Source organism: Bactrocera neohumeralis, chromosome 3, assembly GCF_024586455.1.
Source record: "Bactrocera neohumeralis isolate Rockhampton chromosome 3, APGP_CSIRO_Bneo_wtdbg2-racon-allhic-juicebox.fasta_v2, whole genome shotgun sequence".
Lineage (NCBI taxonomy): Eukaryota > Metazoa > Arthropoda > Insecta > Diptera > Tephritidae > Bactrocera > Bactrocera neohumeralis.
Genome location: NC_065920.1, coordinates 59,978,422 through 60,122,600, shown reverse-complemented (window position 1 = coordinate 60,122,600; position 144,179 = coordinate 59,978,422). Strand labels below are relative to the sequence as shown.

Here is a 144,179-nt window from a genome sequence, read left to right as displayed (position 1 = left end):
GAGAACGCGTTGATGACGAACCACGACCAGGACGGCCAACAACATCAGCTGATGATCAACACGTCGATAACAATTAACAAAATAAAGGAATTGGTGCTTGATCAGTGTAAGCAATTTTGAAAGATCATTTGGGCCTAAGAAAAGTGAAAGCACGATTGGTGCCAAAATCACTTACATACATACTGGTGATGGGTCGTTGATCTATGCTTACGACCCGGAAACAGTCGATCAAACGGCCGAATATCGTGGCAAAGGTGAGCCGAAGACGAAAAAAACAGTCAAAGCAAGTAAAAAATCAAGGTTATCTTGACAGTTTTCTTCGATTTTTCTTTCGAATTCCCGCCGACTGGCCAAACTGTCAAGAAAGGTTACTATTTGAGTGTTATGCGCCATTTGCGCGAAGCTATTCGGGAAAAGAGGACGGAATTATAGGTCGACAACTTTGAAAACATTAAACTTGAATCGCTACGCATATTGCAGGCTGTTCCGGAAATTGAGTTTAACAACTTTTTCGAGAATTGGAAAAAACGTTGGCACAAGTGTATTGGACCAAGTGGAATTACTTTGAGGAGGACGTCAAAGATTTTGTAGAATAAATTAATAAATTTAAAATTATCAACAAAGTCTTACTATTTTTTGCTCATATTTATGTGACGTAATTCAATAAAAAAAAATCAGAAAAAGAAGAAACAAATAAATAAAATAAAACAAGAATTAAAAATACCTAGTGCTTATCTGATTTAGATAACGAAATATATTGACACTTAAGTAACACTAACGCCGACAAAGAAATAATTTTAGTCAAACAAAAAGAATAGAAATATGTATATATGTATGTATAAACTTATATAATATAATCTAGAACGTATGTATGTTGGATATAATACATACAAAACCAACAATTTAATTACAATACATAAATCAGTGCAAACTAATTCGCAATACTTAAAATGCCTGACTTTGACGCACCTTGGCATATGCTTAATTAAATACGCATTCGTCTATATAATATATTTGCTATATCTATATACCAAATTCTCCAATTTTGTTGTCAAGCGTAAATACACCTCCACAGCGGGCCTAATTCTCCTCAATATCCATATACAGATGATGTGGGGAGGAAGTTTTGGCTAATTAAATTTCGCATACTTCTTAGCTGTAAGCGTTGGCAATTAAATCGGCTATGTATTATATGTAAATAGCACAGCAGTAATTAGAAATTTATTGAATTCGTCATAGGATAAAGAAGGAAATTGTTAGGCGTATCGGCATAGCTACTTTAAAGGGCGTTATACCGAAAATTCCTTATGCGGCTGACAAATGTAATAAATGAGCTACACACACTTCCTGCCTTTGCTTGAGTTTAAGCCGTCACAACTCACTAATGAACACAGAGTTATTGTGTAAGACGTCAAAATTGATGACTGCAGCTTAAGACTATATTAGGTAGGCATAAATAGATTTTCAGTGATACGTAAGACAAGACTGTCTGCTGGCGAGCCAACAAATGGCAAATACATATACTTGTATATAGTACGTAATTAAAATGTAAATTAAACCAATTTATTACGCAATATCATTTACTCACAGACATAGAGTTCATTATTTTATTGTTTTGAGTCTTAGTGAAGATTTACAACAGCTAATAGTATTTAGTGTGTAATAAAGACTTCAAATTTTAAATGATATATATTCACATGCGGATTAATAACGGAGACAAACACGGCGAAACTATTTGACGTGAGGTGGCAGTAGCTTTATTTAGTTAATTAGTAAATGGACTAAATACCAAGTTCAAATAGGACAATTAGACGACACTTTTCTATCAATTACTTATTACTGCCAATAAGTTTTCAATAGACATGTGTTGTCAATTAAGCACTAATTGCTTCAGTGTAAAGCAAATTGAACACAATTAAGGTTGAACTGAAATTAAATCAATTAAGCACTAATTTTACAATTAGCTAATTGTTTCAGTGTAAGGTAAATTGAACATAATTAAGGATAAACTGAAATTAAATCAATTCAACACTAATTGTTTCAATGTAATGTAAATTGAACAAAATTAAAGATGAACTAAAATTAAATCAATTAAGCGCTAATTGCTTCAGTGTAAAGTAAATTGAACACAATTAAAAATGAACTGAAATTAAATCAGTTAAACACTAATTGCACAATTAGGTAATTGCTTCAGTGTAATGTAAATTAAACTCAATTAAGAATGGACTGAAATTAAATCAATTAAACACTAATTGTACAATTAGCTAATTGCTTCAGTGTAACATAAATAAAACACAATAAAGGTTGAACTGAAATTAAATGAATTAAACACTAATTGTACAATTAGCTAAATGCTTCAGTGTAAAGTAAATTGAACACAATTAAGGATGAACTGAAATTAAATCAATTAAACACTAATTGTATAATTATTAATTGCTTCAGTGTAAGGTAAATTGAACCCAATTAATGATGAACTGAAATTTTTTTCGATAAGTGTTTGACATATACACACGTTTAAGCAGCTGTTCAACACATAAATATCGATTAATTCAACTTTTTAAAATAAAAATTGCCTTAAATTAAGGCTTAATAGAGTAAATAGACTAATTTGAACCAAATTTATGTGACATGAACTAAATACTAGATTTAAGTATTAAATTATACTCAAATAAAAGAGATTTTCCGCTATATTAAACAAGTCGTCGTTGAGTCCACCGAAATCGTATAAATTCACTAAAGGAAAACTGAATAAATACCTAAAAACTGATATCTTGACTTAAAAGGTGCCCATTTTTTATTTGTTAATATAGGTTTGGTTAAAGGTCGACTATAACAGATAATAATCTAACTTGGACGGTCTGTAATGGTACCTGCAACTGCTATAAAATTGATCAAAGAGACCCTCATAAATCGACAAAGCGCTTAGAGCCGATCACAAATGAATGGAGCAAAAACCAATGTTAGTTTTGGCTATGTCTCCTTGTTCGTCGAAGATATGACGGCCGAGATGTTTCAAACTCAGCCTTGCAAAAGCTGGTCACTGGAGCAGAAAGTGCTTGGATATTTCCAGCTCACTTTCTTCCATACAACTCTGACAGTTTCCGTCTGAGCATGAATGTCTTTTGAACAGTGTACAGTTAGAACTCTTAGGAGTCCGGCGAAATGAACTTTACTAAAGACAAGTAGTTCAGTAAACCCTCTACGTTCTCCTCTAAGCCAAAAAGATCTGGCAATTGCGCAGAGACTGGTCCTTGACCCACGCCGTATAAGCGAACGCGAGTTTCATAGTAGCCATTCCGATGTGAGCAGTGTAATGGTGCCACCTCTTCCTTAGCTCATCGGCTATGCAGTTTCCAGTGATTCCGTGATGCTCAGGCATCAAATATTAATATTTCATAGTTCAGGTTAAATTTGAAGGGTTGGCAGGTAGAGTTAACCACTGCAATATGTATATCACACATTTTCGATTGTAAGCAAAATAAAATTTAAAAAACATTGAAAAATATACTTTTAAAGGGTTTAAAACTTCATTAAGACAGGGTGGAATCTGATTTTAGATTAATTCGACGTAATATGAGTTACGACTTCCTACTCGACGTAAGGCGTATGTTCTTTCATTTCGGGGTTTCCAATAGGAATGATCGGATATATATTAATATATCTATAAATTATCGGTTATCATCAGTAAAGCACTTCTACCTGTGTAACTGGTAGCCATGCAGTTCGAAAGTCCTCCGAATTGCAGCTTAAGAAATCCAAACCATTTATGAGATCACTAAGAGAGCCACAAAGCCAAATTCACTCGTCCCATTATGCGCTAAGGACGAAAGAGCCGCACACTAAGTAATTGACGATAAAAAGCTGCGAGACATAAAATAAGGCAAAAACTTGTTAACTCGCAGAGCAGAAAACAGCCGAACGAAGCGAGCATATGCGGCAGATTGCGGGCGTAATTACTTAAGCTGGAGCTGCTTGCGTGACAACATGGCAAATTAGACAATAGCTGATGCGACGCCAACTGCTAGTACGCTAGAACATGTCCAGCAAATACAGACGACAACCCAAAGACGAACCGCGCCAATTCATTTGCGGTCGAAGCATTGAGTGTTGAATACTAACAAAGGACATTAAAGCAAACCACAACTATGAAATGGCTTAAATGGCTAATAAAACCGAAAAGAAGAAGAGCGAAAAAAAAGAAATTGCAAATAATCCAGAAAAAAAGTAGAAATACAAATTCGCAAAGACAAAGTGAATGGGGTTAACTTGTGGTATGCAGAGCTTGAGTGGTTATATTGAATCAAGCGAGGGCAAAGCGAGAACGCACAGGGACGACAACAAAGAGTATAAATTTAAGAGCATTAGCACAGCTACCACAACAGCAGTCATAGTAATTAATACCCGAGTATAAGCCATAAATGAGAAAAGCAACACAAGACAAATTGCGGCGGGGCCAATGAAAGTAATACTTTCCAAAAAAGGGGCGACCGACAAGCCAAGTCAGAAGAGACATACATATATACTATACAATGCCGTTCACAATATTAACCAGCAAAGCAGCAGTGTTGCTTGGGAGCGACACACACCAAGAGACGAGGCCATCACCAACAAGCTTAGGAAGGACAACGAGACGACATGCAGAAGTGTGGAGTGTCGGCTTTTAGACGCAACAACATAGTTGCCACTGCGTGTGGACTTGTGGTAGCGGTAGGAGCAGCTGCTGATTGTCTGCTTCAACAGGCGAGTGTGCAGACAGACGAACAAATGAACGAACGCACGACGTGACTGACAATCATAAATTGCCAGTAAAGTTTATTGTCCTCTCATGTTTTGGGGCACAGTCAAGGCAACTTAGCAGGGAGAGCGACAATGAGCTCGAGTGTGGCAAAAACCATACATACAAGGACGACGTAGCGCTGGCGTTCGTTGGAGGGCAGACATGTCACGTTGAAGGGCGGACCTTTGAAGTTTACTTTTATTGGAGTTTGTGTGTGTGTGTGTGTGTGTGTGTGTGCTGTCGTGACAGCCTTGCGGGTGTGCGCGTGAATCCTCGTAGGAAATATCTTCATGGTTAATTGAATGTGGCGATCAGAAATGAGAGCAAGAAATTAGTTGTTTAGAGTAAAAATAAAGGCCGAAACCTATATTTTTTTTTTGAAAGAGTTTAATATTAATATTTTGAATAGGGTTGCCAACTGTATTTTCGTTTATTTCCCATTTTTTCAACGAATAAATGTTTTCCAATTGAACCTAAAACAAAATCAAGCATGATTTCTGAAATGACATATAAAAAAACTATAGGGTTGCCAACTGATTTTTTGTTTACTTCTTTTTTTATTAAACCGCAGAAATATTTTCTAATTCAACGTATAATAAAAACAAGAATAATTTCTGAGAAGAAACATCAAAAATGTATAGGGTTGCCAACTGTATTTTTGTTTACTTTTATTTTTAATATGCCGAACAAACATTTTCTAATTTAACGTAAAACAAAAAATCAAGAATGATTTCTGAACAGAAACATAAAAAAAATTATAGGGTTGCCAATTGTATTTTTGTTTATTTTTAATTTTTAATAAACCGAAGAAATATTTTCGAAATCAACGTAAAACAAAATCAAGAGTGATTTTGAAATGCAACATTAAAAAATCTATAGGGCTGCCAACTGTATTTTATTATAATTTTTTTTAATTTTCAAATTTTATTAAAATTTTCAAATTGAGCACAAAATAATAATTTTTTTTAATGAAACGTGAACAAAATTAACTAGGGTTGCCATCATGATATTAAATAATTTCTTAATTTTATAATTTCTATATTTCAAATTGAACATAAAACAAGCTTAAAAACGTTTTCTGAAATGAAACATAAATAAAAATTTATAGGGTTGCCAACCAATTTTTTTTTTAATTTAAACATAGGTCTAAAGAAGAGTAATAACAAGTGTGATAATCATTCCATGTCTTAAAAAAATTGGGCTATTATTAAAAAAAATTAATAATTTTACAAGACTGCCGCATAGTTCCATGATAAGTCATCATAGAATATTTAAAGTTCAAATTAACTTGAACTAACTTGAATTTTTTGAACTTAAACGAGTTTTTTTTTTTTAGATTTAATCACCATTGCAAGAGTTATTGTGATCGGATGAAAGCCAAGCCCACTCCCCACATAACGGTTAAGTAGAAAACTACTAACGTGCGATAACTCTCGAAATATCAATATGTATGGGTTTAGTAGTTTCATAATCGGACAATGGTCGAGACTCAGTCCACTTTTAGTTAAAATACCATATTTCATGAACTACTCGACCATTTTCAACAAAATTTGGTACATAACGTTATCCTAACATTTTTATGTTATATTGTAAAAAATAGCAAAATCGGTCTACAATTACGCCTACTTCCCACATATCACAATTTAAAATTCCATACATATGTGAATGACGTTATCGAAATCAAGGTTGGATAAATATTGCTTTTAGATTTCATCTCATGTCTAAAAAAGTGCCGAAATCGAACCATAACTTTCGAGTTATAGATACCGAAAAACCAAATATGTGGAGTCCAGTGCTTTTTTACCGAAAATATCGGTCAATCTGTGACGTATATTATTGAATTTCAGAGAGATTCCTTTCCGGATAATATTGAGACCTTGTTTCAAAATGGGCAAAATCGGGTCTTTAGTTCACATTTGCTTAATATAAAAATTTTCGAACTAACGGTTGACTTTATAGCGTATATACCAGTCAATATGTGAGTTACCCTAACAAAACTCAAAGAACGTCTCGGTCAAATAACAGTGCGCTCTTGTCACTAAAGTGGATGACAAATTCACTTCAACTTTTTACACGTGTGGTTTACAATAAACCTACATTGCGACAAAAAAGTACCCAGAAATTGTAAACAAAACGGAAAATTATTCATCAATATTTTTTTGTCGCCCTCAATGTAATCCCCAGCAGATGTAATATACTTATGTCGACGATTTTTTCAGTCCTCGAAACACTTTTCATAAGCACTTTTCTATCCTATGGTCTTCAACTCCTTCAGCGAATTATATTTTATATCCTCGATCGACTGAAAACGGATTCCACGAAGCATCAATTTCAGTTTGAGGCACAAGAAAAAAACACACGGAGCCAAATATGGCAAATAAGGTGGTTGATCTATGGTATTATTTGCGTTTTTGGCTTTAAATTCGATCCCAAACGTACTCTTTTTAAAAACAATTCAGCTTTATCGGGACGAGTCGAGCAAGCACGCGCTTTATACACAAAATATCCACCAAAATCATTTGAACGGACTTGCGAGAGATATAGAGCTCTCTTCATCAGTTGAAAAGGTCGAAGGGCGTCTAGAACTAGGCATGTCTTCATTGATCTCTGGGCCCTATTTGAAGGTTTTGTACCGCTCGTAGGCTTGTGGTTTAAATAAAACTGCTGTAAATAAACTGGTTGACAGATCGCACCTATACTTGATACAGTAAGGCCTACCAACTTAGCAAAATACATTTTGTAGAAATATCATTTACCCGGGGAATTTAATTACAATTTCCGGCTGCTTTTTTGTCACAATATTTATTATTTTTTTACAGAAATTACTTTAAAAACATTTTATAGATAAATGAAAATTTCAGTTCAAACAATATCGAAAAAAAAACTTTTTCACACACACATATAAGAAATTATTATACTTTTATTAATAAGAGAATGCAAAGCTTTCAATAACATATTAAGAAAATTCCCACAGGAGTTGCCATAAAAAAACAAAAGGAAATCTTTTACTAAAAACTCACGCCATTTTGCCAACAATTTCAAATTTGTAAACAAAAATTATCGTGGAAATTCCCACTGGGTTTGGCAGTTATCCATACAATTTAATTTTGTTTTAATTTTTTGGGTGAGCGGGTGTAGTCGTAGCACAAATAAGCTTTTATTGCGACCAGACAAGGTGAATATGCGTTCAATTATGGCGCACGAAATTTGTAGCAAACAGCAAATGGATTTTCCGGAAATTTGTGGACACCGTAACAGTTAACTTCGTTACGTTTTGTTAAGTAAAATTTATTGGCAAATTTTTGAGCAAACACCGGCTTGTGCTGGGCTTTTTCTTACAGGAAGATGTGGGGTACACATAGATGAGAGTATATATACATATTATATGGAGCCTGCCGGTTTCATTTTTATTTCCAAATCACAGTGCTCTTAGTCTAAAACCGGCGCATAAACGAGCGTCGTGTCTGTCTGCACAATTTTCACTTTGTGTACCCGCTTTTATGGTGCATAGTCCGTACTGGAGGCAGACATTGTTGAAACGCAGACGAAAAATTTAACTTTCGTTGTGTGTTTGGTAGTTTTATTTGTATTTGTTTTTTGCTTTTATATTTCTCGGTAGCCGGTTTTCATGCGAAAAATACGAAACAAAGGAAGTTCAACAGACGTCTGAAGTGTTGTGGGAATTGTGTTGCAAGCAGTTCACTAACACCGCCACTAAATCTGTATGGCGTAGCGAGAGGACTCTTTTCGACAGTGCCGAAAAAGGAACAGAAATGTAGACAGTAGCAACAATAACAAACACAACAACAATTATAACAGCAACAACAACAAAGCCAACGTGAAATCAGCAGCAGCACCACAACACAACAAAGATTCTGCAGCCATTCGCAGCCGTCAGCGGCAAGTCGCCGGCGATTAGCAGCAACAACAACAAGAGCAGCAGCAGATTTTTTTTTACACTTTTAAAGCCACATTCTTAATGTGCTTGATTTCAGTGTCTCGCGCACACACATGTTTGCATATGTACAACATATACCATATACATTTTTATATATGTATGTGTGATAAGCATGAATGTGTGTGTCTCTGAAAAGGGTTATCGATCGCACATATCGGCTGAGCAAGTAGCAATAACCTTAAGATGCGTTTGCTCGCCTTGTCTTGACAACTTTCAGTCTGTAGCTTGCGCTCAGCGGTTGTTGTTATTGTTCTTTGCAGTTCAAGGACCCCGCAAATGTGCAGCGCCAGCGGATGTCTTAGCCTGACGCGTCAGTTTAAAGCGTCGAAAAAATGTTGAGTATTAAAAAATATCACAAATCTGCTTTTGAGGGGGGATGCTTTGGCAAATTGCTTAGTTGAACTTAGCTTAGACTTGTGTCTGTATTATGACAAGACATAAAAGAAAATCAGTTTTGCATCGAATTGTCACTGTCTACGATAAATGGATTTATTCTAAGAAACCTAAACGGAGAAAATCATGGGTAAAACCGACAACGACGACTCTAAAAACAGCTCGATTCGATGAGAAGGCAATGCACTGCGTATGATGGGATCAGAAAGTTGTAGTATCAAGAGCTTCTAAAACCAAAGAAACTGTTAATACTAATCGCTACAGACAACACCTGATGATGAACCAGAATGTGCTAAAAGACACGGCAAAGTAATTTTGTTACACGGCAATGCAGCTGCGCACAAAGCAAAATCGGTTCAGGATGCAATCAAAGTACATGGCTGGAAGCTGCTATCCCAGACGCCCTATTAACCAGACCTAGCACTTCCGTTTACCATTTGTTTTCACCGTTGGTATACGCATTTGCTGAGCAGCACTTCAATTCCTCCGCAGAAGTGAAAAATTATGGAAATTTTTTTGCTTCAAAAGACGAGCATTCAATTGGCATAATATCTACAAATTGCCTTAAAGATAGTCAGAGTATGTAATGAGCTATGTATTGCCCATAGCTCATGAATAATTATTTTATTTACTTTCCCATTCAAAATTTGTATTCCTTTTTCAGAAACAAAAAGGTTCATTTCATACCGGTACAACAGGTATATTTCATAAATGCCAAGCACTCACACAATTTACTGAATTTCAAAGCACTCAAGTATCAAACCAGTTCTGAAACACCTGAACACCATGCTATCTTCAGTAATTTAGTTTCAGCTCTGTTACACTCAGAGAAGATATTGCTCATAGCTCTCCGAAATCCGATTTAACTGCTTGGAGGTATTTTATTTGTAACTGATATCTTATTGTTTGGGATTTTCAATAGATCACAAGAGAACGCTATTATTTGAGCATTAGTCAGTCTGGGATTTACCAAAGACCGATCTTTGCTTTTTGGCTTGAAGTATAATTTAGGATTCTAAAACAATATTGGCTTTGTAGAGTAAAGAAAAAAAAACATATCCTTGACCAGACGACATTTTGCCGAAAACTGTTGTGAAGCAACAAAATGTATCAACGTTTTATTTTCGAAATATTCTCAACTTTTAGGCATTCAGGTGAATTAGGGGAAATAGAAATAATGTAGCAAATGTAGGAGTTTTTATCTGACTCCGCAAAGAACAGTACTTTGCAACCTTTGGGGATCAGCCGCCTAATCTAAAAGCATACATATAATTTACTAGTATGTCTCAAGCAGAGATTCCGAAGATGAAGTCAATATTCGCCATTTAAAGTGTCGATAACCAAACAACTTAATCAGGAGAAAAGAGCAAAATATCAAGAAGTGAAAAGACCATACAAGCAAGGAAAGTTTGTGTAAAGTTTGAGGAAAATGAAGCGGTGTTTTAAAGACTCTTGTTCGCTTAAAACCACAGTTAATGCGCGATTTTAGACAAGCTAGGAGCTATTTGAAGACCAACAATAGCAGATGTTATACAAATAACTATTGGTAGATAAGCTAACAAAGTAGGAAAGCCGGTAGCATTCGACAATATGATTACAGGAATTGATAGTGATCAAGTTGAAAGCACCAAGGTTCGAACAATTAGTTCCGAAAGTCCGAAAAGCGGCTTAATTTGAAAGAATGCTCAAAATATTAAGCACACAGACGACTAATCAAGTAAAGAAAGTAGATGGGAATCATGCTAAAAGAAACTACATGTGTTTATAGCGAATCTTGCTAACTTTTAACTTTAAATCATTAGTTATTAAGCCACCTGCAAGTCAGCTTTGAATTAATGTTATTTTTGTTTTTTTTTTTTGAAAAATATATTTTTTTAATATTAAGTTTTTGTGAGAAATAAATTTAAAATAATGTACATTTACAGAATTTAATAGCCTTTAATCAACGGCGATTAATTTTGAAAATTTTTGGATTTCCTTCATACCGCAGCCAATCAACAGGAGGACCTCCGAAACAAGTTGCCTAGTGGTGACAAATATTTTTCTGCTTAAAATTATGTCAAATCGAAAAATCGAAAAAATATTACTACAGAAGAATACAGATAGAGAAACTGGCAAAGTTTTTTATATTTTACAAAGTGATAGGCTTAAAAAAGTTGTTTTTTTTGGTGAAAAAGTTGACTCCTTTACACCTTTTTGAAGACTTAAAATATCGAAATTATTATCAAAAAACTAATTTCGAGTCGATTGGTCCGCCCTTAAAGGGAACTAGTTCACCGTCTCTGAAAACGCTTTTCAAGTTTTGATGGTGTAATCGGTGCTAATTTAAAAAATCTCACAAATACCCGCCTCGTATCTCTGACACTATTTGTCGAAGCAAGTTAAAATTTTCGAAAAAAAAAATCTCAAATAGATGCTTTGAATATGCATCGTGCTAGAAAAAAATCGCTTTAAACCGTAATCCCTTTGTGTAATCTGTGTGTAGAAACTGAATGTATCACACGAAGATGTTCGATATCATGGTTGCTGAATCTTCAAGAATACAATCGCGGTTGTTACATCGGCAAATCTAAGGTTTAGATAAAATCTTATCAGAGGAAAATGAAGTTAGCAAAAAATTATAACAACGAAAATTCATGATGATTTAAACCTGTTCCCCTACAAATGATAGCAAATGCCAAATTATAGAAACAAAAACTTGATAAATTGCCTATTTATGTTTCGATAAGGTTCATTTTGATCTAAACGGAAATGTGAACAAGAAAAATTGTCAGTATATGGAGTAACTGAAAACCAGAAATAATTCACGAGTCGGAACTTCACCCAGAACCAGTCAAAAATAGTTAAAGCTGAACAAAGACGAAAAATAAGGAAGAAATTCGCTATATTTGAAATTATGGTATAAAAAAGGGGATGAATGCCACGCAAGCCACAAATGAAATTTGGGTTTACAGAACGATGCCAAATTTGTCATGGTACTCGTTTTTCAACAATGGTTCGTGTTCTGTTCTGCAAATTTCGATGTTGAAGGATCATGGACTCTGGTCGACCTATCGTTGAAAAAGTCGATGAAATTATGAAAAAGATTAACCAGGACCGTCACATAAGCAGCTATGACATCATTAAGGAACTTAACATTCATCATCAAATGGTTTTGAACCATCTAAAAATGGTTTAATACAACGGAGTTGAGGTTTGGTACCACAGCTCAGTTTTTCAACCCCATTGAAAACCTGTGGACACTATCTTTGAAGAAAGCGGTGTAACAGTAAGTGTCAATGGGTACCGTTATTTAAATATGTTGAATGAGATTATTTTCACCCAGAAACTTGCGTTTAATAGACTCCATGCCTCGGAGATGTGATGTTGTGTTAAAAAATCGAGGTTATTCAACGAAATATTAGTTATTTTAATATTCTGTGCAACTTTGGAGCCATTATATTATATTAAAATTATAGAACGGCCCGTATTACATAAAATACTGCTATTTTTTGTGGAACTAGTTTTTTTTTTTACTTATATAAACAAGCGATATGTGTACAATTTTTTTAAATTGAAATAGGTGAAATCTGGAAATATTAATAGATCTTTAACAAATTACATTTTTTGAAAAAATTTTTAAAAAAAAAATTTTTGTTAAAGCGAAATTTCCAATTTTTTTTATGTTCAAACATCATATTTTTTTGGACAACTTTGATATTCTGCCTTTGAGATCGGTATGTGCATCTCGCAAGAAACAAAAGACAATAACTTGATAAAATGCCTGTTTTTTAATAATTTATCTTTTTGTCTAAACGGAAATTCCAAGAAAAACTGTGTATATGGAGTTAAATCCAAAATAATTTTATAAATTGAAAAATAAATGGTTTTGACCAGTTTTATCAAGGTCATATTTCTTTGAAGAAAACGGTGTAACAGTAACTGTCAATGGGTACCGTTATTTAAATATGTTGAATGAGATTATTTTCACCCAGAACTGCGCCAAAAACGTATTCCTTTCCATACGACGTTTAGTTTTTTTCTATCCTAGCCAATTAAGAAAAATCGTAAAAATGTCAAACCGGTTATTTGGAAGTTCAAAGAAAATTTCTGCCCAACAAACAATATCAAGAAACTCCACATTTCGCTGGCTTCAAAAGTACTTCGACTTCTGATCAATAACTTTTTTCTTTGATTATTTTTAAAGAGGGGTACAAAAAAACCTCAATTTTTTGAAGATTCTAAAGCAGTCCCCTTAAATCGATAATTGAGACAATACCGACCTCAACCTGTCAGGCCGCAATGAATAATTTTCTAATTAGGTGTCGCATATGCGTGGCTTGAGCTTATTTAAAGTCTCAATACTTCACAATTTACAAAAATTAATATTCGAAAAGTGATGTCAATATGTGATTTTAGGGTTCTTGAAATTATTGTGATCATTTTGAGAACTCCAAGGTCAAGATTTGGAAGATAAAATGGATTTCAAAAGTGCTTTCTGTCAATCTTCATTTTCTGTCATTCTTTTTGCAAAATCGGACCTTGATATTTAAGACCAGCTACCAAGCAAAACACGCCTTACCGCCAACAACAGTTATATAAGTGACTGTAAATCTCTGTTGTATTAATTTAATACGTATTTTTGTTGTATCTACTTAATATGGCTGTTTATATTACACATATGCTATAAATAAAATTGAAAGTATGTATTTATTTACTATGAAAAAATATTGCAGCAACAACATATACCAACACCAGTTATTTATATAATTTTTCGATTCTTTTTTATGTATTATTTTTTCGAATGCTACAAAGTTTCAGCTCAAATAAGAATAAAAATTGCTTGCCAATTATATTTTTGCCTCCAACACAACAACAAAGCTATACAAAATACACAACACAGCATGTTCCTGCGCTCACTCAACAACACACAGCAAATGAATATACCGCGTTGCATGCAACCCATGCTGCTGACTGACCAAAAGTGACCTCGGTCAAGGGAAAATGCATTAAGTGTCCGGCTGCCAATTGCATTGCCTGCTGCAGCGAGCCGATGTGCAATCCACCAGTTTGCAGTAAATAAACAAAAGTTGCGAAATAACAGAAAACACAATAACAACACAATATGTGTGCATGCGTGCAACAGCCGCGCCAATAACAAAGGGTTCAACTCTCTATATGGATCGCAGAAGAGCAACAGCGCTACAATATGCATGTATGAATGTGGGTATGTGCGCAAAGCTTGTAATAATGGCAGTAAAACACAATTAACAACTGCAGGGTGAAGCGAAAAATACAACAACAACAACAAAAGCATTCAAAAAACAACAACAATGGGAAAAAATTAAAAGGCAACAACAAAAAATACAACAACAACAATGAAAAATTAAAAGGCAACAACAAAAAATACAACAACAACAAATCTTTAAACAACAAAAATGTAAACAACAACAAAAAACTTTACAACAACAAATATGCGAACTGCAGCAATGCACACAACAAAGCCAGCCACGCAGCGTCATACACACACATGTGTTAGTATGTATGTATGTATGTATGTATTTAGATGTGTGTAGCGAAAGAAATATTACTGCGGCAAAAGCCTACGCCAGACAGCAAACTCGAAATTGTCAGTTGCATGCAGTGGGAACGACGTCAGGCCGTCGCCGCCAACAGTTTTGGTGTTTGTGTTGCAGTTGCAGCAATGAAAAGCAAAAGCAAGAATGCGCTCGTTGCAGCAATGCAGCTATGCCGCATACAATGGTGGATATACATACACACGAACAACAATACATATGTACATACACACATATATACATTTGAGCGCGGCAAGCAAAAGAGCAATGACTTCTGGCAATCGACGAGTTTTTGTGTCGCTTTTATTCGCCTGCTATGGATTGTTCACTATGTATATGATACAAATGTTTAGATACATGTGTCTGCAACATCCCGATGTGGTATGTATGTTGCTGCACTAATAGCAATGATAATGAAATAAAGTTAATTTCATTAAGGTAACTCACTAACTCAATGTTATTGTGGCAAAAGTAGAAAGACTTTAAGTTGGGTATAACCACTGATCAAATTTGACTCGGACTGGTCCCTTTCAAGTCAGTGTGCAAACCGAAAATGATAAACATTTTTTTTTTTTTGAGAAGACTACGTGATCAAATTTGACTCGGACTGCTCCCTTTCAAGTCAGTGTGCAAAACGAATCGATAAAAAAAAATTTTCTTAGGTAGGTACATGGAAAAAATGCAATGAGTACAATGAAATCACGGCTATGGAATTACTGAAAAGACTGCAGAAATGTTTTGGGGAATCTACTTTGCGACGAATACAAATATTCGCGTGGCAAAAAGCATGCAGTGAAAACTTCCCTCATGCAAGTAGTCCAACCACTCCCATTTATGACGATAAGATCGAAAAAGTTAAGGAAAAAGTGCTTGAAAATCGGCGTTTGGTATCAAAGAGATATCAGAGGACCTCAACATATGTTTTTGTTGTTGTTGTATCGGAAGAATTCTGCCGAGTTGACAGTCCTTTTTCTTTATTGGCGTATACACCGAAGCGTAGCTAGGTCTTGCTCCACCTGGGCTTTCTAGGGAGTGGAGGTCTTCCTCTTCATTTGCTTCCTCCGGCGGATACTGCGTCGAATACTTTCAGAGCTGGAGAGCTTTCGTCCATTCAGACGACATGACCATGAACTATGTCAATATCGTCGTATATCTCATGCAACTCAATGTTCCATCGAATGCAATATTCGCCGAGGCCGATGCGCAAACGACCATAAATTTCCCACAGAACCATTTTCTCGAAAACTTGTATCGCCGACTTATCAGATGTTATCAACGTCCATGCTTCTGCATCATATAGCAGGACGAAAATAATGAGTAACTTATAGAGTGTGGTCTTTGTTCGTCGAGAGAGGACTTTACTTTTCAATTTCCTACTCAGTCCGATTCGATTCAGAAGGTCATTCTATGAGAAGTAGGACTCCACTACTTGTAATACTTTTTTTATTTCCGTTATCACTTCCCAGCACACTCGAATCGATACAGAGACGTGCCTTAATTTTGAGATAATGGGTTGTCAAAAAAGTCTTGCGGTATTTTTATTGATTTTTTTTTTTTTTTTTTTTGTTTTTTTGAAATTGAAATGAATTTTTGATGACTCATGCCCAGCTCTTGACCGATGCTACGGCTGCTACTATGCCGGTCTCTTTTGACCAATTCAGCGATTTTATCGCAATTTTCGACGACAGGCCTTCCGGAGCGTCGCGCATCTTCGACCACCTCTACACCAAAACGAAAACGAAACCATCGTTGGAAATGGAAATATCGGTTTTTATTGGTGGCTTGAGATGCATTTTTGCCTTTATCGTAGTAGTACTGTAAAATATGCCGTATTTTCTCATTATTTTGTTTCACGAACGACTTGAAAGAAACGACAATCAATCAAACACGTAGCGCGTGAAATGAGCTTTCCAAAAAGGTATAGCATGACCCGATCGACGAATAAAACTCTACGCGCTAGCCCAACTAGCGAAAATCCGCAAAACTTTATTGACAACCTATTATTTTACACTGATTTCGTTTTGGTTGTATTCTATTTCGAACTCTCTAGCCAAGAACATCCGCCAGGCAATCAGCGGATTTAAAAACTAAAAATGCATGAAAATTGTTATCGTTGCTTATTGGTAGCCATAAAAATTTAATTTCATTGCACGGAATTCCACTTGCACTTTTTACACTTCCTCACTGCATTTCTAATTGCCGCACGTGTCCATTGTGCTTGCAGCAAGCAATTGCCGGTTGTGGTGCTCGAAATAGCTCGTTGTTAGCGAATATTTGCTTTTCAGCCTGAAAGCATGCTACAGCGTACACGTACAGTCAACAAAATTAGCTAAATTACCAACTGCATACAATTCAATGAAGTGCTTGCATAGCAGCGCCCCAACTCACAGTCGTCGTACAACTTAAGAGTGGCATGTGGATGAGGATGATTTAGTTTGAAGTGCATTTCACGAGCGCTCTTGATGCGTTCGATTCGCACTTAAAGCTGAGATTGCATGAATTATTTACTTTTAAGACAAATATAATTAAAATAAAATTTTATATAATTTTATTTAATTTCTTTTTTATTTTATTTTTATTTTAAAGAAGCTACATAAATCTATAAGTAACAAGGATACCGAAAGCTTAAGAGAATCGCATCAGCGCTAATTATACATTAAGCTCTAGCTCACCAGCTGTGGACTGCTAGTAAAAGTTTCAACTGAAAATTTTTCTGTAGTGAGGTCTGCAGTGACGGAGAATGGCAGGAACTTCAATATAAATCAAATCAAAAGGATTTATGAGTGAATGTCTAGCATACAATTAGGCGGTCTTAGCATATTTTTAGGCTGATCATAGTCCGGTTTAATTCGATTCGACTCTTAGAATTTTCTGTAGTGAGTTTTGTAGTGAAGAAGAATGGCATGAACTTCAATCAAAATCAAGGTAAGTCGAATATACGAGTGAAGGCCTAGCATACAATTAGGTGGACATAGCATATGCTTAGGATGATCATTCTCTAGTTTAATTCGATTCCTCTCTTTTAGAAGTGTTTCCTTCCGATTTTTGATCAAATATAATTTAAAAAAATGTTCGTTTAAAATCTTAAATATATTTCTTTTATTTTTTTTTTTTTTATATTTGATATTATTTTATAATTTTTTATTTATTATTATTTCTTTCTTCTCTATTTTATTTTGAAGATTAGTTTCTTAGGAATCATTGTGTAAAAATTTCTTATAAGACTTGAGTTACAAGGCAAGCAAAATCTAAAAAAAAAAATTCTCATCTACGATGGTCATTTATTAATCAGAGGTCCTGTAGTTGTGAACTTCTAGTCTAGTATAGTGAGCTCTGAAGAAAAATAAGCAGAACAAACGGATCTTAGAGATGTACAAGTAGACTCGAAGTATAAAATTAAAACATAGCATATGTTTAGGCTGAAAATACTTCTTATAAGACTAAGTCAAAATACAACAAACATCGTTAACAATCAAGACATTCCATCTCAAATGTTTTTTTTTTTATCTAATATAGTGAGATCTGACTAATATACGGATATACAAGTAGGTACGAGAGAACTCGAAGTATACAATTAGGCGAACATAGCATAAATTTATGCTGACCATGCTCCGTTAAAGCCGTTTGTCTCTAGTAGCAGCGTTTCATTCGATTTTCGACGAGGATTAAAAGCCTGTCTCAACTGATTTGTGACTTATTATGGGTTCAAGGTTATACTTCCACTTTTGTACGCACTGCATAACAATTTTGCCCTCAATACGTCTTGGATGCCGCTCAATTTGGGAATTCGACCTGAATTAAAGCAGGAAACTGTTTCGAAAATGGGTTTAAACCAGAGGCTCTACGTTTTTGGTTAGTAGGAAGTATTGAAATGTAGTCATAATGTACCATTGGAACACTTAAAGTTTCTAAGTTAAGAAATTGACGAACAAACGGACATCGATGAGCAGTTTTTTGTTGAGATGTCGAACCTCAAGTATTTTGAAAGTGGAGTCTCAAGTATTTTAAATGTATTTAAGGTATTTGTTTTCATAAGGGAGAACAGGGCCAATAGAATTGAAGAAATGTTTTTAAGGACAAAAAAAAGGTTTCGTTTGTTTAGGATTCCTTAAGATTGTTAGTAAAGTTCTGTAGCTTAAGATAAGATGGGTTCCAAGCACTACTAGGTTAGGTTGGGTTATATGGCTGATCAGAGATCGCACGTGGACTGCGAAAAGCCCTTTGTGAAGCCATAGAAAAGAAGAGCTGCTGTGTTCGAACTCATAAATTAGAATAAGGCTTAGTCGCCAATACACGCCTCTGCAAATGTTTAATTTCTACACCCGCTAGTTCGATAGGATGTCTGAAGGTATGCGCTCCCAAGTGTTTAAGTCTTGACTTAGCAAACTCGGGACAGTCAAGAACGAGTCAAGGATGAGTTTTATTCCACCTCATCTTCTTCTTTGGGATGTAGTGCAATTGTCAACAAAATATATTTACATGTTGGAATATCCTGTTTCCCCCCAATAATTTTCGTTGCACAGCTTAATAGTCCTTGAACGCCACTGAACTCATTTGAACCCTTGCAGACTAATTTTTTTCTAATTTGTTGTTTAATGAAAGGAAAAAATTGATACAACTGCGACGCAACAAGCAAATCACCACCCTTTGCCATAATAGAAGTACCGAATTTGGCAATTTTCACCCTAAATTCCAGAAGGTAAGCAAACAATGGCGACAAACCACCAGCAAAACACTGCAAGCAATCAACCGTTTTCGAATTAACCATATGCAAATTCAACATGAGAAGGAGAAAACAATCATTTATTGTTACGATGCGATGCCAAATGTCTAGACAGTGCTAAATGTGGAGAGAAAAAAAAAATGTGCCAAATGTTGACATTGAAAGGCCAATGAGAGAAAAATGTGTGTCTCAAGGACATGCAAAGCAGCTTGAGGGTTAATTTCGTTGTTTGGGCGAGTATATATTAGCGAAAATAATGAAATAATAAATAATTTGTATGTAGGGGTCATAAAATTATTGCTGATTTATTTAATATTTTTTTGGCTAAACTTGCATAGAGTATAAAAGCACGAAGAAATAAAAAAATTATTGAAGAAATAAATTTGCTTTTATTGTGCATTTGATATATTGTTTGATGTATTTTATTATAAATAAGCATTGTACTAAACTCCCATTCCTTTCCAAGAAAATTACGTTTAATTCTATTACTTAGCCTATCTTTAGGGGCTTGCGCTTGTAAGTGTGGTTTTATGTACGATACAATTTTCATACCTCGAAAGATATATATTAATTTTGTCACGAAAATCTCAAAGGAAACATCCGAGAACCATTTAAGTTTATATATTCATAAATGATCAGCTTGACAAGCTGCGTTGGCTTAGTCATGTTTATCTGTATACACACAAAGTTTCTTATTTGTTGAGATATCGATCTGAAATTTCTCACACGGCCTCTACTTGCAAAGAAGTTGTTTATTTGTTTTAACTGCTGTAATCGGACCACTATAGCATATAGCTGCCATACAAACTGAATGTTCAAAATCAAATTCTTGTATGGAAAACTTTTTTATTTTACAAGATATCTGCAGGAAATTTGACAGGGATTATTATCAAAAGTAACGCTACAATATCTGAAGAAATTTTCCAGATCGGACCACTATAGCATATAGCTGCCATACAAACTGATCGATAAAAATCAAGTTTTTGTATGAAAACTTTTTTATTTGACAAGATATTTGCAGGAAATTTGACACATATTTTTACCACAAGCAACACTAAAATCTCCGTAAAAATTATTTAAATCGGACCACTATAGCATATAGCTGTCATACAAACTGAAAACACGTGAAGGATATTATAGTTTCAGCAGAACCAAAGTGAAGGTATTTTATTGTTTATTTTTCCACAATAGTTTCTACTAAAAAATTTGTTTGAATATAATAAATAAAAAAAAATAAAAACATCAATTTAATATATGACTTAACCTATTTTTAGGCGCTTGCGATTATAAATATGGCTTTTAGACTAACTATTCTGATATTTTTTCAATTTTCGCTTAATTGATTGAATATGTTTACAAAACATAGGCATTTAATTAATTTTGTTGTAACGCGCCTAAAAGTAGACATCAGCATTTGTCTCGCAACGACTCTACACGCACACAAAGCTACTTTTTTCGAAAGTTAGTGTTATAGTTATTCTGTTATTTGATTAAATATACCTAAGCACATACCTACATATTTGTGAGTAAGTATATTTATATTACCGTTATATATAAATTCTATTTCTATCACCACATTTCATATGAAAGCTTAAAACCAAATGAAAGCCATAAATTCGAATGGGAAGTGCTTTATGACATGGTGGATCTGATGAATGCAGCTACATTCTTCAAATACCAACTATACAGTTGTGTATGCGTGTGTGAGTTTAGAAAGGCATGTGCACATTGCGTGACCTTATCCCCGCACCGTTAGGTGTACTCTGTAACACGCCTATGGTTGTGGACACGTGTTGAGTGCATGAAGTTTGTTGGGCACGCGTGCGTGAGTGGCGAATGTAGTGTTATAATTTGAATGCTCGGCAGCTAAAAGGTGGGGAGTATGTGCATATAACAAGCACATGCATTTCAATACAAAGGGAATCGTGAAATATAGCAATGCGTGCTGACAGCGCCGCAAAATATGCTATAAATGAGTTTTTAATTAATCGCGATAAGTGAGGTTAAGTTGTTGTGGTAGTAAAATACAGGTGATCAGAGAGGTTAAAAACCATGTAAGTTTTATACAGTAAACTAAATTGAAATTATTTGCTGGTTACATTAAACTATGTAAACCCTAACTGAAGTTGATATAAAAATGCAACTTTTTTTTTTGGTAGCCCTAAAAAATATACTCAGAAAAGGCTACTTTTGTCAAAAAAGTGATAATGTTTTAGTACAGTTTTTGAAATATGGGAAATAAAGTAATTCAACGCCTAAAAGTATGCATCATTTTTTATAATTGAATTCTAACTCAAAAAAATTTAGTTTTTTTCAAGCATTCCTGAAGATATCTTGTTAAATAAATTTTCACAGAAGGACTTCATTTTGATCGTTCAGTTTACCACATAAGGCAACTATATACTTATATAGCTATAGCTTATGCTACAGTGGTGCATTAGCTCGTCACGCTGATCATTTATATATTTATATGTCTATTTTATAGTCTCCAACGTTTCCTTATGGGTGTCACAAATTGCGTTGTAAGCCCTGTTCAGAGTATAAAAAAGCTTTTTGCCTAAAAGTATGCAGTAAACATGCTAATATAACAAATACAATTTATTTCAGCAATTCAAACAAAAATTCATTAGAGCAATTTCAGCCTATAAACCAACAATTTCGGAAATTAAATTAATCTGCATAAGGCAAAAGAAAATTAATTCAATAAATGCCTAAAAGTATGCAATAAAATACCAAAAAATTACTGAACAGCTATATATGTATATTTTGTAGTCTCCGACTTTTCTATTTTGATCCCATAGACTTCGTTGCAAACCTCCTTCAGAAATAAAAAAATGTTCGCCTAAAAGTATGCATTAAATATTCATACATAACAAATACAATTCATTTCAGCAATTTTCAATCTACAAATTATAAATGTTATAAATATGTAACAATAAAGAACGAAAATATATTGATGTGCGCCTAAAAGTATGCAACAGATTTATATGCACAACAAACAGAAAATCGTTAGAGCAATTCTAACCTATAAACCAACAATTTCGGAAATTAAAGTAATCGGTTTAATTTAAGCAAAAATCAATTCAATTGTGCCTAAAAGTATGCAATAAAATTCCAAAAAAGTACTGAACAGTAGATATTTTGTGGATTTTTATTTATATTTTTTTCGTGGAATATTATTAGGCCAAACTTGCGCTAATTATTGAAATAATAGTTGCCTAAAAGTATACAATATAAATCCAAAAAAGTCCTGAACAGTAGATATTTTGTGGATTTTTTTGCTTTTTTATTTTCGTGGAATATTATTAGACGAAACGTGCGCTAGGCGTATTGAAAAGCACATAAAAATGATAGTGGGCATACCCAATTTGATTTATTTGTAAGCTACCAAAAGAATTAATATGGAATGGAGAAGCACTGATTTCACTTTGTGATGAAATCGAAAGCTTGTTGGCGCGTGTGGCTCAATGTGTGTGTGTGCGCTAAAAATCTAAGAGTCCCACTGCAACACGCTTGCGCTTTAACGCCTAAAAGCATGCAATAAAAATACGAAAAATCTGTGTGGAAAAAATATTTGCTGAATTTCTTGGAAACTGCGTATGTTTCCTCAAATATTAATGCAATCACGTTCAATATTGTAAACTAAATTATTATAAGCCTAAAGGTATGCTATGCATAGCAAGAGTGAGCGCAATTTTTATTACTTATAAGTTAAACAGTTTCTAATTTGGAATAGGAAAGAAAATATGATTTCACACTGTGGTGAAATTGCATAATTTCTATTACTATAGATGACTGCTATAGATGCTGCTCGAGCCAAATAATTTTGGCGACTCTCCAAGTTTTTGTGGGGTATTCTACAGGCCTTGCCCTGCAATTTTTACCACAAATATTAGATCAATAGACTAAAATTTGGACTTTCAGAAGGCCAATCGTCTGCAACTTTGATACCAGGTTTAATGGGTTTAAGCCACTGTTGACTGTTTTTAGCTTGTGTGGTGGAGCAGAATATTGCTGGAATATCCAATGATTTTACTTAAATGTTTTACTACGCACTTTTGTCACGGCTTTTCCCCACCAAACCATTAAAGCTGTTGGATGCTGACCACGTTGAACCCTTGACAAAGCAATTTTTCGGCTCTGGATGTGTTTGCATATATTTTGTGGTAAACTTTGTAACAGATTTTATGGCAAAACTAGGTAGATATTGAAGTGACATAACATTGAAATAACTTCAACTAGTCAAATCACACGTGTGCTTGCGTTTTAATTATGAGAGAATACCACCACCCGCACCAACACCCCCATAAAGTCAATGAACTTGAGGCGCGCTGCAACTTTTTACAATTCTCTCACTCACACTCTCTTTTGCTCTCAGCTTCGCCACGTACTTGTGACAGTCATTTCCCCTAGAGGCAAAGTAAAAACGTATTACATTCAGCTTAAGTAGCACATTGACATTTGACTTACAAAAAGTAATGGTTGCCTACTTGTCACCGCAGGCCTCGTGCAATAATTGATTTTTCTTTGACCGCACGCAGGTTAATATATTTGCCAACTAAGTTAGCTCATGTTACTGCCTAATCTGAACACAGTCAACATAATTTCCGCAACTACTACACCAATGCTTGCGAATTTATAGCTTTCTAGTGGCGAATTTGTTTTATTTGTTGACGAAAATCCACTTACAAATGTCAGCAGGTGACTTCTCTGCAACATTGTGGCATACATTTAGGCGCACAAGCTGAAATTTACTTTGAAAAGCCTAAACAAATGTTTGCTTAGCAACAAAGTGGTGCTAAATTTTGCGGAAAACTTTGCTTTAAGTTTTCTGCGAATCATTACATGCATTTAGGCGAAACTGGCATGTGTCATGTGGCTCACTGAAGGAAATATCCATAATGACACGCAAGTTGCGTGACAGTTTAGTGAGATTTTGCAAAGAATGTAAGCACATATGATTTGCTTTGCGAAAGTTTAACCAACAAAACATAAGCAACATTGATTTAGTTGTCTTGCTTTTCATTTCTATTTGGTGAAGCATACTTTTCGGCTTAGAGCTGAAATAAATCGAGTAAACAGTATTTTGATTGAATTATGGAATAATATTTGCCCAGCAGTAACATAAATACGAGTAAGAGATACTGATGGACTGGTATATAAGGAGATCCACTCCGAGGGACCGTTTATCAGCAGCGCAACATGCTTATTGTAAAGGCAAGTCAGTGGATACTGCCCTGCATACCAACGTGCCGTTGTTTGAGGAAGCGATTAGGGTTAAGGAATTCGCTGTTGGCACCTTTCTTGATGTTGAGGAAGCTTTCAATAACGGTCCTCAAACATCTCATTTTCAGTCTACTGTGCGACAGAGTCTCTTCTACGAATCCTGCTCATTGACCTGCTTAAAAAAAATTGAGGATTGTAGCTTCCGGATGATTACATATGCAGACGATGTAGCACTTATGTTCAAAGGAAAGTTCTTGAGTACCGTGTACGATTTGTCGAGGGATAACTTAGCATCGTAACAAATTGAGCAGTCATAAGTGGTCTCGCCATCAACCAAAGTAAAACCGAGATGGTTTTATTTACTAGAAGATATAAGATCCAGGTGGCACCGCTGCCGCAACCAGCGGATATAGTGAAATATCTAAGGCTCATCCTGGATAGGAAGCCTTCATGAAAGCCGAATATTGAAGAGAGAGCAAAGCAGGCAGCGTTTGCCTTAAAACGTTGTAGAGGAGTCTTTGGCAAAAGGTGGGCTCTCTTCCCGAAAGTTTCAATACGACTTGTTTATTTATCAATATATTTTCATTAAATTTGGCAGAGTAAAACTACAATTTCCGAGTATATTGTTCAGAATGGATCACTATAGCATATAGCTGCCATACAAGGCTGCTGGCCGATTAGAATCAAGTTACAGATATTTTAGGCCATTTTGTGTCATAAAAAATTCACCTATAAAGGGTATTACAGATTCGGTAAAGTTCAAGTCAACATTTCTTCTTGTTTTATTACAAATTTCACGAGAGAAATAAGTAAGGTTACAGACAGACTTTAAATCAGTTCACATTTTGCCTAGTCAACTTCAAAGTCTTCAAAGTTAAAAGTTTCTGAAAATAAGCCTGTGGATAAATTATATTTGCCATGACTAGCTTCAAGTTTTAGTCTCTTCCCTCAACTGCACCATTCCGCTGAGCAGCGCTGCACTTTTTTTCGCCCTCAGCGAACTCTACAAATAATTTGCAAACGATATGTGTTATGTCGTTGCACGTTACCTTGGCAAGGTTTACATAAACTTGGCATTTTCTGTAAGTGACACTTCAACACTTTATGCACATGAGTTGCGTAAGACAAAGCCAAATTGAGTGCTGAGTGCACGCAAGCAAACAACTACAACAACTATATTTACATTAAATTACTGATGAGTAGGAATGAGCTTTTGAAAATACAAGAACAAATACACACACTTGTGCACATGTGGTGAAAACTGAAGGAAATTTTGCAGTTGCGCTGACATGACGATGGCAGTGTATATTTTGTGGCAGGAAAAAAGGAAAATTGCTGAAAATATAACTATCAACATGTTGCGCATGTACAGAGTACGTAACTGTATGTGTGCGTTGGGTGTTGGCTTAGAATAAGAGTTGCAAGTATGAATCTGTGTGTGTAACACAAGACCTTAGCGCCAGCAGACAGATAAAGCGTAATTGTTATAAGGAAAAGTTACTTCCTGCAAATTTAATAACTTTCACTTTAGTGGAAAATCACTTAAAAAAGGCAAAAAATTATTTCAAACAAGAAAAAATGTTATAATACACTTCAAAGTTGCTTTTTTATAGCATAAACCGATATAAAGATATGTTTTTCTTACTTTTGGTGGTCAGTTTGTATGGCAGCTATATGCTATAGTGCTCCGATTTGGAAAATTTCTTCAGATATTGTAGCGTTACCTTTGATAATAATCCCTTCCAAATTTCGTGAAAATATCTTGTCAACTAAAAGAGTTGGTCATACAGAAACTTGATTTTGATCAATCAATTGGTATGACAGCTATATGTTATAGTGATCCGATTTGGAAAATTTCTTCGGAGAGTGTAGCGTTGTCATGGAAAATAACACATGTCAAATTTCGTCACTATATCTCCTCAAATGAAAATTTTTCTCATACAAAGACTGAATTTTATCGATCAGTTTGTATGGCAGCTATATGCTATAGTGATCCGATCTGAACAATTTCTTAGGCTATTTTAGAGTTGCCTTCCGTAATAATCCCTGGCGAATTTCATGAAGATATCTCGTCAAAAGCGAAGGTTTTCCATACAAGGTCTGGATTTTGATCAAACAGTTTGTATGGCAGCTATATGCTATGGTAATACGATTTGGAAACTTTTCTAAAAGAGTGTAGCGTTGCCTTGGACAATAACACATGTAAAATTTCGTCACTATATCTCCTCAAATGAAAATTTTTCTCATACAAAGACTGAATTTTATCGATCAGTTTGTATGATAGCTACATATATGCTATAGTGATCTGATTTGGAGCATTTCTTCGGAGAGTGTAGCGTTACCTTAGACAATAATCCAAGCCAAATTTCGTGAAGATATTTTGTCAAATAAAAAAGTTTTCCATACAAGGACGGTCAGGTTTAAATAGACTCAGCTCAGTATATACAGGGTCTTCAACGTCAGTTCTGTGTGCTACAAACTTAGTGACAAACCCTGTTCAGGGTATAAAAAATTTAAAAACAGGTAGTTAAGCAAGAAATGAGAAGAAAAAGGTGCAAAATAATCAAGTGCATTAAAACTTAAATTGAAAAACATAAAAAATAGGCGAAGAATGCCGTGAGAGCATGAAAAAACAGATTTAATAAAAATTTTCTTTTTTCTTCTCAACCATAAGTTTAAGCTGCAGAAACGCTGTACAAGCACAACCGTGGCGAATAACGGCAAACTGAAAGGTTCCCAAGTCGCTATGAAAGAACTAAATTAAATTTGCATTTCATGGCCTGAGCACCGGATGATGAAAAGAAGCGAAGAGCGTAGCAGTTGGAGGATATAAAGGATGAAAGAGAATATTTTGTTTAACAATGAAAGCGGCGCAGCATTAAAGCCGGGGGGATGGCGGAATCATGGGAACGCGCAGCCAACTCACAGACGTACAGGTACAGGGGATTGTAGAGATGAAATTTAAGCTGGAACGCTAGAAAGCCACGCGTAGGTTTGTATATACAAATATAGTAAATCAGTGTGGCTGTATAAGTGTTGGCACTTACAACCCATCATAAAACCGCTGGAGCAGCCGGTGTGGCCGCAACACAGCGCATACTAACAACTCTCGCGCTACAAAGTATGCTCCAAAATATTGATTTTTCCCCCTAAGCGCACACACACACAGAAATATGCTTGAAACGCAGTCATGCTAGGCGACCGTGTGGCATGTGCAACAGCGTCACAGCTCAGCAACACCAACACAAACAACGTGTGCAGCGTAATGCATGAATTTTGTGCCCTTTTATGGTGAAAAAGCCAACACAAAGCGAATGCCAACAGAGCCAAGCAAGGCAGCCAGCAGCACGACCCTCCCACTCCAAGCTAAAATAAAATTCCATAAACACACACTCTCATACATACATGCAACAGCGACATGTGAGGACCATAAGTTGTGAAATGCAGTGGAAGCGTGAGCCAGCGTGCCAAGTGGAGCTGGTACCAGCAGAATGCAGAAACATACACACTTACATACATGCATATGTATATGTATATGGCAGCAAGCTAGCAGCCAGCATTTTGTGCAACAATCAATTTTATGTTGTCTAAGCGTAGGTTTGCAACGGGAAAACAAACTCAATTCAGCGCTGTGTGAGTGTGCATGCCTGCTTTGTTGAAGTTGTAGTATACTTTTTGGCGTGTGTGAGCTTATGTTATTTATAAATGCATTTGTGTGTACACGTGGCTGGGATTTTCTTGCATATTTTCGGGCTGTGGGTTTAACCGGCACATATGAAGTGAGCCTGTAGACGCTGGAACTTGAATAAATTTATTCTCATAAGCACTACGAAGGTCAATTATTATTAATTTTTAGAATAAGATTGTGTGCGTTTAGGCGCAAGAGCTGAAAAGTTCTTTATAACTAAATTTGTACACATTTCTGGCAGAAAAAGTGAAAAAATGCTAGAAAAATAAGTAGATACATACAGTTTTAGAACGCGGCAACAACACTCTCTTTTGATTTAGGACAAACCTTACAAAGTTACTTATGATTTAGCCTTTTTTCAATTGTTCACCGTTTAAAATATTAAGATATGCTATTTTATGGAAATAATTAATAGAGTTTAATTTATTTTAAATTTTAAATATTAAATTTAAATTTAAAAATTTAAAAAATTTAAAAAATTAAGTTTAATTTTTTGTTTTATTTTCAAACTACGAATTAATTCGGCCAAAAAAATTTACTAATTACTATTTTACACGAAAGAAGACGTAATTTTCTCCGCACACTGCAAAGGCTTTATTACTGGCCTGCAGAAAACTGAAAAATTATGGAAGCAGAAAAACGTTGCCTACATCTAGGCATAATTTAGCTAAGTCACACACCTTTTTCTGAAAACAATGTAGGCAACATATGTACTGTGAAAGAAATATTGTATTTAAAATAAGTCATATTTATTTTTTACTGAAATGTATATTTGAATACAATATAGCTAATAATAGCCACGTTTCCTTCCTGTCCAACAGAGGCATTACCAGTGAAAAACTTTGCCTACATTGAGGCTTAATTTAGCTAGGTCGCACACCTCATTAACACATCGAAAGTAATATATTTTTAAAAAAATATGAGGTTTATAATTAAACGAATGAATTTTTCCCTAAAATAAATTATAAAATTACTTTATTAACATCATAACGATTATCATACTGGGTTTTCCAATACGGATGATATGATATTTCGTTTCGGTAATTTTTAATGTATAATATTCTGTAATTTTTTCATTGCATTCAGTAATGTTAACGATTTCTTCGTGAAAAATATACACAAGAAAAACGTTTACAAATTCCTCAATTTTATTTTCGAAATAACACTTCTCCAAAAGCAAGTTTTCGTGCATTTTGGCCAATTTATAGCCATAACAATCGTCCACCTGTGCTCGCTATTCGTCGAATTGTTGAAAATTTCGAGAGTACATTTTATTTACATAATGTTCAAAAGTCAATAAGACAAATAATGGCTCGAAGTAATGAAAATGTCGATTCCCAGACGTTGTCTAGAATTAGGACTGTCTCAAACCACAACCTGACGGATTTTGAGAAAGAGTTAGGGCTTGCAACCATATAAAATTGTTCTCACTTAAGAACGGAAGCCATTGGATCACAGTAAAGTTCTTGAATTTGCTGAGTTTGCCTTGGAACAACGTGAAAACAACAATGATTTTTTTAAGGGGGTATTCTGGTCTAGCTAGAAGCATGAATTTCGGGTAATTTTTAAAGTGTCGTAAAAAAAGGCAATTAATATTTTTACTATCCATTTTTTATTAGTTATTTGTTAATTTTAGAAGAGTACAGAAAAAAATTAAAAACTAAAAAAGGAAAATTTTCAAAAATTATGAGCTGACCAAGTGGGGGGTCTCTAAAAATTTCCACCTGACCATACCCATGATTTTAACCCTACTAGTTATCTGAAAAAAAAAAAAGATTATTAATCTAGAATAATGTTGCAATGGCCGGAACTACGGAAAAGTGGGAAAAAATTTTTTCACAAAATGGCGACTGCCTGAAAAAAAACGTTTTTTTGGATCACTTTTTCTGACTATTTCGAATTTTTTAAAAATAATAAAAATAAAAATTTGGTGATGGGGCTAGTTCCAACCATAGACAAGCCTATAAAGAAGACTCTATAAAAATTTCAAGTAAATCGGTTCAGTAGAACCTGAGAAATCGTGGGTATCGTTCCGAAAAAGTCAGTTTTGAGAAAAACGCGTTTAAAGTTTCGCGTAATGTCTTTTGTTCGATTAGTTCCGGCCGAACCAGTTTTTGCCGGGTCAGAAAAATGCCTATATCTCCGAAAATAGTTTGAATTTTGAAAAATCCTCTTGTACATATATTCTTGAATATTTAAACTTTGAAAATATAAAAAAAAAAAATCGATTTTTTTAAATTTCTAGACCAGAATACCCCCTTAAGAAAAATATCTTCACCGCTAAGGCTTACTTTCACCAGAGTGGTGCGGTAAAACTGTCGATTTTGGTGCGAAGAAAATCGACAAATTATTCATGATTAACAATTACATTCAACTAAATTGACACTTTTGGTGTGGGTTTTGGTCTGGTGGAATCATCGGTCCGTGCTTATTTCGAAATAATACTGGTGACACGGTTACAAGCAATGAAGAGTGCTATAGTTTGATGATAGCAAGCACACGAACCAAAAAATTCTAAAGGAGACAAAACGTTGCCTACAATTAGGCATAATTTAGCCAAGTAGCATACTTTAAAATGGAGTAATGGAAGCAATAGATTTACGAAAGAGTTGAGAAAAAGGAAAATATTTATGAAGAAAGTATGATTTTGACAATTAGTTTTGAATGAAATAATTATAAAAATTTAATTTACAAAGGAATAATTATTAGAATATTAATATTAACATCATAATCATTATTTAATAGTTTTTATGTGTTATAAAAGGAAATGATGAGAGAAGGGTGTTGATTTTTGAGAGCCCTTAAACACTATTTCCTATACGAATTGATTCAGCATTTCCGAAACCCGTGCCCAATTTTATTATCTACCTTTAAATATTATCTTTACAGCACTAGCTAAACGGTAAATCAGCAAGTGATAATCTCGCAAAAATTCCAAATTTCGAAAAATTCTTTCTTTTTACGTTAAAAGAAATAAAATGCAAGACTGTATGACAGCAAGTAAATATGCTTAGCGCGTACATAAATATTTTTCTGCTCTGAAGCAAACAAATTAACGAATTTATGGGGGATTGCAGCCAAAAGCGATGTTAAATCGCACAAGAAAAGAACATGAAAACCAAACAAAGCACGCGACAATGGAAACAAGAAAAAAAAGAATAAAATAAAGAAAGTAAAATAAAGAAAATTTAAGATAAAAACAACAAACGTCAACACGCTAGGAGATATGCGCTATTGAAGGGCGGTGAAAATATTGCACAGGAGAGGAGAAAACAAAGAAAAAAAACAAAAAATAAAAAGAAAGACTTGTATTATCGGAGTAAATAATTTACGATGTTTACTTACAGCGTTCGATGTATACTCAATGTACACGCATTAAGCGCCTAAATGTATGCACTCACACTGTAATTGCAAAATTTGTTTACGAATTCATGTGAAGTGAAATGCGTAGCTAAAAGGGTTGCAGTAATTCTTCGCGAATTTATGGCTACACATTTGCAGCTAAGTCTTGCGAAGAGAACTTCTACTTCATTTGCATGTCTAGCTTATAGATTATTTACAACAATAAGAAAGGGCGTGTGCAAATGAATATGATTTAAACAGTCTCTTCGACTTTTAGAAGGTTTTGTAAGCGAACAATTCAAAGCTCAAGTTGAAATGCTTCACTAAATCTCTGCAAGCGTTAACTCTGTGACAGGCAAATGTTGCCAGATCGTTGTACTTGAGAGTTTGGTATACATATACATATTTATGTGACGACCTTTGACCTCTTCAACTGATGGATATATTAAAAAAGTGAAGGATATGGTGCGCTGAAAATCGTCAAGCAAGTGTTAGAGAGATGGCACGAGAGCTCGAGAGACCGTTCGAATGATTTTGATTGTAGTTTTGGGTATGAAAGGCGTTCTTGCTCGACTCGTCACTAAAAAGCTGAATTTTTTTCAAAAATAATACCGTAAACAGGGTGCTTTGGTCATGCTTGATCGAGCGAGTTCCGATCCCACATTAATGGAGAGCATTGTAACTTGATCGAGCGAGTTTGACCGATCCCACATTCAAAAATAAAGGTGATATTCGTGGTTTGGTGCACCATGAATTTTCGGCGGAACACAGACGGTCAAGAAAGAGTTTTATTTGGCGGTATTGAGGCGTTTGCGTGAGAACTTCCGTGTAACCCAGTAAATATCATCGATCAACCACCGTTTTCACTAGATTTTTCTTGTTCTCCAAACTGAAATGATTAATGAAGGGAAAAAATAAAATTCGCTGCAGGAGTTGAAGGCCATCCCGAGAACTGGAAAAATTGTCCTAATATATGCTTGGCTGTTTTGCCAAAATGGTTACGAAAACAATAAAATGGAATTCAAACCCCAATAAAAGGGAACGAAAAGACGCTCCTTCGCGGCCACCGTTGAAGAAAGTTGTGGTTTTGGCGCGAGAAAGCCCATTTGTTAGCTAAAAAAAATTAAAGATGAGTTAAGACTTAGTGCTACTGCGTCCACAATAAGCAAAAAATTTGATATTAACTAATTACTTCAATTGGAGTTAAGGTTATGGGCTGGCGGGCTTAGTCGCCTCGCTATAATGCAATTGAGGATCTTTGGCTAGGAGTTAAGGAAACTGTAGAGAGACAGAACACTTAAAATCGCAACATGTATGGACTGCTGAAGAGTAGGTGTGGAAGACCACTGTCTGTCCTTCAGTTTTCTGAGATATCGATTGGAAATTTTCCACATGTCCTTTTCTCGTCAAGAAGTTGCTAATTTGTCGGAACCGCCGATATAGGACCACTGTAGCATATGGCTACCATACAAACTGAAAAATCGGTATAAAGTGCTTGCATGGAAATCTTTTTCGTTTGACCAGATATATCCACGAAATTTTGCATGGGTTATTGTTCAAGGTAATGCTACAATGTCTAAAGAAATTGTTCAGATCGAACCATTATAGCATATAGCTGCCGTACAAACTGACCCACCAGAAACAAGTGCTTGTATGGACAACTTTTTTATTTGACAAGGTATCTTCACAAAATTCGTCATAGATTATTGTTCAAGGCAGAGCCACAATCTGCGAAGAAATTTTCCAGATCGAACCACTATAGCGTATAGCTGCCATATAAACTGTTTAAATAAAAGGAAAATAAAGATGTTTTCATACCCTTTTATGCTAAAAGAAATGTACTTGTGAAGGGTATTATGGCTTCGAGGCGGCCGAAGTTAACATTTCTGTGTTTTTTTTTTAGTTTTTTGAGTTTTTATATTAGTTTGTTATATCACTTTATCTTATTCGTAACACCATTGCTTAATATAATAAGTGATATGTATAATTGTAGGTGTTAATTCAACTACTCCATTAGCTATAGGCCATTTCACATGGAAAAAGCTTTTAACAATGCAATTAAGCATTAAAACGCTTGTTAAATTTATTTTCCGCGCGCTTGTAAAAATACGTAAAATAAATACTAGGGCACAATGATAAGCCGAGCGAATCGATAGCAGCTCATTACACAAGTGGCGTTGCGGTCAAAAGAGGCTTACAAACACATATGTACACACATATATGCATAAATATTCATGCACACACACAAATACTCAAGTGTAAACACATAACCGGTCATATCAATACACACGCTAGATCACTAACACATGCTCACCTTACAACTGAAAGGGTATAATTTCGAGTCAAGGTTACTGTAGGGAGCTTACAACAACTCAATTGATAATGTAGCATTAACACTTAACCGTAAATCGTTTTAACACGTTCGAGTGTTAATTGAAAGACGCACACAAGGTGGCAAGTAAGCGGGGTGCAAACGTATTTGAGGCATGAGCTAGTAGTGAGCACCTTAGTTGGAAGGGTTATTTTAATTAAAATGGAAATGGCAGCCGACAGCGCAGCTAGGTGGCAAAGAAATAGGGGAAAAATTACAATAATAACAAGAAAATTATGGAACAAATTATAACAACAATAAATGTGTAGAAAAAAAATTGCCAGCAGAAACTAGATGAGCATGGGCAGGTATACATACCTTATACTATATGTAAGTATGTCTGAAAAAAGGCTGTAGAAACGTGCTGTGGCAAAGCTGCGCTGTAGAAAACTGCATCCACGTAAAAGCGGCAGCCAGTCTGGCAACTGTTGGTTGTGTAGGCTGTGTGCGAACAGCTACAGATACGAGCAGTGGGCGGCAGCGCGTGCAATGCAGCTAAGCTTCGAAACTCACTACAGATGTACATATGTATATGCATATATATAGGTACTTACATACATATAAACATATATATACCAACAGTTTCCGTGCATGGCAATGCTAAGATGCAGTTATACCCACACGACGAGCACATGCCATTGCCCACACGTTTCACTCGACAGCAGCAAGTAATGTTACGTATACGCCACGTACGCTTGCACTAAGTTGTACGGAGGAATCAAAGAAATTTCCTAGTGAAATCAGCGCAAAAACAGTGCGCATCAATTTTCTGCTTCATTATTTGGCTTCTTAGAAATAGTAATTTTCTTGCGATTCATTCTTCTTTTCCTCTTTTTGTTTGTTTGTTATTTATTTTGCGCGTCACAAATTACAACACATTAGTGGCTGTAAATGTGTGTAAGTATGTCAGCTATAAACAGCTGATTTGTGGGCGTAGGCGCCAGCATTCGAGTGCCTGTGTCTACAGGCGTAGGTGTAAAGCAGGCAGGCGTAAGTTGGAGTTCGTGTGAAAGCGAAATGACGACACGAGGGAGGTGTTGAGCGCATGAGAACAGTTGAGTGAAAGTAGAAATATGGAGATGCAAGGGTTTTCCAAGGCATACTTTTGTTGGTAAATAATGATTTAAATTTTACTTTGTTGTTCCTATGCATATTGTTATAGTTAAATGATGATTTATGCGATTTTTTTTAAGAATTTCGAAATTATTTATTTTTTGCGGTTTTCCACTCAGCAAATATACACAGCGTAGCAGACAAATAATGATTTATGGACTACTTTACAGTTTTCGTACAAAAATAAATTAATGTTTAGTCTTTGAAATTTTTGTACAAACAATTTTTTTCACAAATTTGCTTTTAATATTTTCGATTTTCAATCTAATCTCATATTTTGACTAATGAATTCAGCCATAAAATTTTAATAGGCACCATTTTTAGATGCGGACATTTTTGGCAAATTCACTCGTTTGCAGACAGACCACTTTAGAATATTACGTAGCACAAATATTTGCAGAAATTTTAATTGAATTTTCTGATTTTTTCCAAACTGCTTAGATCAAAAAAAAAAAAAATAAATACAAGGATGTAACGGGGTTTTTTTTTTTATTAGACAGTAAGGTTTATTTACAATAAAAAAATGAAATAAATTTTTGGTTGCCGAAGCTATGAATAATACCCTTCACAAACAAATCTTGATCAAACAATTTATATGACAGCTATATGCTATAGTTATCCGATCTGAAATATTTCTTGGGAGATTGCACCGTTAGCTTGCACAATAATCCATGCCAAATTTCGTGAGGATATATCATCAAATAAAAAAGTTTTCCATACAAGGAAGCTGAATTTTGAACGATCAGTTTCTATGACAGCTATATGCTATAGTTATCCGATCTGAAATATTTCTTGATAGATTGCACCGTTATCTTGCACAATAATCCATGCCAAATTTTGTGAGGATATCTCATCAAATAAAAAAGTTTTCCATACAAGGACTGATTCGGTCGATCAGTTTTATGACAGCTATATGCTATAGTTATCCGATCTGAAATATTTCTTGATAGATTGCACCGTTATCTTGCACAATAATCCATGCCAAATTTCGTGAGGATATCTCATCAAATAAAAAAGTTTTCCATACAAGGACTGGATTTTGTTTGATCAGTTTGTATGACAGCTATATGCTATAGTTATCCGATCTGAAATATTTCTTGGGAGATTGCACCGTTAGCTTGCACAATAATCCATGCCAAATTTCGTGAGGATATCTCATCAAATAAAAAAGTTTTCCATACAAGGACTGGATTTTGTTCGATCAGTTTGTATGACAGCTATGTGCTATAGTTATCCGATCTGAAATATTTCTTGGGAGATTGCACCTTTACCTTAGAAACAACCCGTGCCAAAATTCTTGAAGCTAAGTCGTCAAATAAAAAAGTTTCCTTACATGGACTTAAGTTAGATCGATCAATTTATATTGCAGATATATCTTATATTGAAAAGGACGTGATCAAAATTTCAGATCGATACCTCTAAAACTGTGGGACTAGTTAGCGTATATACAGACCAACAGATGGCCATGCCAAAATCGACTAAATATACATATGCATGTATATACGAAAATAAAAAATTCTACTTCGTTTTCACAAAACGTGTTTTTAGAGCCTGGAATTTTTAGTTCTGAATTATTGGTCACATTTGCGAGCGGTTACGGCCTTATTTAGCTATACTGGTCAACCGAAGTTGTTTAAAGCATAGGCCTTCGATTTTATGTACCTCCTCTTAGGTAAAGTAGTAAAAGTGATATTTCTTAAGTAAAAGTGATATTTTTACTTAGACTACTGCGGCGCAGAATCTACTCCTGGTAACTTTTTCTCTGCTCACAAAGTGAAGAACGATTTGAGGAAGGGGCGAAATCGCTGAAGAAAGAGTTCATTCGAAGTCGAAGCTTAGAGAGAACGTTGTACGCGGAGTTTCCTGTAACGGAGCTTTCCGCCAAGCATAGTTTTAGGCTGCCGGAGCACAGTAGCGTTTTAAAGCGGAGGGAGCTGACATTAGGACATTCACTCCGACAGCAGAGCGGCAGCAAGCTTTGAGTTCGTTTAAAGTTATATAGTACAAGAAGTATATGTTCACAACAGCGATAGCATCACGTTACTTTATTATCAGACTCGTTTAGATAGCTGGAATCGCTGGAGACATATGAAGACCGATTATCTCGTAACAGAGGTCACCCTTATCCCAATTACAACGGATTGCTAACGAACTGGATTTCGGCTGTCGTCGTGCGCTCTAAAGCTGGACCTCTGGACTACGCGCGAACTTAGCAGTCGCTGGTCAATTAGCTCTTGTGCGACTGCGCGATCTTTCTGGACTAGAGTAGCACGCAGGAGATCCGCTGAACTACCTGCTCTTGGCAAGCTTCAACTTGCAGCAATTGTAGGAGTTCTTCCTGGAAAGTAAGACTCCTTCCTTCCTGCAATTAAATGAAGTAAGACTGATAATTTTCTCCATTATCTCATGTCACTGTTGACAGTCATAACTTCGAAGTTGTAGATAATTTCTTCTATCTTAGAAGCAACACACAACAACAACGTCAGCCGCGGAATCTAATGCAGAATAACTCTTGCCAGTCCTACTCGGACTGAGTAGGCAATGGAGAAGTAAAGTTGTCTCGAGACGAACACGACCAAACTCTATAAGTCCCTCATCATCCCCAAGCTGTTATATGGTGCAGAGGCATGAACGATAACAACATCTGTCGACGTAACGAGTCCGAGAGACAGCGGATACGCTGGCTAAGTCATCTCGTCCGAATGGTTGAAAACACTTCCGCTCTGAAAGTATTCGACGCAATACCCGCCGGTGGAAGCAGAGAAAGAGGAAAATCTCCACTCCGTTGGAAAGACCAGGTGGAGAAGGACTTGGCTACAGCTGGAATATCCAATTGGCTAGCGAAAAAGACCAAAGACTGGCATAAACTCGGTTACGCCAATAAAAAAGAAGAAGAAGAACAAAATTAAGTCGATTTTGCCATGTCCGTCTGTCTATTTTTAAATTTTTGAGTTATCCTCCTAAACTTTTTATTCATTATTTTCCAAGAAGATGCTCATTTATCGGACCACTATAGCATATAGCTGTCATACAAACGGCTACTTTTATTTGGAAGCGGTATATATTATACATTATTTATTTATTTTTGTCTAACATTTTCTCAAAAAAAAATTTTCTTTCTTCATTTCAACGATATTTTTAAAAGGCATCGCATATTTTCCTCGTTGTACCGTTGCTGTATGCTTGTGTTGGCTTGGTGGGTGTGGCGGCGCGCCAAGTTCAATTTGTTTATTTGAGGCGTTGTTGTTGTTGTTTATTTTCATAATTACTGCAGTTTGTACAAATTGAATTTTACAAGCCAACAACAGCAATGAGCCTTGACTTCCGCTGCACAGCTTATTTGCATATTTCGCTCGTCTTCGACTACATATATGTATGTATGTATATTCATTTTGCATTTCGCATTCTGCAGTTAAATGCAACAACAACAATGCCTAGTATTTTTCAATTACACATAACCAATTATTATGCAGAGATAATATTTTTATTTGGTGAATTTAAATTCGCATTTAACGTTATTTTCGCCATTTACCCACCCACACGCCACAGACATGTAGTACAAAGAAAACAAGCAATAACAAGAACAACAAGTATGCTGTCTGCGCCGTTGTCTCATCATGGGTTGTTTATTTGGTGCCAAAAAACAATGTCGCTGCTGTTGTTGTTGTTGTGTGTGAAGGTGGCATTTGTTTTTACGGCACGAAAAATTTTCATTATCTACAAAAAGCTATTTTGCATGTTTATTAACACACATACTTTCATACATATTTATATTTTTGGCTATGGCGTGTTGATATTTTTGGTGACTTCTTAACTGCGTACTTGTGTAGTGCGCTCAAGGAAGGGACTGTTGTCTAACATAAGGTCTTGTGAGGTAAATTTGACGGTGAGTGTTTAAGTATGAAAGCAAAAAACAAAAATTAGCTTGTCTACTTTCGGTCCATACCTTAAAGAGTGGTATTCAGTGGAACTAAAATTCTGACAGGGTGCAACTATGACAAGATCTATAGGTCTGATTGTACTCATTAAGTGCTAACTGGTCACAATCCGATTGAAAGCCATGTGTTTTGGCTTTCTATCAAAATTTCTTTCTCTGACAAATCTCTTTTTTGTCAAAGTTGTCCTAAGTTCTAAGGCTTTCAAGCTTCCGCCGTAATTTCACTGGAATCGAAACCAATCATCTCAGCAGGTTTGTGATAGGTTCAAGATGTCTTGCAGATATAGATAGATATTATTAGTGAGGTATTGCACTGCGACCTAGGGTCTATTGTGCACTCATGTCTTACAGATACAAATGAGATTAGATCCGTATTTAACAGTGCACCGCCTATAACTGTGCATTCTCGGCCTTAAAACCTAACCTAACTTGACCTAAAAGAGTTTGTATAAATGTTGATCACAAATATAAGGGTTCATACTGTTTAATAGACAATTATGCGGTTAGTTTAAAAATTTTGTCGGACGCCAGTTGTCAAAGGAGAAGGTGACTAAGGTGAAACATCCAGACACTTTTTCCTCTATTGTAAATGAGTCTGCAAATATGAGTTAACTTCTCGGCAGTCTTAACTTTGGCGAACCAGAAGACATAGTCGAAACTGACATTAGCTGTTTCAACAAAGAGCTGATAAGACTCAAGGCGCTTCGTCGATTTGTAAGGGTCTTATGATCTATTATATAGGAGTTTAAGGTACGACAACGGACCAGCGTCCTAAGCTAACCAAGTGAGAACCTTCTTAGGATCATCCCCTTAATCTAATCTTAATTGAGATCCCTGTTAGCATCTCGTCTTAATCTAACCTTAACCCAAAATCTAACCTTAACCCAACGAAGCGAAAAGTAGCTCGGAGCAAATGTAAACAAGCTTAGACCGAGAATAATAAGCGAGTTTCCTACAAAAAGTCGATATACAGCGATGAAAATAAGTAGTAAGAATCTGAACTAAAAAATATATGCAAATTTATTAACACTTAGGCAACGTACATTCCATAATAGAATAAGGCATGAGTTTTTCGAGGACGCTTTCAAACAAAGACACGTTGAAAATAATTGTTGGTATAGTTATAGCGCCAATATGAGCTTTTTTTTTGTTGAAACTGAAAAAAGAGCTTTCCGGAAGAGCTTACAGACACTTAGTCATTAAAGCTTTACATAAGTAGATTTGAAAATTATTAAATGACACGAGGAACTTCAACCGAAGAAATGAAGAAAATACTCATTGAGATTTAAAGACCTCAAAATATCAGACCCAAAATATGAAACTTTTTGAAAAAAAAAGAGCTTTCCAAAAACTGCTTTCAGTCACTTAGTCACTAAAACTTTATAGAGTCGATTGGAAATTATTTAATGACACGAGGAACTTCAACCGAAAGAATGGAGAAAATACTTATTGAGATAATTAAGACCAAATATGAGCTTTTTAATTGGTGAAACTGAAAAAAAGAGCTTTTCGCAAGAGCTTTCAGTCACACAGTCACTAAAACTTTATAGAATCGATTTGAAAAATATTAAATGACCCGAGGAGCCTCAAGTGAAGAAAATACTTAATGAGATAATTAAAGACCTAATTGAGCTTTTTAATTGGTGAAACTGAAAAAAAGAGCTGTTCGCAAGAGCTTTCAGTCATTTAGTCACTAAAACTTTATAGAGTCTATTTGAAAATTATTAAACGAGTCTAAAAAAAGAGCTTTTGGGAAAAGCTTTCTGCCACTAAACTTTATAGAGTCTAAGTGCACAACGTTAATTGCGCCGTTGCACTAAACTTTGAGCTGTATAAATGGAAAATATTTCACTTCTGACTTAAGTCGCACAGCCTTAAATTATAATCCTCTTATGGGAGTGATATTTTCAGCTTTAACACGCCTGCAACTGAAGGAAAAGCGGCCACCAACACTTCATGAGTATTTATAAAGCTTTTTGTGGCAATTCCACGCTGCAGTGCAATAAATAAAAGACAATTGCACTTTCGTTTCAAATTTATTTTCAGACAATTTTCACTTTCCTCGGGCGCAGAACAGGCAGGCGGACAGACAGAGATATGTGCTTTTTAACGCCAACTTCCTACATTTGTAAGAATTTATGAAATTTCGCATGCCGAAGTGAAATCAAAGTGGGTGTTTAAAATTAATAGCGAACGAAGAGCAGTAAACTATTTAATTACACACAAAATGTTCAGCACGTGAAGAAATATATGTGAAATGAAAAGTTTAAATACCTATTAAATATACTATTATTTCTTCAGAGCATTTCCTTACAGTAGGCGACAAAAGTAGGTATATATCTATGCAAAATAGAGATTGACCAGTGTTACCAACCAAAAGGTGAGTATTCAGTCAGTCAGTCGTACAAAGTTTTGTCTTCTGTTCAAATGAAAATCGCGAAAATTAACACTTCGCCGCCAATGTGTTAGCACAGCTAGCTCCAACAGCACAGATTGTTGGCCTCTATCTCGGCTATTTTTAACCATTACCATACTGTATGATAGATGAACGAAAATATATATTTTTGCAACATTTTTCATGCTAGGCGACACGTTGAGTTGTGGTTTTTATTTTTTTCGCAACAACTCTTAGCAGTATCAATATGTCAGCAGTGCTTTTAGGCGCTTAAACTTTTCATAAAATTTTTTATGAATGAATTATATGCAAGATTATGCGTCCTAAAAGTAAATTGTATATCACTGCGGTATGAATGCTTAAACGCCTTAAAATATGCAATGTCTAACAAACAAATGCATGGAGCCTAAAGATAGGCCAAGCAAATTAAAAAGCGTAACTTTCGACTTAAAAGTGAAATTCAATTTGAATATAAATGTTTAAGCGCCTTAAAATATGCAATGTCTGCCTAGCAAATGCATGACGCAGTTTGCCAGCGTGGTGGATTAAAGCGATTTATTTTAAAGCGCGATTCAAAGATAAACGCTCTATTCCCACAAGAATCGGTCCTACGTTACCGAAATTGACCAGAATTTTATCTGGTCAAGGGCTGTACTTTCGGAGATCTTGCCTCGCTTGGATCGGTAAGTTTTAGATTAAGATTGTCAGCACTGAAGCAACGCTTTGCAGCGGAGTTGCTCCATAGCCTCCTCAGTGGTGTTGGCATTCAGTACAACCCGGGCCAAGAGGAATTTTTCTGCTGCATCTGCGCTAAAAGGCTCCATCCAAATTCCACCTCGGTTATGTGTAATACTTGCAATGGATAGAGTCATCTTAAGAGCTACTCAGGCCTTAAGACACACAGGGAGTGGACCACGAGTTACGTGGCCCTATGCTGTCAACGTACTATTGTGATCTCACCCTCTATGGCGATGTAATTTGCACGAAGTTCGGGCACTGTGCGGCCACTCCAACCGAGTGGCCAACAGAGGACTTTTACGATCCATAGCAGCTCAAACAAGCAGCATGATTCCCACTCTGATCAGTCGCCAACCAACACAACAGTTTGACAACCGCCACAGCGAGTTCTACAGCTGCAGCAACCAACACCTATACGTCACTCCCTTATTACCAAGATCACCCACGGACACCAGCGACAAACTCGGATTCTATAATTTCGAACTTCTGTTATCTGTTCTCACCCACGGACACCAGCGACAAACTCGGATTCTACAATTCAGAAATGCTGTCATCCGTTCTCACGACAGTCGGGTCTAAGTAATCAGAACGAACCCGGATTTTTAACCAGTCAAGGCCTGTCAACTAGGCACCAATTACGAAATTAATTCAGGAATGGTTTCTGCCGCTCCAACGACAATAGCATAAATTGTCACAGAAACAAAAATCAATTGCATTTAAATTTTCCGCTTTGACGCCTTTTATATACTTAAATTTACAAATAGTATGTGCCTACCTTTAGGCGCAAGCACCATTTTTTTCTAGCCAAATATGCACATTTTTTTTAAGAAAATATGTTGTCACCTCCTTTTTGCCACTTACTTAGCATCTGCTCTTCGCTGTGCATATACTCGTATAAAGCAAACGATGGCCTAATTTTCGTGCCAACTGATTGCATACTTTTAGGAAAATTACGATGACTACCTAATGAGCAAATGCACTCACAATGGCGACAAAAAGTGTACGTAAGCAATGCTTCCAGAACAATTCTGCAACGGTAGAGTATGCCAAAAACTTACCTGAAAGCAAAAAAAGAGAGAAATATATTATCAAAAATGTGCAAAAAGAACAACAAAATTATAAGACATATGGTTTAATATTTTTGAGCATAAAATGTAAAATTTAAGAGACATTATGATTTAAGGGAAAATATAAATATTTATTTTACTCAATATGAAATTACAAAGTTCGAATCAATTTAAATGAATTTCGAGAACAATTTTAAAAACATGCCCTTAGGACTGTTCAGAAAATATTTATGAGGCGGAAGAGATAAGATGGCGTACGGCAATGACATCAATATCATTGGCCAACAACCGCGTCGTTAGTTCTGTTACGTCTTTCATCATGAGTTGGACAAAAAACGGACAGACAGACATCCGGATTTCGCTCGTCACCCTGATCACTTTGGTAATAAAACCTTATATCTGACTCTTTTAAATGCAACATTGGTCCTGTCATCAAACAAACAGTCGTCGCACTCACGACTTAGCTGCCACGTCACTGTGGACGGTCATAACTTCGACGTCGTAGATAATTTCGTCTATCTTGGAACCAAAATTAACACAAACAACATCAGCCTCGAAATCCTACGCCGAATAATTCTTGTCAACAGGTGCTACTTCGGACTGAGTAGGCAATTTGGAAGCAAAGTCCTCTCTTGTCGAACAAAGACGAAATTCTACAAGTCACTCATCATCCCCGTCCTGCTATATGGTGCAGAAGCATGGACGATGACAACATGCGAAGAGTCGGCGAGTTGCGAGTTTTCGAGAGAAAGGCTCTGCGGAAGATTCATGGCCGTTTGCGAATTGGCAATTGAATATTTTCCATACTGCAGTCGATGGAACGATGACCAGTACGTAGTTCAGCGAATTAAGAGAGCGAGCTGGGACATGTCGTTCGATTGGATGAAAGCACTCCAGCTCTGAGAGTATTCGACGCAGTACCCGACGGGGGGAGCAGAGGAAGAGGAAGACCTCCACCTCGTTGAAAAGACCAGGTGGAGAAAGACTTGACTCCACTTGGAAAATCCAAATGCCGCCAAACAGCGAAAAGGAAGAACAACTGGAGTGCTGTTGTAAACTCGGCTATAACCGCGTAGGCGGTGTCTACGCCAGTAAAGAGGAAGTTTTAAAAGTTCTACTTTATAACGAACACAAGTATTTGACGGCCACAAAGCATTCAGTGAAGGTCTTGAGTCATCGAAAACACATTTTCGCTCAAAAAAAGATATTTGTATGAAAATGTTTTAGACAAAAGGTCGCGCTGCGAAGTGCGATTTCTTTTAGAGAGGTATGCATTCACTGGGATAGCTCCTTTACAGTCAGTTCGAAGCTAGTCAAACTGTGCATGATTTCACTAGAAGTACGACACAGCGGAGTCGCCTGAAACTGTAAAGCCGCTGAGCTGGTAGGAGAGGGCACTCTTATCCTATCACATTAGGATGAGAACGGTCTGGCGTTCGATCTATAGGCGTCGCGCGAATTTCGCAACATTGATCAGTAACTAGCACTCATGGGGTTGCGAAAGCTTTCTGGACCAGAGTGGAACGTAAAGTGTCAATTGAACTACAAGTCATTAGCAAGGTTCATATCGCCATAATTATAGGTGCACTCATGCGGTGAAGCTACAAATTTTAGAGGACTCAACTTATCGAAGTTGCAGGGAGGAGGATGAGGTAGATACATCTAGACACTTTCTGCTTCACTTTTCATCTTTCTGAAGTTTAAGGTTGAGGCATATCGGTTGCTATACTTTATAAGAATTGGCTAGAATTGATATTAGCCTCGTCAATCAGTTTATGCTAAGATCTAAACGCTTTGTCAACATGCCAAGGTCTTTTTGATTCATACCTAGGAGTTGTGAGTGAGCGATGTCATTTGGACAGGCGCCTCTAGCTGTTCAAGTGGGATAGTGAAACATAACCTAAATTTAACAAATTACACAACTTGATTCCATCGTTAATCCTGATTATCTGATTGATAATTTCGCAAACTTATTATACTTCTAAAAATCGTATAAGTTCTGTATAGTTAGTATAGTAAGTCCATTATTCTAAACCGAGCCGTTATAGGGGTCTACATAGTGATTGAAATCAGCTCGGTTTCACTCGAATTAACAGTTGATATAAAGCCCGAGGCACTACTAAATAAAGTTTTCATTTAAATTCACAGTACTCAACTTCCCTTAATCAACAGATGATGGTAAGACCGACGGCGTGGTGTGATTTGTGGACCGGTGAAATCATCAGTTCATATGTTTTTAAAACTGATGCCGGTGAAAACGTAACCGTCAATCGCGACCGTTGTCGCGCCATGACTATTTGATGCCTGAAATTGAAGCTCGTTGTTCTCGGCGACATTTATTTTCAACAAGATGGCGCCACTTCCCACACATTTTATTAATTAATGGATTTATTGAGAGAACACTTCGGGGACCAGATAATTTCACATTTTGTGCCGGTCGATTGGCCCCATGATCGTGTGAATCACACGTTGGACTTTTTCCTGTGAGGATATGTAAAGTCTATCCTCAGGCCTTAGAGCAAAACATAACGCTTGTCATTCGCCAGTTACCAGACAAAATGCTGGAACGAGTCATCGAAAATTGGACTCAACGAATGGACCATCTGATACGTAGCCGCGTTCAACAAGATAATGTCTGCTGTGTTTTTCTCGAACACTATTCTAACGATAAGACGGTAGACTTTGGTAGTAAAAGAACCAAGCAGAGTCACATCGAAATTGTGGTGAGCCAAAGCGAACTATTTAAAGAACGGACTGAGTACTTAGATCTTGTTTTAGAAGAGAAATTTCTGCATTCGATTGAGTAGGATAGCAAAAGGTTGGATCTTCCAGTGTTTTGCTCCACAAAGCTTAAATTTTTGACATACAATAAACACGTTCGAGTCTAATTGTTAGAATTCAAAGATCTACGAAGGACTTCTAACTAAAACAATTCAATAGATTTATGAACTCTATGAGGACATCGATATAGTTGGGATTGTACTGTGCTGATAGTTGGAATTGTGCTGACAGAAGATCACTCATTATCAGTCCTCTCTGTCTCACTCCTTAGTTCGAATAGAGAACTTTAGTTCACTTAGTATTCTGATTTGGCGTAGAAAACAATGGGAAGTTTTTAAGATACAGTGAATGATTGCTAGAGGGCATAAAAATCATTATTGACGTGAGCAGTGCTGATACAAGAAATATTTAAAAAAAAAAGTAAGAATAAAGTCAGATCAAAAACGATAATCAGTCGCATAAAATTCTACAGAATGCGACAAGTGCTTGAAAACACAATTCAGCACAACTTTTTTATCACGAGTTAGTAACAAGGGTATATACATACATACCATATACTATGTATATATATTGCATATAAGACAATCGCTTGCTTTTGTCTTTTGCATGAAAATTTCGAGTGTCTCACGGATAAGATTAGTTAAGTAAAGTAGGAAAAAGCGTAAAAAAAAGTTTTTTAAAAACAAAAATACAGATTGCATGACAAATACTTGTCACTTAAAGCGCTGACTTATCAGCGCATGAAACAAACTTGCGATACGCATTGTATTAGCTTGAGTCAATATATGCTTTAAATGATATTTTCGAAATGTTTACACACTGAAAAAGATTTCAAAATACTTAAATATACGTGAGCAGGGCACATATGAAAGATATAAATGCATATGGTATATATATACATACATATATACAACTCACCAGCAACGCCAATGAAAGTAAATAGTTCTATATAATACATACATATGTACTATATATATGTACATAAGTCTGAATGGCTAGGGAATAAGGCGGCGCGACGTTGTTGCTTTGGAAAGCTGAAAATGGCACAACAGCTATCAAGCATTGACGTAAATGGCGGGTGAGATATGAATTTTGTTTTACTTTTGATTGTTTGCTCATTTCACATTTGCAGCAAAATCACATTGGGAGAACGCAAATGAGTGCAAAACACTCCAGAGAACAACAATGACAGAAAAAATGTTAAAAAAAAAATAAAAAAAATAAAAAAAATATAAAAAAAATATAAAAAAAAAAATAAAAAAAAAAAAAAAAAAAATAAAAAAAAAAAAAAAAAAAAAAAAAAAAATTAAAAAAAAAAAAAAAAAAAAAAAAAAAAAAAAAAAAAAAAAAAAAAAAAAAAAAAAAATAAAAAAAAATAAAAAAAAAAAAAAAAAAAAAAAAAAAAAAAAAAAAAAATAAAAATAAAAAAAAAAAATGTCATTTCGTATTTTACGTTGAATATTTGCAATATCAGATAATGAGTATGAAATGAAAATTATCTGATAAGCAAATACTAGTTGTATATAATAAAATCGACAGCATATATATTTACATACCCTGCGCATATAAGTTTAGCGCTGAAACAGCGAGATTTCAGTATAGTACTCGTAGATTGGAGTATAGCATAGGTTTTGTTACGACGAAGAAGGATGTGTTTGGAGGTAAGGTAAGAAAGAGATAGCAACGCATAAAAAAATAATAAACTGGTTGAGAATTTTTATAACTTTTCACTGAACAAACTTTTCACGGAACAACAAATTTTGAAATTTTTTAAAAATTTTGTAGCACTAAGAAATATTGAAAATTCAACCACTTCACAGCAGAAATTTTTGATGGCAAGTAAGATAGAGATAGCAATACATAAAAAATAATAAACTGGTTGAGAATTTTTATAACTTTTCACTGAACAAAACTTTGAAATTTATACAATTTTTTAGCACTAAACAATATTTCAATACACACAAACTTCACAGCAGCAATTTTTGAACAAAAAAATGCCTGAAAAACCAAAACAAAAAAAGCCTAAATAAAAAAAATAAAATAAACTGCCGCTTACAATTTCACTTGAGTCACTTATATAATGCAAAAATCACTTTTTCGCAATATTTTTTATATTTCAATAATTTCGCAATATTTTTCAAGCACATACGTTTTTTAGCGTGACAAAAACGCGTCCGTCACATTGCCCAGTCTACCGGCACTACACAGTTATGGCGCGACCGAGAAACTGCTGATGAGATTCTGTGTCGGCCAACGCTTGATGTTTTTCTCATTTCGCATCCCTTTTTTTTAATTTTTTTTTTTTTGAGAATATTATATCGTCTTTACTTATCTTTTTGAATGATGAATAATAAAGAACACAAAAATGTTGACGCAAAATAAAACAAAATACATTAAATTACTTTGTATGTGCGCTGAAGCTTCTTCGTTTTTGTGTTGAACCCACATTTTTTTCGTTTTTATTTTTGTTTTGTTTACTCTACTTTAAAATGTGATAAATTTTGTGTAAGCAATTTGTAGCGATTAGATAAGTTTTTTTCATTGTCGGTCGGTAAGTATATTATTGTAATTGGATATAAGTTGGAGTGTGGTGGAAAAAGGGGCGCAAGAAGGTGGACTGAAGTGACTGGAGATCGATATGAAATTAAGTTTCGAGCAGTGATTGAAATTTTTTGGAATTGTATTTGTTTAAGCAATAATATAAATTATAAACATATATCACAGTAATATCATTGACAACCCTCACAAAATGTCACAGCACGGAGAGAAGATCTTTTGATTTTGTGAATCCCCGAATGATATATACGGTAGCAATTGAAAAACAAAACCCCCCAACCTCTCCAACACTTCGATCGTCTGAGAAGCGGCCAGCTTTATTTTCCATTAGAACAGCGCCAGACTACACGCATCGATAGTGACTCGTTGTTGTTGTACGAGTAGCGGCAGAATTCCTCCGAGTTGACAGTCCTTGGCCAGATAAAAATCTGGGTTCGTTCCGGCTACGTAAACCTGACCGTTGTGGGAAATATCGGTGGTAACTCGTCAGATGCTCCGGTGGCTTGTTTGGGATATTCAAATGCATCCATCTTTTAGTTAGAATCTCGGCTCAAGTGATTATAACTTGTTGCTGTCTATGACGTATCATTTTGTTAGTGAAAGAATTTCCTCAAGAAAAGCTTGAGCAAAACGACTGTCCCAGTTTTATGCCAATATGGACGAGAGTTTATAAGAGAGAGAATTATGAAATTATCTTCACAATGGCACTAAAGTGTGCATATTTTACCTAAATCGGATTGTTCTAACTAAGCTAATATAACCTTCAATTTAATGAAAAAACCGGTTTTTTTTTTATTAACACAGAAAAAACTCAGAAACTTCAAATTTAATAGGGAATGTTTTTATCATTCGAAAGATCATTCTTTGGCATTTATTTTTTGAAGATTATCTTTTTCAAATGTTGGCTGTGGCTGCCTCTCAGATGGTTCATCCGTTGAGTCCAAGTTTCGATGAACCGTTCCAGCATTTCCCCTGGCAACGTGTGATGTTTTGCTCTAAGGCCTGAATCGAAGCGGAATTGTCCGCATAGACTTTAGACTTAACATATTCCTACAGGAAAAAGTCAACGGTGAGATATCACACGATCTTGGTGGTCAATCGACCGGCCTAAAACGTGAAATTATCTGCTCACCGAAGTGTTCTTTCAATAAATCCATTGATTGATGCGACGTGTGGGAAGTGGCGCCATTTTGTTGAAACCAAATGTTGCCGAGATCACGAGATTCAATTTCAGACATCAAATAGTCGGTTACGGTTCGGTGGCCAATGACGATTACTTTCTCACCGTCATAATTTTTGAAGAAATATGAACTGCTGATGCCACAGGTCAACAAACCACACCAAACAGTTGTTTTTTCTGCATGAAACGACAGGTCTTGAATCTCTTCAGGTTGCTCTTCGTCCCAAATGTGGCAATTTTGCTTGTTTACATACCCATTGAGCCAGAAATGGATCTCATCGCTGAATAAAATTTGGCTCGAAAACGTCGGATCTTCTTTGAACTTTTCAAGAGCCCATAGAGCGAAGCAATGTCGCTTGGGATGGTCAAGCGGCTTAAGTTCTTACACAAGCTGTATTTTGTACGCTTTCAATTTAAGATCTCGACGTTCCATACATCAGTCCAGTTGATGCGAACGGCGCCGAATCGACTCTACACAGTCTTCGTGTACACTCTCTGCTACGGCTGCTATATTTTCTTCACTGCGTGCTGAAAGTGGTCTAATCGGTCGAATATTACCCAATAAAGGATGCCAGGTCTCAAGATGGGTGATGGTACTGCGAATAGTAGGCTCAGTAGGCTGGTTATGTTGACCATGAGTTGAACGAAACGCGGAAACACATTCTTTACAGAACAAGGATTTTCGTAATAAACATAAACGATTCGTAAATATTGTTCAGGAGTAAGTCTTTCCATGATGAAATGCCAAACAACACTGAACAAAAAATGACATGACAGCTTGACACGACTCACGCGTGATCTGTCAACAAAAGGCTATTGAAAAAAGTACCTCTAATTGGGTTACCATTTGGTTTGTCTAGATTGGAGACAGCGCTACTCTCGACGCTGGTGGTCTCCAGAAAACTTTTTCCTCCTCATTTGAGGGAAATCTTTTCAAAGCAAGCCACTTTTCGAGTCTACGAAACACAGGATTATTTGTTTGTGGCGCGATCACGCGGTCAGGCCAACGACTTATCATGTTTTATACCGTTCTGCGTACTTAAAAACGTACCCTCGTAACTATGCAGTACTTTTCTTTTGAATATATCAACATAAAGCCAGTCCGTCCAACTGCTTGGAATAGAATTTATTTAGCAAAAGAATCATCAAAAGAGCACAATATTAGAAGAGTAAATGAAGCATGAAGAAGAAAATCAATTTCTGCTTGAAAGACAAATTGAAACCGACTGTTGAATGACATAATTATTGGTGAAAAGTAAAAAGTAAAACTTGAGTTTTACACAAATGGCAAAACATAAAAGAAGCAGCAACAAAAACAGAAGAAAAACGAACAGAAGAAATGAACGTGTGGAACAGCTGTTGGATGGCAAATGCAGCAAAGAAATATAAAATCAAAAGTGTAGCCACAACATTTTTTCACTAAAAGCAATACTGCGAAAAATTAAGGGAAGAAAGGCTAAAAAATAATATAAAAATGTGTTTTTAAAAGCTACTTTCGACAATTTTACTTTAGCAAAGCAAAGTTTATTTTTATAAAAATTGTAGAGATTAGAATTTTAAGCAAAATCAAGCATAACTCTGACTTTACATGAATTTTTATTAAAGTGTGACAAGTTGACTTTACATTAATGCCGAGTGCTAGTTACCAGCGACCTGGTTACGAACGCCGCCGCAACCTGCGCACCGCCGTTGGCCTAATTGTCATGCCGTAAAAATTGTAAGCGCACGCTAGTAAACCAGGTCAACGTTTTGTAGCTGGTAACGCGCCGTGACAGTACTAGGACACGCTACAAATGTGTTGACCCTCCACTCGGTGTGTGTGTGTGACGTCACGTGTAGTACATATGTACAACTAACTTACAATAATGTACGAAAAGGAGAATTGCTTAGCGAAAAATTCACAAAGAATTGCAAAAACAATAAAATGCGTAACGAAGTGAAGGTAAAAACTGTAAAAATATATATGCAATCGATTCTTCTAACCTTAACACGATAACCGTTATTCTTATTATACATGAACGTATTGTAGAGGGGATGGAAAAGGCGGCAGAAAAGTAGGTCGCTTAAGAAAACAAATAACAATAAATAAATTAGTAGCGAAGACAAGCTAAACAAACAAAACTAAAATAAAGCTAAATACAAGCGAAGAAGACAACAAGAAAAAATATTAATTTCGGCGGCAAGGGAGCTTTAATACACTTCACAGCTGCATTTCTTATAGCACAAATGGGTATAAAAATATCTTTAGCTGTATTTTCAACGGTGACGTTGTATGGCAGCTATATGCTATAGTGGTCCGATCGGAACAATTTCTACGGAGATTGTACTGTTGGCTTAGACAATAATTTATGCTAAATTTCAAAAAGATATATTTTCATATAAAAAAGTTTTTCCTACAAGCACTTAATTTTGATCCAACAATTTGTATGGCAGCTATATGCTATAGTGGTCCGATCTGAGCAATTTCTACGGAGATCGTACAGTAGGCCTAGACTATAATGTGTGCTAAATTTCGCGAAGATATCTTTTCAAATAAAAAAGTTTTTCATACAAGCACTTAATTTTGATCGAACAATTTGTATGGCAGCTATATGCTATAGTGGTCCGATCTGAACTAATTTTACGGAGATTGTACAGTTGGCCTAGACTATAATGTGTGCTAAATTTCGCGAAGATATATTTTCAAATAAAAAAGTTTTTCACACAAGCACTTAATTTTGATCGGTCAGTTTGTATGGCAGCTATATGATATAGTGGTCCGATCTGAGCAATTTCTACGGAGATCGTACAGTTGGCCTAGACTATAATGTGTGCTAAATTTTGCGATGATATATTTTTAAATAAAAAAGTTTTTCATACAAGCACTTAATTTTGATCGGTCAGTTTGTATGGCAGCTATATGATATAGTGGTCCGATCTGAACAATATATTCAGAGATGGTAGACTTTCCTTGGATAATAAGCTGTGCTAAATTTAGTGAAGATATCTTGTCAAATAAAAAGGGTTCTCTATACAAGCACTTCGTTTTGATCGCAGTTTTAAGATATAGTGACCCGATATCGATTTCTCAAAATTATCTCATATATACAGACAGACGGCAAACTTAATATACCCCGTACAGGGTATAAAAATAAAAATAAATACTTAAGGCAAATGATAGTTTTCTAGACCATTTAGTATATTAGGAAAACTCGTTGCTCAATGTTTGTTTGTGTATGTTTTCGAACTTGTTCTTGACTTGCTTTAATTTTCAAATTCTGCCCAATGGCAAAAGCAAAAAAAAATCAAAAGTACATACATACCTACATATACATATCTATATTTTTGCTAGACAGCGTCTGTTGCCAAGCGCTTTGAGCAAACGCAGACGTCAGACGCTAAAAATTTTATGTTTTATTCATGAATGTGTACACGCTTTTCGCGAAGAACTAAAATATGCGTACGATGAAAATGGAAAACGAAAAATGTCGGGCCTATTTTAAGTTTCAAAAGCAATTTGCAATGCAAAATAAAATGGCTGTTGTGTAAGATCTTAACTGCTTACAGTTACAGCTTATCTGAGCAGGAAAATAGGTCAGAGGTGTGAAGTTTACAAAAGTCAGTAAAAACCAAGTACAATAATATAAAATAAAATTAATGACTGGAACATAAGTGTACACAAACAGACGACATAAGCGAAGAAAGCTAGAACTCTTTGGGGCATGCTTTAGAAGCTCCACATTCTAGAGGAAAATGACTGCAAAGCGCTGATATAAAAACATAGACAAGACATACTAGATATGCTAAAGGCTGGCGGGAGAGAGTTTTTCCACGCGTTGAAGTGATTGTAAACAAATAAAGAACAATAAATATGCTCGCAATTCGTAAGAATTGGGTATAAAGGGGTTAGGTTCGCATATGGACCTTTTTCTTATACATTTAGCACTAGCTTGTTGACAGTTTGGCCGGGCGGAACGAATTCGGAGTGCACCACACCTCGATAATCGCAGAAAACTGTCAACGAAAACTTGATTTTTGACTTGATTTTTTCGGCTTCGACTCACCTTGCCACAATATTTGGCCGATTGATCGTCTGTTTCCGGTCATAAGAGTATATCCCAGATTCATCACCAGTAATAATACGTTTCACGACATCCGGGTAGTCGAAAAGGATTGTTTCACAAGCGTTAACGTGAACCAATCTTGGATTCACTTGTCTTAGGCTCAAATGTTCTTTCAAACAGGTTGTTATCTTTCCGATATTCGAAAGATACCAGTAAGATCTCTGACTGTCAATCGTCGTTCTCAATTCCTACATTTTATTAACGTGTAGATAAGCAGTTGATGTTGATGGCCGTCCTGGCCGTGTTTCGTCGTCAAAGCGTTCGCGACCCTCTTAGAATAATTTGTACCAATAAAAAACGTGGGACGATGAATTGCCAACCGAGTTATTCAAAAAACGGAGGCGAAGGACTGATAAGGTGTAGCCATCAGCTTCTTTGTAGAATATGTCTACGAAAGCATGCCCGATGATTAGAATTTAAGTGTGTTCGGACCAATCCACAAGAATGGGGGACCCCAAAATCTGCGCTAATTACCGTGGGATAAGCCTCCTCAACATCCATATAAGGTTCTAACGAGCGTACTATGTGAAATATTGAAGCCCACAGTCGACAAACTGATTGGACTTTATAAGTGTGGCTTCAGGCCTGCAAACTCAACAACTGACCAGATATACATCACCATGCGCCAAATTTTGGAAAATACCCGTGAAAGGAGCATAGACACACACCACCTCTTCGTCGATTTCAAAGCTGCTTTTGACAGCACGAAAAGAAGCTGCCTTTATGACGCGATGTCTGCATTTGGTATCCCCGCCAAACTAATACGGCTGTGTAAGCTGACGTTGAGCAACACCGAAAGCTCCGTCGGGATCGGGATGGACCTCTGCGAGCCGTTCGATACCAAATGAGGTTTCAGACAAGGCGACTCCCTATCATGTGACTTCTTTAATCCACTGCTGGTGAAAATAATTCGATACCCAGAGCTTAATCGAGCAGGTATAAAGTGTGTACAACTGCTGGCGTACGCCGATGACAGCGATATCATTGGCCATAACAACCGCGCCGTTAGTTCTACTATCTTCAGGTTAGACAAAGAAGCGATGCAAAAGGGTCTGGTAGTGAACGTGGGCAAGACGAAATATTTCCTGTCATCAAACACACAGTCCTCGCATTCGCGACTTGACTCACACTTTACTGTCCCATAACTTCGAAGTTGTAGATAATTTCGTCTATCTTAGAACCAGCATTAACACCAACAACAATGTCAGCCTCGAAATTCGGCGGAGAATAACTCTTACCAACAGCTGCTACTTCGGACTGTGTAGGCAATTGAGAAGTAAAGTAATCTCTCGACGAACAAAGACCAAATTCTACAAGTTACTCATCATTCCTGTCTTGCAGAGACATGGACGATGATAAAATCTGATGAGTTACGACTTTTAGAAAGAAAGGTTCTGCAGAAGATTTATGGTCCATTTCGGATTAGCAACGGCGTACATCGCATTCGATGGAACGATGAGCGAGATATTCGACGACATTGACATAGTTCAGCGTATTAAAAGACAGCGGCTACGCTGATTAGGTCATGTCGTCCGAATGAATGAAAAGATTCCAGCTCTGAAAGTATTCGACGCGGTACCCGTCGAGGGAAGAGGACCTCCACTCCGTTGAAAAGACCAGGTGGAGAAGGACCTGGCTACATTTGGAATATCCAATTGACGCCAAACAGTGAAAAGGAAGACTTACTGACTGTTGTAAACTCGGCTATAACCGAGTAAGTGGTGTCTAAGCTAATAAAGAAGAAGAATAATGTTCCCATTCAACCAGAAATGAGCTGCATCGCTGATAAACATTATCTTGTGAAAATCCTGTTCGCTGGCCATTTCGTTTTGGGCCCATTCACTGAACGTATTCTAGAGTTATTATGTACATAAATTATGAAATAGCAAAGCAAACTGAGTATAACTCAAGTAAAAGATGTCAAAAAGACCAACTCCAAAAAAAAATATAAATAAAAATATATTGAAAACCACACGTCTAAATGAAGTGGTTCCAAAAAAAAGATATGAATCCACAGGTGTCTGGCTGATAATTGTACTATATTTAGAAAAAACAACCAACAAAACCAAATATTTAAATAGGTTTCCGTTTTTCAGGAATGGGAAGACAATCAGCTATCCTAAAAAGGTTCTACACACAAAGCAATTCATACAAATTTAAGTGTGAGCCGCAATACTAAGGTTCAATACTTCAAATTCAAACGCGAATATACCTAAAACTTATGTATGTATGTATGTATGTATGTATGTCTCAACAATATACTTTCAGTAGTATCACGGCACACGTGCCTCGACTTTGACGCACGTTTATTTCTCTTTGGTCGGGTTTTATAACTACTAGGCACGTTGCTACTATTGGCAAAAAAGTTCAAATAAATACATACATATGTATACACACAAATAGATATGTATACCTATGCAGGTGCCACCAACAGTTCAATACCTTCTTGGAATTGAGATTTAAGTTCTGGCAGTTATTTGTCCAACCAAACGATAGAGTGAGGCCAAAATCAAAGAAATATACGCTGTGTGTTATATACCAAGTACATATACCATATATACCAGATATGTTTTAGGTATTGTGTTCATCTTATTAGTTTTGCTTTATTTTCTTATTTGATTTTGAGTTGTTTTTCTCGTTTTCGACGATTTGTAGTATTGAACGCAAAATTAACCTTGAACTTCACTTCACACTTAGTGAATAGAGGGGGAATCACTTTATTGTTGTTGATGTTGTTCGCAATGTTGTTTTTGTTGACTAAGGGCATTGTGAGCAAAGCATCTCTTGACGACACAAACAATATTTCACTTGCTCTCTTCCTCTTTCTCTCGAAGATTCGATTCACTGAAAGTTCAAAGTGAAATAGTAGTCTACAAAAGTTGGTAATTACTTTATATTTGGTAGATTTTGAAATAGTTTTGAGGTGGTTTTTGAAAATTTTATTTACTGGAAAGAAGAAGACAAAACCAAATCGAAAAGTTTTTTTTTGTCTCCAATCCAATCTTAATATACAAGTTGTAACGAATAAGCCAAAGGATTATGATGGTTTTTATGAAACTCAATAAGTTTAAGTAAGGTTTGTCGGGTAGACTCATGAGCCACGCAATAAACCGGTTTTGGCCCACAGCGATGCCAGCTTGAGTGACGGTACTTACATAGTTCATGAGAAGTGGAGCATCAAAAGTCGAGGAATGACGACTACGTCGACAACGTCGTACAGTACGCTGACCGGACTTCGGACGCAACTAACTTTCGACAGGTACTGACCGCCATTCACAGCGGAGCCATCAACACCTTCACCGACTCCCTTCCCGTGAATGGCGTCCTTGGAGTCAAACCACCACCTATAGCAGACGAAGAGCTCCAGCTGCCGCGAGAAACGCGTGTGACCCTTGCGCAACTTCGTTCTGGATACTGTAGCAGGTTAAACTCCTTATCCAGAATAGACCCTGACATACCGAATGTATGTCCTGCATGCAACGAGTCTCCGCATGACACTGACCAAGTCTTTGCATGCCCCACGAACCCTACTCATCTAACACCCTCCTCCCTTTGGTCCGACCCCGTCGAAACAGCATGTTTCTTGGGCCTCCCGTTAGATGACATCGACGACAACACAAATGACACTTACCATCCCAACGGGGATTGAATTTCCGTTAAAACAACAACAACAGAAGTGGTCATCATACAGGATGGGGACTAACGACATCTCTTTAATACCATGGTGTCCTGAATGTTTGAAGTGTTCCCTTCCTAGTGCAGGACAAATGCACAGAAGATGCTCCATTGTTTCCCCTGGTACATTGCTCTTGACATTTACTACATCAGCTCGAACTGTCAACCCACATTAGCAGTCGTGTGATGCTACCAGATTGGAAACATTAAGTCTTCTATTCAGGTTCTTATAGTCTGTTCTATCAACATCCTGATAGATCATTCCATCGAATTTTAACCTCACTGCCAAGCTCTTGTCCAGATCGTCGTAAAGATAGTGCATGGGTTTACCAACGTCCACTCTTGCCTGAAACTTTGGGAATCTCGTCTAATATCTCTCTGCCATCGATGCCTTTGTGATTTGGCTCACAGTAAAAGTGAATTGATTGATCCTGGCGATAATCTTTACTGTTGCCCTGCTTCCCAAAACACTTCTGGGCGATATTCGATATGAGGTTACGCCTTGATTGCTGCTTGACTGTTCACATAGATGTCGACCCTGGAATTGTCTGCAGGTGCATTAGAGGCCGTGGCGTAAATGGAATATAATGCTGTTGTTGTTGTTGCTGTACCGGCAGAATTTTTCCGAGTTGATAGTCCTTGGCCAGAAAAAAATCCGGGTCGGTTCCGGCTACGTAGACCCGACGGCCAGGGGAATGTTTATATCATTTTTCTGAACATTCTTTGGAAAATTACTGTTCTTGCGACATGGTGGCCAAAAAGGATTGAAGTTTAGAAACTGGAGGCAATGCTGTTGTGGCTGTTTCGGTTACGTAGATCCGACTGTCGTGAGGACGGATATGAAGATTATATTCTCGATGAAGATTGTTGCCAAACATTCCAATTCCAATTTCAAAACATTTTAATGAAGCCAGTTACAATGAAAAGCAAGGAAATTGTAAGCCATATGCATTAAAGCCAAAAAACAGTACTTAGAGAAGTATTTTTTGCATCGGAATGTGAATGCTGCTTAAAATTGGCTCCACTAAAACAATCCTAAATGCAAAAAAACCGTGCGTAGAACCAGGCCAATCAGCCATAACGCCAAGGTAGTGTTCTGCTGGGACAAAAAGGTCCAACTGTAATATGAGCTTCTAAACGGTTCGGTCCTGAACTACACTACGCAGACAGAGAACCTACAGATATGTCAGAACAGTGCACTCCGGACTACAACGGGATGCCTCTTGATGTCTCCCATCGAACATCTGCACAGTGAGGCCCGTATGCTTCCAGCTGGTGTGCTTTCGCAGAAATCATCAGGTAGCGGAATCAACTACGTCGACGACATAAAACAATTCGCCGCCCATACATACTTCGAACGCAACTAACTTCAAACATGCACTGACCGCCATTCATAGTGGAGCCATAAACACCTTCACCGACTCCCTCTCAATTAATGGTGTATTGGGGTCAAACCTTCTCGAGTGGCCGCGAGAATCGGTGTGCCTTTCGCAGCAACAACATCGGGTGAACCGGAAATTGACCGACTTCTAGTAGTATCTAAACAACGTTGTCCTCACACTACGTTTCCTGAGTTGCCAGCCTGCCGTTAGATGGCCTCGATGACAACTTATATACTTAGCCTTACCACCCTGACGTGGACTAGGTAGCTTTCACAAAAAAGTCACAACAACAACAAATGAGCTTCTAGAACCGGGAAGAAACCATGATAATTAGACAACGCTATAAAAATTAATCATCGTTCCGATTTGGTTAACTACGACAGTCGGGCTACGTAACCGGAACAGGAGCCGCATTTTTATCCGATCAAGTACTGTCACTTTTGCCGCTACAACAACAACAACTCATCAAATTGAACCAAGCACCTGCCGATAAAGGCGCGGAATTTGCGACTAGACACGAGGTAATAATTTGCCATCGTGACAACGCTCGGTCACACGTTGCCAGACCGGGTAAAAGCTCATTTTGTAGCCCTAAACTTGCCTCTTCTGACTGCCATTTGTTCCGAATGGTGCATAATATTCTCACTGGAATACGGTTCGCAAAGGAAGAAGGTATCAACGAGGGGTGATTCATTCTTGGCCGCCAAGCCGACACAGTTCTTATGGAATGGAATCTCCGATCTCAGCTTTCAAGAAAAAGTTGGCTAAAAAAACTGAGAAATGTTTTGATACAAATTTGACTTGTACTTCAAATACCGGAAAGTTAGAAAAATGATAAAAGGTTAGATAATTTGCGTTATAAAAAATTAATCATTAATCAAGTGAGTTTAAAAAAGTCGATTTGGTTAACTAGTGTAATCGACATGTTGATAATCGTAGGCGAAAACTGTAAATTGCACAATATTGCTGTAAAAAAGCAGAAGAGCACGTTGTATTTTTCTTTTATGAATATACTTACATACGTACATATATGTATACATATGTATGCATTTGCTATTAATAGAATCATTCAATTTCACAACTATTCGCAAGTGGGAGTTTGGGTGGCAATGCAGCGAGCCGCTATCTATAAATGGTTTGCAGTCGACAACAAGTCTTAGCTGGTGGAACTTCAATACACAAACACATGCAAACATACATACACGATATTGCACCAATCGAACAAGGTGTGTGGTGGGCTGTCAAATCCCAAGTTACTCGTTGCATGTCAGTTGAGCTGATAGTATATGGTATATATGTATATATGTATGTACATATGCAAGTACATAGAGGTAGGTGTGCACAAAAATAATGCAATTTACCAACCAACACAAAATGATGCCAATACGATATATCTACTGATATACATATGCATCTATATACATAGATACTTATATACCAATTTTAGAGCAGTGGTAAAGGGAAAAGCCAAGCCAACCACTCATATATAAATTTTAATTGGCCTTGCTGTGCTTTTGTGTTGGCATGTACACTTTTTTCTGCTTATTTCATTTAGTTTTTATACCAACGGAACATGTTGCAACAGAGTATAATAGTTCCAATTCCCACAACGATTATATCCGAACATGTTGCAATAACGGTTGTTTATAGCGTTATCTTAGTTTAAGTAAAACTACTTGAATTCTTGCAAAACGGTTGTTGTTGTTGTAACGGTTACGTAGTATGTTGGGATTTGATATGTCAGAGATCATCACACGGTAACCAAGAAACGTGCGGGGTCGGACCATAGGGATATCAGTAAGCAGGCATGCAAAGAGGTTTAGTATCTTGCTCGTTGTACTGTACATATATTTGATATGTCAGGTTCGAATCGGGATAAGTAACAGTTTAACCTGCTACAGTATGCAGAACGAAGCTGTGCATGGGTTACACTCGATTCTACCGGCAACTCGAGCTCTTCGTCTGCAATGGGTGCTCGTTGGACTCCGAGTACGCCATTCACTGGAAGGGAGTCGGTGAAGGTGTGAATGGCTTCACTTCACTGTGAATAGCTGTCAGTGTTTGTTGCGTCCGAAGTCTGGTCGACGTATTGTTTTATGTCGTCGACGTAGTTGACCTCTTTATGCTCCTAGGATGCGGTTCCGCTACAAGCAGGTGACTGCAGCGATGATTTCCACAAAAGCAGCCCAGCAGAAACTGTTTGCTGAGAAGTTCATTATGCTTCTAAGCTGGGAGCATGTGGGTCTCACTGTACCTCCATTGTCCAACTTTTCCAAGTCTGAGGTTGAATCATCATACCTTCGGTGAACCAGGTAACATATCCGACACAGCCATTAGTCGCTTCAACAATTTGTAATATGCTCAAAGCTTCTATTCATGAGAGTCTTTACCACACAAACCGGCGCTTTAAGCTGTCAAGATCACTATTAGGGTCTAACATAAAATAGCCAATGCTTTAAATAAAGTTCGCAATGTAAAATTTATTAAAATTAATTCGTTGATGCATTGCATTTGAGAATACCCCTTCTTTCTGATTCCTATCTTTATATAGTCTATCCTAGTCAAAATGTAAGATACTCTCAAGTGACAAAATATGGCAAAACAAATTTGTAAAATCGGTCCCCATTTTTCCACATGGAAAGCAATTTGTCTAATGTTTAGCTGCATGCGACCCTAACACGTTCTTACTTGTTCATTTTTTGTTTGGTGTGACGAACGTTGCGAAGGCACGTGGAGCCAACAGAAAATCGATAACTGACGCGTGGCGTTTATGGGGAAAAATGGCAAGCGGAAAATGACAGAAACAACATACAATTGTTGGAATATACTACTATATTTATATATTCATAGGAGGGCTTACATATGCATACGTACCTACTATACAGTTTATCTATGTGAGAGAAACATTGTTAAGTTATAACCGATAAACAAGCTAATGTCAAGGTTCGCCTTGATAGTGAAGGTATAAATCCATCAATCAAGTCTTATAATATAGAATTGATGGGAAGTATCATTCACGCACCAGTAGAATAATTAAGTGGTAAATACAATTCATATGTGGATAAAGATGACCATTGTCTCTCTCTGGGCAATATACTTGACTTTAATAAGAAGCTGAAGACATTGCAGACGTGTCTGGACATTTTATTTAGTTAAAAGTGAAAACAGAGAGCAAATATAGTGATCAAGTAGCAACTGGTAATAGTATTATGGTATCTTTTTTTACCAGCAATTTTTGTCAATGTTAGACTCGCACCAAATGAACCAAATCTTTTTTCGAAACGAAGTTGAGTAGAGGTTGCAAAAGATATGCTTGACATCGAAAATCTCCAACAACGAGCGAAATAAATAAAATTGCATTTATAATGAAATATTATTATAATTTCAAATCACAGCGAAATATGGGGAACAAACTGCAATTGAACTGCAACAGAACGCCCCGATAAGTATGTACATAAGTATGTTGTATTTGTATGTGTTGTGCGAATTTGGCAACATTTTAAAGCTCGACTTTCAAGCAATATTTCTCACTTCAGAGAAACGATGTCTGCATATTTGTATATTTTGATAATCACAAATTTGTTTTGTCTGCGGTCAAGTTGCGGCATCACACTTGTGTTCGTTGAAACTGCTGCTCTGGCTCAAAGATAAAAATAAACAAATAATTCGTAAAAGTGTCTCCATAAATAAGAAGCATTGGACAAAAGTAAATAAGCAAATTAATAAAAAATTGCACTTTGTACCATGGGAAGTCTAATATTTTCGATCCTTTGCAATTCGAAGAAACACAAAGAAATATTGGCGCCACAATATTTACAATAACTCGAATATCATTGGTTTTTAATCTCCGTATAACGAATTTCGATTTTGGTGCAAAAACAAGGCGAAAATAGTTATAGGGGAAGTACCGTATTATAAGTTCGATTATAAAAATCAATAAACAGAATGTCACCACTAGTAATTTTTTGCATGAGTTCTTAGTCAATGGATTTACAAATTAATAACAAGCTAAATGTTGTAGCGAAATTGCATTTCGACTTTTTCAAAATATTCTTACAACGAGTTTTCTATATAACGAAGCCTTTTTTGTATCCATTTGAAATAAGGTCTATACTTGTACCTAAGGCCAATGAAGTTTGGTATCTTTTAAATTTAATAACATTTTTATTTCACTTCCATTATTTACAATACCACTTCTCTTGAATAGGACAAAAATCTATGCTAAAACATTTTGACATTATTTCTTTTTAAAAAATAATTATAGAAGTTTCATTTATTTCATTTAACAATATTTAGTTTTATGTTTTTTTTACATTTATAGCACATATTGGAAAATACACAGTGGCCCACATTAATGTAAACAATAGCAATCAGCTGTTTCATAAAAAGGTGATTTAAATGATGTCAATCAATAAAATTTATAATTTTGAATTTAAAATTTTTCAACTATGGTATTACTCTTAATGTTAATTAATATAAATTATAAAAATTAAGGTATTGTAAGCAGCTCTAGGATATGCATATAAGGAACATATCAACATTCTATCAGAATATTTAATGGAAAAAAGCTTGCAAATAATTAAACGCAAGTTCACTCGATTTTTGTATAAACTTCGTCAACACGCCTTATACAATTAAATTGTAATATTTGTATATACAAATTATAAATTTCCGTTCAATGATTTCTATGGCAACAAACAAAATGCAGCCGGCGAATAAATGTAATTACAATTTCATAGCCACACTTTTGAAAATTGACTGCTGTTTGCCTTGGCATAAAAACCTCCTTTTCGATATCTTTTTTTGTTTGGAAATTTCAACACTGTGTATTTGCTTGAGTGCAACTGCATGCAACAAATTGCAATTGCTACAGAATAGATAAAGTAAAAAAAAAAACATAAACAGAAAACAGCTTTGGATGTGTTTCTCGAATTATATTCTATTACGAATAACAAAACTAAAGAAAATTGTGTAACACATTATTGGTTGTATGTATTTCGTGGTGAACATTTTACCTTATTTAACATATAGAAGTTAAAAGAGTATCCAAATACGGATACAGATGTATCTATGTACAGTACATATGCATGTATGTATGTATGTCAGTATTTATGCATTTTCATTTATGTATGTATGTGTGTACTTATGATAGATAGTCATCAGCAATATGACCTGCTCCACTTGTTGCGTTTACAACAACGTTACATTTACTTTTAGCTTTTTAATGACGTCATTGAGAAAATTTACTTACGTAAATGTGTAATTGAAGACGCACATGCAGAAACATTTATACATATGTACATACTTATAACCATTGGCAAGTCGTGCGTCATTAACTTTTTATTTTGAGATATACATACATATGTATGTATGTACAGGTAAGTATATACACGACTTCAAAATGCCAATTGGCGAGATATTAAAAATTTGCGAAATTACTTACTAAAATGTAGTGATGAGTTGTTTAGAATGCAATGATAATAAATAATTGAGTTTTCAACAGGAAAATAATATTTTAATGCTTAATTATTTAAAGTTCGTTATTTTCTAATATTATACATGTGCTTTGGAAGCAAAACCATAAACATTTTTCACGAATGTGCTAGTAATTTCTAATAACTCTAAACTATTTCTTAAATTGCATGCGACACTGGCGCTGACACTTGCATTGAATGCAAATATAGCAACAAATACAAATTCCGTACGATATACACACACACACAATTGTGCGAGATGAGCTATCGCGCGATATATTAGTGCGATGCACCGATTAGACACAAGAAAGAGCGAGTGCGCATTATAACGCATGGCGAACAGCACCCAATAAATTTTACCAAAAGAAAAGTTAATTGGAATATTTTATCCAGTTCAAACCAGAAATTGTTATAATTAGAAATTGAGAACGTTGCGATTGCAGCTTAATATTTAACAGAAAACAAATTTATTTATATATATATGTAGTTATTAATACTTTTTTCATATTTACTTATACATAATTTAATTTTTCTTTTCACTTACCACAATAGCCATACACATTTGCGTCCGCCTAAACAGAATGGACGTTGAATTTACAGAAATTTTTGTATTGAAGGCGCACCAGAAATGTTTTCGATTTAAGTCAATGCAATTATGCTTTTATACAAACGTACACTAGACACTTGTTAATACACAAACACTTGTCAATACTTCTAATTAGCAAAATGCATTGGCAATAAATGGTTGATACCTTACTCTTTTTATCAAGAGTTTAAATGAAAACACTGCTGTTTAATTAACAAATTTTTCATCAGTAATTTTGCTTATTAGTCACTGAAGAAATATTCAATCGCCGCTACACTCCAATGGGTACGGACGTATAACCTCAATTTTCAACAGCAAATTGATACCGAAGATTTGCTACGAAATAGCTATATCAGAATTACTTTCAACAATAGACGGTTTTAAATAAATTTGTTTTACATGTATTTATCGTAGTATACTTAAAATTGCAGAAAATCTACAATTCAATGCACACAATTTAAAATAAACTTTCAACTTTTCGGTAACTCTAGAAACGCGTTTGAACAAACTCTTCTGAATTTTACCAAAGTACTAAATTCCAATCGCTATAACACGGAAGAAAAAGTCAAATTCTAAATTTATATCAAGAAAGTTATATCTAGTTTTGCATGTTAAAAAGAAACAACAAGCATATTTGCGATTGAAAAATCTATTGATTTCATTTGCTCTAACAGAAAGCCGGTGCTGCTTTTGCTTTGGAAACACAGCCACGCAGCTGTTTTTTGACAGTTGCTTAGTTAACCAGCATTGAACATACCTTAAGTGAAATATTAGTGGGCATTGCCAGTTAAGGGAACAGTTTATGAATAAGGTATTACTAATGCAAATATATTATATATAAGTTAAGGAAAAAGTGAATTGGAATATCACAATTTTTATTTTTATAACTTACGTTTTATTTTCAACATTAATTCGTTTTTTATTTGAATGAATACTATTTTTGTTAACATTAACATGTTGATATCAGAAGTATCATATTCGCTGAGAAATGTATTTGTTACATTTAACAGCCTGTAAATATATACGGTACCCAATTTATGTCATACTGTTAACCAAATGGACAAGTGAACAGTAACATGTAGCTTACATATTTGCTGAATAGATGGTAAAATTTAGAATAGCATCACCGGATTTCGGGGATAAAATGGGTACCAATGAAAAGGTGACGTTCTTCAGATCACGAAAATGTTACCCATTTTATTCCCGAAATCCGGGGATGCTATTCTAAATCACAGAGAATAGCCGTCTTCCAGCGTTGTTTTATACCTCAAAATCGACTTAACAAATGAAAAAATGCATCCATTATTTCTATTATATGGAAAATATTAAAAAAAGCCGTCTTTTTATTTCAAAATACTATATGACAATCTTTTCTTTTGATAAATATTAAGCGATCTGAATTCTTGAATGACAATAACAGCTGTTTTTTGTTCTTTCTAACGGCAGTGAGAACACTGTTGGGTTATGAAATGCTTAAATATATAGCGGGATTCTGTAACCAGTCTCTAGTCTCTATTTGAGACATTTTGAGGCAAAGTCTCAATTTGAGACTAGTTACTAGTCACTAAACAGTCTCTAGCGTTAGTCTCAAAATATTGAGACCTGGTAGTTAGCAGGTCACAAAACTAAAAAGAACTCTTGTCTGCCATTTTGAATATACTGAATAGAGATCATCATAGATATTAATAGATTGTCGTTTCTTTATATTTTGTAAGCAACTCAAACACGAAAAGGTTAAAAATAAATCAATTTTACATAGATTTCGTAAATATTATGAAACTAAGTCAACATATATTTTTATTTTCATTGATAATTATGTTTTTTGACTATGTCATAGAAAATTTAATATTTGTTATCGACATATTTATTTTCATTCAAGTGTAAAAACATCTCTGAATAATGAAATGTAATAGATTTTGTGACTGTCACTTACAGAATAGCAATATCATCTCAAGTCTCAAAAATTGTCTCTAACTTAAAATCTCAAATTTAGAGACTTGAGACTGTCTCAAGTTACAGAATCGCACGGATAATCTAATCTTTTAAATTTTCGGTCTGAACATGGTATTAGTTGTGTAAAATTTCATAATATGGCAACGGTGTATATGAAAATAGTTTTTTAGGGCAATAATAATTCTCAGTGTAAAAGTATGGTATTTTTTTATCATTCTGATTTTATTCTGAAACGTGTGATAGCGTTATAGTGCGTAAAGTTATTTTATTAATAAAAATACGTGTTAAATAATGTTGGCAACGGTTAAACATTTGCTAGCGCAAAAGCGTATTGTATTAGCAAGCAGTTCTCCTCGACGGCAGGAGCTTGTAAAGTCCATTGTGGGTTTAACCATTTTTATTTTAAGTCATTATAAGACTACCTACTAATATCTGCTTACAGGGACTCAATATTGAGTTATGTCCATCTAACTTTGAAGAAAATTTGGACTATCATGAATTCAAGGAATTCGCTGGCTTTGTTGAAGCTACTGCTGATGGCAAGGCTGAAGAGGTGTATCAACGCTTGCATGCCGCTGATCCCACATCAGATTTACTAGTTATAGGCGCCGACACAATGGTCACGTTAGGTGATGAAGTTTATGGCAAGCCAAAGGATGCTGCCGATGCTGTTCGCATGCTGACTAAGTAAGTGGTAGCAAAGCAAGTGCGCTGCATAAACATAGACTTGACACAGTTTGCTTTAAATAAAAGTGACTATGCGGCAAAATCAAAATATTTATATAATTAATAATCTTAACAGTGATACCAATATTGTTGCAGTCTTGCAGGCAAATGTAATCGCACGCATACGGGTATTGCGCTGCGTCACAGTAAAGGCAGTCGACATTTTACAGAAACTACTGATGTGTACTTCGGTGAATTAAGCAAAGATCAAATTCAGGATTATGTTGATAGCGGCGAACCGCTGTAAGTATTTCAATTCATATTTGAAATAACAAATCTTGTATTCAATAACAATTTTCATCATTTCTGCAGCGATAAAGCGGGCGCCTATGGCATACAAGGAATTGGTGGCTCCTTAATTGCTAAAATTGAAGGTGATTATTATTGTGTTATGGGCTTGCCATTACATCGTCTGTGCAAGGAAATATGTGCTTTGCTTGAGGAAACCGAAAATGGTTGCTCTGCCGAAAAGAAATCAAGAAAAGAGTGATGTAGTGAATGACAGATAATGCAATATTTGTTCTCTGCCGCAGATATTCAATTTTAATACAAAAGTCATACAAGCTAAATTTACAAAAGATCTCAGTGAATTATAATTAAAATGACAAAATTATTAAAATGAGAATCTATGAGAAAAATTATATTGGAAAAGTGCTTATTTTAAAATTGTTAAACAATGTATGTGGCTGATAGGAAGAAGAAGCCTAGTATATATGATATTAAAAATATCAGACATTATTTAAAGTTTCACAGGCTAATTAATCAAAGAAATGCGTTCACATAGCCACGTTTCCTCAGCTCGATGATGGTATGCGAGTTGTTGTTACGCCAGAAAACGTTCCTGAAGTAATTTTGACGGATAGTGCCGAGTGCCGAAAAAAATCGGTCTCCGTTCCGGTTACTTAGACTTGACTGTTGTGGGTGAATGTGAGTTGTATTTATTTTTTCACATAAATTCCAAGCTGTCAATTATTTGAATTTCGTTGAAAAATGTTTTTTTTTATTTACTTTTTTATGCAGATCGAACGATCTTACACCGGTTTACTGATCTCTGTTATTTAAGAACTAATGTATGTATGTACTTGAAAGCAATTATTCAATAACCCGCCATATCGGATGCAGCTGCTGCTTTTGTATCTGCAATTTGTTAGTGCAATTATAAAATTTGTTATTAACTGTGGAGTTCTGTAGAGATCCTCAAACAGCAATGTTGGAGTTAGTGCATTTTCTCCTCTGCGAATGGCAGGCACCTTGTCGTGGTGCAGGGGCTTAAGTCGCAAGGCATACTTGACACCTCCCAACCGGTATGAGCGGTGCTGACTTGCACTGCTTAGGCGGGTTGTCAGATGCCGTATGCCTGCGGCAACCAAGATCTGCCACCTCCTAATCCAGGGTGTTATGCGACTCCCGTGCCCATTGGATGATTTGCAGCCAGGAGGTTAATTCGGCTGTATTCTAACGGAGCCTTCCCAACACCGGGCCGAATTGGGAAGTAACGGTGGCCTTACCGCGTCATGGGGCTCTGGCGCGGCGGACCTTCGTGTTCCCCTATACAAATGTAGACCTGACCGCTCACCGCGTTGAGCCAAGGGTCGTAAGAACAAGATGATAAACAACAAAGCAACAAACACAACTTCAACAATAACTACCACAAGGCAACGACCACTGCAAACGGCAAAGGACAATGGTAATGACAACAGTACCGGTGCAGATAAGGTGTGTTCAGGAGCTAAACCTAAGTTTAGCTTCCTGGATGCCCTATCGCCAGAGGATCGTGCGCTATTTGAAGAGCATATCAGGGAGGATGATGTCGACATGCCCTCGAGTAGTAGCGCTCAGCAGACGACATCCACTGCGGTCGCTGGAAATGTGACGAACACCACCATAGCCCCCTCAAACAGGCTAAGCTGCTCGGATTCTGGAGAAGGTGGTACTCGAAAAAAAAGGAAACGGAGAGGCAAAGTACCCCCCCTACCACCAGCAGGTCATCCAGGTGGTCATGATGACCCTCGTAGGAGGGGAATGAGCGGTGCCAGCTTTAAATGGTACCTGAGGCATCTTCAGGAAGGAAGATCTCCTGAGGAGGCCGAGCAGATGGCGCGTAACAGGATCAGAGGCAGCGCCGCTTCAAAGGCGCGTAAGGCCGGAAATACCGCATCCGTTAGCAAACGGAGTAGCGGAACTCGTATCCGCGATCCAGTCAACGTCAATCCATCCAGTAATTGCGGAAGCGAAAGGACGGCGCCTCCAAAGACACATACCATGAAACGCAAAAGCGAACACATAACGCCACAGGAGCCACCGAACACTAAACGGCAGAAGGTTAATTATGCCCAGGTAGCTGGAGGTGTACTCTCCGCACCTAATCCTCCACGGGTGGCTGAGGGACAGCGCAGATGTACGGATGCCTTAAAAGGTATACAGATGGCTGTGCTGCCTTTGAATTACCCGGTGGAGACTATGGGGGCAGAGGAGCTTACCGCTCTACAAGATCTCCTCATGGAAGAAGTATACAGGGGGTGTGGGTACCCAGTCTCCTTCCATGCGGTGCATTTTAAGGGCGGTATACTACAGGTGGATTGCAAGGACGAGAGAAGTGCTGACTGGCTACGGGAGATCGCCCCCAAGCTGGTAGGCTGGAAGGGCCCCGTCCTATGCGCAAAGAGGGGAGAAGACATTCCGCCCATGCACAGCATGACGGTGTTTCTCCCCAGGTGTGCCGATAAGCCATTTGAATTTGCTCTAGGGCTCGTCAGGAACCAAAACGAGGGAATTAATACCTCGGCCTGGCGAGTGGTGTATAGCAAAGTTGAGGATTCTGGGTGGAGGCTGAATATCTGTGTTGACGATGAGTCCTATAAACTCATCCGGAAGGAGGGCTTCCGCCTAAACTACCGGTTCAGCTCGGTAGTCATGAGACCCTACAGGTCCAAGGCTACTAAGGAGAGCGAAAAGGATGAGAAAATGCTGGTAAACGAGGATGCTACGCAAACGAAGGACGGCGTAGATGAGGACCAGTACCTCATAAAACAGATCCTGTAGTCGTCACCGATGCGAAAGTTGCCCAGGTGAACCTGCATCACGCGGTGATAGTATCCACTGCAGGTTTACATCGGATAACCTGGGCATCCTACTGAGACAGGAGCCATAGGTCCGCAAAGGAGAGGTCAGGATCAACTTGTATAGTAGTTAGGAACAATATTGATTTCTTCTGTATTTTAGAGTTCCTAACACAGGACCTGGTCGATGTGCAGGCCAAGGATAACGAAGGTGCAGACTTCGTCCTGGCAACTGCCTAATTTTCAGGAGAAACACCATCTGCACCTACAGAGGCTGTGCAGGGCCTGGTAGACTACTACAGGAGAAATATACTGCCCCTGATTCTGGGTTGCGATGAAAACGCACGTCACATAGAATGGGACAACACGTACTGCAACACACGGGGTAAGTCTATTTTTGAATTTATTATTAGTAATAGTCTAAGTATTGAGAATGTGGGCTGTGAACCTTCATTCGTCCCTTGAAACAGAAGGGAAGTGCTAGACATCAACCTCAGTAATGAACTCATCTCACGGATCTGAGTGTCATCAGAACCTTCAATGCTGGATCACAGAATCATGAGATTCGGGCTAAAGGTAGAGGTCACGCAACTCCCCCCAAACGAATTACAAAGAACAGCAATTGGGTCACATATCGGGATACTTCTCTAGCTCTGGAGAACAGACTGTTCGCTTATAACAAGGAGTTTAGGTGTGCTAAACAGCAGAATTTCAGAAATTTGTATGAAAACGTTTTCTGCACAGGGCTCTGGCTAAAGGTAAGACTGACGCAGTACTAGCCTTTAAAAGATGTGACGGAACCTATACGATTAGCGCGAAAGAAATAGCTACGGCACTTCTGTTGGTGCATTTCCCTGAAACAATTATGGTAGCTCAGTGTATACTTACAGCCGAACACGCTTAGATTGGGTAGTCGCAAGACAACTGTTTACTGCGGACTTAATCAAATAGGCTATGGCTTCGCGAAATTGAAGAATCCGGGGGCGGACGGTATCTTTCCAGCACTTTTGCAACAGGGAGAGCAGGTTCTACTGCCCTACCATGTTCGGCTGATGAGAGATAGCTTTACGCTGGCGTACATCGCTGGATCATGGAACAACGCGAAAGTGATCTCTATACACAAGAGCATGTCACTGGCGAAATCCTTCAGGAAAAAGGATAAAAGGTATTGTTATGCGCCTTCATAGATATCGGACGTGCCTTCGACAACACGTTTCAAAAGGAATGTGGTGGTACCGGTGCGCAGATGGATTGAGCACTTACTACACATCAGAATAACTGAAACCACAGTAGGGGATACTTGAATTCGTGTCTGCACAAGAGGCTGTCCACAGTGTGGAGTACTATCTGTCAGGGATATGCGCATTTCTGTCTTCGGTAGGATTTCAACTTTCACAGCTTCAACGACTCGCCTACATCGCTGTGTCGGCTGCCATGTGCACATACCCGACGCCCGCACTTGAAGTCATGCTGAAGCTCACACCGCTTCACCAAGTAATGGGCCAGATAGCCAAACACACACTGCTACAAATGTGAGCAGAAGGGTTTGGCAGAGGTAAGGTAAAAGCTTCTTAATCAAAATACCACTGTCTCTTCTCCCAAAGGACAGCATTAACAAAAGGGTAAACTTCGTTAAGAAATTCGAGGTTAACTTTAGCAACAAGGATAAAAAGAATTATTCCGCTCTCGAGCTACTGCTTAGGGATAGTACTATTAAGTAAAGAATGTGGATCACGCACCAAATTCTCCATACCTATGGGAAGTTTTCCGAGCATATTCCAAGCAGAGGTCTGTGCTATAAGTCGGTGCATAGAGATAAATTTCCAACGCAACGAACGTATAGTCATACTCGGCGTTAGTCAAGCGGCACTTAAAGCGATCTCTGCGTACGAGAACAAATCGCTACTGGTGCAGAAATGTATAGAATGTATTGAACACCTGCTAATTGACTGCAAAGCAGTCTGTAGACATAGGATAAAGGCCTTTGGTTTCCATTGGGATCACCTAGCAGTATATTGGAATTTATCAATAAGCTAGGACTAGGTGAGTCGCTGTGACTTAGAAGAGGGCGCAATTGACCTTAAGTCGCGATGCAATCCTCATTTATTTAACTTTCTTTCTAGCTAGTTCATTTCAGACCTATGTAAGTAAGAATCTAAAATCTCTATACTATTAGGGCACGTCATTGATTTTAAAATAGGTCCACATTTTGGTTCGAATACCGACAAAGTTATCATAAACTTTTATATGTATATGTATTTTGTTTTTGAAAATTTGGAATTTTTTGTGATTTATTTTTATATTCTTATTTTATTAGTTAAGAAGTTCTTCGTAAATGTATTTTGACCCATCTATGTCCTAATCTAACTCAACTCTTCCCATTTTTCAGACAATGCTGCTGTTTCAGAAGTGTCGAAAAATGAAAGTTAATGCAAAGCTAATGAATTCATACTCTCCCTGTAACATTCAGCAGTTGGGCTCAGCTCGGCCTAATCAAAAGTGATCACATTCCACTGGTTTCACATCTTTGAAAAGAAAAAAGGTTGAAATCGCTTTCATTTCTCCTGGCCCGTACCATAAATCAAGGTGAAAGATTGTCAAAGTTTATATGAATGAGTTTGCGATTAAGATTTTTGAGGAATATCGAAAAGCTACGAAACTATTGGATCAAATATTTTGTTAGTGTCTTTAAAAAATCAACGCTTGAAAACAAGATTAACGGAATGAAAAGTTTTGCAACAAGTTTGCCTGAAATTTCGGGTTTCCAATGGAATCGCGGCAACGAGTTGTTGAAAATGCTGCAGAAGTGTTTTGTGGAGTCTACACAAAGCATACATTGAAGATCGTGAAGTAATCGAAAACTTGCCTGATGCGTTTCGTCCATCCACCTCTGTTAATGGCGGTAACATCGGAAAAGTTAAAGACACAGTGCTTGAAAACCGTTAAGGTCACATTAGAGAGATGTCAGAGGATCTCAACACCTCTTATGAATCGGCGCAACTCATTTTTATTAATGTTTAAAGCGTGTTAACTCTAGACACATACAAAAAAATTTGAAACTTTTTCAAAAACAACGGAGAGTGCGCAAAAAAGATGTTTGCTTAGCTGAAGACCCTACATTCAACAACCACATCATTACTAGTGGCGAGACGTGGATTTAAGAATATGAAGTCGAAATTGTCCAACAATCTAACAAATGGCGATTCAAGAATGTGCCGAAACCGAAGAAATCAAAATTCACTGAATATTCCGAATGTACAGAAGGAACTCCCAGCCGAAGCTTATAGCAAGTGTATGGAAAATAGGATGAAATATTGACATTCCTGAGTTGAATCAAAATATGCCTATTTTGAGGGCAACAATAAAGATTTGTATTAAAATACCTGAAAATTTATTTTATTTTTGAGTCCGGCTCAAATTTGATCAAACAGTATATTAAAATAAAAAGTGATACAGACAACCTGAACAAACTGAAAATACGATTATTAATATTATATTGCACAGTACTTTATTTGAAAATAGATAATGGTTGAGTTTTATAGGGTGCATTCACTTAACTATTTCTCATCAGCGAGAGAAGAGGTGTGTACTCTAGTGATGTTATGATTTGATAAGTTTATTTAACGAAATCTAGGATGAAAAATCTATTTGTAGTGTGGTAAGAGTTAAATAAATAAACAGTTACGCATTCACTCACATAAATATATACAAGTCCATGTGGGCTCTGTCATTTGTCTTTATCGCCTCCAACATCTTGGCAACAACTTAGTTGCGAGATAGCGTCGCTGCAGCCGATTTTTGAGTGTTTCCACTACATGGTTACATATATATTTATTGCTTAACAAACTATAAATAAAAGTAATAAAACTCAAGGTTATTACATGTTTTTGTTAAACAAATATTTTTATTGAATTTGGCAAATTAGAATAAAGCTTTTAAGCTTCAATTAAGGAAAGCTCAATTTTAACAATATCGAGCTGGTATGGAATTGAAAATGTTTAAATATTGTTTATTTGTGTGTGGAAGTCTGTTTTTTTGGAAGTTTTGCCGAGCTTCTTGTACTTCAAAAGCTTTCAAAACTTTTATAGTTCTTTTTTCATACCCAGAACGGGAAATATTAAGCTTACCACCAAGTTTAACACAACTAGAGGGAAAAGTTGGAAGACCCCATAAGCTCTATATATGTTTGATTAGCTTAATCCAGCCATGATGGTGTGTCCCCCGGACTGTTATATATGAAATGCTCCCTTCCGGGAGATATCAATTTAAAATTTCTTCCCAAGAAGCTTCTTCTTTGTCGGAATCGCTGATATCGCACCACTATAACATATAGCTGCTGTACAAACTGACCCTTCAAACAACAACTAGGTGAGACCACTTTTTTATTTGAAAATATATCTTCACGAAATTGGTTATGGATTATTGTCCAAGCCAATACCACAATCTATTGTTCAGATCAAATCACTAACGTAGACAGCTTCTAAGTCTAACGAATTCTTTGATTTTCATAGACCCTTCATGAGAAAGCTGAGCTCCTTAGCCTCATTTAAATACTCATCACGTATCCAAAACTTTGCCACCGAACATCGATTGGAGATCCCGAAACGTTTTCGGAAGTTTAGGTTGTTTCTTGGCACACAAAGCATAATTTGAATGTGATGAATTTTAGGTACATTCAAGTCCCCATTATTCATAGACCTACCGTTAACTGTCCTCAACATTACTTGCTAAGTAATTGTATTCATTCAGCGAACCAAGAGACAGTGGCTATGCAGCCTAGATCATGTTATCTGAATGGATAAGAACACACCTTCACTACGGTGGACAGATCAGATGTAGAAAGATCTGTCCTTCAACATTTTTAGTTGGTTTTACTCGGGCACTGTTGTTCTTCTTCTTCTGCTTTGGTACAACAACTGTGCGTCGAGAAAAGAAATTTGTCAATTGCCTCTATCCTTTGCGAGGTGACGCCAGTTGTACATCTTAAGGGCACACAGGTCGCTATGCACTTAGTCCTTCCATTGAATGGTTGGGCGCCCTTGCTTTCGTTGTCCACAAAGAGGTCTGGAATCGAAAGAGCTATTCGCTGGCGCATCAACTTCGATGCAAAGGTTATGTTCGAACCAGCGCATTCGTTGGACTTTTATGCGCTTAACTACACCCATGTCGTCGTAGAGCTCATACAGTTCGTGGTTCCATCTTCTTAAAAATTCATCGTATTCAAGTACTTCTCATCTGGGTACGTCATCATCCACGTTGCTGCGCCGTGTTATAGGATGGGATTGATGAGAGACTTCTAGAACGTAATCTAGATGCCACTGCGGTTCAGATAAGCAGCGCGTCCACTCGGAGGGGTCCGTACCGATATTGACGAAACTGATTGTTGTGCTAAACGCCATTAAGCGGAACTTTTTGTCTTTTGTATCCAAGACTTGGCGTCGGATAGGCTGCTCCTGTCAGTGCTGTCGTAAGCGGTTTTGAAATCGATCAAAAGTGATGGGTGTCAGTCTGTTTCCCGATAGTCTTCTCCAGGATTTGACGTATTGTGAAAGTGGTTGTGTCGTCTAAAGCCACACTGATAAAGTTCAACCAATTTGTTTACAAGAAATTACTATAGGCCAGGTATCATCATGTAGCTGTATACCATGATCGTAAGACCTATTGTCGCTTATGGAGCGTCTGCGATTCAGGGGCAATGAGCATTTGATCAACCGCCACTTGAACCACTTAAAGTCGTGCTGGATCTAACACCACTGCATCTAGTGATCAAACAGGTAGCTAAACATACGATACTACTCATGGCAGCAGAGGGTTTGGCGAAGGGAAGATTATGTCGCCTCAAAAAATGAAGGCCTTGGTGGAAGTTACACACAGACACTTCTTCCAAGGGATAGTGTTTTGAAGAGGGTAAACTTTACAAAGAAGTTTACTCTCGGCAGTGGTACACTGACGGCTCGAAAACACCGGAAGGCAATGAAACAGGCAACTGTGTACACCTGATCTGGGTGCCGGGGCATAAAGGGCGATGAGCTGGCAGACGCTCAGCGGCAGCTACTACGACTACTAGCCAGAACTTCCGTCGCCTTGTCACGCTGATTCTAGATTGCCAACATGGGCAGCTCTTGCGCATATCATCCAGAAGCAGGTTCAATTGGCATATTGTAGAAGCTTCAAGGTTCAATTTACGTGGACAGAGATCATATCACCTCAGAATTAGTCAAAAAGTCAGTTCCATGATAAACAGACATTATTTTGAGAAAGATATCAATTTTCTCGTTCGATATACTCAGCGGAAATATCATTACCTCCAAAATTTAAGTCCAGGCCAAAGTCATGAATGTGCGACCGACAACATATATACAAAATTTTAAGTTAAACGATGCTCGCAGCATCCAAGCATCTGCAAACCGGTTGATGCTTATTTTCAATTGGCATGTTGTAAATTCATAACCGCTGAGATTTTAAGCGCGAATCGGAATAAAATATATGTAATAATGAGTGCCAAAGTGTACTATCAATTGAGCATTAAAATTTAGACTTCCAATTAGCAAAGCTTTTCATCTAACAACCTACGCAAATACACTGCTATCAGCTGAATAAGAAACGCAAGTGCGGCAGTAATCATTTTAGAGTGTAGATAAGGCGAGTATTTTGCTGACTTTTTTACCATAACAAGCAAAAAGCAAACAAGTCGGACAGTTGTGTTCTAAATTTTAAACCGTACGGAACGTCGGCGTATTCGAACGCGTTTTATTTACGCACATACTGTGGGCCAAGCCGCGAACTCCTAATACACATATAGACTGCACAATGGCCCAACAATTGTGGGGTGGCCGTTTCGGTGATGCCGAGGGCAAAACGAGTGAATGCTTAGCAAAATTGAACTGCAGTCTGCCACTGGATTCGCGTTTCTATGCCGAGGATATCGATGGCAGTATTGCCTACGCCGAAGCTTTGGCGCGTGCCGGTTTAATTACCGATAAAGATGCTGCCGAAATTGGTGCTGCGCTCGAAGTGGTGCGTCGCGAATGGCGGGACGGTAGTATTAAGTTTCTCAGCAGCGATGAGGATGTACACACCGTGAATGAACGTCGTCTCACCGAACTGATCGGTGATGTCGGCAAGCGCCTGCACACCGGACGTAGTCGTAACGATCAAGTGATCACCGATATGAAATTGTGGTTACGTCGTGGCATACGCGAGACCTTGGCCGGTTTGCGTGCGGTCATCGAGGCGTCTGTCGAGCAGGCGAAGCAGAATTTGGGTACGCTCATGCCGGGCTATACGCACTTGCAACGCGCACAGCCCGTACAGTTCTCACATTGGATGCTCTCGCATGCGTTTGCGCTGCAAGCGGATTGTCAGCGTTTGTTGGAGTTGAAGGAGCGCGCCAATCTTCTGCCCTTGGGTAGTGGCGCCTTGGCAGGCAATCCGCTGGGCGTTGATCGTGAATGGCTGGCGAAGCGTCTGAATTTTGCCGGTGTCACGCCGAACAGCATGCATGCGGTGGGTGATCGTGATTTTGTGGGTAAGTTGTGGCGATCAAATACTATTTTTTTGTGTTTTGTGGTTTTATGTTGCTTGACCCAAAAGACTCTTTTTTAAGCTCATAAGATCATGTGCTCATATGATTCGCCCAGCGCCCTGTAGCTTCGTAGTATATTGTTTGTGTGTATTTGATTACGTCACACAGTTGCAAAGGCTTATCGCGCGATAAGCGTAATTTTTATACGTCAAGTATAGTTCTAAAGTAATCGACGCTTTAGTTACTTGTTCGAATGTTTTGAATAATGATTTCTTATTTATTGCTTGTGACGAGTATTTACATGAAGGGAAACACTTGCTTAAAGTTGAACACAATTTGTTATAAAATTAGCACTAATCAAGATGCAGAGTGGAAAAAATATAATAATCGGTTTTAAAAGAGACCGCAATACAGAGCATTGTATTGACTTTGTTATATGGTTTGCTTACTACAAGACTGTCTTAACTGCAAAAATGCGATTTTTGACCACTTCTAGTCGGAATTGGAGCCCTATATTAGCAAAAACGCACCGAATATTATCTTCCAAGACGCCAATCGTGTCGGGCTTATTTGCGGGGACAAGTTCACAAGCACAAGTTCTAGTGGTGTTAAATCGCATAGCCTTGGAGGCCACTACACAAGTCAACCTCGCGTGATAGTGCGTCTCACCAAAAGTTTCCGTTGTTTTGTTGACTGTATAGCATGTAGCGCCATCTTGTTGGAACCAAAAGTCGCCTACATCAACATCCTCATGAAAGAATCAGTAGCGTTCCTCATTAACTGTAACATTTTGGCTACTTTTTTACTGGCGTAGACACCGCTTACGCGGTTATGGAAAAGTAAACAACAGCGCGCTAATCGTTTCTGCTTTTCGTTATTCGGCGCCAATCTACGATATCAAGTTCAGCCGGGTCTTTCTCCATTTGATCTCTCTAACGGAGTGTAGGTATTCTTCTTCCTCCGCTTCCACCGGCGGGTACTGAATCGAAGACCTTCAAAGCTGGAGTGTTATCTTCCATCAGGACAACATGACCTAGCCAGCGCAGCCGCTGTCTCTTGATTCGCTGAACTATGTTAATGTCGCCGATTTCTTTTACAGCTCATCGTTTCACTGTGGCACTCGTCATTGTCAAAGCCGAAAGATTCATAAATCTTCCGCAAAACTTGTCCACTGGAAGCTGTACACGCTTATAGAAAAGTGTACCTTCTCTATTTTGCTCTGCAGCTCGTATTTTCTCCAGCAATAGGTTGGAGAAGTGTCACAAGATGGGGAGTCACTTTGTCTTAAACCTTGCTTGGTAACAAACGGCTCGGAGAAGTCCTTCCCAATCCCAACGGAACTTTTGGTTTTGCTTAACGTCAGCTTTCCAAGTTCAGACATCGCGGCATAGAGGCAGTTCCTTTAGATACTGTCGTAAACTGCTTTAAGAGGTGGCGTGTGTCGATCTTCCTTTCCCGGGACTTTTCCAAGATTTGTCGCATGGTGAAAATCTCGTCGATAGTACATTTCTCAGGTCTGAAGCCATACTGATAAGGTTCAATCAGTTGGTTGGGCTTCAGTCTTTCACACACTATGCTGGATAAGACCTCATATGCGATTTTAATCCATCAGCCCCTGCCGCTTTGTTGATCTTCAGCCGTAGAGCATTAGGCCTGCCCGCCATGTTCTCAAGCTCGTCATACTTACTCACTTCGGCCTCTTTCTTTTTTTTATCTACATATGCGTCTCGCTTTCCTCTTCAACTCTATCTATCCAATATCACTCCTGTTGTGATCGGTCGCAATATTGCGAAGATATCTTGTTAATTATTATCACTCCAAATGCAACAATTTTGTTTATTAACGTACCCATTCGTGAAGATCAGGATCAGTTATCATCTCGTTTTGGACCCATTCACCGAACGTGCTCTTAACAATCGTTCGGCTTCAATTCTTGAACAAGCTGAAATTGCTGCGCTCGATGACGTATAAACCTTTTTGAGTTTTCTTCAAACTCTGCCCCACTACAACAACCCACTGACTCGGAATTTCGAAAATAAATTTTAACAATTTCGACTCGTTGTTGGATCGTATATCTTCTCATGGGGATATGGAAAACCTTACTGAAGAGAAATGTCAAAAGAACGGGAAAAAATATGGCGTCGTTTCTTTTGTAGTGCCTTACTGAAAACCTCTATTTTGTATTGCGTATAGCGATTGATTTCAGTATAAAGCCAATTGCATTGCGTAATATAAGTTTTGATGTACGGTTTCTTAACGGTGTCTAGGGGATATAGAGTGGGAGCAAGTTTTGTTGCATTAAATCCGCAAGAATTATTCTGCAGGTTGGAACATCATTATTGAGTTCTAAGTTTAAGTAAGGTTCAATGTCTCATTCTCCAGCTGGGACTACTTGGACCACTATGTAGAGTTTTTTGTGAAGCCATAAAATAGAACTCCTGCAATCAGATCTTATAAGTCGACAAAGTACTCTGAGGCCAATAAAAATCTGTTTAAGCGTTTTGTTTCTATTCCCACACTAGCTCAGTAGGATGTCTAAAAATGTGAGCTTCTAAGTGTTTAAGCCTTGATCTTGAAAAGCCGGGACAATCAAAAAGGAAGTGATAAGATTTTTACATCTCATCTTCTCCCAAACAGCTTCAACTTCATGAAGACTGCACTTCGGAGCAATATATCTCCCGCAGGCTTAATGGCAGCAATTTCGGTTTAAAACTTCAATAACTGCGGAAGTCACAAAGCCTGAAACTTAAGTTGAGTATATTTCCTGACGATATCCACTCCATCCTCCCAAGTTTTCCCTCAACCGCTAAAGAAGCTCACTCCCTCTCACCTTCAGCGACTTCTAGTCATATACAGACTCCGGAAAAGAAGGAATTTATATGCCTCTAGCTATTTGTTAAGTTGTTATAAATATAGCTGAGTCGCGGTGGAAACAATCCCTGGCTTGCCCAAGAAGCAGGCAAACGTGGCATGAATGGAACATTGTTCACACATGCCGAATATTAAAGTTCAAAAGGATGAAAGAACTCTAGTAGGAGTGTCAATAGCTCACTGACTAATTGACAGACATTCCAGGAGACCAAAACATCTTCTATGTGACTATAAGGCTCTATATAAGAAAGGAATCGCAACTGTCGGTCGAGGGTTTCTCGACGACGTCTCGGATGTTGCTCATTTAAAACTTTTCTTATTGATAAAATCCATCAGAAGTACGGAGTTGCTCAAAGAGGAAACAATAGAGTGAGGACTTTAGTCCCGTTGGTGTCACAATGGGTCTTTTAAAGGCGATAAACATGCTGCCCCCTGCTTACAATAAGCGTGCTGCGTTCCTGATACCTGCTATGTTACTGGTAAACGGTCCCTCTCAATGTACTCCCTTAGATAGATAGGTAGAAAATAATTAAGGTTTTGCACTGCGACTTATGATTGTGCCCTCTCCCTTATCACATATGGTCTCAAAAGTCCAGCACTCTGAATAATTCCAGGATTTAGCTGGGCGCGATGGAGGTGAAATATTTCCTGTCCACGTATGTGGATACTAGGGCCTTGAGCCTGCTTCTACAAATTGCTGGGTAATCTCCAATGAGATGTTCTGGAGTTTCCTGCTCCATGTCGCAAAACCGTCAGTTTGCGCAAGCAACTATGCCCATGTTGGACAAGTGTTTCTTGAGCCTGCAGTGCTTAGTATAGAGCACGACAAATTGACGGAATTTGTCTCGGGGGAGGTTGATCATAACCCTAAACCTTGCAAAGTTGTACCCTCCTAGTAGTAGCTTGGCGTGTCGCATTCCCGCTGCCTGCTGCCAGTACCGTTCTTTCCTCACTCTCAGAGCGGCATAGTTCGTCGGCTACTCCTTTATGCTCAGGTACCCATATCAGGTGTAAACTGATATGCGATTTTACCTCATGAACTGAGATCGCTTTTAGTGCCGTAATGCTATCACTAAGTATAACGATACGCTGGTTGTGATAGTTGCAATGGAGACTGATTTCTGCACACTGACTTATAGCAAAGACTTCTGCTTTAAAGATGCTCGGAAAACATCCTATTGGTATGAATATTTTGGTATGCGGTCCCGCAATGCCTGCTCCAATGCCTTCCGGTGTTTTTGAGCCGTAAGTGTACCACTGGATAGTGCCGTAGTGTCGTAGAAAGACTTCACTTCGCCTTATGGCCAAGAGTAATTCTAAGTTTTTTTTTTGAAGTTTACACCCTTCGTAACGTGTCTCTTGGAATAAGGGCCAGTGATGTGTCTTTCCCTAAGGCTTTCATTCTTTGCCAAAACTTTCTGCTTCCATAAAAGCCCCATAAGTGACAATAGGTCTTAAGATCATGGTAAACAGACACCTAAGGATATCTGGCTTGCAGCCTCATGATCTACAGGCTAGGCGTCTGCATATCATGAGTGCCTTGATGACTCTGAACCGTGTTGATTCCATGTGCTTTTTCCATCGTAAGGCTGAGTCTAATGTGAGACCTAGAAATTTGACTTCTTTACATACCTCTAACTCCCTGTCTCAAGCCTGGTCAAGATCTTCGCTTTGTAAAAGGTCCGACGGTTGTTTTTGACGAGGTGATAATTAACAATACCGTATTGCAACATCCCTTTGCTTATTGGACTATGGCGCAGAGAGGGGTGAATGAATTAGCCCCACTGAATTAACTGACTTAAGCCCTACCAATTTTAAACAAAATTAAAAATGGCGGAAAGTGGGACTAAAGTCATTTTCGTGGGGATTAGTTCTTTTTTTTTAGTGGGGATTCTGTCATGTAAGAACCCCTACGTTTGGTGGGGCTTAATTCATTTTGATTGGTGGGGATAAAATCATTTTCGTGGGGTTTAATGCATTTTTTTTCCTGGGGATTCCGTCATTTTTGGTGGGGAAAGATTCACTGAGAAATTGGTGGGGCTTAAGTCATTTTGCCCGGTGGGGGTTAATTCAGTGGGGGCTACTTCATACACCTCGCAGAGAGTATTCATGTGCTCCCTTATGAGTCCGTCAGTCTGCCTCTCTCACCTCTTCAGTAAGAAAGAGGAGAGGCTTTATGTCCTTTGCTTTCTTTCGATAAGCTATTTTCACAGTAAAAATTGTTGTATAAAAACATAGGGAGTGAAAAGAAGTCTTATTAAAAGTATTAAACGGAATTGTTGAACTATTTTTACTTTATTACAGATTTTATTTTGATTTTAAAGTAGATATCGAAAGTTACTAATTTAATATTCCCTTCCACAGTTGACTTCATCTACTGCTGCTCACTAGCCAGCTTGCATCTCTCGCGCCTAGCTGAGGATCTAATATTATATGCGACTAAAGAGTTTGATTTCATAAAAATCGCTGACGGTTTCTCCACTGGCAGCAGTTTGATGCCACAAAAGCGTAATCCCGACAGTTTGGAATTGGTGCGCGGCATTTCCGGTAGCATTTGCGCATCGCTGAGCGGTAAGTGGCAGCTAATTTCAATGCAAATGGATGTATAATGCAATTATATACAATTTAGGCATCATGATGACCATCAAGGGTACGCCAACCACGTACAATAAAGATTTACAATTCGACAAGCAATATGCGTTCGATGCCTTCGATCGGCTGCAAGATGCGCTCACCGTTGTTGAGGGTGTCATTAAGACCATGCAATTGAATCGTGAGCGCATGGAGTCGGCATTGAGTCCAGACATGTTGGCCACTGATTGGGTGAGTTGTACATATATATATACTTATGTATAAATATTGTAAAATTTAATTTCAATTTGTTTGTTGAAACACGCAGGCTTACTATCTGGTACGTAAGGGTGTGCCATTCCGTCAGGCTCACCACTACATCGGCGAGGTGGTGGCCTATGCGGAAAAGCATGGCTTGGAGCTCAACGAAATACCTTTGGGTGAATTACAGAAAATATGCAAAGAATTCAATGTCGACATTGCGCAAGTGTCCGATTATGGCGTTAATGTGGAGAAATATGATGTAACCGGTGGCACCGCCACCAAATCGGTGAAGCAACAATTGAAGACGCTGCAAAATTTCTTAGAGCAGCTTAAGCAGTTGAAATAAATATTTAAATTGTTACAAAATTTTATTAAAAATAGAAAAAAAAATATAAAAAAAATTCACAAAAAAAAAATAAAAAAAAATAAAAATTAAAAAAAAATAAAATAAATAAATAATGAAGAAACTTTCATCTCACTTGAATAAAACTTTTATTTTATTTTGTCACAATATACTTGCTAATACAGTTAGTTAAAATTGCACGCTATAAATTAACGCTTTACAGTTATACAAGTAAGTTTATGTAATAGATATTTCAAACTGTCCTTTTGAAGCGCAAATTACAAGATTTGATATAAACTACATTTTTATTTTTGTTGTATTTAAAAATAACTGCTATTACAATAATACAATAAACAATGATGAGAAAAAACATTTTCTTTTAGGCACTTTACTGTTACATTTCTATTTGTGGCCATTTCTCTGCTACTACTCACATCCACTCTCCCTCACGCTTGCTTAATTAACACTGGGACTGCTTGGCGTATACGTGACAGGATCGTGTTCCATATAACGTTCAGCGCGTTCCAATTGCGTATAGCCGTTAATCGGTGAATTGGTCGGTGGCACGACCTTGCCACCCGAAATAAGTACACCCAAGCTTTGTTGTAGCTGCCAGCGGCGTGCTTCGCGTATCGATTTGTTGCGACGTAGCGTTTTGGCTAACATGAAGGCGCAGAGTACGCCGAGTAACTGGAAAGCGAGGAATAAATTACGGTAAAAAATGTGTTTCCTCAATAAAATAAAATTATTAAAAACAAAAAATAAATATAATACAAATATTTTTCGATGAGAGCTCATAATATAAATAATAAGAAATTTATCACAGTGACATCTAGCGTAAGCTTTTTAAAGATGCATAATGCATTGAAACCCAAAAATAATGGCAGAGCAAAACTTTCCAGAGAAATTTCACTATCTATTTGAAGGAGGATGGAGCCATGTGTAGAAGCTCACAATAGTTAGGAAAGTTTTCTGGGCAACATTCAATGGCCAGAAACGATTATTTTGCATATATATCAAGCAGCTCACGACTTCCGGTCTTAGACCAAGTATCCTATGAGTAGTCAAAAAACATCCGTTTGAAGGCGAGCTAAAGTGTTGGGTTTGGGACTCGCCACGTAAAAAACACCTCCAATGAAAGGAAGAAATCAGCCTCGAATAAGTGACCCCATTTTGATGACGACCCCTGCAAACGTGTTATTATTTTAAGGACATGCACTTGGAATTTTTGGTCCTTTAATTGGAAAATTGCCGCTGCTCAGCTGGTTGATGTCCTCGTAAGAGTAAAGGCTGACATCACCGCCGTTCAAGAAGTGTCATGAACGGGACAAAGACTGATACGGGTAGGTCCTTGTGGCATTTTCTACAGTGGTCATATAAAAGAGCGCAAATTCGGTGTAGGATTGTTGGTGGGAAAGACACTCCGTCACCAAGTCCGGTGGATGAACGTCTCGCCACAATCCGCAGCAAAGCCAAGTTCTTCAACATATCGCTGATTTGCACCTAAGCTCCAACGGAAGAAAAGGACGTCTTCAATGAGCACTTGGAGCGCACCTATATGAGCTGCCACACAAAGATGTCAAAATCGCGCGTGGGGACTTAGATGTCAGGCTATGCAAAGAAAGAACAACAGTCGGTAAACTCAGCATCCATGATGAAACATGCCTCAAATGGGTTCGACTTAGCTGATCAACTTCGCCGGCATAGGAAAATTCATTACCTGTTTGTTTCCGGATCGAAAAACCACCAACCAGATTGATCATATTGTGATAGACGGAAGACACGTCTCTACGACGCCATTGATATAGTTCAGCGAATTAAGAGACAACGGCTACGCTGGCTAGGTCATTTCGTCTGAATGGATGAAAAACACTACAGCTTTGAAAATATTCTACGTAGTAGCCGCTAGGAGAGGAAAAGGAACTCCGTTGGCAAAACCAGGTGGAGGAGAACTTGGCTATACTTGTAATCTACAACTGGCAACAATGAAAGGAAGAGAAGAACGACTGGCGCGCTTTTGTAAAATCGGATATAACCGCGTAGGCCAATAGCGAAGAAAAAGAAGAAGTAGCTGTCAAGATTTAGAAGAAGAGGAAACCATACGGAAAATATATATTCTGGCCTAGGTCAACACTAAGTGTTGCCAGGTGCAATCTGACATTTCCATTGGAAAGTTTGACATTTTTTAGCATAACATCACTCAGAACGTTTTGTCATTTAATCGTGAATTGTTTTATTTACATGGAATTAAAAAATTCATCTCGGCCAAGAAATGGAATTAACTCGTGAACATTTTCGTGCGACCATTTTTCACAACTTTCGACGTGGATTATCACGACAAGAGTGCATCGATGAACTAAAATCTTTGTATAGCTATGAAGCACCATCCTATAGCACTGTGAAAAACTGGTACAACGAATTCAATCGTGGCCGACGCTCGCTCAAAGACAAATTTCGTGAAGGTCGTCCAAAAACATCGATGCCTTACGTGAACTGCTAATGCAAGACCGTCATGTAACATTCCTTCAGATTGCATGAACACCTGGCCGGCCGTAAAAAGGTTTGTTCTCGTTGGATCCCGCACAATTTGACAATCGCTCAAAAAAAGGCTGGTGTGGATTGGTGTAAAGAAATGCTGAAAAAATACGATCGCGGTGCTTCAAAAGACGTTTATAAGATCGTCACAGGTGACGAATCATGGATCTATGCGTATGAGCCCGAAACAAAACAGCAATCGACAAAAAAAAAAAAAATAAAAAAAAAAAACAAAAAAAACATTTTCGTTGATAAAGATGCCTATTTACATTATTAGACCAGAAATATATATAGCAACCTGGCAACATCCTCCATGCAAATGCTAGTTTTATATTGGAAAATAATCGTTATTATCGGTCGAGGGTTTCTTGGCGACGTTTCAGAGGTTGTACAACTAAAAGCTTTTGTATTAATGAGCTTCATCAGAGGTGATTTTAGTCGCGGTGGTTTCACCTTTGTCCTTTGAAAGGTCTGGGAACATCGTCAGAGAGCCATTCTACTCACCTATCTACCTTCGTAGAAATCATTAAAGAAATGAAATACCCATTATATGATGTAACTTCAAAATATTATTAATGTTATCATACGAAAAGTAAAGGAATATGTTTACTTAGTATGATGTTTCTATGTAGTTCGCCACTTATGTATTTAGAGCAATAACGGTAAAAACCTTTTTAATCTTTTTATACTTGTCAGCGGCCTAATAGAGTAAGAGATTATTGTGCGACTTTCCATACCATTTGAGCAAATTTGACCTGGACCGGCTGTAATCCATTTAAACAGCGCGCTCAAACCGAAATGATCAAAAGCGATTCCTTAGATTCGTAAAACATTTTTTTTTGAATTCGTGTCAAGATCTCCATATGTCAGCGATGTGTGCGAAAGCCTTGTCTGCTGATTTTTACTGTAGAAAAAGAATTAACTGCGAGTTTCTTTCAAATTTTGTGTTTCTAATAGAAACACGGTTACGGAATCATGGAAAATGTTTTTGAAAATTCTATTTCGGAGTTGGTCTTCGCTTAGCAGAGTCAATAATTCGAGCAACCATGGATCGGTTTTACACCACGCTTACCCTATCGAATAATGAGCATCAGGTCAGAGCAGAGCTCAGAGACTCTGTAGGGCAATGCGAACCTAAGTTCGTAGAAGACTTGATTGAGCCCATCGCCGTCGCGCGTAACAATTTCAGCTGCGCCCATCCGCTTTATGGAAGATTTTGCGGAAATATTTTGGTTTACGAGTTCACAAACTCCAACTCATGCCAGAATTGAAGCCGAACGACCATCAAGCTGTTTGGTTTGCTCTATGGGCCGGCCGTAATGTACAGTCATTATTAATGAATTTTTCGTGCCTAAATTGGAGAATGTTGATCTGGACGACCTTTAGTTCACACAAGCTGGCACTAGATGCTAGACATCCAACGAAATAGTCAATTTATTGAGTGAAACTTTTGACGAAGACATTTTATTGCGTCGTGGGCAAATTTCTCAGTTAAACAGTGATTTATGGGACTTTGGATGGTTGAACATTTGTTAGAATAACAAAAAGTGAAGACAAGAAGCTCTTTTTATCGCATTAGCGATGCATAGCTTGCGATGATATCTACTTTTTCGACTACATTCATTATTTTTATTATTCATTATTGGTATCGGCAGAATACTAATTGTTCACTGTTTGGTGGTGACACACGCCCACTGAATTGGGTTGACGGATTGAGAAAACTGCAGGAAATGTGTAGAGTAAGGAATCAGCGAAACAATGGAACATCTCTTGTTCACTTGTCTCGCATTGGCAAGACTACGCTGTAAGCATCTGGGGCCCCACGGTATGATACACTGGAAGAGCTATCGAGGCCTCAAAATCCGTTGTTCACGTCAACTACAGGCATAGTAACGGATGACTACTCGTCATGGACCTAGTAACTGAGCTCTATCTGCTATCGCAAAGGACCAAAACTGATCTACACGTGGCTCATTGGACTACCAGACTAACCTAGCCTAACCTATTGTGAACGCTGATTCTCAGTAGTTGACAGAAACATCGTAAGTTACTGCGGTGAGAATTCATCACAAACTATTAAAAGAGATTGAGTAGTAACCGATTCAGAGCTCTTCCTATATCAACGCTTTTAGGTTAGGTAAAGTTAAGAAGTCGGTCCTAACAGGCATAATCCATAACATCTTACTTGGACAGCTTGGAACGCCGATCCATTGTGGTATTTCATCAATCATGTGTAATAAAATCTTACCCTTATCTATTAGTAATTTTGAACTAAAAAATCACTTCCTCAACTTTTCTCTCTTACCTGCACAAAGGCCACAGTGGTAGCGCCGGTAGCAATTAGCATTGTGCTCTGCGAGATAATAAAGTCCATACGTGCCAAACAACCGCTGTCGTAAGAGCTAATACAGTAATTGACGTCATCGATAGAGGTCTCATCACAGCAAGATGCTGGCACCTCAATTTCGGCATTAGTGCTATTCAGTGGTTTCCAGTCCAACGGACTATTAACGCCACAGCAGCCGAGCTAAGAGTGAAACAAAGAAGGAAAATGATTACTAAGAATCTCAAAAAATTTTCGAGTTTTAACTACTTACGGTTTCCTGCATGAAATCCACACCCATTTGCACATACTCGTTCTCATTATAGTGGATGAGGGAATCGTTCATGGTGCGCATCAGCATGCCACGCACTTGGGTTTGCATTACAAAGGCAGAAATGGCGGCAGCCACTTCCAGTATGAACACCAGGAACAAGCTAACGCCGTACTGTCGTAAGAACGAAATAATAACGTTGTTATTTGTATAAAATATATTAAATTCAGCTTACCAAATTGATTAGCATTACACTCTCCTTGACCGCACCATAAGCGCCCAATGTTGCGACTAGCAGTAAAATGAAACCGATGGCGATGAGCAATGCAGGCGGCGAGAAGAAGTGACCGTCGATGAATTGGCTAAAATCGCCGAATATCGCCTGGATTGTTGAGCCGACCATAATAAGCAAAACCGCGGTGAGCTGGAGGAGAGAAGGAAGAAAAAAATTAAAATGTATTTTATTAAGCGAATGATAAATAGATAGTTATAGGTTTTGAGCACAGATTTTCTGTGAGAAATGCGATGAACTTTTGAGTTAATTCAAACATTAATATTTTTCTGCGGAGACTAGCTTAGGAATATATCAGCTTTACTTCACTTGTTAAACGTACTCCACTTGGTAATAGCCTAAATAACCTTTTCATAAAGTTTTATTTGCCTTCGACATTTATTTTTACGAATTATATTGGGTAGTCGAAAAAGTCTTTTCGTATTTTGTCAATAGATGTCCTTGCAGTCGTATATCTCCAGTGTTACCAATCACATTGTGTCATACCATATAGTGTTAGAAAGGCGAGATTTTAAGCTTTATTTAACCAAAAAAATTAAATTCGGGAAGAAATTCCCTATATTTTGAAATTTTTGTATAAAAAAGGGAAAATGGCACGCAAGCCACCAATGAAATTTGTGAAGTTTACGGAGACGATGCTGTATCAGTTCGTGTAGCTCAACAATGGTTCGCTCGTTTCCGTTTTGGAAATTTCGATGTGAAAGATGCATCTCGCTCTGGTCGACTTATCGTTAAAAAGTCGATGAAATTGTGAAAAGAATTGACCATCACATAAGCAGCCATGACATCGCTAAAGGAACTTAAAATTCATCATCAAAAGATTTTGAACCAATTAAAAAAAGCTGACTACAAAAATTAGCTCGATGTTTAGGTACCGCATGAATTGTCTGTGAAAAATTTTATGGATCGATTTACATCTGCGATCCTTTGCTGAAACAAAATGAAATCGAACCATTTCTGAAGCGAATGATAACAGGAGACGAAAAGTGGATCAAATACGACAATAATATGCGAAAAGCGTAGTGAAGCTCAACAAATGGTCGTAAAGCCACGATTGACACCTCGAAAGGTTTGGTGGGATTGGAAAGGAATCATCCATCATGAGCTGCTCCAGCCTGGTCGAACGATTGATTCTACATTTTACTGTCAACAACTAATGGGATTGAAGCAAGCAATTGAAAAAAATGGCCAGAACTGATCAACAGAAATGGCATCGCTGGACCACACACACTTCTTTGATGACTCGGCAAACACTGGGAGATCTTAGCTGGGAAGTTTTGATGCATCCACTTCCATCAATGCAGAACTCCCTTAATGGAGTAAAGTTGGCTTCAAGAGAAGCCAGTGAAAATTACTTGTCACAGTTTATCGCAGAGAAACCAGAAAAGTTTTACACTAATGGATTAATGTCTCTCGCGGAAAAATGTCAAAAAGTTGTCGACCAAAATAGTACATATTTGTTCATTAAAGCTCATTATAAATATAAAAAAATAAGTTAAAGTTTGATTTGGAATACGAAAAGACTTTTTCGACTGCCCTATATTACGTTGGATTCGAAAATATTCAAATCTCTCTTTAAGCATATGAAGTTTTCGAAGTTTCTCAGTGTGCTTAACCAAGGCTGAAAAAGATAGGCAGGATATGACATACGAAAGCTAAGACAAGATAAGTACAAATATGTTTTTCAGCACTCTGACAACTTTCAATACATATCTTCGTTGTTCGATTGATTTGAAAGAGAACAAAGCAAACATTCCTCCTTGAAATTTTAGCTAAAGTTAGGCAAGATAAAGTACAGCAAATAATGCCAGCAAAATATATCTCATGTAGTTAATTGAATGTAAGATAACGGAGATCCAAGTAGAGGTACTTTTTTCAGTATTATTTGGCATTTCGTCATAGAAAGACTAATTTCGAAAATTCACGTCCAGTAAAGAATGTGTCTCGCGCGCTTTGCTCAACTTATGGTCAACATATTTGGCATACTAAGTGTATTATTCACCAAACTTGAGACCTAGCATTCATCACTGCATAACAGCACATAGTAAAGAAAATATAGCAGTCGTAGCTGAGAAGACCGTGGAGAGCAGATTTGGCGCCGTTCACAGCAACTCGGATGTATGGAGATCGTTGCATTTGGGACGAAGAACAATCTGAAGAGATTCAAGAGCTGTCATTTCATCTAGAAAAACAACGGTTTGGTGTGGTTTGTGAGCCGGTGGAAACATCGGTCCATATTTCTTCAAAAATTATGGCGGCGAGAACGTAACCGTTAATGGCGACCGTTATCGCGACAGGATAACCGACTATTTGATGCCTGGAATTGAAGCTCCTGATCTGAGCGATATTTGGTTTCAACAAGACGGCGCCACTTCCCTCACATCGCATCAATTAATGGCTTAATTGAGAGAACACTTCTGTGAGCAGATAATTTCACGTTTTGGGCCGTTAGACTTTTTCCGGTGAGGATATGTAAAGTCTAAAGTCTATGCGGACAATCCCTCCTCGATTCAGGCCTTGGAGCAAAACATCACGCTTGTCATTCGCCAGTCACCAGTTGAAATGCTCGAACGAGTCATCGAAAGGTGGACCCAACGGATGAACCATTTGAGACGTGACCGCGGCCATTTGAAATAGATAATCTTTAAAAAATAAACGCCAAAGAACGTTCTTTCGAATGATAATTAACATTCAGCATTCCCCACAGGCTTGAGGGCTGTGGTCTAATGCTTTTTTTCTAATCCGATACAAAAGGTTAATTCGATATCATTCATATTTTCGTTGACTTTTTTAAAGTCAATTAAATTTTTGGGATTCAAAATGATATTTTAAGAGAAGTAAGCGTTATTATACACCGATTTTAAAGATTTTCTATTAGTTCGGTCTGTTACGCATGAAAAATATAATGCTAGACATGAAACTTTACTCAAAGTGAGAGGCATTGGTGCAATTCTCAAATGACGCTTCATTGTATAGGTAGAACATCATAACTATGAACTTTTATAATTCTACTAAAATTGGTTAGTGATTTATAGTTATTTTGATAGTTTTCATTAGTTTATTTAACCTGGTATTTGACATACATACTTTCCAATAGCTGTTATTAGGCATTGCGTATACATCATACCTATAACTTTTCTACCAATAAATCACTTTTAATACCCTGAAACATACAAACTGGGAAAATACCTATTATTCATTAACTATAATATAGTATATTATACTAAATATCTATATAATTTTTTCCGTATAAATATCTACTTAGTTATGAGTTAGAATATTTCCAGGAACATATGGTCATGTAAATAAGTAGAGTGGCATTTATATAGGTAGGTATCCATATATATATATATATATATGTATATATATCTGCATATTTACGTCAATTATATAGTATCTGCTAATCAAATAACGACACCTCACTGATAATATCGTATGATACGAGTGTTTACTCATTCATTCACTTGCAAATGTGTGTGGTCTAAATATTTCCGATGATAAGAAAAGAGTGCAAAAGTTTGCTTATTCGTAGGAGAGCAACTGAATTAATTATTGTTTGAAGGTAGTAAATGGTTATGTACTATATATGATACTACAAGTATGGAATGTAATAATTACAAAAAAATATTTTGAACCTATGGTCAAAAATCCTTATTGAAATATTTCGCTTTAAAAAAATCATGAAAATTTTCATATGTATTAAGAGCAGTAAGATTATTCAAAAAGGGGCGAGAACGTGTTGACGATGAACCACGTCCACGACGGATGTCGACTGGGCAATGTTTTTCGTTGCTTACAATGTCATGATTTCAAGCTGGCTCCTGTGAGAGTCATTACACTGCAGACAATCGGCTCCTAGTGAATATTGACGTATTTTCCCAAACATCCCCTTATGATGGATTGCTTTATATGCATCCTCCGAAGTAGGTGAATGGGTATTACAATGGCCATTGGTAATGAGATACCTGACGGTAGGTATAAAACGCCAGGGGTAGAGACCCCCGAATCCTTAAACTTAACATGGAAGTCAACAAAGGAACGAAGTGGACTGGGATATTAGTCCAAACGTCAGAGGAGATAAGGCTGTTCCTACCGGAGGGCACAAGAGGAGTTGAAGGCAAAAGCGGAGTACAAGGCGGCTGTAGGAATATGAACCCGTGAAATGTCACAAGAGCAGTGGAAAAAAAGCCCTCTTAACGAGAATAGACGCCGAACTAAGGGCACCCTTGCCGTCATTTGATGGAGCAGGATGGCACAGCGAAGTTAAAATCTTGAAATGTAACGACGATTCGACCCTAACATATGTAAGGGAAGCGACTAGAATGATTCCAAACCCGTGAAAAGAAGAAAACTGGGGGTGGTGGCAGCAGTATTCCATCGGTGCCCAAAGCGAAGGTAACTATACCTCGCGTGGTGGACCCGGAACACGCTCTGCAGTTGCTACAACGACAGAATCCGGTTGTGGCGAATAGCGACTGGAAGGTGTTAAGCGTGGCGGTATTGTCCAACGAAGATGGAGGTCAAAACCACATCCTTTAGATCAATAAGGCGACAGAGGATATTCTGTACGCGAGGTTCAGGAAGATGGCGTAGGACATGAAAAGCGTGTTCCGTCACCTCAAGAGGCGCTACCCCACGGACGGCAACAAAAACACTTTGAAGAAAGGTGAAATGGAAAAGTATTTCGGCATAGAAGAGATCATGGCGACTTCGCTTGTCCTACAAAATGTGCAGGTGTAAAAGAACCTAATCAGCATTCTGACGGTCCAAAACCACAAAACTAAGAGGTGAGGGTACCCCACAAAAGTAAGATCGCATCTACTGAGCTTCTTCTCGACTTAGAGAAGGACGACTACGACGTGGCTTTAGTTCATTAACCATGGATTGCATTGGATAACGTGGTCGCAAGGCTAAAGTCACAAAACTACATACATAACCCACAGCCCGAGCGTAATTACAAGGTAAGATCAGCGATATTGGTAAAGAAGAGTTTATATTCCCATACTGAGTTCAGTCTTTCCACAGATGAACTGACGGTTGTGGTAGTGAATGGTGCCCAGGATGAGTCTTTACTTCTTGTATACTGCTATATGCCACAAGATTGCGAGGCGCCAACGGCTGAGCTCCGTGTTTATCCTGGCTATATAGCAAACTCAAACGTTCGCTCCGGGAAAACCGTTTTGACTCAATTGAAGACATTAAATGTGAATCGATAATGAAGGCTATTCCGGGAATTGACTTTAGCAATTAACTTTCGAGGATTGGAAAAAACATTGTCACAAGTGTAATTTGGGGCCAAGGGGAATCACTGTGAGGGGTTCGACATAGCATTTGAAGAATAAATTAAGAATTTTAAAATTATGAACAAAGTCTTACTATTTTTTGCTCATAAGTATGGAATATAAGAAAGCAAGCTAGATATCATTGCTTTTGGAGAGTCACTTTCTTAATGCCAAATTAAATCTATTTGTATTTTCGTAACTCCGTCGGGCTTTAGAGGGGGGAGAGATTTTTAGTGACCTGCAAGTGGCATACAGTTGCTGTGACGACAGCACTGATGATGCGGATGGCACTTTCCACCCCCTCACCCTCAAAAAAACTGCGTCAGGCCTCAAACCAAAAAAATTGGGAATTATGTACATATGTACGCATATATATAACTATTTTAGCAAAATTTGTTTTTCGTTAAATTTAGTGTGTGAGCTAGAGTTATCTCAGTTCCCACATAATCAGAGTTGCCATATTCTTATCTCAGTGTATTTATAACTCTGTATACCACTAATTATGATTCTGATAACAACAAGTTATACACTTTTGTTTCTACATATTAATTATACAAATACAAAAAACAGGCAAACAATGTAGTGACGTTAAGAAATAGAAAGGCCATATCATTTATATAAATATTCACCGATTTACACAATATTTCTGAAGCAAATGTTGGTAGGACTGTGTACTGATATGCTAGCCTTATGCTCTCGTCAGTTTGAGGCTAGTACTAAAATAACAGCTTGTCCGCAAGGCAACAACAAAAATTCTTTTATTTTGATTTAAAACTAAGTATTAATGCAGAGTTGCAAAGCAAACAAAGAACAGTTAAATTGAGATTGAGCACTCGAAATTTTCTCGAAATATTTCGCAGCTAACTTCGCGCGAAAGTCTTCGAATAAGAGTAGCCTCTCTCTTACCGTTTGAAGCACAGTATTTTAAACATTTAAATGTGGTGACATAACCTCTAAATTTTACTCACTAAACAACTACTTTTCTTAAACTTGTTTTTATTTTCAAACAGCAATAAATATACGTTTTACTAAATTTACAAATTGTCTTCTAAAATCTATTTTTTTTTTTCAAAACCACATTTTTCAAATTAACTTGAGTAATTCAGAGACAAATAATCCAACCACACACACAAATTCAATCAGCTCTGTAGTACGGCTTGCTTGCGAAAAGTTTTCTCAAGGGGTTACATGGGTTTCCTCGGGTAAAAAACAGCCTTTTTTCAAAAATTTTTTTCTCATAAAAAAATTAAATATTTTATTAGAATTTTTTATTGCTTCAACATGCACTATTAACGGAAATTCTTATATTTTTAGAAAAAAAAATATTATAAAATTGGTCATTGCGATGCCATTTCCGTTGACCCCTCGGAAAAAATGCGTTCGCGTTGGCAGGATAACTCCTTACAGGATAAAATCTTAACTTAGAACTTAGGTGAAGGAAAAAAAAACTGAAAATTGGATTTTTGGCAGACATTTTTACAAGAAAAGAAAAATTCGCAACATTTTATTTTTCAAAAAGTTGTAATCGAAAAAAAATATCGTTCGCTCAAGTCTTTAAAAATGTATCTCAAAGACCTGTGTAAAACTTCATGAAGATCGGTTGAGTATTTCTAAAGAAATTTTGCCAACTGACTTCAAAAACACAGTTTCGAGAAAAACGCGTTTAAAGACGGCGCACTTAGCCTAGCTATCCTCTATAGTTCAAGCAAAACGAACATTTTGTGATATGTACAAATTACGTTCCGACAATTTCGATCTTGGGGATGCACCCTAGAAGGCATCTCGAAGCCGGTGTGCATAAAATAAAGTCATTAGTCGATGCAAATCCTCGAATAAAAATTCAAGAGTTCGTTGAAAGATTAAATTTGTCTAACGCGACCGTTTACAAGCACATGAAACGTCTGGAGTTAATTTCGAAGCTTGACGTATGGGTTGCTCATGCTCTTACAGAATGAAATATGATTCATCGCATTAACGACTGTTTATCAAACGCCATAAAAGTGATACTTTTTTGAAGCGCATTGTTACTGGCAACGAAAAGTGGTTTGTTAACAAGAACATAAAGCTTCTGGCGCTTGGTCTTAAAAATATGAACAAGCTCAAACCATTTCGAAGTCAGATAGTAACAAAATAAAGGTTATGTTGTTTGTTTGGTGGAAGTTTTTGCCCTACAATACCACGATTAATTCTAAGGTGTATTGTGCTCAGCTGGACAAATTGAGTGGTGCACTTAAACAGAAGAAGCCAGAACTGTTCAATAGAAAAGGTACTCATACAGGTTTGATGACTCGCCAAAATGTTTTGCAGCTTAAATGGCTTTTGCTAATACACCCACTATATTATCCAAGACTTGGTGTCTTTGGACTATTACTTGTTCTGGTCTCTGCTAAATTTTTGGGATAGGAGAACCTTCACCTCAAATGAACACGCCAGTTTTTTTTCCGCGATTATCAAACATTTCATGAGCGTAGATCAATCTCTTGCCCGAAAGATAGCAATAGATATTGGATCAAAATGGAGAATATATAATTTCATAAATTGTTTTACACACAAAATAACGAAATTACTTAGTGTATGACTCAATAACTCTCCACACAATAAAATTTATTAACACTGACATTTTCTCAATTTTTGTTAATTTTTTTGAACGTTGATCATTGTACGAATAAAATATTCTAGTAGATATTGGACGAAATATTATATGGAAAATGTTCTAAGGCGATTGAAGTGATTGAAACGGTAGCATATAATTAAAAAAAATTTGAAACAACACTTTGAAGTACGATAACGTTTTCAGCTGTATTCAGTGCTTTCTTTGTCTATAGCAGGCGTGTTTTTATGAGCTTGGCGATTTCTGTTGGCTAAAAAATTGATCAAAGAATTTGTTCGATAATTCATGTTCAAAAACAATACTGTGACGATAACTCAGCCTCCATATTCATCCATTTTTTGCATATTTCCTAAAATAAAGAGAACCTCAAAGGGCAGTCGTTTTACAAGATAGCTGAAAATCACTGAAAGTATATCCCAAAAATTGTGTTTGAAAAATGTTTCGACGATTGTAAGTAGGGTTGCTATAAGTGCAGTCGTAATACAAAACGGCAAATATATGCGAATGAGCAACTAAATGTGAATCATACGTTATATCTCTCAGAATGAATTGAAATATCAATAATCTTTATGAAGGGACTACTTCGTACATCCACTATATAGGTCTAAGGTTCGTTCCTGTCCCGTAAAAAAATATGTTTCTCAGCAGCTGTCACTCAAAGGTAGAAAATTGCCAATCTCTGACCATATTTTTGCTATGCAAAAGCTGCTTTTAAAATCCATTTGGGAGAAGTTTTCCACCAAGCTACTGGCGGAAGTGTCAATTATATGTACATATATGTATATAGTATGTATTGGAAAAAGTTTTAGACTCAAAGTAAAAAATAGCTACTATAAAAAACAAGCAGTTTTTGTGTCGAAAAGGTATTTCTAGTTCAAAAATGTCTAACTTATCAAAATAACCTCGTGTTTAGCAACATTTTTTTAACTTTGTCAAATTAAATAATTTTTTATATATTGTACAGGGTATATTAAGTTTGCTACGAAATTTGTAACACCCATAAGAAAACGTTGGAGATCCTAAACCGTATATATGTAGGTATAGTAATGATCTGCGTGTTGAACTGAGTCGATTTAATCTGTCCATTTTTGTATGAGAATTAGAGGCTCAATTTTTGAAAAAGTCTAATATAATAGATCTAAAATTCGAAGAAATATTGTTTGGCCACAAGGATTTGCTCATTTGTCGGAATCGGCAATATAGCACCGTTATAGCATAATGCTGTCATACAAACTGAACGATCTGACTTTTTAATGGGAGACATACTGCTTGTTGGACCTTCTATGGACCGTATGGAGGATAAGGTCGCAGTCGTGCGTTGGCAGCATGTGGCCACGGAGTTCGTCGTTCACTTCAGATGTGTCTTAAAGCATGAGCATCCATTCATTGCATGTGTTACACCAAACCAAGGTGGAGTTCGGATGGAAAGCAGCAGAAAATTTCCTCAGGCCCCAGGTTAGACTCAGTGCAAGTACGGGTCAAGAGGATACGGAGCAACTTTTACTGCATGGCGTTGCTCCAGTGATAACAAACTTAATCTAAAACGATCCAAAGGAGGTTAGATCTCCGAAAATACAGCCCTTGGCCCGATAAAATCCGGGTCAATTTCTGGGTAACGTTGTCCGGCTGTTTTCTGAGAAAATCCTAAGGGTGCCTAGATAACACAGCAACAATCGTTTTCTTGTATGGAAAACCATTCAGCAGGTTTTTCGAAACATAGTCCTATTTATTCACAAAATCGACCCTGACATATCACATACATATATGTCCGACGAGTCACCGTATGACACTAACCACCTCTTTGCATATCCAGCTAACCCTAAGGAGAGTATTATAGTGACACACCCGGTCTGTTTTCTAAAGTCCGACCCCGTTCTCGAAACAGCAAGTCCGTCCGTCCGTCTGTCTGTCTGTCCGTCCGTCTGTCCGTCCGTCCGTCCGACCTGTTGGATGTCCTCAATGACAACTGCCATCTGAACCTTACCATCCTAACGGTGCCTAGATAATGGGTACAACAACAATCGTAATCAAGTGCTTGTATGGAAAACCATTCTATTTGACAAGATATCTTTTCGAAATTTGGCATAGTTTATTTTCGAAGGCAATACCATAATCAGCGATATTAAATTTTACAAAGGTTTTCACTAAAAGTGCGTTAACACTAACAAAAAACGTCAGATCGGAAGAAATTGCACTATAAAATGGGCGTGGCATCGCCCAGCTGGACCAAAAACCATATCTCAAACTGATCGATAAAAAATTCCATATAATATTTTCTTAACACCCTGATGACATGTACAGACTTTATACAACCACGCCTTTCCAATATAACGCTATTTTGAATTCATAAATAGTACATTAGGAACCAATGATAATAGCGGAATAAAACTTTACACAAATACGGTATTTGAAAAATATGTAAATGACGGATAATGAAATCTCAATTATCACTTTATCATGCGAGAGTATAAAATGCTCGGTGACACCCGAACTTAGCCCTTTTTTAAATAATAATTTTATTACATTACTTTAGGGCAATTGGTAAATTCTTAATGATGTCTGGGAAGTTGTTCATATAGTATACAAACCGTTTCAATTCGGCAAAATGGTATTTAAAACCTCACGGGCAAAAATTCCTGCAAATTGTGTCAAAAGTGTACAAGATATAGGGAGAAAATGGGTTTTTTCTATGGTTTTTAATAAGATGTCTTGTAAATTTACTATCAATTTCCTCAAAAACCGTATTGTGAGAATTTTGGAACTTCAGAATATGCGTGGCTTCTAGTTTCTAAATTTTTCATACTTAATATCGAAGGTATTTTGTAAAAATTCACTTTGGTTTGAATCACCTCATGAAACTTGTAGGTAGGTAGATAAAAGTCACTTATTTTAGTTTAATAAAATCTCGTTTTAAACATTTTTTAGTAAGAATTCTGAATTTTACTAAAGTCTTCTATATGCAAAAAGTCTTAGAATATTTAGAGAAATACTCATAAGCGTTATATTACAAATTAAATATTTGTAATTATAGGCAAATGTGTGCAATTACGTTGCCCCCATACAGTAAGTAAACGCTGTAGACACACAAACATACACACAAATATCAATGCCAGTTAATATAATATGCGCCTAGGTGAGTGAGTTCCGAGGTGTGCTAGCCAGCTGCTATCAGTAAGCCAACAAATCGGTGTGTAATCATGCATATATGTATGTGTGTTTACTTTGCTAACTTTGAGTTGTGTGTGTATGAGTGTATATTTTATGACAAATTATTTAGAGCCGATAAAATTGCGCTATAAAAAATCAATAATTTCACAAAGTTCGGAAAATGAGTTAATACATATTATACGAAATGGCTATTATTTGTGAGGTTATAATTTTATGACTACTTATTGTTAAATATAACTTGTACATTAACTTACCGCAAACATAAAGCTAACGATTACTAGCATAAATTTTGCACAACGCATGCCGGAATTCAATTGATCGCGCGCCATTTTGTATTTTTTTTTTACTCGTCGATCACAGAGGTTGTTTTTTTTTCACTTTAAAAATTGGGACCCTTTCGTTGTCCGCACACTTTTTCGCTGCAAAAACAAAATTGTATTGAAATTAAATTTTTTTTATTTCGTTGCACTTTTACTATATATGATTTTGGATATATAAATATATATATATATCATATTTTTTTCTTTGTTCGTAAAATTTCACTTTTTTTCATTTGTTTTTGTTATGTGCGTTGTCAAAGTACTATTGGTTTTGTTGTGGTCATTACCGTTCCGTAGTGACAATCGATAAAGTTATAATATATTTACTTTTTACTTGTCCACACCGTCTCAAAGTCACTTCGATACTGAATAGAAAAAAGCTCGTTAACTAGTGCAGGCAGTGGCGATACCGCTACGCCTGTTAATGTATATATAAGGGCATTCATGAATAACGGGTGGTACTGAAACATGTTTCTTTTTCATATCTAAATTGCAGTTTGCTTTGAAGCGAATGTCAGACATTTTTTAAAACGTTGCTTTTTTATTAAATTTTGGGTTTTTTTCGACCTTTTATACGCTGAACAGTATATATGTTTGTCACGACGTTTGTAGCACCTAGAAGGAAACGTCGGAGACCCTGAAAAGTATAAATATAAATAAATAGCGTGAGCTTAATCGATTTAGTCATATCCGTCGTTATATACCGGAACTAGTCCCTCAGTTTTTGAGAAATATTGAACTGAAACTTTGCGCACGTTCTCCCTTCCTAAGAAGCTACTCATTTGCCGGAATGTCGGAATCTCTGATTTCGATCTACTATAGCATAAAGCTGCTCTACAAACTGAACGATCGAAATCAAGTCCTTTTATGGAAAACTTTTTGCTTCAACGAGGTATCTTCTCAGAATTTTACAGGATTAATTGTTCAAAACATCACTTAACTTTGCGAAGAAATTGTTCGGTTCCGACTACTGTAGAATATAGCTGCCAAACAAAAGTTTTTTGTTTTGAAAATTTTTTTGTTTGACAAGATATCGTCACGAAATTTTGCACAGATTATTAGTCGATTATAGATTTTCCAATTCCAATCGTTGGGCAAGCTGATGCATGCTTCTTAGCAGTCGTTCGCCACTGTATTTGAATAGCTCGGCCGGCAATCCATCGGCCCCGCCGCTCTGTTGTTCCTCGGACGGGTAATTGCTATTCAGGCTACTTCATGGTCGGACAATGGAAAGTCTGCTCCATAGTTATCGATTGGAGAATCGGGTTCACCGTATCCTGGTGTAAGCTTCAGTTACTAGATCACCTCTGGGGTTTCTAGAAGAATATGCTCCGGTCTTGAAATCTTCTGTTAGACGCCGCATCTTTTCTTATCAATCTCGTACTCACGCTTGACTCTACTTCTTATCTGCAAATGCGTCTCGCTTTCCTCTTCAACTCTCGGTATCTATCCCATCCCGCACGTGTTGGGTTGATTGTAATGTTGCGAGGTACTCGGTATGTTTTCTCCTCCACTGCGACACGGCAGTACCAGCTGTTCTTGTGCCTTTTCTGAAAACCAATGCTTTCGCTTGCAGCTGTAAAGAGCTTGAAATGCCGTCACGCAGTTCCCTTATAACGAGTCTAACCTTCCTTGTTTTGTTGACGTGCGTTTTTTGTTGCAGAAAGTGTATACCTTCGCTGTCCTAGCGTTAAGGAGTTCGGAGCATACGCACGTCTTAAACACTGGAACGGTGTCTTCCGATCTGACAACATGATCGATATGGTTGGTGGCTTTAAGATCCGGAGACAGCCTAGTAGCTTGATGAATTTTCCTATTCTGGTATCTACACAGTACTACAGGTAACCATATTTCGGAGGGGGCAGCTCCCATAGGTGCGCTCCAAGGGCTCATAGAAAACTACGTGGACGCAAATCAGTGATATGTTTAAGAACTTCGCTTTAATGCGGATTATGGCTAGACGTTCATTCACCGGGATGAATGTTAGATCTCGCGGAGCCTCTCTCCCACCACCAAACCCACACTGAGTTTACGCTTCTTTATATGGCCACTGTAGTAAATGCCGCAAGGACCTACTCGTCTTAGTCCTTATCCCATCCATCGCACTTCTTGATCAACCAGCTGGCAAGCGGCACCTTCCGAAACAAGGGACCGGACATTTCTGGTGCATGTCCTTAAATCAAAATCCTTAATACGTTTGCAGTGGTCTTCATCAAAATGGAAGTCTCACATCCGAGGCTCTTTTGTTTTTTACATTCGGGGAGTTTTTTACTCGACGGGTCCCAAACTCAGCGAACAACCATGTCCAGGAATGCTTTGCCTTGATCCCAACATCTCTAACGAAATCAACTCAACACATTTTGATTAATGTTTTGGGTATGAAGCGTGCCAATGCTAGATTCGTACTAAACCGCATGAATGCTTTGAAAAGTGACTTCGAGCAGAAATCACAAAGAAATACTTGGCAACGTACCTGACGACCTTACAGTGATCAAACGCAGCAATATCAGTTACGAGATGTGGGTTTGTGAACACGGTGTGAAGTGAAGACTTAAAGACGAACGACGGTCCAAAATTGAGCCTAAAGTTCTCTAAATCTCTGAAGGCCACCCCAGCCGAGGCTTAAAGAAGTGTGTTGAAAATTGTATTAATCGTTAGCGTGCCTATTTTGAAAGCGATCATAAATAATTGTGTCAGTCCGGGTCAAATTTGATCCGATGGTGTTACTCTAGCATTTGTGTCAGTCCTTGTCCCGTCTCAACTTGATATAATCAATAACCATGCTTTTGAACCACCCTTTACATTTCGAGTACGCACTTACACTCAAAGCACAGCACTTTCCTCACACACTGTCCTGCCTGCGCTCCGATCACTGGGCGAACACCTTCGATTTCGTTGTTACAATAGTAACTTAACACACATGCTTAAATATATGTATATGTATATAACAAGTTGTGTTGTTGCTGTTGTTATATTTGCTTTATGGCGCAATATGTTTTTATTGTAGTTGCACTCGCAATTGTTATAGCGAGTCGTTGCTGTTCTTGTCATTTAGCGCCTTATCAGTTGCCTTTATTTGCTTAGTTGATAAGAATTTTTTCACCTAACAATTTGCCTGCAAAAGTTACAAAATATACGGTTAAGAGAGCTATGAGAACGACGGGCCGGATATGAAAACGTGGCGGCGGGGTGTGTGTGTCTAGAATATTTTGTTATCGCGATAAGCACTGCTGATATGATAAGATTTTGCAATACTTGCGCTATTAATGAGTTGCTGAGCATTCTGGCTCATATTGTTTATAATTAACTACAGCGTGTCATGAAAATAATGGGTTTGAATAAAATTTTAAATTTTACGGTCTTCATAGCTCTATTAAAAATGAAGGAAACTATTTATTGAGTCTCAGACGGTCCATCCGTTGAGTCAAATTTTCGGTGACTCTTTCGAGCGATTCGACTGGTAACTGGCAAATGACACGCGTGATGTTTTGCTCCTAAATTGAAGCGGGGTTGTCCGCATAGACTTTAGACTTTATATATCCCCACTTCCAATCGACCCGCCCAAAATGTGAAATTATTTGCTAACCGAAGTGTTCTCTCATTAAATCCATTGATTGATGCGATGTGTGGCGCCGTTTTGTTGAAACCAAATATCGCCGAGATCACAAGCTTCAATTTCAGGCATTAATAATCGCGATAAAGGTTACCATTGACGGTTACGTTCTCACCGGCATCATTTTTGAAGAAATATAGACCGATGATTCCACCGGCTTACAAAGCACACCAAACAGTTTTTTTGTATGAAATGACAGCTTTTGAACCTCTTCAGGTTTTTCTTTGTTTCAAATGCAACAATTTTGCTTGTTGACATACCCAACGAGCCAGAAAAGGGCCTCATCACTGAACAAAATTTGGCACTAAAATTTGGAACTTTTCAAAAACCCATAGAGCGAGGCGATGTCGCTTCGGAAGGTCGAGCAGTTCTTCCACAAGCTGAATTTTATACGATTTTAATTTAAGATCTCGACGTATAATGCGCCAAGTCTTTCCATACGTCAGCTCGGATTGCTGCGAACGGCATCGAATCGACTCTACATGGTCCTCGTGTGCACTCTCAGCTACGGCTGCTATATTTTCTTCACTGCATACTGGGCGTGTTCTAATCGGTCGAATATTATCCAATAATGAAGCTCGCGAAACACATTCTTCACAGAACGGGAATTTTCGTAATAAAGTTGAACGATTTATAAACGTTGTTCCGACGTAAGTCTTTTCATGATGAAATGCCAATCAATACTGAACAAAAATAGCATGAGAGCTTAACACGACTAACGCGTGATCTGTCAAAAAACGGCTATTGAAAAAAGTACATCTACTTGGATCACCATTTATAAATGTGTTTTTCCTACGTCTGAGATCGGGCTTGTAAAATATTTAATTGCGAGACTGCAAGCCACGGACGATATCTACCTTTTTATGAAACGGTGTGAAGGAGATGCGCTCAGAATCTTAATTTCAATTCTCAAACTGCGTTTAGTGGAAAAAGGTGTCAGCCGAGGATTGGATGTTCCTTAGGAGTATGTCTTCTTAAAATGTTGAGAATTCAGTTTTTCTTTAGGCTTTCCAGGTATAAAGTAGCAGTGATGAAAAACACGTACTCTCAAAGCTGGAGGTTATGAAATTCTCGGTTGACGTACCCTTCTCATCCTTGTTACTAAATGTTTTATCCGTTGGTGACTCAAGTGATACCATTACCAAATCTTGAATGAGTTTGCTAGACAAAGTTAGTTCCTTTGCTACAGTTCCAGAGTAGAAAAATCTCATTTGGTACAAACTGAGTTGGATTACTAGATTCTTCTTAAGTTGGATACGGCTCGTTGTATAACTAAAGATTTGTCAAAGAAAAAAGAAAATTATGGATGTCACGATTTCGGTGTATAAAGCTGCAGTGATAAGAATCATTTAGTAAAATGTGTACAACACACCGGTCCAAACTGGGTTAGATCGCCGAAATAACAGTCATTGGCCGCATTAAATACGGTACCGTAGCTGTTAAATTGCTAATATTTACACTCGACAGCCTGTGTTTCTTCATTCCGCATACGACTGTGACTACTGTCGAAGTAGAGAGGCGCGTAAGAAAAAGATAAAGAAGGATTATGCCTAAATTACGTTGGTAATCTATAAAAAAATCGGTCTGATGGTCAATAATTATGCATCCCCACCTGGATGTAATGAAACGCAGACGAAGGAGCATCAGACGTTCCAGAATACTGCACTCTGTACGACAACAGGAAACCTCCTGAAAAGTTGCTTATTAACCCCTGCCTACATCAGGTTGACGAATACAATGCACTTTTTTTCAGATAGTTTCTACAGGAATTCTTTCGAAGAAAAATGCGATCCCTGCAGTCACCTTGAATCGGAGCCACCTCAGTGGATCATCAAGTGCTTATGCCTCGGACTGCAGACACGACTAATTTCAGACTCGCTCTCAACACCCTTAATAGTGAAGCCAATAACATCTTCATCGACTTTCCCCAATGAATAACTTACGAGATTTGGCGGTCAAACTACTACCCAATGCAGACGAAGGGCTTGAATTGCGTCGTGAATCTAGAGTGAGCCGGGTTAAACTCTTACCTATCCATAATTGATCCCGATGTACCAATATATGTACTACTTTCTATGAGCCCCCACATAAATCTAACCACCTTTTTGCAAGCCGAATAAATCAACACATCTAACACCCATATCTTTATGGTCCGACCCCGTCGAAACAGCACGATTTCGATGACAACTAACTTGAGCTTTGCCACCTAAACAGGGATTACTTAACCGCTACAAAAACAAAATAAGCACTTGGTCCTTTATTAGTAGTCAATCTTTTACAATATACAGCAAGTCGCCTCAAGTCGCTCTTAAAATTCGTAGAAAGCTTTGAATTCCTGTGTGACGAATATTTAGGTACAAATTAAACTCCTTCATCTGCCACTAATACCAGTGGGTCTATGTATGACTTGTTACCCGCCATCGTCTAGTGTGTATAACGTGAGTACCTGCTGACAATAGCCCTACCCCACGACGCTCAAAAGCACACCGGATCAAATCAGTGCGTTGTTCAACGCCCTGAAAGTGCCCGGCATTTTCAGTACCAATTGGCAGTGTGGAATGGACACACTAATCACCTTGGTAGGGTTCGAGGCCTATCTAAAACATCTGCAGTACTTTGTGTCCGGCACCCGGTTCCAGTAGAACTCCACATTAAAATGACAAAGAATCAGTTTTTCCCGCTTTCTGGTTTTAACCACAACCACCATGATACTCCCTGAGGGGCCAGTCCGTATGAGCAAGTTGGAGCGAACTCCAGGGGCTCCTGTTCCCCATGGTACCAGAATTAAGTATCCGATCAGACCTCGTAGCCGAAACTACTATCATTTGAGCTTCCAAACAGCTCTGAACTGGTGGCCAGGAAACGACCCCAATTGTTCGGCATTCCGACTAGTGGAAATCACACGGCTTACATTTAAACGTTCATCAGTCCATCTGATTCCCATTTGTTACGCGCCCAGTATAACCTATCCTAATTTGCAAGGAGTGATATAAGCTATAAAGAAGATTAGTCTTTATGGTAGAGTTTTCTATCTTGTGACCAGCCATAGTCGATAAGACTCGAGGCTGTTACATTTAAAAAGTATTTCCAACGATAGATAACTTGATATTAATATTGCTTGTGTGTGAGAATTACAGGGTTTATCGGAATTCCAATACAGAGCTAGCTCAAATAAGGTTCAAATATTTGCTAAAAAAGGACAAATGAAAAATGTTTAGAAAGTTTTTCGTGTGTTGTTTTTTGTATTTTTTCAAAAGAGTTGACTTCGGTCTCTAAAGCAAACCTATTTAAATAGCTACAAGCCTCTTTTGAAATCAAGCAAACTGAAGAACCGTTGAGCATTACTAGCTTCAAGATTCAGACTCAGGTAGACCTGTAGTTGTCGTTTATAGATTTCCTATGAACTCAAGTTGTGCTACGCAACTCAGTTGAATATATAATTACTTGTATTTAAGCTTTTTTTACACACTGTATGAAGTTGTATCGATATAAATCATATAGCCAAGTGCTTAAGCGCAAGTCAAATTGTGAACACATCATCATCTGAATACATATGTAAGTACATACATATGTATTCATTTAAAACGCTTTATATACGCTTTGAAATGCTCAACTGTAGCTTTTGCCGTTTTCGTGTTTAATTTGCGCTAGTTTCGAACACTTAACTTGCCTCCGTTTGTATTCAGATAACTGATGCGCCTACTTGAATATTCATTCAGCTGCTGCATATCAATATTTATAGATTTACCCGCAAACTACTATAATATACATATATGTATATGTTACATCACGTGTGCAACTGTTAGCAGTAATTTTAATTAGCAATTAGCAAGACAGTTAATTTCTTTTCATTTTAAATACTTAAATAAATACATACCGGTACGGGAAAGGCATAAACCGGTTTCCTAGATTATAGGTATTAAAACGAAGTGCTCTACGGGGGAGATGCTCTCGAAGTTTTAACCAGTTTAACCGATATATATATTTTATATTAAGCTATTAGAAATAAAAAATAATATTTCTCTTTCTTGTTTTTTAGGTTTCGACATTGTTCGATTCTGGGTTCAAAGTTGCCACTTTCCATGAGTTAAAGTTGAGCGTATTAAGTTGTATTGTGACTAACTCGATTACTGTTTTTTAAAAAAATTGCTCAGTCAAGTCAAGAAGTTCTTGCATGTATATGTAGACCCTCCTCCTTCTGTGGAAATCGCCCAAAATATGTTTAGTGAGGTACCATATCGTCATACGTCGGTTTTTTGATGACCCACAGTCCCACCGACGATAACGTAGGGGAAGTCCACGAACTCGTATTGGTGAGCTGTCAATTGAAGATTACTGAGAATGTAGTTAAATACAGAGTGAGTCATTTACTGCATGAAATATCCGATGATTTTCGCTTTTTCTCTTTGCTTCCAGCTGTCTAGAAAAAACGACAATCGTGGTTATAGCCGCGTTAACAACAGCGAGCCAGTCGTTTCTTTTTTTCGCTATTTGGCGTCATTCCCCTCTTGATCTCCCTAACGGAGGGGACGTGTTCCTCTTCCTCCGCTTCCACCAGCGGTTACCGAATCGAAAACCTTCAAAGCTGGAGTCTTCTCTTCCATCCAGACATAATTCTTTCTTAAAACCATTCCTTCGAACACTTCTAATTTTTGGTCTTTGTTCGTCGACAGAAGACTTTATTTTTCAATTGTCTACCCAGTCCAAAGCAGCACCTGATTAAGATGTTTATTCCAAGATAGATGAAACTATCTCGAACTTTAAAGTGCTTGATAACAGAAAATATTTCGTCTTGTCTTCGTTCACAACCTGGCCCATACGCTTTGCTTCCTTATCCCGTCTAGAGGAAGCAGAAATAACGGCGCGATGGTTGAATCCAATGATTTCAATATCATCGGAGTACGCCTTGTCGTCTTGTCTGAAACCTCGCTTGGTATGGAATGGGTCGGACAGGTCCATTCCGATCCTGTTGGCGCTTTTGATGTTGCTCAACGTTAGCTTACACAGCGGAAATACCTACATAGTTCAGAAATAGCGGCACGGAAGCAGTTCCTTTTCGTGCTGTCGAAGGTGGCTTTAAAATTGACGAAGAGATGATGTGTGTCGTTTTTCCTTTCACGTGTAAAATCAGTTTGCTGGCGGTGGGCTTCAGTGATTCACATACTACGTATTTGAATAGCTTGGCCGTTCTATTGTTCTTCAGGCGGGTAATTGGTCTTTGAACCTTATCATAGTCGGACAATGGAACATCTATTCCATTGTCATCGATTGAGATATCGGTTTCGCCATATCCAGATGTTTCACTTTCATTGCCGTTCAGTAGGCCGGAGAAGTGTTACCTCCATAACTTCAGGATGCTCTGAACATACGACACTAGATGATATCTTTGGGACAAGGGTATGCTCCGGTCTTGAAACCTTCCATTAATCGCCGCATCTTTTCGCAGAATTTTTGAGCATCATCCCTGTCGGCCTGATTTTCAAGCTCCTCATACTCACGCATTTCGGTCTCTTTCTCTTTTTTGTCTATATATGCGTCTCGCATCCCTCTTGAACTTTCGATAGGCTGTCCGTTTTCTTTCCACTACGGTGCGAAAGTCCTCATCGTACCAAATGTTTTTTCGACCTTTACGGAAACCAATGGTTTCCCTCTCACAGTTCCTTTATACCGAGTTTCTGATGAGTGTTCTCAGAGAGCAGGAGTGCAAGTCGAGTAGAAAACCATTTCGCTGTCGGTTGTGACAGTAGCTTCTCGACGTCGTTCCCTGAGTTTGCTGACGGGCGTGCTTTGCACCACAGAGACAGGTCGTATCTTTGCTACAATAATATAGTGGGCCGAATCGATATTAGGTCTTCGAAGCGCACGTACGTCAAGAACACTGGATACATGTCTTCCATCTATCACAACATGATCAATTTGGTTACGAACTTTTCGATCCGGAGACAGCCAAGTAGCTTTATGAATTTAAAGCGGCGCTCTAGCCTCTCATAAAATGCATCTTTCGTCGTATCGTCTTTCTCTTTCGTCGGGGTGTGGACGAGAATCAGTGGTATGTTGAAAAATTTTGCTCTGGTGATGTGGATTGTGGCTAGACTCTCATCCACCGGAGTGAATGCCAGGACTTGACGACTGAGTCTTTCTCCCAGCACAAATCTCACACCAAATTTGCGCGTCTTTATTTAGTCGCATTGAACGGCGGTGATGTCAGCCTTTACTTTTACGAGGTCATCAACCATCTGGGAATCGGCACCTTTCAAATTTAGCGCCGAACTGGGATTGACAGATAGTTTCTCGTAATATAGCTGTCTATAAACCCTCCCTTCAAGCTTAGACCCATCAATAAAGAAGCTCACTGCCAATAAATTATTTAACAAATAAATATTTAGCAGCGCCATTGCAATAGTTGCAATCTCTAAGGGACCTTCGGCTGTCTGTAATCTAATATAACGTTAATGGTTAAGGTGTTAGTAGAGCTAACTACGATTTATTGGGCCATTTATGCGTTGGGAAGAGATCTTAATATATAAATATGCTTTAACAAGTCAGTCTCTTTCAACAATTTGTACATCTTTAGAACGTTTGTGATGTTAGCCTCTCTCAAAAGGTCGAAGGGATCCGTTGTACTCAGGATCTCTTTTCGGGTTGAGTCGATAATTGGACAATGTAGTAAATGCCGAATTGATGCCGGCTCTTCACAAAATGGACACTTACTGGGTGGGGTACGTTGTAGAAGATGTGCGTGCGTGATAATTGTGTGCCCCAGGCGTAGGCGAATAAATGGCTTAATTGTTGAGAGAGCTATGTCGGCAGCGATAATTCCTTTCTTTCTGCTAGGATTGATAGCGGAGTAGTGATGAGCATAGGTGTTCCAATCGCTAATTTGAGTCTGGCGTCTTTCGTTTGCGACTTCAGTCAAAATGTCTTTTTTAGATATATAGTTAAACATTATGGATGGTGTTTTTGCAACGTTTTTGCAGCGGCGTCAGCGTTTTCGTTGCCAATGATTCCTGTGTGGCCTGGTATCCACATTAGTTTGATTTTTCGAGGTGTGGCTATTAAAGTGTTGCGTATCGCGACTACCTCATTTTGACCATTGAAGGGGCATTCGATGGCGTCAAGGCATGAGTTACTGTCGGTGCAAATAATGAACTTGCCTCGGTGAAGCTTAGCATATGTGATGGCTTCGAGAACAGCGGAGACTTCAGCGGTAAACACGGAGCAAATTGGGTGGAGTAGGCCGTGCCGAATAATTTCTCCATTTTCTTTTGTTACTGCAAATGATGTGTTGTCGCGGGATTTAGAGCCATCCGTAAATAAGAAGTTCCATCCATTTTGGCTGTAAAAGTGCTTTACTTTCGCATAAATTGCTCTGTATTTCTCTTGTGGTGTATTTGTTTTTGGAAATTGGAGCGTTTTAATTGTGTGAGGAATGTTGTTAATCAACCACTGTGGGCGGATAGTGGATACTCTAGGCTTTGAAGTATGCGGTATCTGAAGGTGTTTAAGGAATTTCAGTGGTCGACTGATTGCTGGCAAGAATCTTGGCTCCCGTTTTCTTGACATCGCGTTTTTTACGTCTCTTTTTAAAAGATTGTTTGGAGTAAATAGCAGTTTAGGGAGTAAACGACGGCAGCTATCGATTGTTCTTTCAGCGATTGTAGGCAAGCCAGTTTCTGCAAAGAGGTTTTTAGGGGTGTCGTAGGGAATGCTCTTATGCTTCTCCGTATTGCTACGTGATAAGGCGTGGATATTTTGTTGATTGCAGATGCTGGACAGTTTCCATAGAGTGGTAGTGCGTATTCAACCTTGGAGAGTATTAAGGCTCTGGTAGCGTTGACAAGAGTGGCCGGGTGAATATGGCTTTTCTTAGATGTTAGATATTTTATTATATTTAATCTTGTCACAAGACAGTCTCTAACATATTTACAATGTGATTTAAAGCTATATTTAGAATCTATTATTAATCCTAAAACTTTAAGTTCATTAACAATGCTAATATTAAGGTTAGTACAGAAGTTAGTTAGATTAGAGCAGTTCACTTTTTTGCAAACGTGTAAAATTTTTGTTTTTTCTATTGATATTGTGGTACCAGCAGTCAGGGACCATGAAGTTAACTCTGCTAGGACATTTTCGAAAATTTGAGTGACTTGAGCTAGATTGTTACACTTTGTGTAGAAGACTACATCATCGGCGTAGAGCTGACATTGGATGCCGCGGATATTTGTTGTTCGGAGAACTATTTCATCAAACGCGATTATGAAAAGAAATGCAGATAAGGGTGAACCTTGCGGGGTGCCATTATCCAAAGGAACACTGTTGGACAGAAATCCGTTTATTTTGACTCTACACTTTCTATGCTGGAGAAAATTTTTAACAAATTTTTTAATTTTTTGGCCCACTTTCCAAGCGTCAAGTTGTTTCAAAACTATGTGTATGCCGATTCTATCGAATGCTTTTTGAAAGTCTATCGCTAATAAAGACACGTGGTTTTTGGAGGATAAAGCGTTTGAAATAAAGTAGTCTAGATGTAGGAGTGCATCCATGGTGCCAAATCCCTTTCTGTATGCAACTTGATTAGGGCTTATAAGGTTTTTCACTTCAGCATACCACGCTAAGCGATTGACAATAATTTTTTCTAATAATTTTCCAAGACATGATAGGAGCGAAATTGGTCTATAACTGTTTAGATCTGAAGGGGGTTTGTTGGGTTTTAGTATTGGAACAATACATGCAGTTTTCCAAAATTGTGGGTAGGGGCCACTATCAAAAATGCAATTGTAAAGCTTGAGTAGTCTACTCCTGACTGAGTTTGGCAGGTTTTGAATTATGGGATATGTAATCTTGTCCAGGCCTGGTGAACTTCCTTTGACTGAGGAGAGGGCAAATTCGAGTTCTGATGCGAGGATTTTGGACTCAAGTTGCTTGGCTGCGATTGATAAAGGGTAAGAGATTGGTGGTTCTTGGTTTAGTCGTCTTGCTTTTAAGTTGCGGAAAGTGTTTGAAAAGGATGTATCGGAGGAGGAAAGGGAGAACTGAGAAGCAAAATTGTTGGCAATAGCTTGTGGGTCAGAGAGTGGTCCATTAGCGGAATTAATGTACGTAAAGGACATTTGTCTTGGGGAGCGAGTAAGTATTCGTATGTCATTCCATATTTTTTTAGGTTTTGTTGATGGGTTTATGCTGGAGGTGAGTTCTTCAAATGCTTTGCGCTTTGCTAATTTGGCGTTTCGCTTAAATTGTGCGTTTGCTTTTTTGTATCTCAATAGATTTTCTATTGAGCGAACGGTTTTGTATTGGTGCCACAAGTTCTGCTTGGAAACTTGGAGTGTGGATAGTTCGGAGCTCCACCAAGGAACGGTTTTATTGGATCTATTTGGTTTAGTTTGTGGTATGGTGAGGTGAGCTGCTGATCGTATAACTCTTAAGATTTTAGCTGCTTCTTGGTTTATGTTATTAGCAATTGGAGAGGCTGCACTGATTTCTTCGCACATTTGACCGAATTTCTTCCAGTCGGCTTGGTTAGTTTTAAATCTGGGTGTGAATTTTACCAAGGATTGGTTGCAGACTGAGGTTATTTGGGTAAGGATAGGGAAGTGGTCGCTTCCATGCAATGAGTCAAGGACTTTCCACTGGCAATTTGAGGCTAGAGTTGCGGAACAAAGTGTAATGTCAACTGTAGAAAAGGTGTGGTGAGTCGAAAAGTGGGTGGGAGCACCATTATTTAGTGATATAAAATTGGATGAGATTAACGCGTCTTCAATTTTTTGTCCTCTGGAGTTTGTGTAATCAGATCCCCAGATAGTACTCCAGGCGTTGAAGTCGCCTCCAATGATGCATTGCGTACTGAATTGGTTTAGAAGTAGTGAAATATCAGATGTAGAAAAAGTATCTTTGGGAGGAATGTATATGCAAACAGCCACTATCTTGGTTGTTGTATTGATGTCGATCGCTAGTGCTGAGAAACTTGTTTGAATAGGTGATAGCTTGTGTTGAATATTCCTTTTGACTAATATTGCAATTCCTTGCTTTTTACTAGTGATCTGAGGTAGATTGTAGAAATGCCCTATGTAATTTTTGGGAGTGTAGGCAGTTTGGTTTTGGGGTAAGTGAGTTTCGGTTAAAAGAATGATGGATGGGGAATAGTATTTAATCAGAATTTCAAGTTCGTGATAGTTATTGAGGTAACCATTCATATTCCATTGCAAAATTGATAACATGATGAATAGCAAATGATATGGAGGTAAAACGAAAAGTGATGGGAGAACGAATATATGCATACACACACGCATGTAACTGCTTTTGACACTCTGCGAGCAGAGCGCCGGTAGCCACATGCAGTGAGAGATGCATTACATTTCGAAGTCACTGTTATGATCAGCAACGCTCTTTGGCTCAGCTTGTACTGAGTCGGAGAGCATTAGACCACCACAGTCGTTATTTCTGGGCGAGGGGAAGATATAATTGTTACTTGAGGTGGGGTTGATTGTTGAAGAATTGGTGAGAGAGAAGGGTATGGTCGAAGTAGAATTAAAAGGTGAATTGGTGATTGAAGTTTTGTTGTTTGTTGGCGTGGTCGTGCTAGAAGCCCATGAATGGGCGATAGATTTGTTGGAGTTTGGTAAGCTAGTGTTAGTTGAAGTATTATTTGAAGAGGTGGAAATTTTTTTTGAAGCTTGAGGTGAATTTTTTGTTTTGTCGTTTTCGGAAGGTTTTGATGTTGTGGAGGCTGAAGTGGGAATGTTTGGAGTGGTTATTTGTGCAGGTAGAGAAATTATTGTTGAAAAGGGTGTAAAAGAAGAGGTGGAGGAGTGCTGAGATCTGTATTTAATTGCTGCTTCACGCATGCTGCATTTGTCGATGGTTTTTATTTTTAAAATTTCTTTAGCCTGTATAAACTTGGGACAAGTGTTTGCGGAGGAAGGGTGTTCGCCTGAGCAATTCACACACATGGTTCTTGAGCATTCGCTATCATTGTGAGGGGGGAGACTGCAGTTGACGCATGTAGGAAGGCCTTTGCATTTTTTTATTGTGTGTCCGAGCTTTTGACAGGTTTTGCAGCGCATCGGATTGGGATAGTAGGGACGGACTGAAATTTTTCGCCAGGCTACATCAATTTCCTCAGGTAGCTTGTAGGCATCAAAAGTGAGGAGCATTGCACCTGTTGGGACTATGACACCTTCAAGCTTCTTCTGGAATTTATACACTGCGCTTACTCCATAATCTTCAAGGCCTTCAATAATTTCTTTTTCAGGCAAATGGTTAAGAAATGGCGCGAAAATCGTGCCTTTTTTACGGAGTTAAGGTGTTCATGGTAATTGGCTGAAATTTTGCAGATGTTCGAAAGTGTTATCGTGTTTGTGAATTTTTCAGCAGTTTTTTTATTTTTCACTAGTAAGAGAAGACTTCCGTCGCGCAATTCTGAAATGGATTTAACATCTTTGCTAATGCCTAAAATGGCTTTATGCACCGCAAAGCATGAAAAACGTGACAGTGGTTTATTGTCTTCTAATGATTTAAGAACTATGTATTTTGGGTCGTCGTTTTTAGAGATGTTAATGGGGGAGCTCAGGGAAAGTCTCTTGAGATTTGTTGGCTTTTTTTCGTTTTGTATGAGGACTAGAGGAAAGTAGGGCGAACCTATTTTCCCCTGGATTGTAGGCCCCAGGGGGCATTATGAACACACCTTACTCAACCACTTATAACTATTTATGCACTTTTTTTTTTTTTTTTTAAGATATCAATTGATACGCAGAGAGCGTCACAGAGTAACGAAACGGTATACCGAAAACAGACAAACAAGCGAATACTGATAACACACGAAAAGAGTGAACGTCCGCACGCGTCAGAGGTTAGTCGTTACCGTCTGCCCTCGAAAATTTTCATTTTGCGAACGAAGTCGTATCCCACCTGACTGAGTCTTGCGAGAGCCCTGTGCAGCCTTGCTGCCTCTGGTGTCGAGAAGACGAACTCACAGTAATTCCCAAAATATTTCTGTTTCGCAGACCTAATCTTCTTATTATAAGAAATTAGGTTGCATCTGTACTCCTCCCAGTTCCCAGTACGTTTGACCTTGTTAAAGAGCCTACATATCTTTGACCTGAGTGCTGATAGTCTTCTTGACCACCGAGGGCAGTTGCATCCTTTGGTGATCAGCTTTAGGGTTCAGCTGCAGTGATATGCGCCGTTGCGCCTCTGTCTAGCTTCCCTTCCCCATTAACATTTAACTCTAACATATCTCGATTTGTGTCCCAATTGGAAATTTTAGGAATACCTTTAGTCGAGAGTTGCTCGAATCTCATGATCCTGCAATCCGACATTCAAGGTTCTGATAACACCCTCCACTGTGAGATCAGTCCTGCCATGAGTTCGTTACTCAGGGTGATGTCCAGCACTTATCTCCATGCCTCCGGGATTTTCAATCTTCTAGTAAATAAAACCATCCAAGTTTTTTTTTGTGTAATTTTGAGACCTTTTTTAAAAGAATACCAAATACATTTCTTTAGCCAAGAACTTAAAGCAAAGCAAAATGCAAGTTTACTTAAATACATAAGCGCTATATAGTATATGCGTATATGAAATGGTTAATTTATAAACGAAATTATTTTAGGTAAGACATCACTATTTTAACACGTAGTGTAGTGGATTAACACTACCCAGCTGTCGATTTGACGAATTCATCCCATGATACCGGTTATGCCATTACGGATTTTTATCTCACGTGCGATATAGCAGGCGAACAAGACGCCGAAGAACTGCAATATAAAATGGAAACAATGAAATAAACATATTTTTTGGGTTATAAGTTTTAATTATTCTATTATTATCATGTGCCAAGCAACAACTAACCTGAATGATGGCCAACACAATGCCACAGGCGCCCAAACTGACGGCATGTGCTTCTATGAAATTCGAAAATGTCGTCAAGCAACCATCCTCATGACGCTTGGTGCTTTCCGTGCTGTTAGAACAACTGTATTCGCCAACAACGCCAACGGGAATGTCACAGCATGAAAGCGGCAATTTGCCATCGAATTGCGTCCAGTCCTTGTAGCTCTCCACACCACAGCAATCGAACTGAAATTATCATACATAAATTGCATTTTTAATTGCTTAATTTGTGCAGTAAAGTAGAGAAAATATTTACATTATTTTGCACATAATCCCAAATAATTGTGTAAGGATCATTCTCATTTTTTGTATTATATTCTTTAAGTGCACCATCTAGACTATTTCTGATTAGGTCTGACGCATCGGAACGCAAGACATAACCACTAATGCCGGCTGCCAATTCCAGTATGAAGATGAAGCCGAGCAAAATGGCGAATATCAGCGTTAGGAGATAGTTCTCTTTGAGTGCGCCCCAACAGCCGAAGAATGAAATGAATATGACGAAGACACCAATGACGATCAGGAAAGTCGGTATTGAGAAGAAATTATCGGCAAGCACTGTTGCATAACCATGGAAAACGGCTGCTACACCAATACCGACAGCAATCAATATGATGCCAGTGATCTGAAAAGAAGTTGAGTGAAAGCGTTTATAATATGCGTATGTTAGGGTGGGAAATTTTTTTTTTTTATTTTCCATACAAATAACATGTAAATAATACAGGAAAAAGTAGCAGAGGGAAAATACTTATAATAGACACATGTGTTAAGGTGGGACAAAAAAAAATTTTATTTTCCTTATAAAAAATAGGAATAGGAAAGTAAAAATTTTAAAAGTGGAAAAAAAAATTTGAATACTTGTAAATATATTTAAAACTAAAATTTTTTTATTTTTTTAATTTTCTAAAAAATATTTTTGAAATATATTTGAGTCATAAAATACATTTTCTTTATTTTTTTAAAATGGAAAACATTTTTTGAATACTTGTAAATATTTTTAAAATTAATTAAAAAAATTTGTTTTTTTTAAATTTTTTTAAAAATATTTTTGGAATATATTTGAAGCATAAACATAATAAAGTTACTTTATATTCTATTAGAATATGCCAAATTTAACTCAAATATGTGACAATGTCGTACTACGTTCTATCCATTATTATTAGATTTGCTTAAAAACAAGTTGGCAATCATGGAATAAAATATTTTCATATTACGAATAGGTAAAAACGTATTTAAAATCAGAAAATTTGTTTCAAAATACTGTTATTTTGTTATTTTAGAATATTTTATATAATATATTTAGTTGGCAACACTACATGATGCCATATTTTTTACACATACTTACTAAGGCTCCTTTTACTTTGAAATAAGAAATTTTGATACTACAATCGAAAAAAATCGTAAAATTAAAATAAAATTATTTTTGTGGTGGCAGCTCTATGCTTTGAAATAGTTTTGACACACATTTATTTTAAATTTTAAATTCTTATATTTATTAGTTAATCGAATTCATGGAAATTCAATTTAAACTTAACTGACTTATAAGTTAAAAGCGTTTTGACACAAAGTTATTTTTTGTATTTATTAGTCAATAGAATTCATAAAATGTATATTAATCTATTTTTATTTGGCAACCCGATACAATAAATTTCATACATTTTTGCTGTGGCAACCCTACATGTTAAAATAGTTTCATACGTATACTATATTGCTTAAGAATTCTGATATTTATCAATCGAAATAATTTTTAAATTAAAATAATAATTTTTTTGGTGGCAACCCTACGCATTTAAAGTTTTAGCACATATTTATTTTAATGCAATTAGAAATTTTGCTATTTATCAGTCGAGAGGACACATAAAATTTACATATAATTTATTTTGGTTGGCAACCCTACTTGATAAAATATATTTTTTACACATTCTTTTATAGTTAAGTTAGAAATGTAGATTTATAACAACCGAACTAATTTATAATATTTTAATTCAATAATTTGTTTGTGATGGCAACCCTACACATTAAATATATATATTTACATGTATTAATTTTAATGTACTTACGAGAACGTACTCGTAGAAGTCCTAATATTTGTCAATTTATTTTTTTTAATTTATTTATTTTTTCTTGGCAACTCTACTTGATGACATATATTTTTTAAATGTTCTTTTATAGTTATGTTAGAAAATACGATTTATACCAATCGAACTAATTCTTAATATTTTAAGTCAAATAATTTTTTTGTGGTATGGCAACTCTACTTGATATTTATTTTTATACACTCTTTTTGTAATTTACTTAGAAACTCAGATATTTATCAATCAAAACCAGTCATGAAATTCAAATTTAAAATAAAAATGTGGTGGTAAACTTATGCGTTGAAATGGTTTCCACATGTACATATGTATGTACATTTATGTTATAAAGCACTTAAAAATTATAATATTTATTAAGCGTAAGGACACATAAAATTTAAATATAAATAATTGTTACGTAATATTATTTTGTGTAAAAAAATTGTGGTGACAATCCTACGTCATAAAATCATATAAATAACTTTTTTTACAATTCACATAAAGTTTAGTAATTCTGGTATTTATTAATTGAAAGAATTTGTAAAATTTAAATAAAACTTTTCTTTTTGAGCTGGCAACTCTAAGTGTTTCACACAATTTTTGTAAGAATTTAGAAATTCCGATATTTAAAAAAATCATAACATTTAATTTTAAAATTAATTTTATTAAATTTAGTTTTTTTTTTGTGGTAGCAACTCTAGAGTATTTTCAAATTCATATTCATCGTGAAACTGCGCAAAAATCTACTAACATTTTATATAACAAAATTTTTCATATTTGAAAATAAAAGTCGGCGTTCATTATTAAAAATATCACAGTTAGCTTGCTAAAAAAACAAACAAATAATCCTCTACCAATAATATTTACTGCTTGTAGTTTAGCTGGCAACATTTTATCTCGTATTCAATAATGCTGACTTTACCTTTTTTATTCCTGATAGGAGTCAATGTGATAAGCTATCAAGTGAACATATATTCATATATATAACGATAAACTGATTAATTCTTGGAACCATTAGGTCGTATATGTTACTTCACACCTGCTTGCAAGCATAAACACCATTTTGTGGACTTTGCCCGAAAAACATGTTGGGCACATATGCAACAACATAATTTGATTTGTGCTTTTTTTCAATGACGAAATATGCTTTGAGGGCCAAGTCGTATGAGTCATTAAGCTTTAATAGTTACTCTATAAGAATCTTGTTTGAAAAATTACTAAACCGTTATAAAGATTAACGGAAAGAGCCTTCAACCAATAAAACACGTAGGGGATATACACCTGCCAGTTTGGGCAGTAGGGCATGGCGTATGAGTAATATGAATGATTATTACAGGCGACTCATATTTTTGGAGAATAAAATCAATAATAAAATAAAATTAAACAATAAAATTAGATTAAACTAAAAAATGAAATAAAAAACCACATTATAATTAAATTAAATAGAATAAAATGAAAAGAAATAAAATAAAATAAAGTAAAATTAAAATAAAAATAATAAAATTAAATTAAATTGAATTAAATTAAATTAAATTAAAATATATTAAATTAAATTAAATTAAATTAAATTAAATCAAATTAAATTAAAATAAATTAAATTAAAACATATTGAATTAAATTAAAATAAATTAAATTAAAAAAAAAATAAAAAATAAAATTTAAATTAAATAAATTAATAAAATTTAAAATAATTAAATAAAATAAAATAAAATTAAATTGAATTAAATTAAATTAAATTAAATTAAATTAAATTAAATTAAATTAAATTAAATTAAATCAAATTAAATTAAAATAAATTACATTAAAACATATTGAATTAAATTAAAGTAAATTAAAAAAAAAAAAAAAATAAAAAATAAAATTTAATTGAATCGAACCAAGTCAAATTTAATAAATCAAAATTTCAAATTTTCTTTTAATAATAATAAGTCAATTAAGAAAAAAAAAATTGTGAAAAGAGGAGTTCTTATTTTTGACAATAAAATATTATTATTTTAAAAATAATAAATTTTATTCACTCATTTATTGAAAAATTTAGAATATATAAATGTTGTTAAAATAAAATAAAATTGAATTAAATAGAATAAAATAAAATAAAATGAAATAAATTAATAAAAAAGTTGAAATAAAATTAAATTTCATTAGATTAAATTAAATTAAATTAAATAAAAAAAAAATAAAATTTAAATTAATCGAACAAGTTCAACAAAAGTCAAATTTAATAAATCAAAATTTAAAAATTTCTTTTAATAATAATAAGTCAATTAAGAAAAAAATTAACCAAATTAAGTTTACAAGAGTGTTGACGATTAATAATATTATAATTATTTTTTTTCTAGTTTTTTCTCTGAAAAATGATTTTCAATAGAATTTAAACACAAAAAATTTCAAAGCTCTTCATATATTCCTATAAACAAGAGTAGAAATTTGGATCTCTTTAACAATATTTTTTTTTTGTTTGTTTTTTTTACTTTAAACGACATTTTATGAGCCAGATGTTTGTAATACAAATAATAAATAGTTAATTATTGCGCACGAACAGTATTAACCAAACCAATTAATGCGCAGTTAAATTTCATCAGTTGGAAAAAAAAACAAAAATTAAAAATTTTTTTTTTTATTATAATTTTTTTTTCAAACTTACCAAGAATATCAAATTGAATCCAAAGAGCACATACTTGATAGTATTCGCGCTACCCGTCAGTAATGACATTTTGATGTGTTATATCGCAACTTTTCTTTAACTAAAATATATTAAAATAAAGTTTTTTTTTTATAAATTTGCAATTATTATTATTTGTTATTTATTTCGTCACTTTCGTGCTGACGCGTGTGCTAAATTTCGTTTATTCAACTTGCACCGACTTATTATCAAATACTAACAATACAACGTTTCGCTGAAGTTCATTTAAGTCGAATTTCGCTTATCAATCTATATACAAACAATTTTTTATAATCTTCAAACAAAGCAAAAGTAATTTATTTGCCATAAATACTTATCGTTGTTCGATGGTAAGAATACATTTTATAAACGCTCAATATCTGCAATCAATAATGATAGCTACTATCCTGCACCACTGTGCTCGTGCGCTTACTCTTACACTCGCTCACTGCGCGCTCACTCTTTCACTGCAGCGCTCTCACTCCTACTTTCACACGTGTGATTTTGGTTTATGGACAAAATGAAGTGAGTTTTGAAACCATCCACAGGTATTATTACTATCTGTGGTATCATTTAACGGTTTATTGCCATGGTTGCAATTGTTTTGGCATTTTTTTAGTGCTATTCATATGGTCAAGGATTTGTAGACTGATTATCAGTTTGTCGATTAGATAGTATGGTGTCATAAAACTGCATTCTGCAAATATTGCATGTAAATAATAAAAAATATATATTTATGAAGACTTCGCAGAACTTAAAATTGTGGTAAAACGCCACACGGTCCTAGCTAAAAAACTATAGCCATTGTAAACCATTAGATAGTATTGATCATTACTAAAATTGTTGTGAAATACCAACAGGCTTAAGTAAAAATTCCGAATTGGTTATTATTACCTCTTAATTAGAAGAAACATGTTTTCAATTGAAAAGCCACCGGCCTGACACATAGATGGCGTCACCAGAACTTAATCCATAGTTAGTCCTAATGCTGTAGGCATCTGGGATCCCCTTGGTATCATATATTGGAGGAGGTATCGATAGTCAGGCCGCAGAGTCTCTTAAAATTCCCGTCAAGCGCAGGCATCCTAAAGCATGACTACTTCTGTTGGATCTAGAAACTGAACACCATATGGTATCGCAAAGGTACAAAACAGGTCTATGCGTGACTTATTGCCAATTTGACAGCTCACTTTGAGTGAAGCAACTTTTGTTATTGTGAAAAAAATTTATAAAAAGGAATTTCTCGTGTTGAAAAAATACTGCTTTTGACGGGAAAAATACAGTTGGAGCTAAAACTTGGCTTGACGACGATTTTCTGGACACTGATCCAGGAAAATCAACCATCATGAATTGCTATGCTATATAGAGGTGGTGGAATGAGTAGTGGACACCCAAAAGAGGTTATTGCCGACGAAAACAGCATAAAAGTCCAAAATAATTTTGGAAGGTGTTCGAGATAGCATGCACACTAAGGATATCAACTGGCAAGGGGTTTTATCAACGGCTTTCCTTCCAAAATATTTTTTATATCGATATTACTTCGTGAATTCTACTGACTTTGAATTAAAATCTTTGATTAAGGGGGGTTTTGACAGGCATTTTGTTAGAGGTGAAAATTTCGATTAGCCCTGCGTTTATTACCTTTTTTGCTTTTTGAATTTGAAACATTTTTAAGCAACAACATCTTTATCACCGCCAAACATCTTTTTTCGAAGATCCTCCTGCAGATCGACTGCATTAAATTCCATCGATTTCTATTATATTTTTTTAGAATTTATTAAATAAAAATGCCTCTTAAAAAATCCACAAAAAAGTTTGTTTTACCAGACTTTCAATTGTATATAACCTCTTAACGTTATTAAGTAGCTTAAAACTAAGATTTCTGAAAATCATCTGTCATACATCTATTCATTTCTCTTCGTCTTTTCTTCCCTCTAATTCTCTCTCAAAGAAATTTACTTGACTCTCTTGCAGTGATTTTCGAAATCTCAGCTGACACTCATATTATCATTAAGCTCAACTGAAGCCAAATTTTCGCTAATGCGGATATTTCTAATAACATGTAATATTTTGATAAAATAATCTGTAAATTGATTTCTCTGTTAATAATATATTGTATTATTAGCCTACCAATAGTCTACACTGCAATCAGAAAATTGTCACCTTTCAACTATGGCAGAAGCCCACTTTCATTGTAAGAAAAGTTTGTTCCAGTTTTGAAGTTTAAGTAAACGTAAGAGCTAATGCTATAAGTCTACATTAAGGTCTGTCTAGGAGAGATTAACCATATTCAATACATACTGTCCTTTTTGAAGCCATAAAATATAGCATATGAAATCAGATCTTCTATGTCGGCAAAGCGTTTTAAGGTAATAAAAATCAGCTTAGACGTTAAATTTATATTTCTGTCAGCTCAGCGGAGTGTCTGAAAGTGTGCGTGTTCCAAGGAGAGATTGAAAAGGTGAAATAATTAAGATGGAAGTGTTGAAATATTTCTACCGCCTTAAGATTCTAAACTTTGTTGCATATAAAATATATTAGAACCGCTACAGCTAAGGAAATAGTAGTTTTACTGAGGGGAAAGTGCTACCTAGAGCTCTTGCAATCCACTTTGGGTCATAAAAATCTTGCGACAGCGGAAAGGTTAATGCTAGGCTAATGCAGGTCTAGCCTAAACTAATGCTAGACCGTATGTATAGGATCAAAATCTGACCCGTTCCAATTCCATTGACAGCGCGCTTAAGATGCTTTTTCTTGCCATCTCGTCTGCTTTACAGTTATCTGCGATTTAGTTGTGAAGTGGTACCCATATATATATAGAAAATAATTGAAGCTTTGCATTGCGACCTATGGTCTATTGTACCCTCTCCTTTATCATCTATAGGGTCTTGAGCCTACTTCTATAATTTGCTGGGCAATCTAGAATTAGGTGTTCTGGAGTTTCCTTCTCCTTGTCGCAAAACCGGCAGATTTCACAAGAGACTACGCCCATGTTAGATAAATGTTTTCTGACCTTGCAGTGCTTTGTATAGAGCGCGGACTTTGTCTTGGGGAGATTGATCATATCTTTAAACCCCCCAATAGAAGCTTGGCGAAGCGTATTCCTGCTACCTGCTGACAGTGACGTTCTCTCCCCACTCTCTCTTCCGTGTGGAGCAACTCTTTTATAGTGTAAGACTCCACTACAAAGCACGGTTCTGGCCCCAGCCGGCTAGTTCATCGGCCAGATCATTTTCGGCCACCTCTTTATGCCCCGACACAGGAGTACATTGTTTCAAACTGATAGGCGGTTTAACCTTCCCATACACTCCTCCAATAAAAGCGATTTGACTTTATAAGCTGAGATCGGTTTTAGTGCTGCTTGACTATTACTAAGCATACCGATTCGCTGATTGCGATAGATGCGGTGGAGATTGATTTTTGCACGCTGACTTATAGCAAAGACTTCTGCTTTAAAGATGCTCAGAAAATATCCTACCGGCATTGACAGATTGATATGCGATCCCGCAATGCCTGCTCCAATGCTTTCCGGTGTTTTCGAGCCGCCAGTGTATCACTGGATAGTGTTGTTAGTAGTAGGTCGAGCGTGGAATCACTCCACTCCTCCTTGCTGCCGAGAGTACAGTTAGGGAAAGGCTGGTCTTATTGAGAGCGAAGACCTTACTAAAACTCTTGCGATAAACATTTAGGTTTGCTATAGTGCAAAAACTGGTGATAGTCGCGCATTGGTTAAGGTCCCATGCAATCCAGCTATTCGGTACTAGAACGTATGAAGAGAGAGGGAGCACCTCTCAAGATCTCGATACCGATAATGGTAATGTTACACATTCTTTAACCAAATGCATTTGAAACGAAAGCAAAATTAACCACAATCGGGTATTTAATTATTCAGAAGCATGGCAGGTGGACACAGTCCACTGTGTAACAACTGCTAATACTATTTAAAGCACGGAAATCGATAAAAATCATTAAATCGCACACATACTGGTACATATTTATATTTATTATTATATAGAGAGACATGTAGATGCATGACAGACATGTATTCTCTCTCTCGAAAAATTTACTGTATGTATTCAACTATGATTGGCATAATTGGAGAATTCTAAATGAGAATATTTCACAACCAAATTTCCAATGCATTAAAATTATTATTTCGTTGATTATAACTGTTGAACTAAATAAAAATAAATCAAAGTACATATATTCGATTTCACAATAAAATTTAAATATATCACATACTGAATTTATTTCATTAAATTTTGGTGTTGCCATCTTGCTCCTACCTAGTTTGTTGTCAATATTTAATTTTTTCAGCAATTTATTTAGATAAAAAATGTGCACAAGTGGCAGCCCTTAAAAAAAATATTTTTGTGTTCTCTTAAAACTCTTCATTTGAAACTCATATTCTAAAAAGTAGATTTTCATATAATTTTTATTATACTCTAATTTGCAACGATTGGCAACCCTGCCCACATTAATTAAAATTTTATTTTTTTTAATTTTAGCTTTAAGTTTTCTTAAATTGTTTATCATTACATGCGTAATTCATTAATTTTTCCTAAACATTTGGCAACTCTTTTAAAAAAAATGTAATATTAATTTTTCTTAAACCGCCTCAGTTCTGTACTCATATTGTAATTGCTTTTCATACCAATAAAAATATTTAAAAAATTATAAAGAGTTGGCAACCCTTGCAGAAAATAATTCAAACATCAAGTTTTCTGAAATAATTTAAATTTTTTAATCTTTTGCATAAATTTGTTTCTCATACAAATATAAAAAACACTAAATTTTAAAAAGGTTGGCAACTCCTCTCATTTAGTTTTTAATTTTTTTTTAAACCTCTATACCTTTGACAGCTATAATGTAATAAATTCTCTATCATACTACTTTGTTTGTATTAAATTTGTTGAAAAAGTTGGCAACTCTGCTCAAAAAATAATTTTAATATTAATTTTTATTAAACCCGTCTCAGTTCTGTACTTATATTGCAGTAAATTGTTTTTCATGCCGGATTTAAGGATATTTAAATTTTTGAATAGTTGGCAACACTTGCTAAAGATAATTTAAATTTCAAATTCTCTGAAAACATTTCAATTTTATACCCCTTTGCATTCATTTGTTTCTCATAACAATATTGAAAATATTAAATTCTTAAAAAGTTGGCAACTCTTCTCAAAAATACTTTCGTGTTTAATTTCTTTTTAAATCTCGATACCCATGACAGCCCTAATGGAATAATTTGTATAATGTAATTTGTATGTACCTTGATGGCATTAAATTTCCTTTAACTGTTGGCAACTCTTCTCCAAACTTACAATAATATTATTTTTTTTTATAACGGCTTCAGTTCTATATTCAGATTGCATTCAATTGTTTTTTATGCCGATTTAAAGATATTTAAATTTTGAAATAGTTGGCAACCCTTACGAAAAATCATTTAAACTTCTAGTTTTCTGCAACCATTTCAGTTTAATAACCTTTTGCATTAATTTATCTCTCATACCTATAAAAAAATTTAATTTTTTTAGAAGTTGGCAACTCCACCTAAAAAACAATTTCATTTTCATCTTTTCCTAAAACTCGATACCTCTGATAGTCTTAATGTAATAATTTGTATATCATACCACTTTGATTGCATTAAATTTTCTTAAACAGTTGGCAACTCTTCTCATAAACAATTTTAACATTACTTCTTCTTAACTTCGCCTCAGTTTTGTACTGATATTGCAGTAAATTGTTTCTCATAATGATTTAAAATTTTTAAAATTTGTAAACAGCTGGCAACCCTTACGAAAAATAATTTAAACTTCAAGTTTTCTGAAATCATTTTGGGTTTATAACCCCTTGCATTAATTTGTTTTTCATAACAATATAAAAAATATTAAACTTTTTTATTAGTTGGCAACTCCTCTCAAAAACAATTTTATTTAAAATTTGTTTTTTAAAGCTTGTACCTTTGACACCCCTAATGTAATAAATTTCAAATCATAAAACATTTCTTTTATACCCCTTTGCATTAAATTTGTTAAACAGTTGGCAACTCTTGAAAATAATTTTAATTATAAATTTTTAAAAAGTTGGCAACGCTTCTCAAATAATACACCTGGTGGTTGTATAAACTATTTCGTTGTTTGTTTGTAGTGCTTTAATATACATAATGCACTCGACGTTGAAGTGAGTGCATTTAACACCTTTTTTAAAACAGTTGGCATTTGCCAAAATAATTTTTTTATATAATTTTGTTACATTTGAAACTATAATCTTGCCTAAATCTTAGATAACCCTAGACGGGGTATCCGAGATAACCTAAGGGGGTATCCGACACTAGAAGCATGAATTTCAGGTAATTTTTAAAGTGTCGTTAAAAAAAGGCAATTAATATTTTTAGTATCCATTTTTTTATGTTGTTTTTATTGATATCCTAGAATGAACAAAAAATTTTTATGACAAAAAATATTAAAAATTGAAATAATTAGAGGAGTGACAGGTGTATTTAAAGAAATTTGGGTGGTATTGATCTGACTCTCCTGGTAGTCTAAAAAATCAAAAGAAATTGCCTAATCAGTAGATGCTGTTATAGTCCCTACCTCAGAAATGAGAAATTTTTATATTGGCAGTCATATAATAGAAAAAAAAAATCATTTTTACGTTTTTTGAAATTCTTAAAATTTTTAAAAATATTAGAAACTAAAATTTTGACACAGTTATAGGAAATAATGTTTGTAAAGACTAAAATTAAATTTCAAGTCATTTGTAGAATTTGAGATAATGCCGGTACGTGATAGAAAAATATAGTTTCGATTAAACATTTAAAAATTCGATTACGGCCGAACCGGGCTAGGTACTGTTACTAAATGACTTAGCTCTTAAAATAATTTAACTTTTATCTCTTTGGAACATATGTTCTTTAGACAAAAATTGTATATGAAAAAAAAAAATTTTTGCCCAAATTCTTAGTGCGTTGTATTAATAACCCATGAAAAATTAAGTTTTCCCCATGTAAAATTTTTAAGTTCTCGCAATATCGTAGATGACTTAAATTTATATGAAATTCTGAACCATCAAAACAACCGACTTCGTGAAGCAAAATATACTTTAAAATTTTGGGAATCACCCTTCCTCTATTTTTTTTTTTTTTTTTTTTTTTAACTCACAGCAGGAAAAAGGTATTTAGGCTCTTTAAGTATATATATAAGAGATCAACCTGACTAGCTGAGTCAATTTAGCTCCGTTACTTCGGTCTATTCGTCAACCTTTCTGTATATACGCAAACTAGTCACTCAGTTTTCCATATATCATTCTGAAATTCTACACACGTTCCCCCAAGAAGCTATTCATTTGTCGTAAACGCCAATACCAGACCACTTTAGGAAATAGCTGCCGTAAAAACTGACCGTTGAAAATCAAATCCTAATAAGGAAAGGTGTTTTATTTGATAATGAGATGAGATATCTTCACAATAATTGACGCACATTATTTTTAAAGGCAATACTAGAAGATTGCTTCAAATACTTATTTCAGATCGGACCACTGGAGCATAAAGCTGGTATTCACACTGACCTATCAAAATAAAGATCTTTACATACCCTTTTATGCTAATAGAATTGCACCTCCGAAGTTAAGGTTTTTTCTCGTTTTCTGTAAGGTTAAACTAAATTTCACTCAACGATTCCCTACTTTTTGTACTTCTTCCACACTATAAACCTAATTTTATTTGTATCGAAGAAAAATTTGGAAATACTCTAATATTTCTTCATCTCTTAGGTGGAGAAAGGGATGAATGCTTTACTGCTCCAGTATCTATGCTCTGTTCCCATTATACTTTTGCTTTTTATACGTACTTGGGGATAAAAAAGAAACTGGAAGTTTTTATTAGATTCCTTAGGTAAATGATAGTTCAAAAAAGACAAAAGTACTTTACTAAGTTTGTAGGACTATTTCTTCATCTCTTAAATGGAGAAAGGGATGAGCTTTCTGGCCAATCTATGCTCTGTTCCCATTACAGCACTTTTGCTTTTTAAGTCGGTAAAAAAGAACCCCTGTAAGTTTTATTAGATTTTTATAATGGATGAAAATACCGAAAAGAGAATTTGATATAATTTTGTATTGCAAATGTTGTAAAGGGCTAATGGTGATTCAGTTTTATCAAAAATACAAGCTTTCTCGTGGTACAAAGCCTTCAAAAATGATCGAGAAATCGTTGAAGACATGCCTCGTTCTGGATTCTAAATTGATGAAAATATTAAAAAAAATTAAGAATATGGTACTTGAAAATCGCCAGGCAAGTATTATAGAGAAAATCGACATCTGTCGCGAGTCCGTTCGAATGATTGTGGTGGATATTTTAGGTATGAAACACGTCTATTCGCCCCGATAAAGCTGATTTTTTCTTATTTCTTATCGAATTTAAAGCCAAAAACGCAATAAATAGAATCGATCAACCACCGTATTCACCAGATTTGGGTCCGTGTGATTTTTTCTTCTACCCCGAACTAAAATTGAAGCTCCGTGGAACCCATTTCTGTCGGTCGAAGATATAAGTAAAATAAAATTCGCTCAAGGAACTGAAAAAAGTGAACTCACGTGGCCTAAGTGATATAACGATAGTTTTGGAATGAGGTTTCAAACACAAAGTTAAAATCGTCATAAGTCTAATATGTACAAGAATATGGCATGGCATATTGGACACAATTAGCGGAAATAGTTGAACGAATTGCGTGTTAAAAGGAACATTTGTCCCTCAAGCTCAAAAGACTCTCATGTTTGTATGCTATAAATAATGAAAGAGTATTTCATCGCTAATAAAATGAAATCCCCTGAAATGCCTGTACATATGTAAGTATACACAGGTGTATAGTTCAATTATAAGATAACGGTTAATGAACATACAAAAAGCCCGACCAGTTAAGTTGGCAAACCATGAAATGGTTATTATTTAGCCAATCGTATACATCGGGAATATTTTCAGTTATCAGTGGTGTACTTGTAATCATCGTAAACCAATATAAAAAATAAACAAGAGTGTAAAAAAATGTATTTCACAAAATCAATAGGAAATCGAAAAAGTGACCGTTAAATTTCTGTTGTTTCGTAGATAAATAGAAAAGAAAGAAAGAGAGAAAACAAATTTATTTAGAGATAGTGCAGAAGATCTTTCACAAACAGATCGACGGCTATCAACTTTACAAGCGCAATGCTACTGGGTTACGCAGATGACAATTATATCATGAGCCTTAACAACAGAGGCGTCAGCGCAGACTTTTCCAGCCTAGAAAAGGAAACTAAGACAGTTGGTCATGTATACACGAGAACAAGTCAAAGTATGTGCAGTCCTCACACAAAGAGGATCCTCGCGTTATCGGAGCTATGTGATTGTTGGCAACAAAAATTTGAAAGAGTGAAGGACCTTGTCTGTTTTAGAACCAGCATAAATCCTACCAACAATTTAAGCCTGGAGATCAAGGACAAAATAACGCCTGCCAATGGGTTCTACTTTGGGATCTGTAGGAAATTGTGAGAAAGATGTCTTTCTAGATGAACAAAAACTTCACTTTATGAGTCTGATATCATTCCATTCCTATTATGTGGTACAGAAACATGAACTATAAGCGAATCGAGATGAGATTGCACTTGAAAAATTCGAGAGAACTGTTTTGGAACCACGTACTGTTTGAGCTCTATGGCAACACAAATATAGTTAAGCGCATAAAAATCCAACGAAAGTGCTGATTAGGTCATAATGTAGACATGGAAGACGATGCTCCAGCAAAAAACACCTTCCATTCTAGATTTATGGATGAATAACGGAAGCAAGGGAGGACCATGTGCATAGAAACCTGTATAATTACCGAAATGTTGTGTTGTGTTATCTCACGAAATGGTCCAGTTAATTGGACGCTTCGTTCGTGCGATTTAACGGTGTTAGACTATTTCCTGTGGTGCTACGTCAAGTTTATAGTCTATGCCAACAAGCTAGCGACGATTTATGAACTTCGTACGAATATCGAACGAGAAATTGCAGCAGTATTGGCCGATTTATGCTTGAAAACCGTGAAAAATTGGGTTCAGCGCTTGGACTTCTGCAACTTTTTACTAGCGCTCTCTATTGAAAGCTGTAATCCTAACTAAAACTTTATTAAGAGTTTTAGAGAATTGTATAATTTTAGATTTGTATAAGTAGATGATTATTGGAAAGTTAAGAGAGCCTTCTACAATCTTACAGATGCTAATTCTCTAGTTACCGCATCTATAAAAAACTTCTTTAGGTCCAACACTTAAACTACATATATAACTAAGAATGAATAAGTAATGTAATTTTTTGCTAGAATACGAAATATTGGTAAGCTATTTTTATTTGTATGAAATCAATTCAAACTCATAGTTCTTTTCTCTTTTGTGCTAATAATAATCGATTGTTTTATGTATAGTAATTGGCTAAGAACAAAGAAAGGTTATAAAATATGAATGAGATTAATTCAATAAAAATTTTCTGATAGCAATTTATAGCAAACTAAACTTTATTATTCTCTATCCAATCAACTATCTCTATTTCCTTTTCTCCCGCCCTCTCTGTATCTCTCTACGTCCCTCTCTCACTCGTGACTGCTCTGTGCTAGACACAATTTTCCATTTTACAGTAGGGCATGTTCTCTTACACAGCTTTTGCGATAACATATTGTTAATGCCTTATCACAGGTGTTTGTGAAATGATATAATTATCTATGGTTTAATTAATAAGGTTTTCATAAATATATATATAGTGCACATTAGGGTGCTTCAAAAAAAATTTTTAAATTTTTTTTTAACTCTTACCCCCTCAAATGTTAGTGATTGACAAACAAAAACTCCTCTCTCAAGCCAGGCGATGTAGCTTAACTCTAAGGGGTCGCTATTTTTATACTCTCGCAACAAAGTTGCTAAGGAGAGTATTATAGTTTTGTTTACATAACGGTTGTTTGTAAGTCTTAAAACTAAAAGAGTCAGATATAGGGTTATATATACCAAAGTGATCAGGGTGGCGAGTACAGTTCAAATCCGGATGTCTGTCTGTCCGTCCGTCCGTGTCCGTCCGTCCGTGCAAGCTGTAACTTGAGTCAAAATTGAGATATCATGACGAAATTATACGTTTTTCTTGGCTCCATAAGAAGGTTAAGTTCGAAGATGGGCAAAATCGGCCCACTGCCACGCCCACAAATTGGCAAAAACCGAAAACCCATAAAGTGTCATAACTTAGCCATAAATAAAGATATTAGAGTGAAATTTGGCACAAAGGATCGCATTAGGGAGGGTCACATTTGGACGTAATTTTTTTGGAAAAGTGGGCGTTGCGCCGCCCCCTACTTTTTTGTACATATCTCGGAAACTACTATAGCTATGTCAACCAAACTCTACAGAGTCGTTTCCTTCAGGCATTTCCATATACAGTTCAAAAATGGAAGAAATCGGATAATAACCACGCCCACCTCCCATACAAAGGTTATGTTGAAAATCACTAAAAGTGCGTTAACCGACTAACAAAAAACGTCAGAAACACTAAATTTTACGGAAGAAATGGCAGAAGGAAGCTGCACCCAGGCTTTTTTTAAAATTGAAAATGGGCGTGGCGTCGCCCACTTATGGACCAAAAACCATATCTCAGGAACTACTTGACCGATTTCAATGAAATTCGGTATATAATATTTTGTTAACACCCTGATGACATGTACGAAATATGGGTGAAATCGGTTTACAACCACGCCTCTCCAATATAACGCTATTTTGAATTCCATCTGATGCCTTCTCTGTATAATATATACATTAGGAACCAATGATGATAGCGGAATAAAACTTTACACAAATACGGTATTTGAAAAATATGTAAATGACGGATAATGAAATCTCGATTATCACTTTATCATGCGAGAGTATAAAATGTTCGGTGACACCCGAACTTAGCCCTTCCTTACTTGTTTTTTTAGGTTCCTATACATTTAACATAGGAATTTTAGTTTTTTCATTCAAACTAAAATTTCACCAACTAATTTTCGTTTCTTAAAAATAGTCATCACATATTCAAAAAGTCGGCTTTTCAAACTTTAAAAATTCCCGCGAATTTTTTGTTTGTCAATCACTAACATTTGAGTTGAAAAAAAATTAAAAAATTTTTTTTGAAGCTCCCTAGTGCACATAAGTATATATATGTATGTGCTATAACAAAAATTTAAACATTAGCGAATTTAAGCGTGAATTTTTATTTTCTAGAGATCCCAGAGGTTTCCGGTTTAATTGGCTTTATGGTAAGGGTTTCCCAAGACAACAGCTAAAACTGGTATATGTTAAGATATCTTTTATGGAAGAGAATTCGGATGAATATACTCTATCGAAAATCTCTTCGACGATTACTAAAGTTCAATATAAAGTTATAGTTGAGTATCTAAGCAATTAATTAAAGTTAAAATACTTTCAATCTGATAGTCGAGCAACTAAACAAATTTTTAATAAATACAATTATTGAACTAATCACAAACCGCTTACTTTTTACATTGCGATTTACGGTAAATAACACATTGGCTGTCATTGTAGTCTCTGAAATAAAGAGACTTTATTCATATTCAATGCAAATAGTTCGCGGTATTTGCTCCATTGATATACATACATATGTAAATTTATAAACATTTTTATATACAAATATAAGTGATTTGAAATAAATTAATTCATCTGCTTGTGTTTTCTTTATTTACTTGTCACTCCCTTGTGTGAACAGCTGTCAACATGAAACTACTATATTAAAAAATTTAATTGTGAATAAATATTATATAATACGTAGATCTTAAAGCCGGTATTTATGTACATAAAGTTGACACTAAAATATTATTTGTTGTGAAATAATATACGAGTTTTGTTTTTTTTTTCAACAAAACTCTCTTAAAATTAACGGCAAAAGAATACTAAAAAATAGTGCTGTCGACAGTTTTACTATATTACATAACAGCAAATAAGAGAACCATTTTTCAATAACGGGTGATCCCTTAGAGGTACTTTTTTCTATATGCTTTTTTTGACAGATCACGCGTGAGTCGTGTCAAACTGTCATTTTATTTTTGTTCAGTGTTGTTTGGCTTTTCATCATGGAAAGTCTTACGCCTGAACAACGTCTCAGTTGCAGACAAAAAAAAAGAGAGATGCCGAAATGAGTGAGTACGAAGAGCTTGACAAGCTGGCCGAAAGGGGTAATGCTCAAAAATTCTACGGAAAGGCGCGGCGACTAACAGAAGGTTTTAAGACCGGAGCATATTCTTGTAAAACGCCGAGAAGTGATCTGTTAACCGATGCTCAGAGCGTACTAAAATTATGGAGGAAACACTTCTGCAGTCTGCTTAATGGCAGTGAAAGTATATTTTAGTGTCTACAGTCTGTCCCGTAGGATAAGCCTCCTCAACAGCTTATATACGGTTCTATAGAGCGTACTGTGTGGAAGACTTAAGCCCACCATCAGCCAACTAATTGGACCTTATCAATGTGGCTCCAGGCTTGGAAAATCAACAAGCGACCAGATATTTACCATGCGCCAAACCTTGGAAAAGACCCATGAAAAGAGATTCGTCACACACCAACTTTTCGTCGATTTCAAAGCTGCTTTTAACAACACGAAAAAGGAGCTGCCTTTATGCCGCGATGTCTGAATTTGGTATCCTCGCCAAATTAATACGCTGTGTAAACTGACGTTGAGCAATACCAAAAGCTCCGTCAGGGTAGGCCTCTTTGAGCCATTTGTTACCAAACGAGATTTCAGACTCGCTTTCGTGTGATTTCTTCAATTTACTCTTGGATAAAATAATTCAAGCTGCAGAACTAAATAGAGAAGGTATCATCCTTTATAAGAGTGCAGAGCCGAAGACATTGATATCATTGGTCTCAGCAACCGCGCTGTTAGTTCTACTTTCTCCAGATTGGATAAGGAACCGAAGCATTTAGGTCTGGTAGTGAACGAGGGCAAGACGAAATATTTCCTGCCATCAAACAAACAGTCGTCGCACTCGCGACTAGGCTCCCATGTCACTGCTGACAGTCATAAATTCGAAGTCGTAGACCGCAATAACAATGTTAACCTCGAAATCCAATGTAGGGTAACTATTGCCAACAGTTGCTACTTCCGCTTGAGTAGGCAGACCTCCACTGCGTTGGAAAGACCAGGTGAAGAAAGACCTGGCTACACTTGGAGTCTCCAGTGAAAAGGAAGAACGACTTGCGAGCTGTTGTTCACTCGGCTATAACTCGCTTACGCGGTATCTACGTCAGCAGAGTTCTTGAAACTCGTCATTAAAGCAAGTTTTTGCTTCAAAGGTACTTTTCCCCATCAAACAGCAATATTTTATCAAGGCGTGAGATTTCTTTTTATCTATTTTTTCACAATAACAAAATTTGTTTCACTCAAAATGATATAATTCACAAACTAATGAAACGAAAGCCATCAAATTAATATCCGCGCCTTTTGAAGGCTAGGACTCACTAAGAAACATATGGATTTAATGATAGTAGCGTCTACATATATGTCAAGCCGGAGACTTTTCAATTTATCTGTTATGTGAGCTTATAATTGGAACTAAATCCTTCTCATGATAGCTGCCTTTGATTTGACAAACATTGGAGAGTTGGCAATTGAACGAACAGCTGGCAAAAAGTAGGCATATTCTGGTTGCTTATGGTGTCGATTTAATTGTTTTCATTACAAAAATTGAGTTTAATTTTGTTTAAAGTTTATAAAAAATACACTTTATGCGCTTTTTTTACTAAAGAAACTCAATGACTCTCTGCATGCTCTCGGTTATAATGAATGAGTGTTTGTATGGATTATAATAATCCATGCAAAGTCACTATAATTGAAACAGAAGTGATAACTTAAGTAGCGTGATAACTACTGTCGCTATTTTTATCTCTAGCTCTAAGCAAAAAAGTTGACAAACAATTTTGTTTGATTACCTCAAACATCTAAAATATTTACTCATTGATATAACTTTACGCCGCGAAAACTTCTCATTGGCAACCGTGAGTATGTTTTAATATTTTGTTATCTAAAAACTTTCAAATTTCATAATATTATTAAAGACCTAATACTTCTGAGATAACACATTTAAAACATTATTTATTTGGGCACACGTATACTGAATTTCATAATATTGTACGCTACGCTACAAGGTCTGATTGTGTGTTACATGGCACACTATTGGGTAGAGGCGTAACGGTATTGGAAATTTAATATTTTGCTGATTGAGAATACTTTTGTAAGGCATTAAGCTGATAATTTGTGTGTAACCGGCTAACTAAGTAGCAATAAAATTGAGGGACACGGTAAGGTTGATTCAAAAACAAAAAAAAAAAAAAAAAAACTTCGGTTGAACCGAAGCTATTTAGCCTTCACAGATATTAAATTCGAGGGCTGCTATATATTATATATTCTGGCCTTGTTCAACACTAAGTGTTGCCAGGTGCAATCTGACATTTCCATTGGAAAGTTTGACATTTTTTAGCATAACATCACTCAGAACGTTTTGTCATTTAATCGTGAATTGTTTTATTTACAGGGAATTAAAAAATTCATCTCGGCCAAAAATTGAATTAACTCGTGAACATTTTCGTGCGATCATTTTTCACAACTTTCGACGTGGATTATCACGACAAGAGTGCATCGATGAACTAAAATCTTTGTATGGCTATGAAGCACCATCCTATAGCACTGTGAAAAACTGGTGCAACGAATTCAATCGTGGCCGACGCTCGCTCAAAGACGAATTCCGTGAAGGTCGTCCAAAAACAGCCGTTGTGCCAGACAACATCGATGCCGTACGTGAACTGATAATGCAAGACCGTCATGTAACATACCTTCAGATAGAGGCATGCCTATGCATTTCTCCCACCAGCATACATTCGATATTGCATGAACACCTGGCCGTAAAAAAGGTTTGTTCTCGTTGGATCCCGCACAATTTGACAATCGCTCAAAAAAGGCTCGAGTGGATTGGTGTAAAGAAATGCTGAAAAAATACGATCGCGGTGCTTCAAAAGACGTTTATAAGATCGTCACAGGTGACGAATCATGGATCTATGCGTATGAGCTCGAAACAAAACAGCAATCGACAAAAAAAAACCAAAGAAAAAAGAAAAAAAAAATTTTCGTTGATAAATTTGCCTATTTACATTATTAGGCCAGAAATATACATAGCAACCTACGTATTCCAAAAAATAATTATTTTGAACATTTGTGGATATTGATATAAGTTTGTATGGCAGCTAAGAATATGCCATGGTAAGCCCATATGAATAATTTCGTTAGTGTTTTCAGCTTGTAGCTTGCACTACTGCCTTCGGCAACAACCAATGCTCAATTTTGTGAAGATATCTCCTCAAATGAAAAAGTTTTCCCTACAAGGGTATGATTCTGATTGTTCAGTTTGTATGACAGCTACTCCGCTAGCTCCGCAGCTGGTCCGATATCTGCGGTTCCGACAAATGTGCAGCTTTTTGGTGAGAAAATTACAGATCCATATCATATAATCATCAATTGAAAAGACCCCGGACTGGCACATATGTATGTGACGCCGCCATACAGTTTTCGGCCACTGTCCCTGGAAAATCAACCATCAAAGATTGGTATGCTAAGTATAGACGTGGTGAAATGAGCACCGTAAATGGTGCACACTGTAGACCCCCAAAGAGGTTGGCTCTGATGAAAACAGCAACAAAGTCCACAAAATCATTTTTGTTGACCTTAAAGAGAAATTGTTCGAAATAGCAGGTACTCTAAAGGTATCAACTCAACGTGTACATCATATCATTCACGAATATTAGGGTATGAGAAAGCTCTGTGCAAAATGGGTGCCGCGCGAGCTCAATTTTGGACAACGGCAATGACGAGTTGACGATTCGGAGCAGTGTTTGGAGATGTTCAAGCATAGTAATAAATCCAAATTTTTGGATTTATATGTTACAATGAATGAAACATGGCTACATTATTTCACACCAAAGTCCAATCGACAGTCATCCTAGTGGACTGCACCCGATGAACTCGCTCCAAAGCGTGGAAAAACTCAACAGTCGGCTGGTAAGGTAATGGCTTCTTTATTTTGAGATGCGCATGTAATAACCGACTATCTAGAAAGATGAAGAAGCGACTATTGCATAGTGTTATTGGTTCATTTGTAAGACGAAATCGCCGAAAAACGGCCGCATGTGAAGAAAAAGGAACTGCTGTTTCATCAAAATGCACCGTGCAACAAGTCAGTGAAAACGATGTCAAAAATCCATAAATTAGGCTACGAATTGCTTTCGCATCCACTGTATTCTCCAGATTTGCCCACAAGTAACTATTTCCTGTTCTAAGATCTCAAAGGAAATACTCGCTGTGAAGAATTTTTCGTGGAATGAAGAGATGATCGCCAAAACTGAGGCCTATTTTAAAGCAATCGACAAGTTGTAGTATTAAACTGAGGGAATAGTACGCGTATATACAGACAGATGGACAGACAGTCTGATCGATAAGCTGCATGCAGTTATGGTAACTTATAGGGTATTTTATAGGGTTTATATATGGTATTTGATAGGGTACCCGACGTTTCATTCTAAGCGTTACAAGCTTCGTACCAAACTTAATAAAATATTCATCAAAATTAGATGACAACCGAAGAACTAGAAAGTAGAAAACTCTGAAAGCGATCGGATATTTTGTCTTCGAGCCGGTTTGCAAAATACAGTTTTGAAACTATTTCAAAGATAAGCTAATTGAGCTGATTGAATTGAGCGGCTTCACTTTAGAAAGTTGTAACTCTAAAAATATGAAAAATATTCGTTTAAAACTTTAGTGTATTAAACGAACGAAATAATATATGTACATATATATTAAACTAATGATATGTGCAAAAAAGAAATTGATTTCGAAATTCCGCGCGCGGCCGTGCCTCATAAATATAATAATTGTAGGTTATATTGCAGGTGTATTTTATAAAAATTTTTGTACAATACACAGTTGGTTGATAAAATGTATAATTTTTTTTAATTTTACATAAAAGTCACAAGTAAATCACAACAAATTTTTAATAGTTCACATTTCTTTAATTTAGAGTCTTTTTATGAGTATAAAATGTATCAAAAAATGGCTTAAGTGCGCTCGCTGCAAGTCTATAGAATATATCGACACCTTAAATGAAAAATAACGTAACATCACTTTTCATAAGTTGACAGGCGAAAGAAACACGATGTAACAAAAACCACTCATATTGAAAAAATTGAGTTTTGGTTATAAAACGGTTATAAAATGATTATATATTGGTTATAAAACGGTTATAAAATGATTATATATTGGTTATAAAGCAGTTATATATTGGTTATAAAGTGGTTATAAAATGGTTATACATTGGTTATATCTGACAGCGTAAGTTGAAAATTTTTGACACGTATATAATATGATGTAGAGAACCGTAAACAATAAAAAACTCAATTTCGATTGCTTTGGTGATACGTTGTTTTGCATTTTAGGTGACGATATACATATATTTAATTTTTTCTATTAATTATTATAAATTATTCATGATAAATCTGCATATTATTTAGTAAACATTTTTTCTATTTGTCCATAGCACCTTTTCTATTTCAAGTTCCGTTAAAACAAAACAAAAAAAAAAACAAAAAAAAATTAACAATATCTTGTCACATTTAGCACACGCTGCAGCAGTGAGACGTTTCCTCCCTTTACTCACGCTATTTCACTTTAAAATACAAATACTAAAAGTTTCGCCAACTATCCACGCTCTATATATTATAAAATATATGTTTTTTTCATAAATTTAATGAGCACTTTTTCCGCGCCTTTTAACCGTAAATACTAAAACGCAACTGAAAAGTAAATTTTTTACTTCAGCTAAGCTAATTGTAGGTGTACAAGTGTCAATATACACGCGCCCATTTGCAGGTGGTGGCACGAAAGTGCTCGTAACATGCACACAAACACACACCTATGCATATTTACGCGCATACATAGCCAAGTGGGGTGATAACAGACACGCATATGTAGGATGGTGCTCAGTTAAAACAAAAAAGCGCCATATTCAATCATAAGTGTATATATAGTATGCCAGACTTTATGGTTTATATTATTGTTGAAAAGCTTTAGTAAAAGCACAAAAAAGCTTTTTGGCGTCACAACAACAATATGCCGATTGTCATGTGCGTTATTGTTTTTGTTCTTCATTGTGTTATCAGCGCGCTTATCAGTTGCTCTTTCAAGTTTGATAATAGCGCTTTTATTTGTTTAGTTCTTCGAAACATTCTATAAGGCCTACGTGGTGCGTACTAGGCGTATGAGTGATATGCAAATAGCAGATTGTCGCGTTGTCCGCAGTCTTCCGCAAATAATGTGACATTTTGTTGCTTTTGCTCTCTCTCTCTCTCTCTCTCTTTCAATGAAGTGAACTTTTTTAACGTGCTGTACGTTAGAAATATTTTTTTTTTCATGACGTTGCTTTTATGGTTGTTTTAGTTCACTTGAATTTGTGTTTTCAATAAGTAAGCACGAATATCGTGTTTTTATTATAGTAAAATAGCAACAATGAGTGGTAATATATGTAGAAACTGTAATAAAGCTCTCACTTTTCAGAGAATTAGATTTTTGAATTATTAAGTTGAAGCTTTTAAAAGCCTTTTGTATGTAATTGCATGCATAATAAGCAAGAAAAAAATCAATAAAACCCCCACGGTCTTATACATATGTATATCTCCTATCGCTTTGTATGACAGCTATATGCTGAAGTGATTCAATCTGAACAATATGTTGGGATATGTTCTATTATTACATCGAACATGAATCTATGCCAATTATCGTAAAGATATCACGTCATATACATAAATGATTTTATCATACAAGAACTTGATTTTGAGCGGTAAGTTTGTATGGCAGCTATATGTTATAGTAGTTTGATCTTAACAATGAGTTCGGAGAATACAGTGTTGTCTTCGAGAATAGTCCACGCCAAATTTCGTTAAGATATCTCATTAAATAAAGAAGTTTTTCATACAGTAACTAGATTGTGATCGTTGAGTTTGTATGACAGCTATATGCTGGAGTCATTCAATGTGAACAATTTGTTCGGAGATTATAGTGTTGTCTTCGTGAATAAGCTATACTAAAATTCTTGAAGATATCTTGCAAAATAAAAAAATGTTTTCATACAATAACTATCTTTTTATGGGCGAGTTTGTATGCCAGCTATATCTTATAGTGGGCGTATATGGATGGCTCTGACAAATTAACCGTTTCTGGGGAAGAAAATCACGTGCGCAAAATTTCAGTTTGATATCTCAAAAACTGAGAGACTAGTTCGTTCAAACCATCGGACAGAGCAGACAGACGCACATCGACTCCCTTAACTCATCAGGCTGATAATGTATATCAACAGAGAAAAAGTGTGTTTTTAATGCGATAGTTATCTTCAAAAATTACCTTATACATACATACATACATTATATGCATGAGAATTTATATTGGCATGCTGTTTCTGGTCTTCTTCTAAGCTATTCTGAGCTACCATGACGTTGCATTTGCTTTATATATAGAAAAGGGCTATAATTGCTGGAAAAATTTTCTAGTCATCAGTAAAGGCAATATACAAATTCATATGAAATCGAATCAGGTAACGTTAGAGATGCACAACAGCGCTCAAATATCTACCGTTAGCAATATTTTATTGGAAAACTGTATAGAAATATGGATTATATATACATATAATTCCATATACAGCTAATAAAGGAATGCTGAGTAGAAACTGAGCATGAAATCATCAGTAAACTTGATGTGAAAGTATCGGACGTGCTGAAAATAGCAAATTCCGAAGAATACAATAAAAATAAATTGAGTTGAGTATATAGTTTTATTGCGGGTTGCTGCTTATCATTATGTTTTTTGAGGCAAATGTATATATGTATATATAATTCCAAGAATTCGTTGTGGAAACATCTGAACTAAACCCTTAACATTCATGCAAAGTCAAATATCATAAATCTGTTTCCTATAAAGGTAAAGACTGTAAGCCTGATTAAGTTAATTCAGCTCTTAGGGTGATTGAGTCTTTGGCCATGGTAAAATGTCACTCTCAAAGATACCCTTGTCTTTTTTGTTAAAAAAAACTATAACAGTCTATTTTCGTATGCCGGTATTAGGTTCGGACTATATGCTTAAGAATCTCTACACCAATCTCTGGAAGTTTTTGACGTGTGACTGTCGACCTGTAAATATTTCCAGTTGGCCTGCCTTATGGAAAACAATTTCTCTGCAGTATATCAAAGTTGGCCCTTTCTAGGCGATTTTCTGCTTCAGACGATTCAATTATTGGCAATACAAGTTAAAAATTAAGAGTTCACTGTAGGTGAGTATCTCATAGTAGATGTTTCCCTGTCAATTCCCCTAAACGTATAACAGAATTTGTTGACATCAATCCTAGCTTGGTACTGTAATCGCTGGACCTTACGCGTTTCATCTGATTCAGAAATAGATCAATTTTGTTGCGAATTCTCAGCCATTCGCAGATGAAAACTTGGTCCATTCGCGTAATACATTTGCACTTATACAAAGGGAGATACAGATTACTAAGATCATCTATTGAAACAATGTACTTCATTTTAGTATCCGTGCAACTTGAACTCAGAAGGCTATTAACTCTTCAAATCTGGTTTGCGTTTCAATAAAGTATTTCAAGGTAAAAAGTTAATCAAAATTAAACTAAAAGTGACTATGTACATCAAGCTCGACTAATTTCTTGCTAAGTTGAGATCGAAATCAAG

The 144,179-nt window shown here is 36.6% G+C and overlaps 4 protein-coding genes across 7 annotated transcripts; 3 read left to right on the top strand and 1 right to left on the bottom strand.

The window, feature by feature from the left end:
- Positions 1-67,147: 67,147 nt before the first annotated feature.
- On the top strand, positions 67,148-68,340 carry LOC126751944 (dTTP/UTP pyrophosphatase). Its single transcript, XM_050462415.1, has 4 exons — positions 67,148-67,354; positions 67,416-67,660; positions 67,796-67,942; positions 68,012-68,340. Exons 1-4 carry the CDS (start codon positions 67,265-67,267, stop codon positions 68,187-68,189), a joined length of 660 nt encoding a protein of 219 aa, XP_050318372.1. The 5' UTR covers positions 67,148-67,264; the 3' UTR covers positions 68,190-68,340.
- A 604-nt stretch (positions 68,341-68,944) lies between these two features.
- On the top strand, positions 68,945-74,235 carry LOC126751942 (uncharacterized). Of its 4 annotated transcripts, none has more exons than XM_050462411.1 (4): positions 68,945-70,865; positions 70,922-71,143; positions 71,229-72,313; positions 73,148-74,235. In XM_050462411.1, exon 1 carries the CDS (start codon positions 69,305-69,307, stop codon positions 70,739-70,741), a length of 1,437 nt encoding a protein of 478 aa, XP_050318368.1. In that variant the 5' UTR covers positions 68,945-69,304; the 3' UTR covers positions 70,742-70,865; positions 70,922-71,143; positions 71,229-72,313; positions 73,148-74,235. The 4 variants fall into 4 exon arrangements, with proteins under 4 accessions (XP_050318368.1, XP_050318369.1, XP_050318370.1 ...); XM_050462412.1 differs by having other exon boundaries at positions 71,229-72,801; XM_050462413.1 differs by lacking the exon at positions 73,148-74,235 and having other exon boundaries at positions 71,229-71,449; positions 71,503-73,138.
- Positions 74,236-77,434: 3,199 nt separating this feature from the next.
- Positions 77,435-84,373, top strand: LOC126751943 (argininosuccinate lyase). Its single transcript, XM_050462414.1, has 4 exons — positions 77,435-78,286; positions 83,519-83,725; positions 83,784-83,977; positions 84,054-84,373. The coding sequence occupies exons 1-4, from the start codon at positions 77,569-77,571 to the stop codon at positions 84,333-84,335; spliced, it is 1,401 nt and encodes a 466-aa protein (XP_050318371.1). The 5' UTR covers positions 77,435-77,568; the 3' UTR covers positions 84,336-84,373.
- Positions 84,374-84,464: 91 nt separating this feature from the next.
- On the bottom strand, positions 84,465-141,240 carry LOC126753736 (uncharacterized). Its single transcript, XM_050465407.1, has 10 exons — positions 141,104-141,240; positions 122,352-122,451; positions 117,892-118,260; positions 117,594-117,821; positions 117,425-117,499; positions 101,069-101,185; positions 89,697-89,885; positions 89,465-89,635; positions 89,173-89,394; positions 84,465-85,022 (listed from the first exon to the last, which is right to left on the bottom strand). Exons 2-10 carry the CDS (start codon positions 122,418-122,420, stop codon positions 84,789-84,791), a joined length of 1,674 nt encoding a protein of 557 aa, XP_050321364.1. The 5' UTR covers positions 122,421-122,451; positions 141,104-141,240; the 3' UTR covers positions 84,465-84,788.
- Between the last annotated feature and the right edge of the window lie 2,939 nt (positions 141,241-144,179).

Excerpts from the sequence above, each read along its gene's own strand:
- LOC126751942 (XM_050462410.1), top strand. The coding sequence starts at position 69,305 with ATGATAAACAACAAAGCAACAAACACAACTTCAACAATAACTACCACA.
- LOC126751943 (XM_050462414.1), top strand. The coding sequence starts at position 77,569 with ATGGCCCAACAATTGTGGGGTGGCCGTTTCGGTGATGCCGAGGGCAAA. Across the intron at positions 83,726-83,783 it reads CATTTGCGCATCGCTGAGCG|GCATCATGATGACCATCAAG; the intron begins GTAAGTGGCAGC and ends TATACAATTTAG. Across the intron at positions 83,978-84,053 it reads ACATGTTGGCCACTGATTGG|GCTTACTATCTGGTACGTAA; the intron begins GTGAGTTGTACA and ends TGAAACACGCAG.
- LOC126751944 (XM_050462415.1), top strand. The coding sequence starts at position 67,265 with ATGTTGGCAACGGTTAAACATTTGCTAGCGCAAAAGCGTATTGTATTA. Across the intron at positions 67,355-67,415 it reads AGGAGCTTGTAAAGTCCATT|GGACTCAATATTGAGTTATG; the intron begins GTGGGTTTAACC and ends ATCTGCTTACAG. Across the intron at positions 67,943-68,011 it reads GTTGATAGCGGCGAACCGCT|CGATAAAGCGGGCGCCTATG; the intron begins GTAAGTATTTCA and ends TCATTTCTGCAG.
- LOC126753736 (XM_050465407.1), bottom strand. The coding sequence starts at position 122,420 with ATGTCATTACTGACGGGTAGCGCGAATACTATCAAGTATGTGCTCTTT. Across the intron at positions 118,261-122,351 it reads GATTCAATTTGATATTCTTG|ATCACTGGCATCATATTGAT; the intron begins GTAAGTTTGAAA and ends ACTTCTTTTCAG. Across the intron at positions 101,186-117,424 it reads GCATAACCGGTATCATGGGA|AAAAACAACCTCTGTGATCG; the intron begins TGAATTCGTCAA and ends TTAAAGTGAAAA.